Source organism: Pinus tabuliformis, chromosome X, assembly GCF_031772625.1.
Source record: "Pinus tabuliformis cultivar Carrire ecotype Pingquan chromosome X, CPIR1, whole genome shotgun sequence".
Classification (NCBI taxonomy): Eukaryota; Viridiplantae; Streptophyta; class Pinopsida; order Pinales; family Pinaceae; genus Pinus; species Pinus tabuliformis.
In genome coordinates this window covers 3,452,546-3,596,724 of record NC_142308.1, presented here as the reverse complement: position 1 = coordinate 3,596,724, position 144,179 = coordinate 3,452,546, and the positions used below count along the sequence as shown (strand labels likewise).

Genomic DNA, 144,179 nt, shown 5'->3' with positions numbered 1-144,179 from the left:
ATACATGCAACTATGATTGGTAGTTTGATGAATTATGAAATATAAAATAACTTCCTTTATGCAAGTAGATTTGGTAGTTTGATTGATTTTGCAAGATAAAATAGCTTTCTTTCCGCAATTATATTAGCCCTTGTTTATGTGGACGTATCCCTCTTGTAGACAAGAGCGATCTTCCTAGACATCAGAGAAATATAGTAACAAACAACCAAGAACTACTACCTTTCTCTAGACTACGATTGACTGAAACAAATACTATGATAAAGGCCACATACCATTTAATCTAAATGGTTGATGAAGTCCCCTTCAAAGATTTCGACCATCTTCTTCTCCTCGATGCTTTAAATATATTATCATCGCTTCCCACAGCTTCTCCATGGTGTCCTGAAATATATCTTCATAGACGGAAACATACGCAAGATCAAAGTATCCAATATATAGCATAACAGGTAAATGAACTAATTAACTCAATCATATATCAAAATTGATCAATATGCAATCAAAATGTTGGGTCCCTATAATACTAGTGATTACCCCATTACTATTGTAGTTATACCCCTTATTTATATTGTTTTGCCCCTATTACCCCCATATTGTTATTTCTGTGCCCCATACAATCCCTCTATTGTTACTTTTGTGGCTTTATATTATTATTATTAGGTCGGCTGGATTATATTGTGATTCCCTAGACTCCTATATATAGAAAGGAGGTTTTGTCATTTCTATCATCCAAGAATTGTTCATTTATGTAATGTAAAGGAGGTTGCCCCCTCGAAGAGGCTGAATTCTAAGGCGTTGATCTATCTTTTCTATCTTTTCTTGAGCTGGTTTCATAACATTTGGTATCAGAGCTTTGGATTCTAGGGTTTCGCTGCTCCAAATAGGTCATCGTGGCATTTTCGCTATAACTTTTTTCTGTGATGTTTAAGAAGTCACAAAAAAAACCCATTTGAGAAGAAATCGTTCTGAACCTTGGGTCCGAATTTCAGAGCTTTTCGCGCGATATTTGCGGAGATATGATCTGAGGAAGTTGGCCTTTTTGCAGACTCCTGAATTACATTCAAAACAGGTGACCTGGGGAAAATCGTCATAACTTTCTCTCTGGGGATCGGATTGAAATTTCGTAAGAAGGTAAAGAAAGAGGACGAACTATAGTTTCTTGTGTGTGTGTTTCAGATTTAAAGGTTGAAACAGTGACTCGTGGCACGTCGTACAAGTTCGCTCTACTGAACCAGTCTAAAAACAAGTCACTGTGGGAGATTTCACATAACTCTTCCTTGGAGAATCCAATTTGGCTCAGACTTGTGGCATTGGAAAGAGGACGCAGAAGGCTACTACAGGTAGAAATTTCAGAATTGGATGATCTGAAATTACAGAGATACATCAGATTCAATATCAGGCTTCTATAAAGTGAAAAAAGGTGTGTAGTTTTTTTTTTTTTTTAATTTTTGTGTAAGCTTGGTTTAACGGAATTCAAAGGGCATAGTAAAGCATTATTATCGGTAACTGATGCCCCGAGGAAAGAAAATGCAAACACCTAGTAAGGAACCTGAAAGCTCTAGCATGACTCATGAAGAAGAGGAAGAAATGCTACATGATATATCAAAATTACAAGAACAAGTGCAACAAATGTCACGCTCACAAAAGCTAACAGAAGCTAAGATAAGTGGCGTGGAATCTAAGATAAATGGCGTGGAATCTAAGATAAAGGCGCAAGATAAAGGATGGAAGCTAAGATGGATGATTCGAAGACAGATTTGAAGAGAGACATGGCAAATTTGAAGATAGATATGAAGACAAACATGGAAGAATTGAAGAAGTTGCTACAAGAAAGGGTCACTAATGGTGAAAAGGTAGTAAAGGAAACTCATGATGAGAACAAAAGAAATGTTAATCATGATTCCATAGACGCTAATGTTGGATCGAAGAATCACCATATTCCAAAAATCGATATGAGGAAGTTTGATGGCAAGGATCCCGCCACATGGATATTACAGATGGAGCAATTCTTCGATCTCAATAATGTGCAAAACGCACAAAAGGTACGTATGGCAACTGTATATTTGGAACCAAATCAGTTTGTATGGTATCAATGGCTTTGCTCTCGTAAACAATTTATCACTTGGGCAATTTTTACGGAAGAATTGATAGCACATTATGAAGATACAAAAAGCAACACTTTTTTTAGCCAATTGATAAGTCTCAAACAAAAGGGTTCAGTAATGGAGCACATTGAGGAGTTCCAAAAATTGAACATATGGGTAAAAGATATTCCAGAGGAGCATAGGATTGATGTTCATAGGGTCTTTAAAGGATAATATCCAACATGATGTTCGCCTTTGGGAACCTGATTCATTAGAGAAGGCATTCAGGTTAGCAAGAAAAATGGAAAGCAAAATTATGGCAACCAGGAAGCATACCACTCACAACTATAAAGACGGAAGTGTTGTTGCCCCTAGTCTTCCACAACCTATAAGGTTGACACCACAACAATTGGAAGAAAAAAGAGCAAAAGGGCTTTGTTACATTTGTGATAGCAAATACACAAAAGGTCATAAGTGTGCTGAGAAGAAATTATTCTACATAGATTGTGAAGAGGAAGAAGAAAAGGAGCAAGAAAGGTCAAAAGAAGAAGATATACTTCAGGAACAAAGCCTAGATGAAGAACAAATAAATCCGACCATATCTTGTAATGCATTGGCGGGAATTACCACTCCTCAAACCATCAAGATAGAAGGACAAATCAAGAAGAAAAAGGTAATAGTGTTGATTGATTCAGGAAGCACCCACAATTTTATTCATTGTAGGGTAGCAAAAGAATTGAATTGCTTCCTATATCCAGCACCAGAGTGTCAAGTGATGATTGCAAATGGAGGAACAATAAATTGCTCTGGAAAGTGCCATAATATCAAGCTATCCATGGGAGAATATGTATTGACTAGCCCAATGCTTTCCATTCCAATGGGAGGTGCGGATGTTGTACTAGGAGTCCAATGGCTACAATCCTTGGGTACAATAGCTTTTAATTTTCAAGAACTTTTCATCAAATTTTCTACGGAAGGAAAGGAAGTTGAATTAAGGGGTATTGCAGGGAAACCAGGAAAGATAATCAGCTCTAATGGTATGACAAAGCTTCTAAAAAAGGAGCAAAGAGGTGTAATTGCACAATTATGTTCGCTAGATGTTTCCACATTGGAATCATCTATTTCTCCAGATCTCCAAAAAGTCCTGGACAATCATTCCAAGGTATTTGAGACTCCCAAGGGTCTCCCACCTATGCGTGATCATGATCATGCTATTCATCTGATTCCAGGAAGTGTTCCTCCAAACATCAGGCCGTACAGATATCCCTATGTCCAAAAAAGTGAAATTGAACGTATGGTTGCAGAAATGCTAGAGGCTGGTATAATTCAACCGAGTCAAAGTTCTTTCTCAGCTCCAGTAGTATTGGTGCACAAGAAGGATGGATCATGGCGCATGTGTCCGGATTATAGGGAGCTCAACAAGCTCACTATTAAAGATAAGTTCCCCATTCCTGTTATTGATGAATTACTGGATGAATTGCATGGATCAATTTACTTCACCAAGTTGGATCTTCGTTCGGGATATCATCAAATCAGAATGAAGATTGAAGACATTCCGAAAACGGCATTTAGAACTCATGAGGGTCATTATGAATTTTTGGTCATGCCTTTTGGCCTTACCAATGCACCTTCAACATTTCAAGGTTTGATGAATTCAATTTTCAAACCATTCCTTAGAAAATTTGTGTTAGTATTTTTTGATGATATACTAATCTACAGCAAGTCTTGGAAGGATCATGTTGAACATGTTGACAGGGTGCTACAACTATTGGAGGAGAAACAATTATATGCAAAAAGATCCAAATGTTTCTTTGGAGTCCAGGAGGTGGAATATTTGGGTCATATTGTATCTCATGAAGGAGTTAAGGTAGACCCTAGCAAAATTAAAGCCATTAAGGAATGGAAAATCCCCACATCCATAAAGCATCTGCGAGGATTTCTTGGGTTGACAGGGTATTATCGCAAGTTTGTTAAGAATTATGGGAGAATAGCAGCACCTCTAACAACATTATTGAAGAAAGATTCATTTGCATGGACTCCGAAAGCAACAAAGGCCTTTGAACATCTTAAAGAGGCAATGTGCCAAGCATCGGTCTTAGCTACACCGGACTTCACAAAAACCTTTATTGTGGAATGTGATGCTTCAGGAAATGGAATTGGTGCTGTTCTAATGCAAGATGAAAGACCCATTGCTTTTGAAAGTCGTCCAATCAAGGGAAAGTTTTTAAGCAAAGCTATTTATGAGAAGGAAATGTTGGCAATACTCCATGCACTTAAGAAATGGTGACCCTACCTAATGGGAAGACACTTCAAGGTAAAAACGGATCATGATAGCCTTAAATACTTTTTAGAACAAAGATTATCCTCTGAAGAGCAACAAAAGTGGGTCACAAAGATGTTGGGTTATGACTTTGAAATCATCTACAAAAAAGGGAAGCAAAATGTGGTGGCAGATGCACTCTCAAGAAAGGATGAGGATGTGGAAGCATTTTTGTGTGCCATTTCTACTATCCAACCAGATTGGATAAACGAAGCAAGGGAGGAATGGAAGAATGACGAAGAAGTGTGGGCACTTACTCGAAAGCTACAACAAGATTCCAGTACTTCTGATACATTTAGCTGGCAAAATGATTCGTTATGGTACAAAGATCGCTTATACCTCTGTAAGAATTCCCAGCTAAAACAAAAGATTCTTATGGAATTGCACAGTTCTCCCTTAGGAGGGCACTCAGGATTTTTAGAAACTTACCACAGGGTTAAGAAGGAATTTTTTTGCAATGGCCTTAAATCAGATATTCAAAAGTTTGTGGCAGAATGTTTGGTTTGCCAGAAAAATAAAGTTGAAACAATTAAGACACCGGGTCTATTACAACCTTTATCCATTCCAAGCCAATGTTGGGAGGAGGTTTCAATGGATTTTATCACAGGTTTACCCAAGTCTAAGGGAAAGAGTGTCATCATGGTGGTAGTTGACAGACTTACCAAGTATGCACACTTTTGTGCATTATCACATCCATTTAAAGCCAGTACAGTTTCTACTGCATTTATGGAAACAGTTCAAAAGCTACATGGAAACCCAAAGATTATTGTAAGTGACAGAGATCCCATTTTCACTGGAAATTTTTGGACATAATTATTTTCTTTTCTTGGTACTCAGTTAGCTCATAGCTCATCTTATCATCCTCAATCTGATGGGCAAACTGAGATAGTAAACAAATGCTTGGAAGGATATCTTTGTTGCTTTGTATCTGATAAACAGACACAATGGGTCAAATGGTTGCCTCTGGCTGAATGGTGGTATAACACTTCCTTCCATACAGCAACAAAAATGACCCCATTTATGGCACTTTATGGGTATCAACCACCATCCATCACATCATATTTAAGAGAAAATTCTAAGGTTCAGGTAGTGGAACATCACATCGAACATCAACAACAAGTCCTCCAACTCTTAAAGGATAACCTCGTGTTGGCACAAAATAGAATGAAACAACAGGCAGATCAACATCGCAGTGAAAGAAGTTTTAATGTAGGTGATTGGGTATTCCTACGGCTACAACCATATAAGCAAATGTCCCTAAAGCAAGCTAAGAAGGATAATAAATTATCACCAAAGTATTATGGTCTGTACAAGGTGTTGCAAAAGATTGGTACTATGGCATACAAATTGGAGCTTCCTGCAGCTTCTCGATTGCACCCAGTTTTCCATGTTTCATGTTTAAAGAAGGTTATAGGTGACAAGCTCCCTATTCAAACAATATTGCCAGAACTTGACGAGGAAAGAAAAATTATATTGGAACCGGAAGCAGTCACAGAAACAAGAACTCGACAGCTACGAAATCGATCAATTTCAGAGTATCTTATCAAGTGGAAAAACTTATCCGCTGAAGATTCCACATGGGAGGATGAGAATTTTATGCAGAAGTATCCAGAACTACTCAAGCGTTGAGGACAACACTTTTTTGAAGGAGAGGGGCATGTTGGGTCCCTATAATACTAGTGATTACCCCATTACTATTGTAGTTATACCCCTTATTTATATTGTTGTGCCCCTATTACCCCCATATTGTTATTTATGTGCCCCATAGAATCCCTCTATTGTTACTTTTGTGGCTTTATATTATTATTGTTAGGTCGGCTGGATTATATTGTGATTCCCTAGACTCCTATATATAGAAAGGAGGTTTTGTCATTTGTATCATCCAAGAATTGTTCATTTATGTAATGTAAAGGAGGTTGCCCCCTCGAAGAGGCTGAATTCTAAGGCGTTGATCTATCTTTTCTATCTTTTCTTGAGCTGGTTTCATAACAAAATCTATGTAGGTGATTAAGGAATCCTACAAATTATATCAACAAAGATCTAATTGAGAAAGAACAATTGCCTTTATATTAATAAAATAGAGAATAGTCTTACAACATTGAAGCCTTGACGTTGCAAGTCCCTTCCCACAATCTCCAACCCTCTCCTTAAATGAATAGCCTTCCAACCTTATTTTTGCAGCATAAACTTACTTCCAACAGTCCTCCTTTGATCCTCAGGCCTAGGTTAGCTTTATAGGCCAAGGAGAGGAACTATGGGACCCATTTTTCAAGGGATGAGATCCACTATTGGTGGGATAGGGTTCCACAAAGAGATGGAGTAGCTCCATGATGGGAGGGATTAGGGTTGAATAGGCATCCATTCAAACCTTGTTAGTTTTGAAAGATACAACTAACAATGCTTCTAGACTTTAATTTTTATTTTTACATTTGTTAAGTCATGTGTGGTGGTCACAATGTAAGACAAAGTGCAGTTATGTGCAGTTTCTAATGGAATTTTTTGCATATGCGTAGAGATTGACTAGGGAACTACGCGGGAAGCCAAAAACAAGGTTTTGAACCATGGGATCCAGGAATGGACAAATTTCTTTGGGATGTTTGGATTCTATATTTGCATGGTAATGCTTTGAAACACATTTATGGATAGCGAAAGATAAAAACCGATGGTCATTTTCCTAATGCGACAAAATGACGTGTAACACTTGTCCCTTCATGAATTGATTAATTAAGAATCTACAAGTTGAGTAAATGGCACTTCCACTTTCATAGCTAGAAGTAGTTTTCAATTGTACTTTCATCAGCAAGATTTCATTTTTAAGTCAGTAGAGGAATGGTCTCTCAACACATTTTATCTAATATCATAACTGAGGGTGCCATGAGTGGAATCCAATCTGTTGTGTGTATAGCACTATCACCTCTAAGTTTATACGAACTTTGGGTTGATAATTTAAGTTGAGGAGCCCTTGGGAGTTTTTGGCGTCGTTGCTAGGGAGGTGTCTAAGTAGATATTGTTTCTGGGTGATCATTGTTTTCTGTTTTGCATACAGTTTTTGAAAAAGTGAAAAAATTAAAAAAATATTTCTTTCATGCCTCATAGGAGTGGGGATAATCAATGAAAATTCTTACCAAAAACCCCCACAACATCAAATAGTCAACCTTCATTCTTATTCGGTGACTGTGAGCTTCCCTCTTTGACTGTAGGGGAGTTAGAAGACCCTCTAGGTGAGAAAATTGAAATTTTTGAAGAACCTATTGGGGAAGAAGAAGAACCCACTTCACCTACCCAAACTATGGCTGAAAATAAGGACAATTAGGTTTTCCCTATCAAAGAGACCAATGGAGAGTATAGAATGAAGAACATAAGCCCTAATACCCTTCCACGCTTCCATAGCTTAACCTTTGAGGATACTAACACCTTCATGTTTGAATTTGTTATTGATTTTAGGACCTATGACTATGCCTTTGATGAGCAGAAGTTGAAGTTATTCCCCTCTTCCCTTAAATATGCAGCCTTGCGCTAGTTTATGGCTCTGCCTGGGGGTAGAATCACTACCTGGGCCCAAATGCAACAGGCTTTCATTAGAAAGTAGAAGGACTATTGTAGGTCCAAGTAAACCAAGGAATAAATATTTAGCATGACCCTTGGACTTGATGGATCCCTAGAAGACTATGAGGAGAGATTTCAACTCAGTTATAGGAGGGCCCATTGTACCCTTGATCTTGAATCACTCAATCTAGTTCTTCTCTGAGGGAACAGGGAGGATATGTTGGAAACCCTCAACATGTTGTCTGAAGGAGATATCTATCAGTTATCCTATGATTACATCAAAATTGTGTTCAAGAATCACTCTAGGGCTGCCAAGAAGAATGGTAGGGGTAGTTAAGGCTTGGTCGGTTCCTCTCCCTCCACAACATCCATCAAGAATGAGAAAGGGAACATGTTGGAGGATTTCAAGAGTGAAATGTTGCATACATTTTCATTGCAAATGGATACCATGTGTTAGCGCTTGAAATTTCACCTCAGGCTGAGAAAGGTAAACCTCAAGGCAACATCAAACCACTTAGCCTCGTAGCTAGCCCTACGGGGCTGGAGAGGGCTCTCTTCGGTCTATCTCGATAAAGATCTTCAATGGGCGAGATAACCAATAGGGTAACACTGATTTTAGGCTAGTAAACTGATCAAAAGGGTTGATTTGGAATTTTTAGGGTTTTTGGTGGCAAATTGAGGGGATGGCAATTTTGGGTGCGAGGATTGGACACAGTTTCTGCAGGGGGTTCTTTGGGGCGAGGTAGGAGACAGTATTGATGCCTTTGATTGAGGTGGATGGTCAGGAATGACAGGTGAGGAGCTAAGGAGAGCAAACAATAACTTTGAATTCTCCTTAAACAGTAGAAAACATTGAAATTAAATAAACTTAAAAGTAGAGCATGACAGTCATGAATTCTTACTTTAACACTTCGTTTGTTTAATGTGCAGAAGGAAAAGAAAGGAAATGATTCACATAACACACTTACAGGTACATAGAGAAACACACCATCAATACATGTAACCACAAGAATCCCAAAAAGGACTGCAAAACCCTGGTCTTCCTTAGCCAAAAATTGCAGAGATACAATGAATAATACAATGATAGCTTATCCCTCAAGAGTCCAACCTTCCAACCTCTGAAAATGACTAAGAGAATACATAATATAGGCAATATAACATCTTTCCTTGCCTCTAGGGGCCGAGCTCATCCTTCTAGGAGCAGTTTCAACCAATTCTAAACTGAGCACTAAAATCTAGGCAGTCAAAACAACTTGCCTCTATAAGCTAGGAAACCAATTCATTCATTTAATTTTCACCTTTTTCATGAATGAATCTTCTAGAAGAGGTACATAAGTGTAAAAGTGTCATAAAAGTACATTAATTACATCAAAAGGGTAATAATCCACCCCAAAAAGTCAAACAGGGTCAAACTGCGTTTTTCTGAGCTGTACAGTGAAATTTGGAAAAGTTTGCCTGACGGGTCGTGCGCCTCTGCCTGACGGGTCGCGCACCTTTGGGACCACATTTGGGGCACTTACAGGTGTCCAAATTGAGTAAGAGTAGGCTTTTTGGAAATTTCTGTGAGTCTACTTTCCAACCCAACTAGAATTTCTGAATTTGGTGGTCATTTTCCCCTCCAAAATTGCAATCTCCCAAGACTGCTTTCTGCAACTCAAAAATGTGGCAGAAAGTCATTTTTTGCTTTTTTTTTTACTTTCTGGAGGCCTAAAACTTCATAAAATCTCAAGTCCATTGATGAGCATATGTAAATTCTCATGAAAAATCTGGAAATGCTGAGTTTTTGCAAAATAGAGTTGCCATGATGAAGGGTCGCGCGGGGGGTGAGACCCGTTAATGGAGAAAACCTGTGTTTGGCATAAAAAATTCACAAATGACAAAATTTTCTCCAAATTTCTTGAAATTTGGGCTGGGAGTCCCCAATCAAGTACCATGCTCAGTCAAAGAGGCTTTGGCCAAAATTTGGAGTGGATCGGGCGTTTTCCTTCGTTTTTGTGCTTTGGCCAACCGTCCTTGGAGCACCTTCGTTCTCGCCGGTATTTTTGACATTTCTTTAAAACCATGACACCTGTGCAAAAAGTGTTCTTCCTTGGCATGTTGTGGACAAAAACCTCTCTCAGTTTTCCAAAATTCATCTTTTATTGCTCTGTAACATCATTTGAGTGCGACTTGTCCCGATGTGTGAAACAAGGAATTTTGTCGAAATAGAGCGAAATGAAGGGAATAGGGGGCTTCTAAATTCTTGGGGAAATTTTTGGAAGTAGGGAGGGATGTTAGGAAGCAGGGGAAAGTGGAATCTCAGAGATTGAGTGAGGGGAAGGGGTCCAAAAGGGCAAAACACAGGCCCAACCTAGAAAATTGCCAGGTTGTAGCTAGAAACTAGGGTTTGTGCAAAAATGAGGAATTTGGTGGATCTAAGGGATGGGAAGTGTTTGATAAGGTACTTTAAGGATAGGGGAAGGTGTATGAACATCAGGAAACAAGTTTTGCCGGTGATTTGACCATCCAAGAGAAATTGCCTTCAAAACCCTAGGAGAGGGAAATGACCTTGCCAAGGCACAACTGAAGCATGAACAAGATGTAACATGACCCAATGGAACCTAATATGATGATAGCAACCCTCTGAATGATGATAGGCTCATCTGAATGATGACATGGACTGACATTTGGACAACTTTGAAAAGTGTGAAAGAAAACCCTAGACCTAATGCCTAGTGACCAAATTTTGCTTGAAAACTCTTTGAAATGACAAAATTTGACCTTGACACTTCAAAATCACTTTGTAAGAGCATATTTGATCACTGGAGGAAGGCTGGAAAGACTGACACTAACATTGGCTCCAATGGGGATGGTAGCTCCTTGGAGGTGCCAAGAACCTTAGACCTCTGGGAGAGCAGACCAGTGCCTTACAATCATTGGGCAATGGAGTCATTATTTTGAATGGAGAACACAAAACCTTTGACACATTTATTGAATGAAAACTTGACTAAAAAGTGACCGAAACTTAACTGAAACTTGACTCAAACCGACTCGATGACAAATTGAAATGATGGAAAAACTTGACTCTAACAAACTAACTCAAGACCTGAACTTAAAATTTAAAACTTGATGGCAGTACATAACTGCCTATGTTTCTTACAAGACAACCTACCATCAAACTATATCATAATGCCAATGCAACCAATCAAGAAGATGGCTTCTTGATTGATTCTCATGATCAACAATAGATACTGGTAATTGGGCATCCAAAAACATAGTTGACCATGATCTCCTTCATCACTGAACATCGTAATAAACACTGTCACTGCTGGCTGCAACAAACTTGCTAGAGGATCGTGAAAAACATGAAGATTTGCCATTGCCACCTTCTGCTGAAAGAACAAGTAATCCTTTATTTCAAATTTTGATCTGCCTTCATCATGTGCTTCAGTAAAAGTACACTCATGGGCTTCAAAAAACTCTGAACAAATGGATGAGCAGATCTCTTCTTGGAAAGACATTTCAGCACATGAAACATATGAAGAATGTGAAAGGAAATCCTGAATGTTTTGATCTTCTGTGGTGTGAATGTGCTGTAGGTCATTTGTATATGACATGAGGGCCAGGTTATCATGTTCCTTATTACATTCATCAATCATAAGAGAAGAAACTTCAGATGGTCCTTGAAGCACAAGATGATCATTTATATCGTCTACCACAAATTCATGCAGAAAAACTTTTTCACTTGCTTGAGCAAAGATCTCACCTTGTTGTTCATGAGCTGACTGAATGACCTCCTCATGAAGATCTAGTTCCGGTGAGGTGGGACCACTTAGATTTGTAACTTCGTTTTCTTCATGCCAGCTGATCTCAACAGTCGAGTTCTTCTTTATAGGATTCAACACAAGGTATTCTTGGTCACCATGATCTGAATTTTGATCTGAAATAGCTGAGTTGACTGCATTACATTCTAAAATTGAATCTTGGCTACCCTGCACGCTGTCTTCTTCTGTGGGCAGATCTGAAACAAGCTCTTCTCTTTCATCAATTACAGCCATATGGCCATCTTCAACCTGCTGATCTTGACAAGTATCCTCTAAGATTTCTATGTGCTGCTGAAACGACTTTACATACAGGGCTTCCATGATCTCTTCATCCATGAAATTATCATCTTCATAAAACTTCTCAAGGCTTTCAATAAAACTATAGGCATGCTTGCAACAGTCTTGAACTAAATTCAATGATGGATAAGAGTCCTTATATCTTTCAATGAACATAGCATGAAAATCCTTTAAACAGTAATTACAAGCAGGTGGCAAACTTTCATACCATGATTGGGCTTTACCTTACAGAGTGGCCAAGAATATCTTCATCAAGCAATCTTCAGGAAAATCCACCTTCAACTTGCGAATATGCATATGAAATCTAACTAGATGTAAAGCAGCATCCTTCTTACCATCATCATTAAATGTAGGCAAATTCCTTGACCAATCTACCTTGGGAATCTTATTCGGAAAACCTGGAATGTGATCTCGGCTCAAGGGAGCGTATCTTCTTGCAATCCGATCCATCTTGAAAATCTCAAAGCTACTGATCTTCCTGCAGTGAAGTCACCATGAAGCATTGGTCTCTGGAGTTTTCAGTGAAGGAGTCGCCAGTGAATGATTTCAGCCTTGTCAGTGTCTGATCGTTGTCCACTATCAACAATCAGATCTGAACTTGATACATGTACTGGGGTAATTAACAAGTTAGATGTCACATTTACAAGCTAGAGATTGACTGAAGCAGCGTTTATCTACTTTCGCTTATGCAAAGCAAAAGCGTTTCGAAGGCTACCTGGCATAACTTCAGGCTCCGTTTGTAGCTTATAAAACAAACACATCAACCCACAAACAAGTTTGTTCTCCCCAGTATGGTCGCCAGTATGTTAGCGCTTGAAATTTCACCTCAGGCTGAGAAAGGTAAACCTCAAGGCAACATCAAACCACTTAGCCTCGTAGCTAGCCCTACGGGGCTAGAGAGGGCTCTCTCTGGTCTATCTCGGTGAAATCTTCAATGGATGAGATGACCAATAGGGTAACACTGATTTTAGGCTAGTAAACTGATCAAAAGGTTGATTTGGGGTTTTTTAGGGTTTTTGGTGGCAAATTGAGGGGATGGCAATTTTGGGTGCGGGGATTGGACACAGTTTTTGCAGGGGGTTCTTTGGGGCGAGGTAGGAGACAGTATTGATGCCTTTGATTGAGGTGGATGGTCAGGAATGACAGGTGAGGAGCTAAGGAGAGCAAACAATAACTTTGAATTCTCCTTAAACAGTAGAAAACGTTGAAATTAAACAAACTTAAAAGCAGAGCATGACAGTCATGAATTCTTACTTTAACACTTCGTTTGTTTAATGTGCAGAAGGAAAAGAAAGGAAATGATTCACATAACACACTCACAGGTACATAGAGAAACACACCATCAATACATGTAACCACAAGAATCCCAAAAAGGACTGCAAAACCCTGGTCTTCCTTAGCCAAAAATTGCAGAGATACAATGAATAATACAATGATAGCTTATCCCTCAAGAGTCCAACCTTCCAACCTCTGAAAATGACTAAGAGAATACATAATATAGGTAATCTAACATCTTTCCTTGCCTCTAGGGGTCGAGCTCGTCCTTCTAGGAGCTGTTTCAACCAATTCTAAACTGAGCACTAAAATCTAGGCAGTCAAAACAACTTGCCTCTATAAGCTAGGAAACCAATTCATTCATTTAATTTTCACCTTTTTCATGAATGAATCTTCTAGAAGAGGTACATAAGTGTAAAAGTGTCATAAAAGTACATTAATTATATCAAAGAGGATAATAATCCACCCCAAAAAGTCAAACAGGGTCAAACTGCGTTTTTCTGAGCTGTACAGTGAAATATCGAAAAGTTTGCCTGACGGGTCGCGCGCCTCTGCCTGATGGGTCGCGCGCCTTTGGGACCACATTTGGGGCACTTACAGGTGTCCAAATTGAGCAAGCGTAGGCTTGTTGGAAAGGTCTATGAGTCTACTTTCCAACCCAACTGGAATTTCTGAATTTGGTGGTCATTTGCCCCTCCAAAATTGCAATCTCCCAAGACTTCTTTCTGCAACTCAAAAATGTGGCAGAAAGTCATTTTTTGCTTGTTTTTTTACTTTCTGGAGGCCTAAAACTTCATAAAATCTCAAGTCCATTGATGAGCATATGTAACTTCTCATGAAAAATCTGGAAATGCTGAGTTTTTGCAAAATGGAGTTGCCATGATGAAGGGTCGCGCGGGGGGTGAGACCCGTTAATGGAGAAAACCTGTGTTTGGCATAAAAAATTCACAAATGACAAAATTTTCTCCAAATTTCTTGAAATTTGGGCTGGGAGTCCCCAATCAATTACCATGCTCAGTCAAAGAGGCTTTGGCCAAAATTTGGAGTGGATCGGGCGTTTTCCTTCGTTTTTGTGCTTTGGCCAACCGTCCTTGGAGCACCTTCGTTCTCGCCGGTATTTTTGACATTTCTTTAAAACCATGACACCTGTGCAAAAAGTGAAGGAGGTTTTTCTTCCTTGGCATGTTTTGGACAAAAACCTCTCTCAGTTTTCCAAAATTCATCTTTTATTGCTCTGTAACATCATTTGAGTGCGACTTGTCCCGATGTGTGAAACAAGGAATTTTGTCGAAATGGAGTGAAATGAAGGGAATAGGGGGCTTCTAAATTCTTGGGGAAATTTTTGGAAGTAGGGAGGGATGTTAGGAAGCAGGGGAAAGTGGAATCTCAGAGATTGAGTGAGGGGAAGGGGTCCAAAAGGGCAAAACACAGGCCCAACCTAGAAAATTGCCAGGTTGTAGCTAGAAACTAGGGTTTGTGCAAAAATGAGGAATTTGGCGGATCTAAGGGATGGGAAGTGTTTGATAAGGTACTTTAAGGATAGGGGAAGGTGTATGAACATCAGGAAACAAGTTTTGCCGGTGATTTGACCATCCAAGAGAAATTGCCTTCAAAACCCTAGGAGAGGGAAATGACCTTGCCAAGGCACAACTGAAGCATGAACAAGATGTAACATGAACCAATGGAACCTAATATGATGATAGAAACCCTCTGATTGATGATAGGCTCAGCTGAATGATGACATGGACTGACATTTGGACAACTTTGAAAAGTGTGAAAGAAAACCCTAGACCTAATGCCTAGTGACCAAATTTTGCTTGAAAACTCTTTGAAATGACAAAATTTGACCTTGACACTTCAAAATCACTTTGTAAGAGCATATTTGATCACTGGAGGAAGGCTGGAAAGATTGACACTAACACCATGAAAATCAAAAGAAAGCAAGAGGAATCAGAAAGGGCATCAGCTATTTTCGTCCCTAGATGAACCAAAAGACATCCTAGGAATGAATGCCCATTGAATGTCATAGAAGTCTGCCTAGTCTATGAAGAAAATCATGTGTTGGACAAATTCCATTCTTTGAAAGGACTAAAATTTGTATATCAAGGGGAAGAAGGTGGGTTAGAGAAAATTTGCTTCATTAATCAAAGAATACTTCAAGGACCTCAGCCATATCAACAAGGCATGAAAGGTGCACACTACTCTTATTATAATCCAAATCATAATGCGCCTTTGCAACCTTGGTACTCTTCCACTCATCCATCCTGGTCCACACCTCCTTCTTAGCAATAAGATCCTCCATATCCTCCTCAAACTATCAACCATCATTTTCAACCATATCCACCCCAATCTTCTCAATTGAGCAACCCATCACAAGGGTGGAGGTCTCAATTTAACCAACCTCCTACTTTATTGCCTCCATCCCAACCTCAACCACGTCTCACTCATCCTACTCCACCTAAGAAACATTAAATTCCTACTCAACCCAATCTGAACTCGAACAACAAGCAAGCACAGCAGGCCCACAGTGGAGAGACATCCTATCCTGCTTATGTTGTCGAAATCCATGAGATTAACCTTTGGTCTGGGAGAGTGCCTCCAGATAACCACCCATCTTCTCCACCTGAAGAGATTGACTAAGAAAAGTAAGAGAGTACACCTCAATTCAATCCACCTCCTTTTCCTGAGAGGTTGATCCACGCTAGCCAGCACACCCCAGCAGAGGTTGAACTTCTAGGAGAATTGAAAAATTTGTGTGTTAAGAAACCCCTTTTCTGGGCCATTAAATATGTTCCTATCTATAATAAGCTCATCAAGCAGAAATGTTTCAAAAATCTTGCGAGAAGAAAAATAGACACCCCCACCATAAATGTTGTTGGGAAACTATCTGATTTGATGCTTAGGAGGGTGATCTTACTGAAATATCTAGACCCTGGAAGCCCAGTAGTAGATGTGCACATTTATGGCCTTATAGTCTCTAATACCTTGATTGATATTGGGTCTAAAACCAATCTAATGACTAAGGAAACCATGCTAAATCTAAATCTCCAAGGGGTTGTGAGGAAGACCACCACAGTGTTGCAGCTTGCAGACAGATCCATAGTAGCTCCTGAGGGAGTTTTTGAAGATGTTATGGTCTCCATTGAATCTTGTGAGTATCCCACTGATTTCTTGGTTCTCCAACCCAAAACCAAGTTTAATGGCTATCCTCTCACCTTAGGAAGACCGTGGTTAGCCATTGTTGATGCTTACGTTAGTTGTATGGAGCAACCTGATGAAGATGACCTCATTGACCATATCCTTCAGAACCAATCTCCCACTCCCATACCAATTGATGAGTTGATGAAAGAATTTGGGAGTAATCCTTGGACTAACTTATGCCCTATTGACTCAAGTCCAGGACATGTCAATATTTTAGAGTTTGGCCCATCCAGAACCTTAAATATCAACCCTTCTCTCTCGTTCAAATAGGAAGAACAATTGTGCAAAGTGTTGAGGCAACACCTGGATTTTTTTCTTGGGATTATCAGGAAATGAAAGGTGTGCATCCCTCAGTTTATAATCATCATATTTACATCAAGGAGCGATGCAAGCATGTGTTCCAACCCAAAGAAGGATGAACATAGCTCTTAAGGACATTGTGAAAGAAGAACTACAAAAGTTATTGGACGTAGGGTTCATATACCCTATTTCAAATAGTGAGCGGGTGTTACCTCTTTTTTTAGATACAAAGAAGAATGGGAAGTGGAGAATTTCTTTTGATTACTGGGAACTTCACAAGGCTACAAAGAAGGACAATTTTCCTTTTCCCTTCATTGAACAAGTCCTATATGGCCTTGTAGGGAAGAACTTCTTCTCCTTCCTCGATGGATTTAGTGGATACAACTGTTGGAAATAGTACTAAGAGGGGGGGTGAATCAGTATTAGTCAAATCAATAAATTTTTCATTTCCATGATTAAATTTATATACGCTACTACAATGAAGGTAACTTGCGTGTACACGCCACTATATTTAAGGCAAACAGTGTATATCCAGAAAACTTATGATTTAGTTAATTCATCATATGTTGATCTTTAACCAGTGCATCATTACTTCATTAACCATATAAACAGTAACCATGTGCAGTAATATCATAACAAACCATCACACATAAAAAACACACATGAACACCAAGATTTAAGGTGGAAACCCAATGCGGGACAAAAACCACCTACTATTGTCTTCTTTTAATATAAGAAAAACATGTTTACAATCTTGTACTGGTGCAGACTCATACCAGTACGCAGCCACCCACCTGTAGAAGGCTACAACCTTCTAATGTTCTCTAGTTTCTACTAGAAGGGAGCTACAACCCCCCAGCTCTTGTACTAGTCGATCCGTTTACTAGTACGTAGGCGCCGGCCTACTAAAGGCTCCAACCTTCACTCGTTTTCCAGTTGTTACTTGAAAGGAGCTCCAACCCCCTGGCTCTTGTATTGGTCGATATGTTTACCAGTACGTAGGCACTGACCTACAGAAGGCTACGACCTTCTCTCTTCCTCCAGGGACCATGTTTCATAAATTTTCAAACTGGATCCATCAACAACATCATAACTGCAATACAATCATCAAATACATCTGCATCAACCAATCACTGAAACTCAATCATCACTTTCTGAATCAACCACAACTGAATCAATCAATCACTTTGACAACCCATCGTCAAATCACAGTCAATATGATCATTCAGAATACTGTTACTAGAATATAGTCACCAGAACCCAGAACTCTGCAACAGCAAACAGAAACAACTGAAACATACTTTATAAGGTATATGCTACTTCCATGTGTCGAACCAGCGTGTATACGCGCTTTTATCAAAGCCAACCAGCGTACACATCTGCAAATATTAATTCATAATTCTGTAGCTATTCTGGACTTTAGTTATACCCAAATCATAATATTTACAGAATAACACATGCGTTAGTATTCAGATCTAGACTATACATGATCAAACCACATAATGATAATTCATTTCAAGCCTTAAGATCTCGATCCATCATTAGATCTTATCCCTCATCAACTGCTAAGGTTCATCCTTGGTTCAGATCAAGCACGGCACCATAAGCCAATAACCTACATACTAGATCTCACACTTCATCAAATATTCGATACTTGCACACCTGGCCTAATGATCTTCTCCTCCTTATATAGTTTTAGTCCTTTCTCAATACCATGGACCAAAACCACTTATGACCAATACTTTGGACCAAATTCCTAGGGTCAATACCTCAGACCAAATACCTTGGATCAAAATAATACCTTGGACCAAATAACTCGAACCAAAAACTTAGTTTTCCAAGATGTACGCGCTTTTCCTTCTATGAAAATGTGTGTGTACGTATATGCTACTTGTGTTCAGTGAACCTGCATGTATATGCAGCTTGGTCAAGGTGAACCTGCATATACCTCTCTTTCTTCATTCTTTGTAGTCGGATCTATAATTCTTTGCTATTGACATGCTATATTGCGATCTTTCATCTAAGTGAGTTGCCATCAAGGACAACACTCGTATCATAATGCCAACAATCTCCTCCTTTGGACTTGATGGCAACAACAACACCAAGTCACTCTCCCCCTTTTGACATCAAGGGCAAAGGGTGGACCAAGATAATTTCTCCCTTTGACATACATTATGCTGGTCATGCTCCCCCTGAGTACATGCTGAATTCTCTGATTGAGCTCCACTTTTATACATGCTGAGATGTACTGAAACCGTCCATGCTCCCCCTGAGCACAAGAAAAGTCTGCAAAAAGATTTTCTAAAAGAATAACATGACTCTATAACTCAACTATGTGAGGATGACCTTCATATCACCAATGACTCATACATACATCCATCTCTCAATCGACTGGGGATATACCAATTTTGACTCATCCACCCAACCAAGTGGGGATATACCAATTTATTAATGACTGAAATAGAAATTATTACATCATCCTTCCCATGCATAGTGGGGTTACAAATTAGGTATTTTCATCACCATTACATCAAATGATGACATTATAACAAGAACCAACAATCTAAACAAGACCATGATAGACATCAGCAACTATCATACACCATATATGATCTGCACCATCAGCATTTGTCAACAGCATCAAGTTCAACAGCATGTATGTGTACATCATCAAAACAACTATGTGGATCAAGCTATATAAGCATCTTCAAGTACCAAATACTTCTAAATATAATGCTAACAATGCTTTATTAGAAGCATAGCATGTTCTCCCCCTGAACCTGTTCCACCTGTTCACTGTCAGATCTGATCATTCCATATATCAGTAAGAAGTATCAAGGCATCATCATCAATCAGATATACATCAAGTTATCAACAATTTGTGAGGATCAAAAACACTTCTAAATAACATCCACAGACTGTAGTCATCTATTATCACAACAGAAAATATAACTGATAATTGTCTTAATCATATCAAATCAGTTTTCCTGAGTCTATCCCACTGCATTTTATGCCACTGTGCAGCTTCTAACTCGCGTATATACGCGACTTGTCTTCACGAAACTTGCGTTTGTGATTTAGAACATTGAAGTTTCACACTTTCAGCTCCCCCTGAGTCTGTTATGTCTGTACACTGTGCCATGCCACATTTTTATGACTGTACTTCCTTCTTCTTCCGTATCTTCGAGTGTGATGATGTTTTGTCCTTTTGGTATGGTGCCCGAAATTTTCTCCTGCATTCATTTGCTATATGTCCAAACTTTTCACATGCATAACATCTTACATGTTTCATATTCCTTCTATAGCAGTCAATGGCTTTGTGACCAAACATATTGCAAGAAAAACAATTTCCCTTAAAGTACCTAGAAGTTGATGATCTTTCTATGTGACGGTCTTGAACCATTCTAATTTTGCATCTCGCTGTAACATGTCCAAAATTATGACATATAAGACATTCAACATTATTCATCAGAGGAAATAACCAACTATCACTTCCACAGTTAGGAGTAAAAGTTTTTCTTTGAAGACTTTCTTTCCTTGGTTTTTGATGGGGTTGACCTCTCATCTCCTTGTTGAGCATTTCAGATTTTGCATTAGAGTTCCTTGCCTCACCTTGTGAGTTAGATTCACCTTCAACATATTCATGAAAACCAAGACCAGTTTTGATGGTAGGAGACCTTTGACTACTAAGAATATTATCCAAAATCTTAGTATTGTCTTGAAATCGTAATAGTTTATCCTTTTCTTCTAATTTACCTTTTAAGATATTTACCTCAACCTGATATTGCTCTTCCTTTTCCAGATATTTCTTCTTCAATATTTCTTCAGCCTTTCTTCCTTCTTCCACTTGTTGCCTTAATTTGAGAATCTCATTTTCTTGTTCTTCATCTGCTTGAGGTAGTTCTTCATTCTGCTTATTTTCTAGATCTTCTTTTAGAGAGAGGATCTTAGCTTCAAGACTTACATAGTAACTGGATCTATCTTTAAGTCTCTTGATTGTTATACTCTAATCATTTATTTCATTTCTTAATGATGTCACTTCATCCTGTAGCTTTTGACATTGATCTTCCTTTTCCTTGTACTGCTTCCTTACTTTGTTTCCTTCCTCTAGCTGAGCTTTTAATCTGGTAACTTCTTCTTTGAAGGCACACTCCCTTTTGTTAAATAGATCTTGTTGATCTCTGATTTTATCTGCGAGTCTTTTAACTTCTATCTCTATGTTTCTTTCACGATCACTTCCAATATCTCCAATATTGCATGAACAAAGAAAAGTATCACTAGAAGACCAAAAATTTGTACCTGATGCTTCATTTGCTTGTCCATCTTCAATTTGAGGTGATTCGAAAGAAGAATACTTGCTTCCACCTAACGGCATTTGTCTCTCCTGTTTTCGTTGTTCCTTTGAGTTGTCTTCTTCTTCTGAGGTGCTTTCTTCTTTAGCTTCTTTCCCATTGTTCTACGGATCTCCTTCAAGCGATCAAGCTTCTACCAAAGGACCTGCTCTGATACCAATTGTTGGAAATAATACTAAGAGGGGGGGGGGTGAATCTGTATTATTCAAATCAATAACTTTTTCATTTCCATGATCATATTTATATACGCTACTTCAATGAAGGTAACTCGTGTACACACCACTATATTTAAGGCAACTAGCGTATATCCAACAAACTTATGATTCAGTTAATTCATCATATGTTGATCTTTAAGCAGTGCATCAGTACTTCATTAACCATATAAAGAGTAACCATGTGTAGTAATATCAAAACAAACCATCACACATAAGAAACACACATGAACACCAAGATTTAAGGTGGAAACCCAATGCAGGACAAAAACCACTTGTTGTTGTCTTCTTTTAATATAAGAAAAACCTGTTTACAATCTTGTACTAGTGCAGACTCGTACAAGTACGCAGGCACCCACCTACAGAAGGCTACAATCTTCTCTCGTTCTCTAGTTTCTACTGGAAGGGAGCTACAACCCCCTAGCTCTTGTACTAGCCGATCCGTTTACTAGTACGTAGGCGCCAGCCTAGTGAAGGCTCTAACCTTCACTCTTTTTCCAGTTGTTACTTGAAGGGAGCTCCAACCCCCTGGCTCTTGTACTGGCCGATATGTTTACCAGTACATAGGCACTGACCTACAGAAGGCTACGACCTACTCTCTTCCTCCATGGACCAAGTTTCATAAATTTTTAGACTGGATCCATCAACAACATCATAGCTTCAATACAATCATCAAATACATCTGCATCAACCAATCACTGAAACTTAATCATCACTTTCTGAATCAACCACAACTGAATCAATCAATCACTTTGACAACCCATTGTCAAATCACAGTCAATCTGATCATTCAGGATACTGTCACCAGAGTACAGTCACGAGAACCCAGAACTCTACAACAGCAAACAGAAACAACTAAAACATACTTTATAAGGTATACGCTACTTCCATGTGTCGAACCAGCGTGTATACGCGCTTTTATCAAAGCCAACCAGCGTACACATCTACAAATATTAATTCATAATTCTGCAGCTATTCCGGACTTCAGTTATACCCAGATCATAATATTTACAGAATAACACATGCGTCAGTATTCAGATCTAGACTATACATGATCAAACCACATAATGATAATTCATTTCAAGCCTTAAGATCCCGATCCATCATTAGATCTTATCCCTCATCAACTGCTAAGGTTCATCCTTGGTTCAGATCAAGCACAGCACCATAAGCCAATAACTTGCATACTAGATCTCACACTTCATCAGATATTCGATACTTGCACACCTGGCCTAATGATCTTCTCCTCCTTATATAGTTTTAGGCCTTTCTCAATACCATGGACCAAAACCACTTAGGACCAATACCTTGGACCAAATACCTAGGGTCAATACCTCAGACCAAATACCTTGGATCAAAATACCTTGGACCAAATACCTCAGACCAAAAACTTAGTTTTCCAAGATATACGCGCTTTTCCTTCTATGAAAGTGCGTGTGTACATATATGCTACTTGTGTTCAGTGAACTTGCGTGTATACGCAGCTTGGTCAAGGTGAACCTGCGTATACCTCTCTTTCTTCATTCTTTGTAGTCTGATCTGTAATTCTTTGTTGTTGACATGCTGCACTGTGATCTTTCATCTAAGTGAGTTTCCATCAAGGACAACACCTGTATCATAATGCCAACAATCTCCCCCTTTGGACTTGATGGCAACAACAACACCAAGTCACTCTCCCCCTTTGACATCAAGGGAAAAGGGTGGACCAAGATAATTTCTCCCTTTGACATACATTATGCTGGTCATTCTCCCCCTGAGTACATGCTGAATTCTCTAATTGAGCTCCACTTTTGTACATGCTGAGATGTACTGAAATTGTCCATGCTCCCCCTGAACACAAGCAAAGTCTGCAAAAATATTTTCTAAAAGAATAACATGACTCTATAACTCAATTATGTGAGGATGACCTTCCTATCACCAATGACTCATACATACATCCATCTCCCAACCAACTGGGATATACCAAATTTGACTCATCCACCCAACCAAGTGGGGATATACCAATTTATACATGACTGAAATAGAAATTATTACATCATCCTTCCCATGAATAGTGGGGTTACAAATTAGGTATTTTCATCACCATTACATCAAATGATGACATTTATAACAAGGACCAACAATCTAAACAAGACCATGATAGACATCAGCAACTATCATACACCATATATGATCTGCACCATCAGCATCTATCAGCAGCATCAAGTTCAACATCATGTATGTGTACATCATCAAAACAACTATGTGGATCAAGCTATATAAGCATCTTCAAGTACCAAATACTTCTAAATATAATGCCAACAATGTTTTATTAGAAGCATAGCATGTTCTCCCCCTAAACCTGTCCCACCTGTTCACTGTTAGATCTGGTCATTGCATATATCAGTAAGAAGTATCAAGGCATCATCATCAATCAGATATACATCAAGTTCTCAACAACTTGTGAGGATCAAAAACACTTCTAAATAACATCCATAGACTATAGTCATCTATCATCAAGACAGAAAATATAACTGATAATTGTCTTAATCATATCAAATCAGTTTTCCTGAGTCTGTCCCACTGCATTTTACGCCATTGTGCAGCTTCTAACTCACGTATATACACGAATTGTCTTCACGAAAGTTGCGTTTGTGATTTAGAACATTGAAGTTTCACACTTTCAGCTCCCCCTGAGTCTGTTATGTCTGTACACTGTGCCATGCCACATTTTTCTGACTGTACTTCCTTCTTCTTCCATATCTTCGAGTGTGATGATGTTTTCTCCTTTTGGTATGGTGCCCGAAATTTTCTCCTGCATTCGTTTGCTATATGTCCAAACTTGTCACATGCATAACATCTTACATGTTTCATATTCCTTCTATAGCAGTCAATGGCTTTGTGACCAAACATATTGCAAGAAAAACAATATCCCTTAAAGTACCTGGAAGTTGATGATCTTTCTGTGTGATGGTCTTGAACCATTCTACTTCTGCATCTTGCTGCAACATGTCCAAAATTATGACATATAAAACATTCAACATTATTCATCGAAGGAAATAACCAACTATCACTTCCACAGTTAGGAGTAAAATATTTTCTTTGAAGACTTTCTTTCCTTGGTTGTTGATGGGGTTGACCTCTCATCTCCTTGTTGAGCATTTCAAATTTTGCATTAGAGTTCCTTGCCTCACCTTGTGAGCTAGATTCACCTTCAATAGATTCATGAAAACCAAGACCAGTTTTGATGGTAGGAGACCTTTGACTACTAAGAATATTATCCAAAATCTTAGTATTGTCTTGAAATTGTAACAGTTTATCCTTTTCTTCTAATTTACCTTTTAAGATATTTACCTCAACCTGATATTGCTCTTCCTTTTCCAGATATTTCTTCTTCAATATTTCTTCAGCCTTTCTTCCTTCTTCCACTTGTTGCCTTAATTTGAGAATCTCATTTTCTTGTTCTTCATCTGCTTGAGGTAGTTCTTCATTCTGCTTATTTTCTAGATCTTCTTTTAGAGAGAGGATCTTAGCTTCAAGACTTACATAGTAACTAGATCTATCTTTAAGTCTCTTGATTGTTATACTTTGATCATTTATTTAATTTCTTAATGATGTCACTTCATCCTGTAGCTTTTGACATTGATATTCCTTTTCCTTTTACTACTACCTTACTTTGTTTCCTTCCTCTAGCTGAGCTTTTAATCTGGTAACTTCTTCTTTGAAGGCACACTCCCTTTTGTTAAATAGATCTTGTTGATCTCTGATTTTATCTGCGAGTCTTTTAACTTCTATCTCTATGTTTCTTTCACGATCACTTCCAATATCTCCAATATTGCATGAACAAAGAAAAGTATCACTAGAAGACCAAAAATTTGTACCTGATGCTTCATTTGCTTGTCCATCTTCAATCTGAGGTGATTCGGAATCTGAATACTTGCTTCCACCTAACGGCCAATTGTCTCTCCTGTTGTCGTTGTTCCTTTGAGCTGTCTTCTTCTTTTGAGGCGCTTTCTTCTTTAGCTTCTTTCCCATTGTTCTACGGATCTCCTTCAAGCGATCAAGCTTCTACCAAAGGACTTGCTCTTATACCAATTGTTGGAAATAATACTAAGAGGGGGGGTGAATCTGTATTAGTCAAATCAATAACTTTTTCATTTCCATGATCATATTTATATACGCTACTTCAATGAAGGTAACTCGCGTGTACACGCCACTATATTTAAGGCAACCGGCGTATATCCATCAAACTTATGATTCAGTTAATTCATCATATGTTGATCTTTAAGCAATGCGTCAGTACTTCATTAACCATATAAACAGTAACCATGTGTAGTAATATCATAACAAACCATCACACATAAGAAACACACATGAACACCAAGATTTAAGGTGGAAACCCAATGCGGGACAAAAACCACCTGTTGTTGTCTTCTTTTAATATAAGAAAAACACGTTTACAATCTTGTACTGGTGCAGACTCATACCAGTACGCAGGCACCCACCTACAAAAGGCTACAACCTTCTCTCATTCTCTAGTTTCTACTGGAAGTGAGCTACAATCCCTAGCTCTTGTACTAGTCGATCCGTTTACTAGTATGTAGGTGCTGGCCTACTCAAGGCTCCAACATTCACTCGTTTTCCAGTTGTTACTTGAAGGGAGCTCCAACCCCCTGGCTCTTGTACTGGCCGATATGTTTACCAGTACATAGGTGCTGACCTATAGAAGGTTGCGACCTTCTCTCTTCCTCTAGGGACCATGTTTCATAAATTTTCAGACTGGATCCATCAACAACATCATAGCTGCAATACAATCATCAAATACATCTGCGTCAACCAATCACTGAAACTCAGTCATCACTTTCTGAATCAACCACAACTGAATCAATCAATCACTTTGACATCCCATCGTCAAATCACAGTCAATCTAATCATTCAGAATACTGTCACCAAAATACAGTCACCAGAACCCAAAACTCTGCAACAGCAAACAGAAACAACTGAAACATACTTTATAAGGTATACGCTACTTCCATGTGTCGAACCAGCATGTATACGCGCTTTTATCAAAGCCAACCAGCGTACACATCTGCAAATATTAATTCATAATTTTGCAGCTATTCCGGACTTCAGTTATACCCAGATCATAATATTTACATAATAACACATGCGTTAGTATTCAGATCTAGACTATACATGATCAAACCACATAATGATAATTCATTTCAAGCTTTAAGATCCCGATCCATCATTAGATCTTATCCCTCATCAACCCTAAGGTTCATCCTTGGTTCAGATCAAGCACAGCACCATAAGCCAATAACCTGCATACTAGATCTCACACTTCATCAGATATTCGATGCTTGCACACCTGGCCTAATGATCTTCTCCTCCTTATATAGTTTTAGGCCTTTCTGGATACCATGGAGCAAAACCACTTAGGACCAATACCTTGTACCAAATTCCTAGGGTCAATACCTCGGACCAAAAACATAGTTTTCCAAGATATACGTGTGTTTCCTTCTGTGAAAGTGTGTGTGTACATATACGCTACTTGTGTTCAGTGAACCTGCATGTATACATAGCTTGGTCAAGGTGAACCTACATATACCTCTCTTTCTTCATTCTTTGTAGTCTGATCTGTAATTCTTTGTTGTAACATGTTGTATTGTGATCTTTCATCTGAGTGAGTTGCCATCAAGGACAACACCTATATCATAATGCCAACAATAACCAAATCCAGATCATCCCTGAAGACAAGGATAATACCACATTCACATGTCCTTGGGGTACCTTTTCTTATAGAGTTCTTCCATTTGGTTTTTGCAATGCCCCTACTACTTTCCAAAGGGCATTTTTGAGTATTTTTGTTGAACTTGTTCATGACTCTGTTGAAATATACATGGATGATTTCACTCCTTATGGATGTGACTTCCATGAAGCTCTTTCCAACCTGTGCAAGGTCTTGAAGAAATGCATTGAAATAAATCTCTCTTTGAGCCCTAAGAGATGTGAGTTCTTAATGAATGAGGGGATTTTCCTTGGCCATTCCATATCCAAGGAAGAGATTCAGGTTGAACCAAACAAAATTGCCATCATCAAAAGGGTCCATACCTCTCAAAAGTAAAGAGATGTCATGAGTTTCTTAGGAATAGCTGGGTATTATAGGAGATTCATCAAAGACTTTAGTAAACTGGCTTCACCTTTGTTTGGGTTATTGGCCAAAAATTCAGATTTATGTTGGACCAACAATTGTCAAGAGGCCCTTGAATTGTTGAAACAAAAATTGACCACTGCACCCATCCTAAGGGGTCCCAATTAGGCATTACCTTTCCATATCCATCTTGATGCATCAAATAAAGCTGTGGTGAGAGACTTGGGACACATAGAGGATAACTTTCCTCATGCTATCTATTTCATTATTAAGAATTTATCTATAGTTGAGTTGAATTACAATATCACTGAAAAGGAACTGTTTGTTGTAGTACATTCTTTAAACAAATCCAGACACTATATCACTAGCTATTAAACTTTTGTTCATATTGATCATGCAGCCATTAAATATGTGACGAAAAAGCATGATGTCAATGCAAGGATAATTATATGGTTGTTATTGTTACAACAGTTTTATTTGACTATTACTGACAAACCAGGGAAAGGAAATGTGGTTGCAGAATTTTTTTTTCCAGGTTAACCTTGCCTACAGGTAATGAGGAGATGGTGCATGATCAATTTCCAGATGAACACCTCTTTCCATCTTGGTGCTTTCTCCTTGGACATAGACAAATACTTGGTTATTGGGAGGTTTCCTCCTAATCTATCATACAGGGAGAAAAGCAAGAATGTAAGGAAAATCTCTCCTCTCACTTGGATTGGGGGAAATCTTTTCAGATTGCCATCATATCAGATCTTAAGGAGATGTGTAAGAGAAGAGGAGGTCTTTGAAATCTAGTCATCATGTCATGATGGGCCTTATGGAGGTATTTTTTTTGTTAAAAGGAAACCTTTAAAGTTTTACAGGTTGGTTACTATTGGCCCACTTTACATCAAGATGCCAGTAGATACACCACTAGATGTGATCAGTGCCAAAGGATCGGAAAACCCACACCCAGCGATGAAATGCCCCTACAACCTCAAGTGCCCTCAGATCCATTTGACAAGTGGGGCATGGATTTCATTGGGCCAATTGATTCACCATTAGGAAAGAAGAATTACATCATTGTGTGCTCTGATTACTTGACAAAGTGGGCTAAGACAAAGGCAATCAAAGCTACAACTAAGCAGAAAGTGGCTAAGTTTTTAAGAGAAAACATCTTCTACGAGTTTGGGTATCCAAGGGTGGTAGACACTGATCAAGAAGCACAATTCACATCAAATTTGGTTGAAGATATCACGAGGAAACACCATATCAAGCACAAGAAATCCACTGCGTATCAGCCTCAAGAAAATGGGCAAGTAGAGGTCACAAACAGAGGATTGGAGAGCATCCTCACAAGGTTGTTAGAAATAGCAGAAAATATTAGGCAGAGAGACTAGTAGAGGCCCCTTGGGCCTACAACACCACTTGGAAAAACATCATTGGATTCACTCCATATGACTTTGTTTATGGAAAGAAGGTTTTACTTTCTATTGAGTTTAAATATAACACTTTGAGAATGGACCCACAATTGGACTTAAATATCACTACAATGCAGCCAGAAAGGTTGTTTCAAATTAATGGCTTAGATGAGTTCAGATGCAAGCTCTCATACATGTTGAAGTCATACAACTGAAAAGGAAGGTCTAGATTGACAAAAATATCAAGGAAAAGACTTTCCAAGTAGAGGATTGGGCCATGTTATATGATTCTAGGTTTAAAGATTTTAAAGGGAAACTAATGACAAGATGGTTGTGTCCATACCTAGTATAAAAGTGTCATGAAAATGGATCTGTTCAAATCAGAACCATTGATGAGGAAGGCATTCCCTTACTTGTAAATGGTTATAATTTGAAGCTATATAGAAGACCTTTGTCCAAGGAAGATTTTATCAGATCAGCCAACAAAGAAAATGTGATTGGGAGTTTCATAGATTCCAGTCCGAAACATTCTTAGAAATTTGAAAAAAAAAATAAGGCATAGGTGAAAACCTCTATGAGGCATCTGAGGCCATCTCTACAGTTAAAAACCTCTCTAAGGCATCTGAGGCGAACTCTACGGTTGAGAACCTCTCTAAGGCAGCCTAGGAGCAAAAAAAAGAGAAAAATAATAAATATCCCTAGGTGAAAACCTCCTCTGAGGCACCTAGGGTAGGCATGCAGGTTGAAAACCTCCTCAGAGGCAGCCTGTTTGTCTCAATAAAAAAGAAAAATAAACAAAAATAGAGGAAAAGAAGAACACAAGGAAGAAACTTATACCATGTTTGCTAACCTTTCTCTTGTTTTGCAAGATTGCACATAGTGGCAGATTTCATGGCTACAGGCCAAAACCTACAATCTATCATCCATCCTTCCATCCATACACCTCATATCCATCCTCTCCATTCATATGACCATCTCTCTCCACCATCCCATCAGCAAGAAATTCAAATTTCACCTCCTCTACGTGATGCTACAAGAAGGACATGTATTGCTACAGGAGGTCCTATAATGCTGCAGGAGGAGCCTGTGAAGCTACAGGAGGGAGATACAAGAGGAGAATAGACCAAAAGACCATTATGACTCTAGGAAATGATAAATAGGGTCCTCTAATGGTTTTCTCATCAATCATCGATCAACCATCCACTCCACTTCACCAAAAATTTTCTCGAATTTTCCACTCTGTCCTACCTTTAAAAAAATATAGAAGCCATTGTTTTCTATTTTTCTTATGTCTGCACTCATCCCTCATGACTCTAACCTTGTCCCCATGAATTTTCATAATTTTCCTTAACACCATCATGCAAATTGAATACTTCAAGGGGTGATCAAAAGACTGCTATATGAAGAAAACTCCTCCTGTAGCGAAATCAAACATAGCATTGCCTGAGAAGTAAGATGCATTACCAAAAACAAGAGCATTTGGGACACCAAACCTGGTAATGATGAATTGATCTATGAATTCTATAATTACCTCAGAATTTGTTGTCTTTAAAGGAATTGCTTCAACCCACTTAGTAAAATAATCAGTAGCGGTAAGGATATACTTATGCTGTTTGGAAGAATGTGGAGTAATTTCTCCAATGATGTCCAATCCCCATTGCTCAAATGGTTGTTCAATGTTGACTGGTTGCAAAGGGAAAGCTGGCTTTCTTTGTCTTCCACTAGAAGTTTGACAATTTCGGCATTTCCTTACATATTCATGAGCATCTCTAAACAGACTGGGCTAATAATATCCAGCATGAATGTTTTTGTGGGTTGTTGTGTCAGCTCCAAAATGTCCCCCTGCTGGTCCATCATGTAATTCCTGAAAACCTTTTGTGCTTCAGGTTTTTCTAGGCATCTTAATAAGATTGAATCATAATTTTTCCTAAAAAGCACATCATCAATAATTGTGAAATTTTTTGCTTTTAATCTAATGGCCCTTTTGCTTTTGTTATACAGGTTAGGAGGTGCATATCCATTTTTCAAATAAAATATTAAGTCAGCATATTGTGATTCAGAATCAGTAATACTTATCTGGTTGATCTCTTCGGTTTGATCGGTATCACTTGATTCTTGAATGTTGGATGCTCCTGCCAATAACCTGCAAAAACCTTGGCCCCTAACAATCTTTGCTGGTTTAATTTCCAAGTCATATTCTTGAAGTGTTGTAACCCAATTTGCCCTTTTTTCACCTAATTCCCTTTAGATTAATAGTTGCCTTACTGCAGGGAAAGGAACTATAACTTTTGTATGGGCTTTTAAAAGGAAGGGTCTGTAATGTTTGACAACTTTATATACAACAAAGGCTTATTTTTCTACTTCGGAGTAATTCAATTCAGCAAGATGAAGATTTGAACTATAGAATGAAATGGGTGCTTCTAAGTTGTGATTGGTAATCTGTGTGAGTACTGCTCCATAAGACGAATCGGATGCAATAGTATACAATGTGAAATGATTAGAAAAATTAGGAGTATTTAAAGCGGGGGCATTGATTATTGATATTTTGATTAAATCAAACGCTTCCTTTTCTGTTGATCCCCATCTAAAGACTGAATTTTTCTTAATCATAGTTTGAAGTGGCAAAATGATTTGAGAAAAGTGTGGAACGAATCATTTGACAAAATTGATTTGGCCTAGAAATGACTGCATGGATTTTTTATTATGAGGGAAAGGGATTTCAGAGATTTCTTTAATCCTGTCCGGATCAATATAAATGCCATCTTTAGAAACAATAAAGCCTAAGAGCTTTCCTTGGTCAAGAGCGAAGAAGGATTTTTTAGGATTAAGTGAAATACCGTACCTTTTGCAGCGTTGAAAGATTTGATTTAAATCATGCAAATGATTGGATTTCTTTTTAGAAAATACAGTAATATCGTCTAAGTAGACAACTACTGTTTTGCTAATCAACCCTTTAAAAGCTATATCCATCGCTCTTTGGAACGTGGCTCCTACATTAATAAGTCCGAAAGGCATTTTCTGATAAGCATAAGTTCCCCATTTTGTTCTGAATGTGGTTTTGAGTCGGTCATCAGGATGGACCAAAACTTGGTTATATCCTAAAAAACCGTCTAAAAAGGACATCAACTCAGAGCCTACCACTGATTGGAGTATCTGTTCCATAGTAGGTAATGGGAAATTATCTTTTAGGCTTGCCTTATTCAAATTTCTGAAATCTATACAAATCCTGATGTCGCCATTTTTCTTTCTGACAGGCACCATATTGGAGACCCAGTTTGAGTGCCGAACGGGAAAAATAATCTTACCTTTCAAGAGTTTATTGAGTTCCGATTTTATTTGACTCTCTAAGTTCGGATGTATTTTTCTCAACTTCTGTTGAATTGGTTTTTGTTCGGGAAGCATTGGAATGGTATGCTGGATGATGGATGTATCGTATGTCTTTAAATCGTCATATTTCCAAGCAAAAACATGTTTATTTTTTCGTAACAGTCTAATGAATGCTTCCTTTTCTTCCACGGAAAGTCCTAATCCTAAATTAATGTTTTGAGGACTTTGCTCAATGCCAAGGTTTATCAATTCAAACCTTAAGGTGGAACTTTGGAGCTTTGTATTGGTCACAGGTTTAAACCTGTCTTTAATATCATAAAGATCCTCAAGTTTCACCACAGGCTTTGGAATTGAATTTTCCTCGTGTTTTCCTCTCATTTGAAGGTCATGCTCATTTTCCTCAATGATTTGATCATCATAGGACTTTTCGGAAGTTAAAAATTGTAAAATGTCTTCATCGTGGTTGAATACTCTCCAATTAGTGACATTGTCAGGAATCGATGGCCTAAAAAGTAATTCTACTGAAAATCTATCTGGGCTATAATCTTCGGAAGGTAGGAGCTTGGAAGCAACATTGGCTAGCAATTCGGCTGCTGAATTTTGAGACCTGGGGATGGAAGAAATATTGAATGCCGAAAAGTGGGAGGTGAGTTCCTGTACCAGCGACTGATAATGTTTGAGATGGCTAGAAAGACAATGAATTGTATTCCTTACCTGTTTAATAATAATTTCGGAATCTCCAAACACTTTCAAATATTGAACCTTGAGGCCAATCACTTTATATAGTCCTTGGACTAAGGCTTCATACTCAGCTGTATTATTCGTGCATTCAAACTCCAACCTACAGGACAGCATTGTTTTTTCTCCCTGAGGGTTAACCAAAATACATCCTCCTCCCGAGCCCTCGCTAGAATTAGACCCATCGAAATATAGTGACCAAAATAAATAAGTATTAACAATTTTATTTACAGTTTCATCAGTATCATTAAAACATCTTGACCTATCTGTTTGTGAATAATTTTTGATCTGAGATGTAGAATTGTTTACTGAGAAAGGAGATGGTTGGGCAGAGAAGTTGCCAAAGAATGACTCAGATGAATAATTCCCCAAAATATTGTTATTAAATGCTATTGGTTGGTTTTCTTGTTCAAATTCTGTAATTGTATGGGTCATGTGTTTCTCCCGATCGATTTTTATTTGATTTGGCCTTCCCTTATAGGGAAGCCACATATGGGACCAATCGGTAGAAATATACCCATGGAGTTTTTCAGACCAATCCCTACTCAAGATCAAACCATAAAATTCAGGTATATCGGCGATTAAGATATCAATTCTTTGAACTACTCTAGGATCAGCTGATAGCCTGATAGTTACTGAGTTGATTTCCCCTAAAACCTGGACTTTAGTCCTGTCTAACTGCACAATATGAATAGCGGACTTTTGGGGTTCAATGTTCAGTTTGGAACAAACTGAAGCTGGCATTATGTTAGAGGATGCCCCTGAGTCAATAAAACAGTTGTGCAGGTTCCTATTGTAGATCTCATAGGTTAGAAGGAAAGGTGGAGTATGAGAATTTGATCTATCTCCAATCAGAACTGCATAAGTAGCTTCGACCATACCAGAAGGTGGTTGACCTGCATCATTTGCAGCTTTAGCACTGGGAAGGGGTGAAGTAGGAACAGCATTCAATTATTTGAGAAGCAATTTTTGCTGATGTTTCAATTTACTAAGTTCAAAAATGGTAATGTTTGCCTTAGTCTTCTTCACGTCATCAACAATATTGTAATCCATTGAATTGGATACTACCAATTTTTTAGGTGTTGACGGAATATTAGAGGTTGAAGGTTGGTTTTGTGGAACTGTTGCGGGTGGCTTCTTTGGGGGTACCTTTTCCTTTGTTGTTGTAGCACCTGCACTCCTTTTCTTTGAAGTTTTCTGAACAGGTTCGGAGGTACTTTTACTCCTAGTAGTGACAGGAAACACTTCTTCTTCATTTTCTGTATCGGAGTTAGGCAATATAAAATCCCACATTCCATGACATTCAACAACTTCTTCTTCTTCATCAGTTGGTGAGACTGTTTCTTCTTCTCCTTCTTCAAGATCTAAATCTGCATTAGATATAACATTCGGTGGTTTTGATTCAGTTTTCTTGTAATTCTTAAAGGGCCTTTTGGTTGAGGTTTCAGCTACTTGTTTTTTGATTCCAACCATTTCATTTGACATAGTCTTGAGGACCTTTTGTAGACCCTCCATGTCATATGGATCTTTAGGGGTTTTCTTTTTTTAATCATCTTTAAAAGAAACCTTTTTGGTTTTTCTATCTTCAAGAGCATCTTTCTTCTCTAGAGCATTAATACGTTTCTCCAAAGCAAGTGCTTCTTTCATGTTTTCGGCTAAAGTTGGTTTTCCAGCCCTGTCTACAAAAATAGCTATATTGGCAGGTAGGGCAGTTATATACCACTCGCTTCTGATTTGCTCACTTGGTTTGGAGGCCGTTGGGATTTTATTCAAGAGTTTATTGTATCGCGCATTAAATTCTTTAATTGGTTCCCTATGCTCTATCCTAAGATTGGAGAGATCATTTATTAGTGTAGCTAAAGAACTATCATCACCATACTTAGTAAGAAACTGTTCTTGGCAAGTCTTCCAACTGGTAATGGAACCAGAAGGCAAGGAAAAATACCAGGATCCTGCTGATCCTTGCAAAGTATAAGGGAAAAGCCTAACGACAACATCTTGCTCTATTACTCCCTTCAAATTAACTGCTAACATAAAGTTATTAATATGTTCCTCAGCTTGTGTTCCATCATCTGGATTAAACTTGGGTAGCCATTTCTCAGGAGCATCAGGTAATGCATGCAATGGTGCAGGCATGTTGACTGCACCAGGCCTGGTCCATGGATCTGCCATTGTAACCGCAGTAGTGGATGATACTACTGTTGAAATTCCAGATGTCTGGGAAGGAGTTGATATTGAGGATTTCGCAGGTTGGGATGTTGAAGTTGCTAATCACTGATGAACAGCAATGTGTGATGAGGGAGTGGATGGTTGACTTCACACTGGGGAAGATGAGATGGAGGATGTGGATGAAAGTGTTTCACTGTCAGATCCTTCAGTGTTTTTCTTCGCCTTTTTCCTTTTGGGTAAAGGGAACTCAGTAGGTTCAATACCGAGCTTTCCACTCTGAAGTCTGGTGAGAGGGTGGGGTAAATTGAATTGCGAAGTCGCACTGCTTTGAGATACCTCAGATTTCTGTGGTGATATCGAGAAGCTCTGAAGTTTATGGATAAAAGACTGAACTTCAGGAGATTCAAGAGTTAATTGTTCTGGAGTATTATGGGTTTGAGCAGTGGTAGTTGATTCCTCTTCTTCTTGTTTGGATACTGGAGAACCAGCATGCAATTGGGAAGTACAAGGTGATGTGGAGGGAGAATTACTCTTAGAATGGTCTGTAGATTTGGGTTTGCTTGCCATTCACAGTTGAGGCCCTTCTTCTAGCGCCAAAAATGTGGATGCCCCGAAAATCGTTGTGTTAGAGTCGGTCTAGTAGCCCTCCACCAGAGATCAAAACTCTTTGCATTTCATGATTAGGTGTCCCATCAGTGTGATCATGTTGCATTCCATTAGGCATGCCACAATCCCGGTGGAGGGAGTTTGTGTCTTTTATTCCCCTCTTGTTTGGCACTGTTGGTTCAGGTTTGTTTAAGTAAATAAAATCTTCAAAGGGTCATGCATCTTGCTTTAAGTTTCGAGGTCTTAGGTCTAGGGTTGAGTCCATTTTTGTCTTGAGAGGTCATAAAGGACAAGCATGCCAGAGGGATGTTCTTCATAAAGCATCATTTCAACAATTATCACTATTGTACAGCTAAATTTTCACCTTGATTTCAAAACTTTGTTTTGAAAGACAAAGGTCATTATCTCATTTTTTGTAAAAATTCTCCAAATTTCAAACTCTCCAAATGTCAAAGTGCAGCCTTGGTCTCCTTTGCCAAAGCCCTTTGGAAGCTATCCCTGCAAAAATTTTCAGAAGAAATCATCATTTCAACCAATTTTTCAAAGAAAAGAAACCAAAAGTCAGAGCCAATTAATTCAAAAAGTGTCAACATTCAAAACATTATAAACTGGGTTTTGGGCAAGTAAAAATCTAAAGGAAGCCTATAAAAGCACATCACTCTTCATTAGCAACTCATTTGCCTCTCACAAGCTAAGTGAATCCTTGCAAAGGCAATTTTAGGAGTTCTTGAGCAAAGTGGGCAGTTTCAGAGGCACGCTACGCGTCAGGAAGGGCGCGCTACGCGTCAGGGAGCTTTTCTCAGTGTTATTTTGCACGTGCGCTACGCGTCAAAGGGGCGCTATGCGTTGGGCAAGGCGCACTACGCGTTGGGTTTTCTGCTCAACAAACTGCCAGCAAGCCATCAAATCGATTTTTCTCTCAAGCACATTGCAGGTAGGCCTCTTCTTCATGGTTAGATTTGGTTTTGCAAGATGAAAAAGAAAATTAATATGTTCAAATGCTATGAAAATGTTAAATCAAAACCCTATATTGTTGTGGAAAATTTAAAGTCTCAATGGTACTAGGGTTTCAAATTTCTCTTGTTGTCCAAGATTGCCCATTTGTAATCCCTTTTTCCCTCATTTTCATCACCTTTCTCCTTCAAATTTTCCCATGAAATGTCATAGTTCTCCTCTCTAAAATTCCTAAAACATACTTAAATTCCCAAACCCTACTTCACTTTAAAATCCCATAATTTTGTGATTTCCCATGCTTGCTTTCCCTAAATTCCTTCTTTATGTTTATTGTCCCTAATTCCCTCATGTTCCCCTATCCCTAACAATTCCCTTGTATTTATGTCCCCTTGGTAACAGCATTTGAAAAGTCAAACAACAGTTAATTGGGTGCAGAGTCAGCAATACATTTCAGCCATCTTGCCTTCAAAACCATGTCAGAAACCGAATCAGATTATGAGTAGAGTTATGACAGTGATTCAACACCAGAGGTAGAAGTGCCAAGGAGGCATCACAAGGGTGGTAAGGGTGGTCAGCATGTCAGGGAAGAGCCCACTTCTTTGGCTCAATTGCAAGCCTGTCCACTTGCAATGTCATGTTTTCAGTATCAATCATGCTTTGGATATTGTGAGAGGATCTCACAAATTCAACACCATAGAGAACTGGTCCGCTTGTTTGTCCTACATTTGCACAATGGCCATGTGAACCTTACAGGAGTGGATTTCACCCTATCACCTGAAATTGTTGCTCAAGCCACCGGGATACCAAATGTTGGGGAAGAGTGGACCAAGCGCAAGCTGCTAGACAAATTTCATTATCAACCATACATCAAACCCGGATGCATGAGACACCTAACTGATGTTTTTCCTTTCAGATTCCTAAGGGATGAGTATGCACCCTTGATGAGGCTCATTATGCACTATTTCACTTGTGAGGGCAGATTTTCACGTTTATATTCGTACCATATCCGTTTGTTGATGCATTTCACCCGGGTACGAATGATGAACATTCCATTTTTCATGTGCCGAAATATAGAGAAGATGGTGCCCGTAGTGCAAAGGAAGAACCCCGCACAACAACTCAAAAGTATATATCATTATGCACTGATCGAGATCATTGTGATGCATCAGTTGGCACAACAGGGTATTGCTTGGGAGGATTTCATTTCTCGTGACTTCTTCATGGTGCCACAGCCACCTCCCGAGATTGTCCATGATGAGGGAGGGCCTTCACATCAGTTTGACATTCCTGAGCCAGAGCATGTCAGCGCTCCTCCATATGTTACATATCAGAGAGGCCACAGGGTCTTATTTGCATCTGCACGGTGAGTATTATCTCCACATCAGGTGGAAGGGGTCTCACCTTCTTCATCAGCACAGCGAGTGTTATCTCCACATCAAGTGGAAGGGGCCTCGCTTTCGACAGCAGCACAGGTACAAGAAAGAGGCAAGCAGCCCATGATTGTTGAGGGGCCATCAGGTGATCCGGACATAGATATTGTTGACCTTGACATCAGTTCTCCTAGCTCGGAGCCAAAGGAGATCATTCAGCAACTAAGGGTTGAAAATGACTTGTTGCAGCAAAAGTTGGAAATGGAAAATTGGACAATCACATACTTAGAGCAGCGCAACAAGCAATTAGAGGATGAACACACTCTTGATGAGTTGCGGAGGATCCGAGAAGACCGGAACTTGGCTCGCAAGAGACCCGGTGATTTGACACCTAAAGAACAAGGGTCTATGCTCATTCAGGTGAACACTCATTTAGAGAGGTTGATAGCCAAGGCAAACAGGGACAAAGATATGCTCCGCCACATGAAGAATCATTATTGGGCCCGCATGCATGTGTGCAAAGCAAAAATGAAGGTACTCAAAGCACGCTTGGCCAAGGCACTAAAACAGAGGAAAAGGCCCGATCCACTTCAGATTTTGGCTGAAGCCACCTTGAGGGAGCATGGTGCTCAATGATACACCTCCAGCTCAAAATTCAGGAAATTTGGAGCAATTTTGGTCAATTTTGAATTTTTTGTGCCAAAAACAGGTTTTTGCCCTCAACGCGTAGCGCGTCGCGCGCTACCCTTAAGTTGGGGAGGTCCATTTCATGAAAACTCAGCATTTTTGGATTTTTCATGACAAAATACACTTGCTAAGCCACTGCCAAGAAGTTTCATGGAGATTTGAGCCCCCAAAAAGTCAAAAAAACAACAAAAAATGACCTTCTGCCACTTTTTGGACACACAGGAAGCAGTCTTGGGAGATTGCATTTTTGGAGGGGCAAATGGCCACCAAATTGAGAAATTCCACTTGGGCTGGAGAGTAGACATCCAGACCTTTCCAACAAGCCCACTTGTACCTGATTTGGATGCCGGGAAGTGTCCCAAAAGTGGGCTCAAAGGCGCGCTACGCATCAGGACAATTTCTCAATTTTTCACCTTCAGCTCAGGAAAACGCAGCATTTGACTAGTTTTGACTTTTTGGTGGGATTTTTCATCCTCCTTGATGTAATTGATGTAATTTCATGTTGACATGACACTTTTTTACCTATTCTAGAAGATTCATTCATAAAATGGCAAAAAATTAATGAATGAATTGGTTTCCTAGCTTATAGAGGCAAGTTGTTTTGATTGCCTAGATTGTAGTGCTCAGTTTAGAATTGGTTGAAAAAGCTCCTAGGATGATGAGCTCGACCCCTAGAGGCAAGGGAATGTGTTAGCTTGCCTATATTATGTATTTTCTTAGTCATTTCATGGTTGGACTCTTGAGGGATAAGCTTAGACTGTATTACTCTTTGTATCTCTGCAATTTTGGCAAAGGAAAGACCAGGGTTTTGCAGAACTATTTGGGATTCCTGTGGTGATTTGTGTTGATGGTGTGTTTCTCTCATGTACTGGTAAGTTTGTTATGTGTATCATTTTCCTACTCCTCTCTTCTGCAAATTAAGTAAATGAAGTGTTAAGGTAGAATTCATGGTCTCTATGCTCTGCCTTTAAGTTTGCTTAATATCTATGTTTTCATCTGTTTAAGGAGAACTCTCGATAGTTTCTTGCTCTCCTTAGCTCCTCACCGGTCATTTCTATCCATTCACTTATTTCAAAGGCATCAAGACAATCTCCTACCTTGCCCCAAAAAGACCTCTGCAAAAACTGTGTCTCATCCCCGCACCCAAAATTGATGTGCTTAGTTTTCCAACAAAACTCAAAAAATTTAAAATCAAACTTTCCCTATCAGTTTACTAGCCTAAAATCAGTGTTCTTTATTGGTCATCTCAGCCCTTTGAAAACCTTTTGCCAAGATAGACCCGGAGAGAGCCCTCTCCTGTCCCCATAGGGCTAGCTACGAGGCTAAGTGGTTTGATGTTGCCTTGGATTTTGTCTTTCTAAGCCTGAGGCCAAATTCAAGCGCTAACACGTTGTATCAACATTGGGGATAACCACCCAGTCCGGACCTTAACACAGCTCCTTCTCCGTTTGGAATGGTGGCTCCAACTGGATATAATGGGACCAGTTTCCCAATAATGAATAAAAGGGGTGGATGAACGATTGATTATCTAATCTAACGATAGATGAATAACTTAATCTATTAGCAAAAATAAAAGAACTACTACTAATCCCGGGAACTATTATTCTTTGAAATGTAGCGCTTGATGATCTTTGTCTATTGACAAGCATATAGATGACTTTATCTATTAAACATAGACATTTATTCATTCAATGATTACTTTGTTTAAATAGTTAAACAAAGTGATTAACACAATATTGCTACACTTATCATTTATATTATCGATACATATATGATCAAAAGGAAAGCATACTGTAAACATCCAATAGTGGAAGGAATAAAGAATGTTGTTTAAAACACATGCATATATCTGATAATAGCAAAAGCGATCAAATGACAATTCATATAAAAAGAATGAACTCAGACATAGATAATAGTACCATATGAGCTGCTAATCACTCCCAATATCAATCGCTATTTGAAATTCTTCTTCCGACTCAGAAATACTTTCAAACAAAGACAGTAGTGCACATCCGCATAAAAGCTTCTTTGTCAAAATCAAAATGATTGGCCCCGTTTTATAAAAGAATATGCCTGAAGTACAATAGTGTAACTTCAGGTTTTAAGTCATATACAAAACTTACGACCCTTTCTAAATACATGAAAGGGTCTATAAATACTTAATTATTCTAACTACCTATGAAACTGAAATCCTACTTAATTGGTATCATTTGATTCTGAATATCTCCTTCACGACAATTTTGCAGTCGGCGACATGAATCATCATTTAGGTTGTTTGCCTTTAAACCTGAGCTGGCATATCACAAGCATTGGCTCCACTTCTGATGGTCTGTTGAGACGAGAATTGAGTTGGGCAGCATAGGTGGCATAGATTGCATCTGTGAGGCATTTGAGGGCGGCTCTCTGGCTGTATGGTTTGACTAAGAAGAACCAATAGGTGTCCTATGTCAAACTGTTAATTCCTGCGATTAATCTCCCATTTTTCTCTAGTTCCGGATAACATGACTACTCCAATGTTTTAGCCGCTGTCAATTTACCTGGAGTACATTGAGAAATCATGTTAGACAAGTAGAGAGTATTATTAACCAATTCAACCAAATTACTTGTGGTTAATTTGCATCTTGAAATTGCTCTCTCTGCTTTCATTAACTGGGACTGCCATTCCGTAAATAATATCTCCTTATGTGATTCCAGGATTTTTGGTAAATTAGCCGCCTGTCCCTGATCGGTGTCTTGCCACTCAAGAAAATTAGTTAGTGTCTTATCGGCTTGATCCAAGTCTGTTCTAGCTTTTTCTGATTTTTCACTTATTGATGTCGTCAACTCGCATAAAGGTTCCGCCTGGGCGATTTGTTGACATAAAAGCTTTATCTGTGTTATCAATGCCTTGTTTATCTGTAATGCCTCTGCTCTGAATTCAGCTAGTTGTGGAAAATTCTTTGTTTTCTCTAGCTGGGCTGATAGTTGAGCAATTTGCTCATCTTTCGATTTCAGCATTTGCTCATTTGCTGCTTTTAGTTGTGCCAATGCCTCAGACAGCTCTTTCTGCTTTTGGACTGCGCTGTAATCAATCCTATGTTTCTCTTCCTGCAATTGTTTAGTCAATTGATTATTTATTTGCTGTTGTGTAAACAATTGCCGTTCTGCTTGCTCCGCTTTCTGATGTGCCTCCGATAGTTGTGCTTGTAGTGAAAAGATCTCCTGGTCTTTTGTTTTTAATAAATTACTCACCTCTGATGCCTTGTCTATTGTCGCTACCGAATAGGCTCCAGCATATTGGGATAGTTTTGTTAGGTCATCAAAGGGGTCAAATTCCTCTTTCCAAACCACGTTGCCCGTCACTGTTTGTTCTGGGAATAGGGAAGGTTGATCAATCCTTCTCCTTTTCCGCTATCGTTTTACCATAGCCTTGTGTCTTGGGCTATAGAAGAGATCTAAGGGAGGAATTTCTTCTACTTGCAAAATAATTTGATCGGAGGGATCCTTTGGGATTATCTCTACTTCTTTAGAACTAGGTAGGCCGCTGGTTCCACTTGGAACCTGTTTCGAAGTTGTCTCCTGTGTGTCAGCCGCTTTTGATGTCTCGGCTTCCTTAGAGCACTCAAGATTGTTGATGATTGAGTCGAATTGCTGCCATTACTGGAGCAATTTTGGGTCAATCTAAGCATCTACATTCACCTCTATGCTGCTTTGTTCCTGCTCTTTTGTCTGGGTTTCCTCTTGTTTTCTCATATGCATTTCCTCCTGTTCTTTTGATGTAACACGAGGTTCCTTAGTGAGTCGCTGCTCAGGCTCGCTTGATTCTGTCGTTGGGGTTGTTGCTAACAGATCTAGAGGCAGAGTTTGCAACCTCTGTTCTCTAAGTCTGTTGAATTCAACTAACCCGTCATCTTTGTATTCCATTCTGGCCAGCGATTTAACTTGGGACATTGACTCGGCTGAGGAGAACAGGTCATCGAACTTATCTTCTTTATGATCAAACTTTGTCAATTTGGCCTGTTCAAGTGCATTATAGGTGACTTTGTTTGGATCAAATCACCTATTAGGGAGAGTTGCTAGAGTTAATGCCTTCATCTTTTCAGCTTCTTTCTCTGCATGTTTAAAATCATGCAAAGTGTAGACACCGCATCTCAGAGGAAAAGAGGGCCAAACCTGCTTCTTATTTTTCTTTAGAGTTTGTGTAACTCCTTCGGACATAATCTGATAGGCTATCTCCCTAGCCAACAGTTTATCAGGTATGTACAAAGGGAGGACATGAGGTTTAGCTTGGCTGCCGAAAATTCTTATATAAGTAAATTTTTCCTCTCCGAACCATCTTCCTATGGATGTCAAATCAACCCTTGCTTGGTAGGAAATCTTAGGAGCAGGTTTATCAAAAATAGAGTAGTGAATGGGTAACATAAAGCCATTGCAGACTTGATATAAATGGTGCTTATAGTAAGTTTTCCACAACTTCTGATGGTATATGTGAATGGGCATGGGGTCTTGTGGAGTCCACCTCCATCCAAGCACGGGAAATTCAGAATTAAAACACAGGGTGTCCAGGATATAAGCACTGTAGTAGAATGGGGGAATAAGCCTTTCAGTGACGCGGGTTTTGCTTCTAAAATCAAGAACTGCGGTTGCTAGCTTATCTGACAGTATAGTTGCCCAATCCATTATTTCACTATTACATGCCGCTTCCATCAAAGGAACCATTTCTATAGTGAAATTAGCGGAATCATGCAACCCCCACAACCTACACATCATTATCCCAGCATAACAATAAGGAGAACATAGAGAATCAACAGAGTACTTACCCGAAGATTCATGCTTGTGTTTTGCCGGATTTTGCCTCCAATCCTGAATGGGTTCGGATTCAATTTCGTTCTCTTCTCTGAATTTCTCCAAGAACGCCTTGTTGTACTTCTTCTCTGGTACAGGCAAATGATACATTTGCCTCAAATCATTAGGTTGAAATGAACCGAAGATTCTCCCATCTCTGGTGCAAAAGGTTCTGTCTGTGATTGGGATTTCCTCAATTGCCCACCTTACTACATCCGTATATGGGAGAATTTGTTCCCGGGCTGTTATCTGATGAAGGAAAGAGTCGGCTAAATCCTTTAGAGTAGCATCATATTTTCGAGCGGTATCTACTGTGGCTTGTACTGCTGTCACCTCAGGTTCTTCGGCCTCAATCAAATTATAGGTACTTTGCCAAGTAGTTTTGCCGAGTCCTAGACATGTAGTGTCGGATATCAATCCTTTTCTTTTAGTTCCTGGATCAGCGATGAGTTGTCCTGTGGCTGGCGAAGCAGAGGCTATTGCAGTTTTCTTAGACTTCTTCCCCATTCTGCTTAAATCTACTGCTTCGGAAGAGTTCTGCACAGGAGTGAAAATGAACGTAATATAGAGAATTGGTAGCGCAAACCAAATATGAGCGAGATATATTAATCAATGCATGATGAAGGATTAACTTAAAGTGGCCGCGGATACAATCTGTGAAAAGATTTTTTTAGACTTACTATTTCATTAAATGGCCGTTAAAACCTGTCAATCCTTTAAATGCCCATCATATCGTTTATTGGCCGAATGATTTGTTTAAGCGTGCCTTGGATGTTTTGGCAGTTGAGCGTAGGTGAATCGTTGTTGGGAAGATAAGGCCTTTAATATGAATTAATCGTAATATCCCTACTTTATCAATTCTTTGAAATTCGCGCTTTTAGCTTTATCGCAATCGGCCGTCGGGGAAAACTTAAATCGTTATATGGGTTCCTTTTGGAATCCCCGATTGCCGATAGCGATATCGCATTGCATCGGGAGTATTAACTGAGAACTTTGAAAAGCATGCATGGTACATCTCCGATCGCTGATAGCGATATCGCATCGCATCGGAGCGAAAGGGACTTTATCGCATCGCATCGGAGCGAAAGGAACTTTTGTTATGATAACTCGTTATTGCTGATACCCGATAGCCTTTTGCATGTTGTCGCGTTGGAGAAAACCAATGGGTCTTTAAGTTATGCCTCCTTTGTCATTGCGACATGCGATCTGGCGATTGCTTTATCGCAATGATAAAATATTACTTATTTATATATTATAAGACCAATTAATTGGTTTTATCAAAAACGTTTTGTAATGTTTTCATTTTGTTTTCGGATCTTTTTGAATAATACTAAGTTGATACCAATTAAAATAAAAAGGGACCCATTTCATATTATAGTTTTGAGAATAAAAATGATATGAAATGGGGGGTTGTTGTAGAGCACAACACATCCCTGCAGTATTTTTCTCGTAATTTTGAAGGTTGGTATTTGTCTATTCGATGTGTCCTAGTTATGAAAACATCTATCGCACTCATGCACAAAGTTTTAATCATTATCGCACAAGTGTCGTCACAGTCATCCTAAGTTCATCTCAAGTTTCACGCTTATTCCTTTTGTCCCAGGACAGTCTCACAGAAGGTAATGCTTTGTCTTGTTGTTCCGGCCGTCTATGTTGTCGTGTCATCCAAGTATGCAAAGTGTGTGATCACAAGTTTAAGTTCCTCATAGGTTCACCTCTCTCCCTCACTTATCCATTTCTCTGAAAATCCTTCCGACCAGGAAACTCACCTTCACCAGACCCCGAATGAACTACGCACTACACAGTCTCATCCCTCAGTGATGCAACCTTGCTACCTAGAACTACACAATGCGAAGTCATTGTCCCCTAGGGTAGTTGCACTGCGTAATTACAGAGCTCAGCAGCTTGCCTTCATCCCCAGAATTGTGGAGTGACTTCTCCCAGCCTGACCTGAACTATGAATTTCACAAGATCAGTCATCAAGCTTCTTCCCTACCTGTTGGAACCCCATAATGCACAGAAGACCAAGCCTTCTTTGCCTCCCATAACTAGACATAAGTGTCTCCCTAGTGTCCTCCCTCAGTCGGGACTCACTAATCTCAAGAACTGCGCAGACATGTCCTCTAAGGCCCCTTTGCTGCCCAGTCCTTCCTTGCCTTTGAAAACTACGCAGACCTGCCTCCCATGGTCCCATCTTGCATCAACCACTGACTGTCTCAGCTGCGCAATCCTGTCTCCCAGTGGCTTCTGCGTAATTTTTCCCCAATAGAAAGGATTGCGCTCCAGAGTTCCTCAGCCAAGCCTAAGTTGTTCTCTACGCAGTCTCAGTGACCAACCTCCCAATCTGTCACCTAGAAATGTGCAATTTGCAGTTATTGTGCCCTCTTTCCTAATCTGTCACATGACCCAGGCCCAATCCATTGATAACAATGCTTCAAGTTAGACTAGGAGGTTTTGGATTTGATTTCATCCCATCATGAGTGAATTGTAGGAACATGTACACTGTTGGATCATGGCGAGATGATGAAGAAGGAGAAGAAGGAACGAAAGTGCTTGAAGACTCACATATAGTTGGATTGACAAAGAATCTTATCAAGAACATGTGAAGGAACTACATGCATGTAACCACCTCTCAAGACTGAAGATCATTAGAGACCCTGCATCATCAAGTCATGTAGAGGAGAGGTTAAAGCACATCCAAGAACACATCTATCACTCAACAGCAGTAGCATCTTGACATTGCCACCTTAGCAAGCTAGTCTATGTCAACAGTGTCATGTTAACTCATGTCACGAGTTATCAAATGCCACATCACTATTACGATCCATTTGTATATTTTAAATCAAATGTAATGTAAAGTGGAAGTCCAATGGACACAAATGAATGTAAAGAGTCATGTCAGTTGAAAATTCATAGGAAGTTGAACAGTCACGAGGGTAGTCAAAGAGTCACAAGGGTCAAGCATCACCCCTTGGTTATATATACCCCCTCATTATATGATCAAAGGACTTTTTACCTTGGCTCCTCCCGCAAAGCATAGAGAGTTTCAGTCAGTTCTTTGAGGAGCAAGGAGTGGCTCCAATGTCCCACTACTGGGGCTAGTGATGTATAAGGTAAATATGTGTCTTGGAAATTTTGCTTAATGCAGAAGCCTTCTCAGGTCAACACTTTTCCATGCATGACTTGTGGATGTTTGTAAGAGTATTCTATGAGAATTTATATTTCATGTATGTTTCACATGTACTAAGATAGTTGAACTATTTCGATTGTTTTAGTGCTTACCTTGTTGGGAATGTGATGTTGTGGTTGTCATTGTTGTCTCATCCTTGTGGACTAGTCTGTGGGATAATAGACAAACCTTTCCCCCACTCATTGGTTACAATGACTGTCACATCAGCAATGGACTATTCCACTGGATGGTAGACAAACCTTTCCCTGTAAGTTTGGCTTTAGCAACTGGCACATCCATTGTGGACTATTCCATTGGATGTTGGACAAACCTTCCTAGTTCACATGTGTCTCTTCTTGGGTGGTACTATTACCTCTCACTTAGAGGCTCACTTTTTTCCCCTTTTTCAGTAAAAGAACCTAGATAGAGTTACGTTTCACACTCACCAGGAACACTCACCTTGATTTTCAAAGGTACCATTGCAACACTCTCATGTGTTGAAAGTCAGAGTCGATGCAATTCTCTAAGTATATGGCAACTGGGCCATCATACCGGATGGGACTCCTACACCAAATGGTGTGAGGTATAATTGGGAACTCATATCAAGGAGATCCATTGAATGTTGGCAGATCCAACACCGTTAACATTTCTGGTGCTAGAAGGAGAGTCGCCAATAGTTTACGGTTCGGATGTCCCACTGACCCGACTCATCCATTTTTTAGTCAAGGCAGTAACATTCACTCCCTCTCCCCTACCCGTAATTCTAATGTTGGTAATTCCTCACCTCCCAGGCCTGAACGTGAAATCCCATACCATCAAATCTGGGCTCTCCGTCTTATCACCCATCAATTTGCAAAAGTTGTTGGATTGATTTCGGGAGTGTACGCTCTTCCATACTCTCAAAAGAAGAACAAGACTACCCTCATAGGAGTAGTAGTTACATTTGTTGAAGAAGTGATCTTTGCTACTCTTGAGGCGCTGGTAGAAGTTGTGGAGAAAGAGGAGGAACCTCCACTATTTCGAAAGGAAGAAAATACAACCTCTTCCTCTCAAGTTTAGGTTCCAGCGAAGGAGATGGAGGGGAAGGAAATGAAGGAGGAGGTGAGGAAGAGGAGGAACCAACAGATTCAGAAGAGGAATAATTAGATTCAAAAGAGGAGGAAGAAAACGAGGAGGACAACATGGCAGACCAAAATCTAGATTGGATGACTCAGGGCCCACTAGAACTTTCGGGTGTCCTGCACAAGATGCTAAGACACGCAGAGAAGCTCTTAACGAAATATGACCCTGACAAGACAGTGAACGCAAAAGATCACTTAGACACTTTCTACCTACATCTGCACACACTCGAGGTATGTTATAATGACGTTGCATGTAGATTGTTTCCATGTACCTTAGATGCAAAAGCAGTTGTATGGTACCACAACCTCCCTCCAAACTCAGCCTAGAGTTGGATCAAAAGGATCTTTCTTGAGAAATTTGATGAAGACAAAACCCCTACCATGTTACTGAAGGACTTGGATAGTCTCAAGATGGAGTATAAAGAAAAGGTCAAATATTTTAATTGTAGGTTCAACCATATTTTGAACAAGTTCTTGGACGACACCAAACCTCACAAATTTATCACTATCGACTAGTACACTTTTGCCTTGCCAACCAGTATTTCACAAATCGTCAAGCGAGCTGGGAAAACATCTTCAATAGAAAATTATGAAGAGGCTATTGTCGTAGAGAAAGACCTATGCGTTATTAGAGTCCTTGCAGACGATGAACTCTCTAAGGACTCCAAAGACACGCGTAAGAGGTCTCATACTTTGTGAGAAAGGCTAAGGAAAAGGAAGCAAGTGATATTGAGAACCTCACTCATCTCATCAAGTATAAACAGAGGACAAGCGAGACTACCATGAGCAGCAGGCCCCCCAGGTACCCGCAAAAGAAGAATGTAGCTTCTAGTAGCAGCAACAGCAGCAGCTAGCCGAAAAAATCTACATAGAGCTCCAACATGGTTTTGAACCTTGAGAAAATCACTACATATTCATACTGTACATTCAAATGAGAACATCATTTGGAAAAAATGTGCCCAGGATGGAACCATGGAATGAGTAGTATGGCTATGCAGCTGATGGACACACTCATCGTTAATGAGAAGGTTGAGCCTGATGATGAAGAATAAGAAGCTTATATGCCTGATGAAGCTCCAACCACTGGTAATGTAGTAAACATGCATCAGTCTACTCTCGTAGCCCAGAAGACCACCACCAATAAGGAGCCTCCGAATGACGGTCCGGCCCCGAAGAAAAATAATCGATATAACTTGAGAAGTAAAGGGGGCACCATTGTGATTGAGATACCAAAGAAGAAAATAAGAGAATATTTGTTAAGGAAAGTGGGTTAATCAGTTGACTCAACACAGAACACAGAACACTGAGAACAAGTCTAGGAAGACATCTTCAATGAAAAGTGTTTCCGCAAGCAGCAAAGACAGAACCATCCCATCAGAAACCATGAACTCAATTCCACCCTCGGACACCTCAGTGAGTCTTCCCGCAATAGATTACAATATTATAGAAGACATGAAGAAGACTTGTGCAAATATATCTCTATTTGAACTTACAAAAATCAAGAGTCGGCGAGACATTCTTCCACGATCACTTGGGGAAACCTCTACTGGTCATGACACCTCTTCAAGAAATGGATCTAGTAAGTCTCTTGACACTCTCACATATGTTCTTAACGTGCTCCACATGGAGGAGGCGAACTCACTCTGCCCACCATTCTTGTTATCATTTGAAATCTTTAACTTTAATGTTCACAACTACTTTGTTGATTCTGGTGCATCGGTTAATGTCATGCCACTCTCCATCACCAATAAGATCAACGCTTAATGGAGTAAGACAAGTGCAAAGACCATCCAAATGGACAGAACTTGTGTGCCAACAATTGGTGAACTCAGGTATGTGATCATCCAGCTATCATCTGATGGACGAATGCATCAATATTGTAATTGTGGACATCCCGGAAGCATACGAGGTATTGTTGAGAAGAGATTGGTCAAGAAAGATACAAGGGTACTTTTCCACTGACTGGTAACACTTATGGCTTATGTATAAGGGTAGGAACAACCAGATCTGAGTGTTGTCAGAGAGATACATGAAGCACAACGAGACTCCCTTGGATGGACAGAACGAGTTGTTGGCTTTCATGAAACTTGTTTTCGGCAATTGTTTTCTAGAGATGCAGTTGGGGTGATATCTTGCATAGTCATCCCTTGTCCCACCAGACACATAGTTGGGCCTCCTTCCATGCCCACTTGTAAAGTAATTAGTAGTAGTAGTAGTAATAGTAGCAGCATTAGTACTAGCGTGAAAAGTGATCCCTATACAGACGATACGTGGACCATGTACTTTGACGTATCCAAAATGCAGGAGGGATCTGGAGCCAGTTGTGTTTTAATAGACCCACTATAGAGGAAACATATGCTCTCCAGTCACTTGGAGTTCGAGTGCACAAACAACACCGCAGAGTATGAAGCACTCCTCTTAGGCTTATAGAAATCCATTAACCTTAAGGTTGATGTTCTAAAAGTGGTAGGTGACTCCAAAATCGTGATGCGTTAGTTACGTAACACTATACATTGTGTGTGACCTTCTCTCAAGAGTTATCAACAAGAGGTTTGGTGATCCATTTCTCACTCCCAAGATTTCAATATTATTTCAGTACCATGAATGTGTAATACAGTTGTAGATGCCTTGGCAAACGCAACTGCTAGGATGTTATCGTTATGGGACAACTTTTCTATTGAGATTTTGTACAAACCACTTGTCCCATATAACATCACTAACTTACGCGTTTTTTAGATGATCAATAGATACTACATTTCATGTCCAACGTTGACGTCTTCAAGGATGTAGCAATAGACAAGGACGAGCACGAGCAGACTCTGCAGGACGCAACTAGTACAAGCAAAGGAAACCTCATCCCCAAGGGTGTGGTATCACTAGAAAAGTTCTATGACCTACAGAATCGTTTTTAGGGACCTGTAAATGCTAAGACCCATAGCTCTACATTGTCACAAGAATACATCAATATGGGAACAGAAAAAGATCTGAATTATGTGAATCTCGGTACTTGTTGTACACCACAATAACAACAAGATTTTATCTGCCTCTTCAAGCAATACCGTGATGTCTTCGCATGGATGTACGATGATCTTAAGACATGTGACACGCGAATAATCCAGCACGTAATACCGATCAAAGAAGGGGCCAAACCTTTTCAACATAAATTGAGAAAATTTCATCCAACACTTGAGCCCCTCATATAGAAAGAATTGACCAAGTTGTTGGATGCTCAGATCATCTATAAAGTGTGACATTCAACATGGGTGTCTAACTTAGTCCCTGTTAGGAAGAATAAAAAAAAATTTGCGATGTCGGAAATATGGGATATCCTTGAAGCCCAAGAAGAGCATCTTCACCATGTCCTAGGGTAACCTGGTTGGACACATTATTGCTAAAAGTGGGATCAAGGTAGATCTGGACAGAGTTCGGGCAATCATGTAGATTCCCCAACCCGTAAGCAACAAAGCTATGCATTCTTTCTTAGGGAAGATTAACTTCCTTAGAAATTTTATCTCTAATTATGCTCAGATCATCAAGCCTATATAGGAGATGATCAAGAAGGACACAGTCTACATTTGGGGCAAAAGGGAAAAAGATGCATTCACCCATATAAATAAAGCAATAGTGGAAGCACCAGTGTTGTACAGCCTAGACTTCAACAAATATTTCTTGCTCTACACTTTCGCTTCTGACACTTCTCTCGCTACTATTCTCATTCAGAAGGACGATTTGAACAATGAGCGACCTATCTCCTTCATGAGCATGAGCCTACAAGGACCAAAGCTCAACTATCCCACCATGGAAAAACAAGCTTATGCAGTATACAAGGTGGTGAAGCACTTCAGACCCTATTTATTGAAAAATCATTGTATTATCTTTGTTCCACACCCAACAGTCAGATCATTGCTTGTTCAGCAAGAGCTAGGTGAGAGAAGGGCGAACTAGATGACAAGACTACAAGAGTATGATCTTGACATTAAACTAGTTCACACCATCAAGGGTCATGGTCTTTGTAAGTTAGCAGCGGAAACGGTTCATGAACAAGAGGAAGAAGAATAGCTCGCAGGCTGGGAGAAATAAATAGAAACGTACAATGTTAAGCAAGTCTCTCCCACTTCATACAGAAACACTTGGTACGATGATGTGCGCCTAGACCTTAAGCATGGCACCATGCCCTCTCATTTCTCTTTATGGTAGAAGAGGGCACTCCGACTCAAATATTTATCATATCAGCTGGTGCATGGGGTGTTATACATGAAGCACCATAATGGAATATTTCTCAAGTGCTTGGAGGCCCACGATTCATAAAAGGTTTTACGTGATCTCCACGATGGACCATCCGGGGGACACTTTGCGGGTAACACCACAGCACACAAAGTCATGTGGGTCGGTTTCTACTAGCCTACATTATTCAAGGATCCTCATGCATATGCCTGCAAGTGTTCAGTCTGTCAAAGGTGTGTCAGCAGAAATCGGAGGTCAGTAGCCTCGCTGCAGCCTGTTGCAATGGAAGAACCATTCCAACAGTGGGGCTTAGATATCATTGGGGAAATTTTCCCTCATTCATCAAAGAAACACCGCTACATATTAACTGCTGCATATTACTTCATTTGGTGGGCAGAGGCAGTTCTACTGAAACAAGTGAATGATCAGGAATTCATCAGCTTTCTACATCATAATATCATTTCCAGGTTCAGCGTTCTTATGTCACTTGTTTTTGACAATGCAACGTACTTTTCTTCGTTAAAGCTTTATGAGTTTGCATTTGATCTAAATTGGATCACTATATTTTTTTCATCCATCTTGATGCATTTGGAGTGGAAAAAGTGGAGGAATCAGCTCACGGAACTGTTTTCACTAGCGGGACCCAGTTTGGCAAAACGAGGTATGAAACCTTCCAAGAGATTTTTGAGGCATCAAATGACGTTTTCTTGGGGGTAAAATTTTGTCACTTAAGCACGACACCTTTTCATTCTATTCTACACACATAAATCTTTACAACGACACAAGAATTGCGTCAATCAGAGTCTGATTGCAAAAGTTATGCCACTTAGAGGTTGACCTTCTTGTTTTCACACCTCTAGTTCAAGAAGATGCCGCATCAGCCCCATTATTCATGGAAAATGGGCTAGCCACGTGTTTGTGATGTAAAATACTCTAGAAAAATCTATTTTGTAACTCTAGTTAAGAGTTGATGTAGTCAAACTTAACCACTAGTAGCCTATCGAGTTGTGCTATAACTATGCCACTAGGAGGAAGAGGCATTCCATTCTTTCAAGAGAATTTTGTTCCATATTTGAGAAAAGAGAGCCAAGAGAGATAGGAGGTAGAGCACACAAAGAGGATTTGTGCACTGTAGCAGACCACAGGCCACAAACATTACTTCTTTGTATCTGAATCCATATTTCCAGACAGATAAAGAGAGTGAAGCGACCTCACCTTCCAGATGGGTTTTCTCCAGAAAGGGTTTCCGAGAGAGAATATATTGTGTCTTATGTGTGTGTGATCTTGTTTTATTTGTTCTCTACTTTTCTTCATAATTTATATTCGCATGCATGCACTAATTACAATAAAATATACACATCTAGAAATTAAATAAAATTGTAATAGTGTAGAATCTCAATTTTTTTTAATACAATATTATCAGATCTGTTGTGACGAACTGTCCATTGGAATATCCATGGCAGTTTACGGATCAACATTGGAAAATGGTATTGTCTTGAAGAATTTTGCTAACTATTATCCACATGGGAATGGTCTTGTTGAATCCACATCTAAGAACCTCATTCGCATCATCAAAAAGACCATATTCTCTTAGCATCGAAATTGGCACTCCGCTTTGGTGAACGCTTTATGGGTTGACTAAGTTACACCTAAGCCTTCTCTAAATTCCTCCCCTTACTTCCTGGTGTATAGAAAGTAATTCATATTTCCGTTGAACATATACTTGCCTACTCTCCAATTGTCCCAAGAATCCCAGGGCAAGCCATGTCATTTAGTTCAGTGTAGGATGGACACTTTGCACAAGTTACAAGAAGAAAGGTTGAAAGCAAAAGAAAAGTTTTCACTCCATCATAACCGTATTTAGAGATGGTTTGACAGAAAGTCTCCAGGGAAGACTATCTTCATTGTGGGTGACTTAGTATTTAAGTGGGATAAAACCCATAAAGACAAAGGCAAGCACACTAAGTTTCAATCCCTATGGATTGGTCCATACATTGTCCATGAAAAGCTTGGCTAATACACGTATCATCTTCAATCACTTGAGGAGAAGATCGAATCTCTCCCTGTCAATGGCCAAGACTAAAAATATTACTTTCAATGAAGATCTGGGGTTGTTCCCCGCACTATGTACATAGTTTTGTTGTCTATGGTTTATGTTTTCTTTGGTGTTTTGTTGTTTTACTCATGTGAATAAGTGTTGTTCCTTACTGCATCCTGGCTTCCAAGTGTGTGTGGTTGAAGTTCAAAGAGTCTTGTGACACTACGGACGTTGACCAGTCCTATGTTTGCCTTATTTATTTTGGTTGTAACCTTTGGCCGATGAAGTTCTAACGGAAAATACGATCCATCTACAAGGAGAGTTTTGGCCCAACCATGAACCTGTGTCCAGTCTGGGAACCTCATGCCTATACTCAGTTTTCTACTTTGGTGTTTTCAAGCTTATCCATCCAATAGAAATGGAGAAGGGGAAAATCTAAATGAGCAAACATAAATCATAGGTCTTTATATGATTCTCTGAAGGAACAACCTCTCCTGCTCTCAATAAGTCGGGGTCCCTCTTCCGCCCCAAAATAAATAAGTTTCGATGCAAAGCTCTCTTTAAATAAATAAATGTGAAAGAAGAGAAAGGCTTCTAGCACAAAGAGGTGAAGAAAACAACTCCACCGGGGTACTATCCAAGCTCGTTGGCAGCGCAACAATGCTTGTGTTCCTGCGTGACTCTCTTAGGGAACTGTCCAGGCTTGGTAGTAGCGAAGCAACACCAGAGATGAAAACTATACTCTAAAAAGCATAAGCTTGCAAGCTAAACTACCCTTCCCAATTTGAAACACTCTGATCTGGTTGAATCTTACGTGGTGTTTAATTGAGAAGGTATAAAGGAAACCATATCTACCCATGGGGTAAGTGGGGAATCCAAAGTAATATTCACGATGAATCAATACTCCCTGAAGGACCAAGGCCCTACACAAAAAAAATGAACCAAGACAGAGAAGTTGGTATTCAACCAGTGCGTCGCCAAGTGTTGTAGCAGCTACAACACCCTCCAAAATTTTGGCTTACACTCAAATTTCGGAGCCTTCCTTGGTCTTTCCCTTTCTGGTTGCAAACACTTGAGATCATTCCATGAGATCTCTTAGATTCTTTTCACCGCTTTTTCTTATTTGGTCAATTGTCGTCTTTTAGCATGTTTGATTATTTTACCATGCTTGTGGTCTTTTTCTGGTAATTTCAAAGGTTGGTCTTTGTGTATTAGATGTGTCCTAGCTATGAAAACATATGCCACACTCATACACAAAGTTTTAAGCATTGTTGCACAAGTGTCGTCACAGTCATCCTAAGTTCATCTCAAGTGTCGCACTTGTCACTTTTGTCCGAGTTCAGTCTCACAGAGGGTAATTCTTTGTCTTGTTGTTCTAGTGGTCTATGTTGTCGTGTTGTCGAATTATGCTAAGTGTGTGATCACAAGTTTAAGTTCCTCACGTGTTCAACTCTCTCCCGCACTTAGCAATTTCTCTAAAATTCCTTCCGACGAAGCAACTCACCTTCGCCGGACCCCAACTGAACTTCACACTGCACAGTCTCAACCTTCAGTGATGCAACCTTACTACTTGGAACTACACAATTCATAGTCATTGTCCCCCATGGAAGTTGCACTACACAATTCCATAGCTGAGTAACCTGCCTTCATCCCCAAAATTGCACAGTAACTTCTCCCAACCTGATCAGTCATCAAGCTTCTCCCTTGCCTACTGGAACCCCACAATGCGCAGAAGAAAAAGCCTACCTTCCCTCTGTTGACAAGGTTAATCCTCTCGACGAACAGAGATGATCCCTATAGCCCAATGAGTGGGTCTAGGAACTGAAGTGACAATCAATTAGACATCTTCCTAGGTTATAATTGAAAAGAAGAATGAAAGAGATGGCCTACCTCATTCTGATGCTATTCTGATTTCCTTTCTTAAGGGTCTCGAACCTCTTGTGTCATGGACTTGTTCCTACTTCTCGTAGTGTTTATGTACCTACACAAGTGATCAAGAGACAAAAAATCATGCCAAAACCAATAGCAAATCCAATACAACCTACTTAACTGGTCAAGGAATTTCAAGCTAAATAATACATGAATATATATATTTTGGGAAGATGAACCAACAGTTTTATATTATTAGGAAATAAAGGGAAGCTTACAATCAAAGCCTTGATGTTGAAAGGCTCTCCTTGAGTGGTAATGCAATTCCAAGCCAAGAAATCTCCAAGCACTCCTACTCCAAGTCAAATGAATAGCCTCTAGGTACAAGCTTAGCATAAGGGTGCAAATAAACAAAGACCAACCATTTGGGAATGGGAGAGGATGAATTTATAGGTTGGGAAAGGGAGTTAGGACCTCTCCAAAGATAGGATTAGGTCCTTGTCTCAAGAAGGTAGCTCATAGGGATAAGACAAAGAGGCCAATTCGAGAGGATTTGACCTCATCTATCTAAAACAACCTCCATCTCATCACTCTGGAAGCTTCTAGATCATGAAGCTTCTCATCCTCTTTGGGAAATTTACCTTTTTGGGATCATTGCAGGTATGCAAGGGAACAAAATGATGTCATCACTGGTCAAACACAGTGCAATAGGTGACCATCATTGTTTTAAGCCTCATAAGAATGATGACTCTCATTTTAGGGTTTTAAGATCAATTTCTTCAGGGAAAGCTCAATGCATTTTCCAATGAAAGTCTTAGGAGGAATCTAAGCTATATACATGGATGAGTATATTGTATATTGGTCATGTTTCAGGCACTTCGGGGTATGTCACAGGGAAGTGCAGTAGGCATGAAAAAATATTGTGTAACAAATGCCCCCTAAATCATGAAGGCAGAATGAGGAGTAATGGTTGAGATGCTTTACGATCTCTTGAAAGGATGAGGACACACACAGTCAGGAGACCTACAAATCAAGGGCGCATATACATATACATATTTGAGATCAAGACATGAATCTATGGCATGGACGCAACCATCTGAATGATGAAGACTATATGAAAAGATCCGTGGTATGAGCGCAGCCATCCAGATAACGAGGATCATCATAAATATAAAGTCCCATGATATGGTCATAGCCATCCGTATATTAGAAACATGTGTACAATCATGAACAACATATAATGCCAGGCAACCAGATTCATACTAGACAAGACCCAGGGTCTTGCGCTCCATCCCGACCCGATCAAAGTATGAATTCTAACATGCGAATGAAAGTGTTGAAGTCGAACATGCTAGAAAAGCACCTGATTATAGGCCAATGATGTGGATCGTTAACAGGTACAAGAGAAACCACTAATAATTACAATGGCTCTCAAGGTACAACAATACAATCCGTGAATGTGATAATGAAGTTGAAGTCGAACACTCGCAGAATCACCCGATCGAAAGCCAATTATGAAGACTTATTATCAGATGCAAAGAACTTGCCATTAAGGCATGCAAGCTACAAGGTACTGAAAGGGAGTTTCTAAGTCGTCTTCCTGGATAATGAGTTGAAGTCGATAAGAAGCGACCCATCGAAGGAGGGCAATGATGAATCCCCCATAATTGGCACGAAACAAGGAATAAAGTGGAATAATTTTCAAGACTGTAACAATGAATCAAACAATGTATAGGTAAAAAAATGTAGATTGGACTTCTCTTGAACACTGGCAACACAACTCCGCCGTGTGGCAGCATTTGACTCGACATAAGACTAAAGGTCATGATGACAAAATGGAATAGTTAAATGAGAGGAAAAATGGATCACCCAAACACGAGAGGACAAGTGACTAAGTGCGGATATCCCAAACCCAACACAAGAGCAGAAGAGTGTCATGTTCAAGAGCGATATGTTGCCTATACAAAGGATGTTTCATCTTCATTTTTCCCCTGCTATTTCTAGCGAGTACCCCAATTATTTTTATCACAAGCTTGAAGGGGATAGCATATGCTTGTCATGTAAGTTCATTCTTCGAATGAATCCATCCCAGTAAGTTTTGCAAGCCCTAGGAAGGAGAAGCTTTGTCTCATCTTGGTGAGGAGTCTTTCGTCATAAAGTTTTAACGAGTCCGATGTAAGAATAACTCGGTATCTTTTTCACATTTAGAGATTTTGAAAAAGAAACGAAAAGGAAAAAATCCATCATATCCCTTTTCGTAATTTGTCTCTCAAATCTGAAAAGCTAGAAAATAACATCCGAGAGAACCTCTCGACCATATCGATCAAGGTGTACCTTTTTCGTAAATAGTCAATCTTAGCCCGAAAAGGGGGTAAATGTATATGGAGGCAACATCGATTCATTTAATTTAACGAGTTCAAAACGACAAGTACTCGACAATCTTTTCAATTTTCGAGAGTCAGAAAAGAGCTCAAAGATGACTCCAGGGGGGTTCCTTTTTCGTTTATTTAATGAATACGAAAAAGAGATAAAATAAAAGTCGCAAGAATCGGTCAATAATGATAACTATTCACTTGAAGGTACTTGTAACTGCACAAAGAAATGCACCCATCACAGATATCGAGAAAAATATTAAAATATAATGAAAATATTGACAAAAATGACTTGCAAAACTTATAAATAACCAAAAGTAATTTTATCTTTTACCATTTTACCATAGTAAGCTTTGAAAGTGAATTTGTGCCCTAATTTTCTCAATTTTCACATGGTCGCTGCGGGAGATCCAGAGTGCCATTTCGCGAACCTTCTGCAACAGTTAAAAGGCCCATCCCTGATCTTGCATTTTATCACTTTTTTATGCATTTTAAAAGGTAGTTTATATGCTATAAGGGAGGATTTTTAATTTTTAGGGTGTCGGCGATCATTGCAGGTATGGTCATCGGACCCGCCATGATCACGTTCGGGCCAAAAGGATCACAAGATGACATCGCTATGTTTGTAAAAATAGGCGCGATGGTGTCGAGGTGGATTTTTGGAAATAAAACCCTATTTCCAAGCAAAAATTTATCATTTTAATCCATGAAAAAAACATTAGTTGGTCTTAAATGATGTTTTGTGGGAGATCACGGTTCTGGAGTGGAAAGAAAGAGGCCATGAGGCTGAAGAATTCCAAGCAGCTCACAATCCCGAATGTATAAATGCTCTGAGGAATTGCGGACTTTTAAAGTTCTTCAGGACCACAGGGTTAAGGGCTCAAATGGAAATGATGCCCTATATGATCAGTCTCTGGGATGTAGATCAAGATATCTTCATTATAAAAGGACATGAACTAGAACTTGAGAAGATGGATATCTACTTCATCATGGGATTGTCCCGATGAGGGGAAGTGATCCAACTCTTTGGATCTCGCTCAAGGGGTGAAAGTACAAGAACTCTAGTCAAGAGGAGTTTTCCAGCTACCGAAATGACCAACGGAGGGAAGGTGAAGATTGAAACAATCACCAATGACCTCGTTTTGAGAACGATATTGTTCACTATGGTGCATGTATCCGGCACACAAGCCTTGCATGAGGCTTCAAAATCCGAGTTCCAATATGTTATTGCGTGTTTGACTCCCACCATATTTAACTAGTGTGGAGGCCTTTTGACAAATATGAAAAGACAATTAAATAAGGGGAAGCATGGACATCTAAAGAAATTCAGGATTGGTTCAATATTGGTGACCTTATTTTTAGAGCGATTGCCCTTATTCTGGTATCAGTGGACAAAGGTAACAGATCCTAACCCCCAATATCCGAGGTTGGAGAGATGGAGCCAACTCATGCCTCAAGGAGGAACGAGTCAGCATATGCATTACCCACCACAATTTTTCCCCTGGCTAGAATGCCAACTACTTGTGGTAGATGACTATACTTATGCTAGCACAGATTTCAGTTGGGATCTAGATCAGCCTCTGCCACTAGGAGAACAATGGACCGATGCAAGTAAAAACTTGTTTTTTGGATTTTTTCAAGTTTTATCATTTTTGTAAAAGTGTAAATTGAGACTCAACTTATGATAAATGTGCAGATGTGGGACCAGAGAGGCCACTTGGCATGTTGCCAATAGCACAACAAGTTGTTCATCAGATAGTGGGCGCAAACTATGAGGAAGGGGCAGATCTATTAGCTGAGATGGAGCGGAATCTGGAGGTGATAACTCGAGGAGTCCTAGAGTATGCCACTATTGATGATGTTCAAATGCGTTGGCAGAGACACATAGTGGGAGTATCTGCAAGACTACGTCAACTGCTAGGCCGAGTGATTAGAGCAGTCTCGTGCTATCATGAGCATCGTGCAGGCTGATAGCCTTTCTAGCTATTTTACACATTTTGTAGGTTTTGAATGCCAAGTGTCCCAGAACACTCTATTTTTTGATATCTTGATGTAAACACTCAAACAGAGATGATATGATCATAGTATGATCAGTTTTATAAATGATGCAAATGTCTATCAAGAAAAAAATTTGCTAATGCATCTATTAATGTATTTAAATTACATGGAATATGTTGATATGTGATGAAATCAAATTTTCTTTCCAGTAATCTAACACGTAGATACATACGCAATATTTGTGGATTTCTTAATGAGTAATGATTGTTTAACTGTAACACGAGTTTTGAATCCAACTTGACAACTAAATCCCTAATGTCAAGAGCAATTGCTTCTGACAAGAGTTCAATGACTGCACTGTATTCAGCAATATTTTCAGTTGTTTGACCAAGGTAGATACCTTGTAAGTTAATAATCTCGCCATTAGGGTCATAGAGTACCCATGTTGCGGAAGACTGGTTCCGTGTGCTACAACAAGCACCATCAATAACACCAACGTAACAGATTGACGACATCTACAAACCGAATGGAACACAGGGTAAGCAGAAAAACGCATGTCTGCAAAGCAAACAAACACACCAAAAATCAAAAAAATCACACTAATGAATTAACACACTAATGTACAAAATTCATTACACGAATTTCATGCATAATACTTCTTCAGATACAACCCATTGTGGGGTTGTGACAATGCATTTCCCTCATAATCACATAGCTCATAGGCACCTTTTTGTAAGACATGCTTAACGATGTAGGGCCCATGCCACATGGGTTCGAACTTTCCTGCTCCCAATTTATCATTGGCTTGATCATAAAGAAGGACCAAGTCGCCTTCAGCAAAAGTGCGGGGAGAAACGGTTTGGTCAAAATGAGCTTTGACACATTTCTTTTGAGCTTCAATGACCATCGCAGCAATGTGACGAGTCTCGTCAAGCCTCTCAAGATACAATAGTCGTTCCTCTTCAGGCGAGGTATCCGGAAGAAGTTCGATAGCTAGTTTAAGTGAAGGGATTTTGCATTCGATTGGAAGAGTTGCTTCTAAACCATATACCAACTGGAATGGAGTGAATCCAGTGGTTGTCTTAGCAGAGGTTCTGTAAGCCCAGAGCGCTGAGAATAGCATCAAATGCCAAACCTTTTTATGCTTCCCAATGGCACGTTGAAGCATAGTGATTAAAACTTTATTAACTGCCTCAACTTGGCCATTGGCCTGTGGATAATGAGTTGAGCTATCATGACGAAGGCCCAACTGAGCAGTCAGCTCTGCCGTCATGTCTCGACGAAAATGTGATCCATGGTCAGTTACAATGGCTTAAGGAACACCAAAACATGTTATGATGTGGTTAAAAAGGAACTGAGTAACAGTAATACCGTCAGCATTATATGTAGGCATCACCTCGACCCATTTAGAAAAATAGTCGACAGCAACGATTATTGATCATGCCCCTCAGCCAAGCAAGGGTTACATGTCATGAAATCAATGCCCCATTTAGCAAATGGGCCAACGGTAACTACTATGTGTAAGGGTGCGAATGGGGTGAGCTACTTGCAGTTGAAAATCTAGCATTCATGGTATTTTTTAACAGCTAAAATACAATATTTGAAGATCGAAGGCCAGAAATAACTGGCGCAGAAGATTTTTTGAGCGATGGCGTAGCCTGACACATGACCACCATAGGCACCAGAGTGGAAATCATTTAAGACTCATTCAGCCTCTTCTAGGGTGAGACATTTGCAAAGAACAGAGTCCACACCGACCCGATACAATGTATCTCCAAGGATCTGATAGGGTTAGGACTGATGTTGGATGCGATGTCAGCTAGATTGAGACAATTCATATAGGAAGGTTTGGGTTCAGAGATAAATGATAATATCCCCATACCATGGGTTGAGAGTACTAATTAGAAATAGAGTTTCATCGGGAATCTTCTCAGTAAAATCAGTCAAAGTTCTCGTAGACGAAAGGGCATAGATCAAATTAGCAAAAACGAGCATTTTCTTCGATTTGGCGGAAGTAAACTCCAAATCAAACTCCTACAGGATAAGGATCCATTTGGATTATATTCCCCCTAGTAACTGACGAGTCAGTATATAGGTCATGAGGTTGTAATTGGAAATCATTGTGGTTTTTCGTAAAAGGATATAGTGTCGAAATTTTTGGACAGCATGGACTGCTGCCAAGGCAAGCTTCTCGACATGGGCATATCAAGACTCAGTATCAACAAGATTTCGGCTTAAATAATAAACCACGTGCTCGTTTCCATTTTTTTTGTCCTAAAATAACACCATAGCAATAGTAGTATTAGTTGCAGCCAAGTATAGGAAGTAATCGCGTCAATAATTAGGTGGATGCAGTAAAGGAGCACTGATAAGCATGTCCTTCAAAGCATCGAAGGATTTATGGGCAAATTCATCCCAAATGAGAGGGATCCCCTTCTTAATTAAACGAGTAAAACCCTTAGCGATTTTAGCGTAATTAGGGATGAATCAACGAAGAAAGTTAGCCTTTCTTTGCAAGCTTTGCAATTGTCGCAATGAAGTGGGGTGGGGGGGGGAGGGGTAAGTTGACAATTGCCTCAAATTTTAAAGGATCAATTCGGATACCTTCACGAGACACCACAAAACCCAAGATCCGTCCAGACTCAACGCAAAACAAACACTTGTGTGGATTGAGGCAGATGTTATAATGTCGAGATCGCACAAATATGGATCTTAAGTGATCTGGATGGTCATGACGCTTAGAAGAATGGGTTGGTAAGTCATCGAGGTAAGGTTGAACAATGTGTCGAATGTCGTGAAATGCATAAGACATTTCTCTTTGGAAGGTAGCACTAGCATTCTTTAAATCGAAAGGAATATTTTTATAAGAAAAAGTGCCCCAGGGACAGATAAAGGTCATCTAATGGTGATCAGCTAGTGAAATGTTGATCTGGTTGTAGCCAGAAAAACCATCCATGAACGAGAATATCTCACTTCCAGCGCACTCATCGATGATCTAGTCGATAAATGGAGTGGGATAATTGTCTTTTGGACATGCACGATTGATATCATGGTAATCAACACAGACACGGATTGTACCCTGCTTTTTGGCAACATGGACAATGTTGGACACCCAATCTGTCAATGGGATAGGATAAATAAAACCTGCTTTTAAAAGCTTCCCCACTTCTACTTTGATAGAAGCTACCTTTCGAGGGTGCACGGGGAAAAGTTGTTGGTGAATAGGCTTGGCACTAGGATAAATCAATATTTCATGCACCACTATTGTTGGATAAATACCAGGAATTTCCTCGTATGACCATGCGAAAACGTCTCGAAATTATTTTAAAAGTTGAGTGTAAACCCTGATCTCATCTGGAGAACAGGAAACTCCAATATGAATGTTCACAACAATTCCAAGTTTAATGGAAATGTCAAGAGGCATAGTAGCAGTGATGTTCCCCATATTACCCTCCGACAAGACTTCATGCACCAAGACAGTTGTTTGAAGTGGAGGCGTGGAACAATGAGAAACAAACACTTTAAGAAAGGAAGGCATCTCACCAAGGCTGGGAAGAAATGAAGAGCGATGATGGAGACCATTCCATGGAGCGAGGACTTGGAATACCAACATCGGAAGACTTGCAACTCAAACATACATGTACATATCTGAAATATGATAGTCATGCGTGATAAACATGAGAGGCATATAACAATACATGAATCTATGGTATAGGCGCAACTATCCATCAAGAAAAGGATCATGTGCATGGATGCAACCATCCGACTGAAGGGATCATATGAAATAGATCCATGGCATGGGCGCATCCATCTGCATAGAGAGGATCAAAATGAAAAGACCCACGGTATGGTCGCAGCCATTCGACGCCATTCGACTGAGCAGGATCAAAATGACATCCACGGCATGGTCACAGCCATCCGTCTAAGAATCATGTATATAATCATGAATGACTCATCACTCCTCACAACCTGGACTTTTGTGATCTAATCCCAGAGTCTTGTGCTCCAACATGACCCAATCAAAATACAAATTCTAACATGTGAATATACATGTTGAAGTTGAACATGCTAGAAAGTCACTTGATTACCGGCCAATGATGTGAACTGTTAACAAGCGCGAGAGAAACCACCCATAATGTCAATGGCTCTCAATGTACTATCAGTACAATTCACGAAGTTTGAATAAGGAACTGAAGTCAAACACTCGTGAAATCATTCGATCGAAGGCCAATGATGAGAAACTGTCATCGAGTGCGAAGAACTTTCCATTGAGGCATGCAAGCTCTAAGGTAATCGAAGGGAGTTTCTAGATCAACCTCCTGGATAATGAGCAGAAATCGACAGGAAGTGATCTGTCGAAGGACGGTCATAATGAATGCTTCATCATCGACACGAAACGAGAAAGACAATGAATGAGAGTAATCCAAGATGGTGAAATATGATTAGACAATATACAGGTAGGAATACTTCTCTTGAACATGTGGATGACACGACTTCGAATTTTGGCAACATTTTACATCATAGGATCAGAGGTCATGGTGACGTGGCAGAAATCATATGAGAGGTTTAAAATGGATAACCCAAAACCCAGGGAGGTAAGTGACAAAGTGAGGATGTCCCAAAACCCGACACGAACAACAGATGAGTGTCAATGTTCAAGAGCAACATGTTGCCTTAAGTGAGGAATACAACTGATGAAATACTTCCAATTTCCCCCCACCATTTCTGGCGATTACCCCAGTTATTTTTACACAAGCTTAACGGGGATAGCATATGTTTGTAATATAAGAACATCGTTCGAATGGATCCATCCTAGTAAGTTTTAATGAGCCCTAGGAAGGAGTAGCTCGATCTTATATAATTACAAGTCCTATGTCATTTTATCTTTTAACGAGTCTGACAAAGGTGAAACTCGGTATCTTTTTCATTTTTCAAGAGTTTGAAAAAGATACGGAAAAGAAAACTCCAAAAGGTCCATTTTCGTAAAGTTGTCCCTCGAGCCCGAAAAGGTAGAAAAAATACTCAAGAGAACCTCCTAGCCATGTTCAACTAAGGTGTACCTTTTTTGTAAATAGTTTATCCCAACCCGAAAAAGGGGTAAAGTATACAAGGTAAACGACATTTCGCAACCTTTAACGAGTTCAAAATTACAAGAGCTTGACAATATTTTCATATTTTGAGAGTCAAAAAAGAGCTCAAAGATGACTCCTTGCTTTTATTTACTTTAACGAGTCTAAAAGGGAAAAAATACTCGGCAATCCTTTCATTTTATACGAGTTAGAAAAGAGCTTAAAGGTGACTGGTCCTAGAGGAACGCGTGGTATAAATGGTAGCAACTATTTCCGGCAATGATGGAACTACTCAAAAACATGTATTGGTCAAGACATTGGCTAATAAAACCACTTATTGCTGCGATTCCTCAGGAAAGGAAAAACAACCAAGTGAAAGCATATGATCGGCCAAAGAGATGGTGGCGATGGAATGAAACAACCAAGGCTCATCTAGCAGAAATTAGCTAATAAAAATGGGAATCACAAGATGTAAAGTGGGCATGGGTTCATTTTTGCACAAGCTTGAACCATGGGGAACTCTGCTTCGATTCAGTTTCATGTTTACACAAGCTTGAAACGAAAAACTAGGCTTGGATTCAGTTTCATGTTTACACAAGCTTGAAACAAAAAACTATGCTTGGATGCCCCCAACATGATGAGCGCCGAGGCACATGCCCCCCAAACTTCATTTCATTCACCGAAGTAGACATCGGGTTGCTAAAAGGTGGATGGAATGAAGTTTCACTTTCGAGATCAAGGAAAGACTCGACTAGAATTTGACGAGATCTTAATCAAATACTCGATTTGGAAAAGGGAGTTGTTTCATTTTTTAACGAGGTTGACACAGTAAAAGAACTATCCTCAGGACTCCTTTTTTCATTTTTTAAGGAGCTTGACACAAGACCAGGAACCAAGCTCCGAAACTTTGTTTCATTTTTTAACGAGGTTGATACGAGAACAAACTATCCTCAAAATTTGTTTCATTTTTTAATGAAGTTGATACAGGAAAAAACTGTCTTCACACGTTGTTTCATTTTTTAACAAGGTTGACACAGAAAAAGAACTATCCTCGTACGCTATTTCATTTTTTAACAAGGTTGACACAGAAAAAGAACTATCCTCATACGCTGATAATGGACCATACGAGAACATGGCTCCCAAGAGGTCCTCACTAGACGGGATAACTACGCTCTGGGGGGAATACATGTCAACTGGTACTAATGACAGATTGGGTTCCAATGCCCCTAGTACATAATGTACTATACCATCTATGTGATCATTAGCAAATGTGGAGACGGAACGGGTAGCCACATAATTGACTTGTGGCGGGGAAGGTACTACTTGCAAACAAGAACCAATAGGGGACAATGGTTGCAAAGGAGGAACCTGGTGACCAATCAATGACAATTGATCAATGGTCACTATTCTCCCTTGTGTGGGAAACAAAGCACACGGAAAAGTGAAGAAACAAGAGCTCCCATGACATAAACATAGTCGCATCCATGGAGAAGATTGAAATCTAAGGGACCTTGGACTACCATCACGTCTATACAAATGGTCTTTCCTCCCGAAGTAATAGGGAACTTCAGAAGGATCCCTAGGGGTTGACTAGTTCCTCTATTGGAAGCCAACAGATTCTGGGTGACATGCACAAGTTGTGGGGAACCTAGAGCTTGCTAAGTAGTAGAATACATGATTCTAACCGACACACCTTCATCTAATATAGTGCCATGTACTACCATATTATAGGCTTGTACTGTGATTTGGAAACGCACATAAGATGGAAGGCGGAAAGCAGTCAATTGACTCCAATCAAAATAAACAACAGAACTACTTGGTGGGGGTATCATATGATTGCCCCCATGCTTTACAGGAATAGGAGAAGGACTCTCCTGAACAACTGGGACGGTATGGTCACTCTTTGATTCATGAGTATCTGAGAAGATGAGAAGAACATGAGCAGTATGATCACTACTCTCTTCAAGAGCATAGTGTACAACTGAAGGTGGAGCCAAGTCCACACTCTTTCCGACCAATGGTTGGTTGGGAACATACACAAGAGAGTAATGCTTAGGAAGAGTAGGATGGGTGAGAGATGAATCCAAGTCAATCTCTTTACCAACAAGGAGAGGGTCATAAGAAAGTCTCGGATAACCAACAAGGAGTTGGTCTTGAGGAGTTATAAGGTTTTCCAAAAGTTTGGAAGCTTTATCCATAAGAGGAAAAAGGTGAATAAAATGCTTCCCTTCACATAACCTACAGGGGAATCTAACCTTCCCTTTCTTCTTACCATCATTAGCCGAGGGTGAAGCATTGACATGATCTCTAGAGGTCGATCCAGATGTTGAGACCATACCTCTAAGACTCTGGGAATACGAGGACAGTCCCGAAGGAGATGGTCACCCTTACATAGCCTACAAGGGAATTTAACCTTTCGTGGAGGATTAGAAAGTTTTTCATTGGGAAGTGCATTTGGAGTAATAGTCGCACGATTAGCCTCTCACTTATCTGACTTCTTCTTCTTCTTCTTCTTCTTCTTCTGATTATTGGATTTTAAACTTTCACCTGGCGAAGTAGAAGAGGAAGGTGAAGAAATAAGGGAAGAAGGTGAGAGGTCAACCTTAGAATCAACATGATGTGATTCAGATGAAGGAGATGGCTCGATAGGAGTCGGGACACCCAGAACTACCGAGGTCGAAAAACCAGACATGTAAACCAATGGTTAACCCAGGGAGGGACAACGTTTCCATATAAGGAGCACCAGCATTTCCAAAAGGAAAAGGACTAGGATTCTCATCCGAGGGGAATCCTTGATTGGTAGATTATGGAAATGTTTCCATTGGAATCAACCCTAAAGAATCACTAAGGAAGATAACTTTAACCATGAATATTTCGTGGGTAGTTAATTTTAAGACATTGAAACAAAACTTTGCCCTTTCACTCTTGAAAAGGGCGAAAGGTGACTCTAGTCACTTTCAGAGTTAACGAGCTCGAAAGTACAAGTGCTTGATGCTATTTTAAATTTAAAGAGTCAAAAAGACCAAACTAACTACTCAAGATAATCTAGGCAAAAGCATTACCATGTAACCGTGAACTCCAAAATACCTTCCAACGAACCAAAAATTATGAGCATGCAATCTCCCCGAATGTTGTGTTTGGTGTATCACGTTTACAAGGTGGCAGACTCAGCTTCCTATGGAAAAAGAATTGCAAACCTATTGGGGTCTCCTTTTATATACACGATGGTACGGGGAGCACAAGTCCGTATTAGTGTTGTCTAATGCTGAAGCGAATGATGACTACTACGTTTAAATATGCCAGAACACGTCTCTAGCCTAGACCACTAAATGTGAGTGTTAAGTTTCAATGCTTCCTTAGTTTAATTCAATAAATTTTCACAGTTGATCTTGGATTAGGTTTTAATTCCAAGGCCCTACCGTTGTCATCTGAAAACTCCTTTATGCAGCTATATAACAAAAGAAATCTTTCTTCGATGAAAGTTAACACAAATTGAGGGATAGAGAGCACACAATCAATGCAACAACCAAAGAATGAAATATTTCACTAATACAACCAAAGAATGAAAAGCTTTCTTCGATGAAAGTTAACACAAATTGAGGGATAGAGAGCACACAATCAATGCAACAACCAAAGAATGAAATCTTTCTTCTTCTTCTTCTTCTTCTTAGCCTCCTGATTATTGGATTTTAAACTTTCACCTGGCGAAGTAGAAGAGGAAGGTGAAGAAATAAGGGAAGAAGGTGAGAGGTCAACCTTAGAATCAACATGATGTGATTCAGATGAAGGAGATGGCTCGATAGGAGTCGGGACACCCAGAACTACCGAGGTCGAAAAACCAGACATGTAAACCAATGGTTAACCCAGGGAGGGACAACGTTTCCATATAAGGAGCACCAGCATTTCCAAAAGGAAAAGGACTAGGATTCTCATCTGAGGGGAATCCTTGATTGGTAGATTATGGAAATGTTTCCATTGGAATCAACCCTAAAGAATCACTAAGGAAGATAACTTTAACCATGAATATTTCGTGGGTAGTTAATTTTAAGACATTGAAACAAAACTTTGCCCTTTCATATTTTAAGAGTCGAGAAAAGGGCGAAAGGTGACTCTAGTCACTTTCAGAGTTAACGAGCTCGAAAGTACAAGTGGTTGATGATATTTTAAATTTAAAGAGTCAAAAAGACCAAACTAACTACTCAAGATAATCTAGGCAAAAGCATTACCATGTAACCGTGAACTCCAAAATACCTTCCAACGAACCAAAAATTATGAGCATGCAATCTCCCCGAATGTTGTGTTTGGTGTATCACGTTTACAAGGTGGCAGACTCAGCTTCCTATGGAAAAAGAATTGCAAACCTATTGGGGTCTCCTTTTATATACGCGATGGTACGGGGAGCACAAGTCCGTATTAGTGTTGTCTAATGCTTAAGCGAATGATGACTACTACGTTTAAATATGCCAGAACACGTCTCTAGCCTAGACCACTAAATGTGAGTGTTAAGTTTCAATGCTTCCTTAGTTTAATTCAATAAATTTTCACAGTTGATCTTGGATTAGGTTTTAATTCCAAGGCCCTACCGTTGTCATATGAAAACTCCTATATGCAGCTATATAAGAAAAGAAATCTTTCTTTGATGAAAGTTAACACAAATTGAGGGATAGAGAGCACACAATCAATGCAACAACCAAAGAATGAAATATTTCACTAATACAACCAAAGAATGAAAAGCTTTCTTCGATGAAAGTTAACACAAATTGAGGGATAGAGAGCACACAATCAATGCAACAACCAAAGAATGAAATCTTTCTTCTTCTTCTTCTTCTTCTTAGCCTCCTGATTATTGGATTTTAAACTTTCACCTGGCGAAGTAGAAGAGGAAGGTGAAGAAATAAGGGAAGAAGGTGAGAGGTCAACCTTAGAATCAACATGATGTGATTCAGATGAAGGAGATGGCTCGATAGGAGTCGGGACACCCAGAACTACCGAGGTCGAAAAACCAGACATGTAAACCAATGGTTAACCCAGGGAGGGACAACGTTTCCATATAAGGAGCACCAGCATTTCCAAAAGGAAAAGGACTAGGATTCTCATCCGAGGGGAATCCTTGATTGGTAGATTATGGAAATGTTTCCATTGGAATCAACCCTAAAGAATCACTAAGGAAGATAACTTTAACCATGAATATTTCGTGGGTAGTTAATTTTAAGACATTGAAACAAAACTTTGCCCTTTCATATTTTAAGAGTCGAGAAAAGGGCGAAAGGTGACTCTAGTCACTTTCAGAGTTAACGAGCTCGAAAGTACAAGTGGTTGATGATATTTTAAATTTAAAGAGTCAAAAAGACCAAACTAACTACTCAAGATAATCTAGGCAAAAGCATTACCATGTAACCGTGAACTCCAAAATACCTTCCAACGAACCAAAAATTATGAGCATGCAATCTCCCCGAATGTTGTGTTTGGTGTATCACGTTTACAAGGTGGCAGACTCAGCTTCCTATGGAAAAAGAATTGCAAACCTATTGGGGTCTCCTTTTATATACGCGATGGTACGGGGAGCACAAGTCCGTATTAGTGTTGTCTAATGCTGAAGCAAATGATGACTACTACGTTTAAATATGCCAGAACACGTCTCTAGCCTAGACCACTAAATGTGAGTGTTAAGTTTCAATGCTTCCTTAGTTTAATTCAATAAATTTTCACAGTTGATCTTGGATTAGGTTTTAATTCCAAGGCCCTACCGTTGTCATCTGAAAACTCCTATATGCAGCTATATAACAAAAGAAATCTTTCTTCGATGAAAGTTAACACAAATTGAGGGATAGAGAGCACACAATCAATGCAACAACCAAAGAATGAAATATTTCACTAATACAACCAAAGAATGAAAAGCTTTCTTCGATGAAAGTTAACACAAATTGAGGGATAGAGAGCACACAATCAATGCAACAACTAAAGAATGAAATCTTTCTTCTTCTTCTTCTTCTTCTTAGCCTCCTGATTATTGGATTTTAAACTTTCACCTAGCGAAGTAGAAGAGGAAGGTGAAGAAATAAGGGAAGAAGGTGAGAGGTCAACCTTAGAATCAACATGATGTGATTCAGATGAAGGAGATGGCTCGATAGGAGTCAGGACACCCAGAACTACCGAGGCCGAAAAACCAAACATGTAAACCAATGGTTAACCCAGGGAGGGACAACGTTTCCATATAAGGAGCACCAGCATTTCCAAAAGGAAAAGGACTAGGATTCTCATCCGAGGGGAATCCTTGATTGGTAGATTATGGAAATGTTTCCATTGGAATCAACCCTAAAGAATCACTAAGGAAGATAACTTTAACCATGAATATTTCGTGGGTAGTTAATTTTAAGACATTGAAACAAAACTTTTCCCTTTCATATTTTAAGAGTCGAGAAAAGGGCGAAAGGTGACTCTAGTCACTTTCAGAGTTAACGAGCTCGAAAGTACAAGTGGTTGATGATATTTTAAATTTAAAGAGTCAAAAAGACCAAACTAACTACTCAAGATAATCTAGGCAAAAGCATTACCATGTAACCGTGAACTCCAAAATACCTTCCAACGAACCAAAAATTATGAGCATGCAATCTCCCCGAATGTTGTGTTTGGTGTATCACGTTTACAAGGTGGCAGACTCAGCTTCCTATGGAAAAAGAATTGCAAACCTATTGGGGTCTCCTTTTATATACGCGATGGTACGGGGAGCACAAGTCCGTATTAGTGTTGTCTAATGCTGAAGCGAATGATGACTACTACGTTTAAATATGCCAGAACACGTCTCTAGCCTAGACCACTAAATGTGAGTGTTAAGTTTCAATGCTTCCTTAGTTTAATTCAATAAATTTTCACAGTTGATCTTGGATTAGGTTTTAATTCCAAGGCCCTACCGTTGTCATCTGAAAACTCCTATATGCAGCTATATAAGAAAAGAAATCTTTCTTCGATGAAAGTTAACACAAATTGAGGGATAGAGAGCACACAATCAATGCAACAACCAAAGAATGGAATATTTCACTAATACATGTCCTAAATGCATTTAATATTCCCTTAACAACAACGTAAGTTTCATTTAATTTCCAATTCTTATGATGATGCAATTCTAGCTTCTAAATGACGCTTCTAATGCAATATTTTCGCTTAAGTAAACTAGAATGATGTTCTTCTTTTCATAAAATGCAAAACGAATCTTCCACATAAAGCACTTTAACGAAAATTTTCACAATTCCGAACAAACAAGCATTGATCAAATCCAAAGCATGATAAATGAAACTAAAAGCAACTTCTTCCCTGAATCACACAAACCAAACACACAAACGCTTCAATCGACAAACCAAGAAATGTAATATATGCTTGGAAAGAGAAAAGAGACACTCGAAATAAGAGAACAAATGAGACTATTTCACTCTTTCAATTGAAAATGAAGCAAAGAAGATGATGCGACTGAAAGATGGATTAAATGAAGCAGCAAATCAGAAACTTGACACAATGAGTAAACAAACAAATGAACGGTAATTGACCTAGATGCCCTAGGGTCATAGAAACCATCCAAAAAACTCAAAAAATCAAGCAATGAAACTTCAAGCCAATCAATCAATCAAAACCAACAAACAAAGCATTCTAGTCACTTCTAGGTGGAAGAAGAGAGTCTGAGGGTCAAGACACACTGGAACTGGAATGGGAGAAATTCTGATTTTTTCTTAACTCAAAGACCAACATGCTTTTTTGGCTGAAAATGGCGTTGATCGGCACGACCGGCATGACTGGCCAGGCTACAAACAGCGTTGATAGGCTTGATCAACACAATTGTTTGGCCAAAAAGAGTTTTGATCAAGGGATTCAAAGAAAAAATAAAAAATAACTTCACACGGGGCCAGACTTAACACATCATAGGGTGGGCTAGTGCCTTTATGCCTTCAAACAAGTCAATACATATCCAGAAGACCATAAATAAACAAACTAGGCACACAAGTAGAAAAAACATAGTGATGAAAAGGAGATGTATGTCCCCAGTGGAGTCGCCAATTTGTGGTGTAGGAAAATCCTCTCTGCGGACAGAGACGATCCCTCTAGCCCAAGAGAGTGGTTCTAGCCACAAACAAGATAATATAGTGTAAATTTCCTTAGATTAGAATTGAAAAAGAGGGCCTACCTCTTATAATGTTAATCCACTTGATGGTGATCTTGCTTCCTTGATCTAGCTTCCTTTCGTTCCTTTCGTTCAAGTAACTGAAACAAACATGCAAGAAACAACAACACACATGATAGCATAAAATCGAATTCAATCTACTTAAAAGTTCAAGGAGTTCTAAGCTACCAAATGCAATATTACACCTGATATAGGAAATAAACCATTAGTTGTATTAAAATAAACTTCAAAGAGAAATACAACCGAAGCCTTGACGTTGGAGATCTCCTTTGCGGTATCCAAGTCCTGCTACATGCCTTTTCAGCACTCTTTTTCTCCTCTAGCTTGACATGAAATGGCTTCCAAGCTCTAACATTCTCTCCTCATGCTTTAGCTACCAAATACTAGTCTTTTGTCATCTAAGACTAGTCTTGTTCTATCAAAAGCCAAAGATTTTAGAATTTTGCAACTGGTTTTGTATATTGTAACCAAAAAGGGTAAGAGGAAGTGGTTTATATAAGGAGAGGAGGATAAGAATGAGATCCAATCAAGGGGGGAAGAAGGTCTTATCTACTTGGGAAGGTCCACTTTTAAGGGGGAAAGAACCTTATATTGAGTTCTCGACCCTTATCCAACCAAACGAACATCCAAAGCATCGCCACTAGAAGTTTCTGGACATGAAACTCCGTTTCCTTTTATAAAAACTTTCCAGAAGTAGATCGACGTGGGTATTGGCCTAACAGTAATGCTAATCAGCGTGGGTCACAGTGTAAACTTCTGTCATCAGCGCGAGTGAGACACTGGGAAAGAGCGTTGATCCTAAAAACTGGGTTTTAAGAAGGATTCTCTGGAAATGTTCTGAAGGGAGTGGGGAGTACTTTCTTCAAACTTCAAGGGATGAAAAAGCATAGGTTTCATGGTGAAAATATAACACAGTAGTCACTACTAGGGTTCTTTGGGATCAGGAATGGGGAGTGACAGTTTACTGTGTAATAGGTGGTATCTTAATTTAAGATCAAGCTTTGCAAAATAAGCCACTCTATGAAGCTCATCTAATAGCTCATCAATATCTGGGATAGGGAATTTATCCTTAATTGTGATTTTGACAATATCTTTATAATCAACACACATCATCCAATAATTATCTTCTTTTTTTTAATATCGTTGTTGGCGTTGAAAATGAACTCTTATTATGTTGAATAATATCTCAATCTCCCCCTTTTGTTGATGAGAATATCTATTGTAATAGCCCTGGTGAAAATTGCATGTAATAAAGTTAATAAATGCAAAATAATAACCACGGTTGATGGGACTTATTCCAAGCTGAATGTTGGGTGAGATATCCTAGTGTGGGTGTTCATTTGGTTTATTAATGGCTAAGGAAATTGGGAAAGGCAATGGCTAAGTCTTTGGAAAGGCAAAATGGCATTTTTGGCACATTTATTATGAAAATAATGGAAATTAGGAGAAAAGGAAGGTGAAAGGTCATAGGTTGCTTGTGAAGAGGAAAATGAAGAAAATTCTGGCCTAATTGATAAAAAGGCTTCTAAGGATCAGTTTGTAACCTTTTGTCAGTTCAGTTTTGGAGTTCTCTGATTATTCTCTCTCTCTCACACTCTTGGGCACTTAAAGGCTTTCTTGGATCACTTTGGCATTGGATCAATAAAGGCAAAGAAGGCAAGAGGAAGTAGATATCAAGCAAGGAAGAGCGGGATCAAGCAGCTACAGTAGTATTCTTTGCAGGTATCGATTTGCATGTGTATTTTCCTTGCTAGATTTGTCATGCATGGTATTGCATGTGGTTCTTTTTATTGTTATGGCATGGTTTTTGCTAGGTGTGACAGTGTTTTCAACCTGGCCTTGCCATTTCCGGATAGCCATGGTGTGATGGGGTTCTCATGTTTTGGTTGAGATGGATTTCTGAATGGATTTGAAGCTGAGTGAGGTGGATCTCCTAATGATAGAGGACATGGCCTAGTGGTCCTTGAAATGGACTGTGGATCATGGTAAAGCCATTGGCCTAGTGACCCCTGAGCCAGACTATAGGTTGCAGTAAAGCCAAGATTGTATTGCCTCGAAGGGCCTGCGAATCCTTTTCGGTGAATGGTAGGATATACGGTAAAGCCTAGAGGGTGGTGTCTCGATTTAGGGCCTAGTGATCCCTGGATCGGACTGTGGATTGCAGTAAAGCCTGAGAGACTAGGAGACAGGAAAATTCCTCACGATGTAGGTGGATAAATCCGGTGGCATCCATGCTTGTTGGGCCTAGTGATCTGGTGGAGGTCATGGTAAAGCATGTCACTACATGTTCATTATATTGGCCTAGTGATCCGGGATGGATTACGATAAACCTTGGTTTATATTGATGAGGGTGAGGTGGTTTAGCCTCGGGATGCGCTAGTTGGTTCTTTTGATTCGAGTCCCACATTCATGCTTGGAAAATGGCATGGGGGTGAATGGTTGAAGAGAGATTTGGCTCAGCCATTCTATGGTCGGGTGGAATGTGGTGGTCCCATCCTGGGTTTAGATTTTGCATCATCAATACAAGGTTATTTCTCCTTGTATTTCTATTAGTATTATATTGGTTTATATGTGGATCATATGGTTGTGATTTCATTGGCATTTTTGTTGCTATTATGTTGGTTATGTATGTGTTTTATGGCAGTGGCTATGTATGGCTCTCATCATGTTTTTACTTGTAAATGAATGGACAATGTATCTATGACCTAATAGATGACAATGCAGTAAATGATATGAAGGAACAAAGGTTATTATTGATTCTCAAATAAGTGTGAGATCCCTATGCTTAAATCTGTTGTTTACACCTGTAGATTACATATTTGTGATATGTTTGACGAAACGCCTGTCATGGCTTGTAGGGGTCTGATTAAGGGCTTGTTCAAGTATTTACTTTTGCATCATTGTTTCCATCTTATCTTACTGTTCTGAAGGTGTTTCCCTCTTATCTTACATATGTGGTGAATGTGAAGTCATCATAGGATAAAGGGAAAATGATTGCCCAAATAAACAACCATGAAGAGAACGCAAGAGAAGAAACGAAAGGAGATTCCACCAAAGTTTCCAAAACTTGGGCTCAAGTTATTAGCAATTTTGCTAATAAGGAAGGAGAAAAAAATATTCAAGTTGAAAACATGCAAGATAGTGAAGGCAAGGAAAGACAAAATAGGGCAGCAAACATAATTATTAAAGGGGTGAAAGACTATGGGAAAAATGAATGTACTCTTGACCTTGCAAGAGACTTCTTGAAAGACAAGTTGTTATGGCAAGGACAAATATGTCAAGCATGGAGGGTGGGTAAGTTTAACGGGGAGAGAGCCAGGCCCATAAAAGTCATTATGCCTAGCTTTCATGATAAATATATTATTCTAAGCAAGAAACATCTCTTGAGGTGTTCTCATTTTTTCCTAGAAGAAGATTTAACTGCAAAACAATAGGAGGAAAGAAGGGAGGAAATTTTAAAGGTTAGGGCAGTAAGAGATGAAGGAAAGAGAGCATGGATTTATAAAGGCAAAGTTGTGATAGTGCAATTTGGACCTCCTTCCATAACAGAGTAGCAAGATGGTAATAAAGAATAGGCAACAAACTCTTCAACAGGAAATCAGAAAGCAAGGTCGGTATGGGAAAACAGGGACAAAGACTCAAATGTGAGTCTTGCATGTCAAAACAAATAGCAATCAAGTCATGCCCAGGTTTCCTTAAGATTAGTTTGTTGGAACTGCAGAGGTTACCCATGGAGATGAGGCCCTGGGTTAGGGTCTATTGCGGAAAATAGAGACATAATTTGCCTCATAGAAACACATGAGCATGAAGGGTGCAAGACGCCTTTATTTGAAGGGTACTGGAAGATGGCAGTGTGGAACGAGGCAGCAGGGAATGGCAAAGGGCACGGGGGTATCATGGTTTTAGTAAGGGAGAAAGAAGGTCGTCTTATTCAGTTAGAAAAAGAAGACTCAAATAAGCAATTCATTTGGTTTAAAATATCATAAAATGGAAACCACATCATAATTGCAGCATGCTATTTTGCACCACAGGTTTCAAAAATCTACAAAGGTAGAGGGCTTGACCACAAAGATCCATTTGCAGCTTTAAAAGCGGATATTGCAACATATTCGCAGCTAGGTGAAGTCCTTATAGTGGGTGATTTCAATGCTAGGACTACAAGTGAGCAAGCTAGCATTCTTTGTTGTAAAGATGATTGTGACCCTATTTGGCTTACAGAAGAAAGTAATCATTAGTAGGAAAGAATTTTAGAGGACAAGGGCTGCAATCTCTTTGGCGAACAATTGCTTACTCTATGTGGGGCCTTTGATTTAGTCATTTGCAATGGCTTGACTAGATGGGAAAAGTCTGGTAATTTCACTTGCAATACTTACAATGGAGCAAGTGTGGTAGATTATGTAATTTGCTCACATGGTTTGTGTGAGAAAATGGAAGAAGTTTTGGTTGGAGATCAGTTGTGGAATTTGAAATCAGATCACAAGCCAAATTATTTATGTTTCTCTTGGATTGGAAAAAAACAATTAGAGTAAAAAATTCAACATGTCCAACAAAATCTCCCACAGGGCAGAATTCTTTTGATGCCAGAAAATTGTAATACCTTCAAAATGATGCTAGAGAGGCTCTTTGAGAAGGAGAAAATTACAATTCATAGCCTTCATAGTCATGAATTAACACATTTAATTCAATGCGCACTTGCAAAGTGCAAAAGAACACAAATTAAGAAGTCTGAAACAAATTGCTTTCCGGTTAATGCTTGGTTTGACGAGGAATGCAAAGAGGCAAGGAGAATGTGGAAAGAGTCAAACAAGGATAACATAAAGCTCAAATCGTACAAGCAATTATTAAGTAAGAAAAAAGTTGATTTCATGGTTTCAAGGAGGGAAGAACTAATCTTCCTTGGGAAAAATAATCCCAAATTGTTTTGGAAGGAGCTCCAACTGAAAAAGATACAAATTGGAAATAATATTACAGCTTCTAAATGGTTTGACTATGCAAGACAACTCTATGAGCAGGTTCCCAAGGTTGACCCTCCCCCTTGGTCAACATTGATACTAAACTCTTCACTGTACAATAGGTAGAGACGGGTATCAAGAAGTTGGGTGTTGGAAAAGCAAAAGACTTAGTTGAACTCCAAGCAGAATATCTAAAGTGGGGCTCAAAGATTCTTGCACCTCACATTACAAAAATCTTCAACAACATCATACAACAAGGACTCCCCTCAGATTGGTCAACTAGTCTGGCAATATCTCTTTTCAAGAGCGGTGACGTCAATAATCCCTCCAATTATAGGACCATCATGATAAACCCTTTGTTTGCAAAGCTGTTTGGAAGCATTAGAAAACAAAATTAGCAAGTGGGCAGAAGAAAGAGATAGGCATGCTAAAGGGTAAGCAGGTTTTAGACCTAAACATTCCACAGTTGATTATTGCATAACTTTAAGGCACATCATTGAAAAAGTTTGGGAGAAAAAGGAAGAAGTCTTTTGTTGCTTTGTTGATTTCAGAAAAGCGTTTGACTCGGTTCTTAGGGATAAACTTTGGCAGAGAATGGAGGAACTTGGGCTTCCTAAACATTTGAAAGCAGCTGTGCATAGGTTGTATGAAGATGTGAAAGTCAAAATTAGAACTTCAACAAGCATTTATGAAAGTTTTAGAAGTGATATTGGGGTCAAGCAAGGTTGCCCACTGTCTCCTACCCTTTTTGGTTTATATATCGACAAGCTTGAGGAGTGGTTAAATTCGCAAGGGGGTGATGGTATCTATGTGCGCAAGTTTGTTATAAGGCTTCTTTTGTATGCAGATGAGCTTATTCAGATTGCTAAATCGGCTCTTGGTTCGCAAGAGCACTTACTATCCCTTGAGCATTTTTGCAGAAGTGTGGGGATGCAAGTCAATATCAACAAAACGAAAGTAGTGGTCTTCTCTAAGAAAATAAAACATAACCAGCATAAGTTCTACTTTGAAGGCAACATTCTGGAAGAAGTTGTCGATTACAAATACCTCGGGATTGACTTCAACAAAAATCTAAGCTGGGATGGTTGTAGAAAGAAAAGAACTTTGGGGGGTTGGAAAGCATTTTATGCTTTTCAAAATAGGTGTAGAGAGGCAGAGTTATGGGACTGGAAGACCACTCAAACTCTTTTTGGGTTTCTAGTGATTCCGGTGATTCTCTATGGTTGTGAATTGTGCGCTAGCAGTACCTCCGACATGCAGTGGAAACAAATTCAAGAAAATTCAGAAGCGTTTGATTACAAACAAATTTAAGATTAAAAGTGCAGTTCCTTATGATATCTTGTTAAGTGAAACAGAGACTGCTCCTATTGAAGTAATTGCTATGGTGCGAGTCATAAGGTATTTAAAAAAAATTGAGCAAATGGAAGAGGGTAGATGGACTAAGGTTGTCTTTAATGATAGATTGTGCAAGACCAAAAAAACTTGGATGCAGCAAAATAACAAATGGTTTAGTAAATGGGGTATTTGCTTGAACGCGTGTCCCATAAACAACAAAGAGATAAAAGCTTTTGTTATGGAAAAGTTCCACAAACATACTTGGGATAAGGAGCTAGGAAGAAATAAAAATTACTATATTGAAGTGTTTAATCCCACTCATAATCATCAACCAAAAACATACATAGAGGCCAATATTTCTTGGAGAGCCAAAATTCTTATTGCTCAGTTAAGGACTAATTCTCATCAACTCTGTTGTGAAACAGGGTGCTGGAAAAGACCAAAGGAAGTGTGGGAGGAAAGGGTGTGGATTTTTGTTCTTCTGGAAAAGTGGAAACAAAAAAACATTTCATTTTAGAATGTGAGGCCTTCAAAGACAACATAGAAAGTTATGCAGATATGCTAGTAGCTAGCTCATGGGATAATCTATTTAGTGAGGGGTTTGTCGAGAAGCTGGGAGCATTTATTGTGAAGCTTCACAGAAAAAGGGCCAAATACATTAAGCAGATGAAGAAGCAATCTGTCCCATAGGCTATTTTAGCCTCGTGGACGTTAAAATAATTTCTTTCTATCTTTCTTCTTTCACCATAATTACCAAAGGTTACCAAAGGTAGACCTAGCATAGTTACTCTACAGAGCCTCTATGAGTATATAGAGTCTTTAGAAAAACATAGAGAAGAAAGAGAAGTCAAGCTACAAACAGAGTTAGCAGCCATGCTGGAAAATAAATTCACATCTCTTGAAGACAAGATCCAAAAACAAATAGAAAATAAAATAGAACTATTGGAGAATAAGATGGAGGCAATGGAGACTAGGTTGCAGGTTATAGAAAAACAAAACCAAGATATGAACCAAACATCCCAACAAGTAGATGCTGATACTCTAGAGAGTCTTAAAATGAAGGACACGATTAAAGAGCTAGAAGAAAAAGTTAATAGCCACCTCACCCTAAATAGTGTGGCAGGTAAATTAGATATCAAACCAATTAAAGATGAAATGAAAAAATTGATAGAATTAGACCATGAGCGTAACAAAAGGGCCTTGAACCTTATAATCTTCGGTTTGAAAGAGGAGGTAGACAAGGATACTTTAGCCATAGCTAGACAGAATTACATAACATATTACAAATTGAAACAACGTGTCTCACAGAAGCAACAAGGTTGAGGAAACTAACTGAGAAAAAAGGAAGGCTGATCCGAATAAAGGTGAGCTCTACTAACCTTAAGTATGGCATACTTAGTAAAACATCAAGTCTAAAAGGAACATGAATATTTATAAATGAAGAACGGAGGTTCAAAAGGTAAAGGAATCTAGGAAGGAAGGAAAATGGGCAATAATCAGAAATAGAAAAGTCGTTATTCGAGATAGAAACCAAAAAGATAATAATAAATAGCAATTCAACATGCTCGAGATTCTTTCTTGGAACTATCGGGGCTTTCCATGGAACAAAGACCCCAAACTAAGTTGGATCTTGAATGATGTTGATATTACTTTGCTCGTTGAAACTTGGGAGCACGAAGAATCTAAGGTCCCTAACATAGATGGCTTTACATTATGGTCTACCTGGAATAAGCGATCCTCTCATAGAGGCATTGGTCCCCATGTTAGGATTTATAAAAACGACCCATACAACCAATATAGTTGGATAGAAATTACTGACATTTATGATAAAAAGACCTACATAGCAATCTATTATTTCCCCCCATCAATTCTAACTTCTATAAGAAAAGAGTCTGGATAAAGTTAGTCCTTACAATGATTTAGAGAATGATATTTCTAACCTAAGGAATGAAGGCAATATCCTTTTAGTGGGTGACTTTAATGCTCGAACTTCAAGCAACCAAGCTATTCTTCTAAGCAATCATTCCAACCCTAATCCTCTTTGGTTAGACAAAGACCTTCCTCTGGCTAGCCGGTACAAAAGGAGCTCTGAAGACCTTGGGAGAATTTGTTTGGGTCGGAGCTAGTCAAGATTTGTAGTGCTCAGGATCTCATAATTTGCAATGGTCTAAAGAAGTAGCCCAATTCTAGCCAGATGACCTACATCCATGGGCTTGGTAGCAACGTGGTAGACTATGTTATCTCCGATCTCCCTCTATACAACGAAATAACAAATTTTGCCATCTTAAACGACCATGAGCTTGACTCTGATCATAGGCCTTTACTTATAACTCTCAATTTTGTCATGCATAGAGATCCCATAGAAGATAATCCTTATAGCCAAAAGAAGTTAATCTTTGATAGAAATAAAAAATATCTCTTTCTAAATGAATTAAAAACTAATTTGCTTCCTTTATCCAGTATAGACAACATAAAAGATCTCTATCATAAATTTACTACAACCCTCTCATATTCTATTAACAAGTTCTCAATTGAAGTTTCAAGTTATAAAAGAAATAGCAAAACCAACCCATGGTATGACAAAGATTGTAAAAGTGCGAGGAAAGCAATTAAGGAAGTTGTTGACGAATCTCTTAAAATTGGCAAGATAAAAATATACAAAGCCCTAACGAAAATGAAAAAAAAGTAGTAGATTCGTAAAAGACAAGAGAATCTCTTACACCTCTCTAAGGTAGCTCCTAAGAAATTCTAGAGGCAGATTCTAACTAGGAAAACTAAAGATAATAATAAAATTGCTTTACACGACTGGAATTCCTAGCTTAAAAAGCTTTATGAATCTCCAAATGTCATGGATCACTTTGAAACCCTGCCGACAATGAAAGAAGTTTTCTCATTAGAAGACATTGATTTTGGGGTTAATCGCTTGGCTAATGGGAAAGCTAAGGACATTGAAGGTTACTAGGTAGAAATCTTAAAAATTGGAGGTCTTGTCCGCATCCCCTACATTCACAAGCTTTTCAATCAAGCAGTCAAGCAAGGGTTCCCTAATCCATGGACTCAAAGCCTCATTATCCCTATTTTTAAAAGTGGGGATACAAATAACCCCTCTAATTATCGGACAATTATGATTAGTCCTCTCCTAGCCAAGTTATATGGTATTATTTTGGAAAGGAAGTTGAGCATATGGCTTGAAAGTGAAGGTAAGCAGGCTAAAGGTCAAGTGGGTTTTAGAAAGCAGCGCTCAACAATAGACCACCTAATTATCGGACAATTATGATCAGTCCTCTCCTAGCCAAGTCCACAAAGCAACAAAAGGGATTGGATAGAAGAGCTAAAGGTTCCTTTTGAGTTGAGAGTTGTCGCTATAACATTATATGAGAATGTAATTGCCAAGTTAAAGAGCAATGAGGGGTGGTCGAAAGATATTAAGTGTAATATTGGAGTTAAACAAGGTTGCCCCCTCTCCCCTACCCTATTTGGCATTTACATTGACAAGCTAGAAGGTTGTTTAGAGGAAGCAGGATGTGCTTGCACGATCTTAGCTAGGATAGTCATCATCCTTCTTCTCTACGCTGACGATATTGTTCTTCTCGCAACATGCCCATTTGATCTTGATAAGCAACTTATACTTTTTAAGGATTTCTGCTCTACCATGGGTATGATTGTTAAAACTGACAAAAAAAAAGTTATGATTATCAAATCCAAGAAGGACACTTACGCTAATTTTATGTATGACAATAGTAACTTGGAGGAAGTGTCTTCCTACAAGTACCTAGGAATTGATATTCATCACAAGCTCAACTGGAACTATAGCATTGAGAAAAGGATTAATGGGGGATGAAAAACTTATTTTGGTCTTGAAAATAATTGTAAAACGACAAACCTCGTAATGTGGGATAGAAAGAAGTTCCTCTTTGAAACTTTAGTCACTCTGGTTATCTTATATGGATGTGAGGTTTGGGGTTGTAACATCTCTAGAGTATCCTGGAGAAAGATTGAGCAAATCTAGAAGCGTTTTATAACATATAACCTCAAAATTAAAAGCAACACACCCTATCCTATTCTCCTTATAGAAGTGGGTCTTTCCCCTATCGAGAGCCTAGCTATGACTAGGGTTTTGTTGTATAGGCACACACTCACAAACATAGGAGACCATAGACTTCCTAAGCTAGCTTTAAATTCTAGCCAAAACCACCTAAGGCTCAAACGAGGTTGGTATAAAGACACCTGGGTCTGGTTAAACCATTGGGAGATCGACAAGAATGTTACATTGCAAAACATTAATAACATTAAAAATATGTTACTTCTAAGTTCAAAGATAAAATGTGGTGTGAGAAAGATTTAGCAGCTAAAAGAAAATTAAGATATTATAAGGAGGTCATCAACCCCACCCTAGAAGATCAAAAGTATCTCTCTGTTTTAACTAGCTCAAAGAAGAAAATTAATATAGCCAATATTAGAACGAACTCTCATGAGCTCCATAGTGAAACGGATCATTGGGCAGTTCCTAAAACACCATGGATGGAAAGGTTCTGCCATCTCTGTGAGACTACGAACATCGAGGATGAAAATCACTTCCTCTTAGAGTGCCCCGCGTACAACCACATTAGATCTCAGTTTCAAAATCTTTGTTGCAATATTGACCTTCCTAGCCTTTTACGTTGTCAAAATTACAATGAGCTCGGGAGACTTCTCTCCAAGCTTTTTGAGCATGGGAATAAAATCTTAAATCAAACTAAATAATTCGTTTCTTTAGGTTTCTTTAGGTCTGATAGACCAAAGTTTGGTCTCAGTGGACGTTAACCATCATCATCATTATTTGTTTTTAATAAATTAATAAACTAATATCACAGTTTCAATATTATTTTTCAAAAACTAGTAATATTTGGTTTTAATAAATTAATTTGAATATTATTTTTCAAAAACTAGCCATTTAATATAGCCCTTACATATTAATATTTTAATAAATTAATAAACTTTTAAATATTATTTTTCAAGAACCAGTATTATTTAGTTTTAATAAATTAATTTAAATATTATTTTTCAAAAACTAACTGTTTAATATAGCCATTACCTATTAATATTTTTAATAAATTAATGAAATAATATCATTATTTAAATAATTTTTCAAAAGCTAGCTGTTTAATATAGTTGTTACTTAATAGTATTTGTTTTTAATATATTAATAAATTAATATTATAATTTAAACATTATTGTTTAAATATAGCTGCTACTTGAAATTATGTCTCTACATTGCTCAATATTTAAGCCTTTGCCATGGTCTGCCCTTGCTCTTCATCTGGTCTTGATGATGAATCACACTTGTTGGTTCGAAAAATGTTGACAAAAAATTCTTTCATATAATTTTTACCCAAAAAACTCTGTTTAAAATATATAACCAATAAAAAATAATATTTTTCACTCCACGTATAACCAATTAAAAAAATCGATAAGATGTGTTAACCCACAAATAATGAAACTTTCAACCAATTAAAAAAATCGATAAGATGTGTTAACCCACAAATAATGAAACTTTCATTTGCAGAAATTACGGGTGCGGACATATGAACGAAGAATTGAGAAGCTTAGTAAAAAACATAGTCCATACCATAAATTGAAAAAGTTAAATAAACCATTGTATTCGAACATAAATAAATAAATAAAGGGTAAAGACTGGGAAGGTTTTTGGAATCCAGATTTCCAAAACGAAATTCCGATCAAATTTTCAGGTCCGTGAATCTCTGTAACCTGCCAGCAAGGGTGTTTTACTATCTTCAAGCAAACCATCAAAGCGTGCTTTACTAACCTCAAGCAAACAATCAAGGTCTGCCTCATTCGCCTATTTCCCTCGGCCGGGGGGTTATTCATACGAGGTGTGCTTTATTTCAGAACCTATGTAGTGTTTTGTTGTTCCGAAGATTATCAGAAGGATTGTCCCTTAAACTACAATAAGTGAGATGTTGATTTTATTGAATTAATCGAGACTGTAAAAATGTGGGCAACATTAATTGAATTGCATGTAAATGATTCATTGAGGCACAAAATCAGAGGGCTTTTGGTGAAATGAAATTATCAGAAACTCTCCGACAATGTTTTTTTACATGCCCTGGATACAATGGGCATCTACCTTGGGGTTTTTTGCCTCTTATAGTCCTTGGTATCATATTCGATAGGCATTTGGGCTTCTACTACAAATGCGTTCCCAGATTGACCCTTATGCGTCAATTGAATGGCCTGTTAATATTATTTTTTAAAATGATAGATTCCATGTCCTCAGGAGCCTTTTTAAAAACATTTATTATTCAAGGTCTTACTAAGTTTTCAAGCTTGCTAGAAATCTTTATTTTTCTTTTGTTTGGTTTACAAGTTGTCAAGGTTGCTAGGATGTCGTAGAGGACTTGTTTTTTGGAAGAACTGATTGCAATGGAAGTTTGTGTATTATACTTTTCTGAGTATATTAATATCAAAATCCATGAAACAGGCCATCATGGGGGAAGAGAGACGCCAAGAAATGATGCAGAATTTGTTTGGAGAAGACCAATCAGAGGATGAAGTAGACTCCGAGCAAGAAGCTGTTCGACAATCAGCATATGTTTCCGTGAGTTAATCTGCACCTACAAATTATTATCATACTTATTATTTGTTCCTGTGTTCCTGTAGTCTGTCGAATGCTCAAAATGTGGGGTGATATTAGAGAAAGCTCCTGTGCTATCAGGGAATGGAAATCCGAGAAATGCTTTGTTTGAACCATATTAAAGTTTTATGGACTTGGATTTAGAGACCTAATAAATGTCAATATTAACTTCTGGGATTTGACAGAGGTCTGAAATCTGCAATTAATTTTCCTTTTCAATTCATATAATATCATATCTTCCCCTCCATGCTTTGCTTATCATGTGTAACTGAGCCTGATGGATTTGCTTCTGGTAATGTAACTTGCATCATAGGATGAAGGCGAAGGGGAAGCTGAAGGCCAAGCTGACGTTGAAGGGGAAGGGGAAGTTGATGTTGAAAGTGAAGGAGAAAGAGCAGATACCGAACCCGAAAGAGAAGAGAGTGAAGAAAAAATGGTTAGAAGTTCACCAGAAAGAGATATTAGCGATCAAAGGGTTGAGAGTGAAGGAAAGGAAGCAGAGAGTGATGCAGAAGGATATGATGCAAGAGAGGCAACCAGTAGAAGACAAGAAATCAGTCTAAGTGTCTCTGAAAGATCTCATGAACAAAAAGATCTAGAGGATGAGGATGGAGAAGTTGAACAAGTCAGAGAACTAAGGTGATTCAAGTCTTGCACATTACAATTTAGCATTTATTTAATGTGGCTACTGCTACTGTCTGCCTAATCATCTGGTGGAGGGAGCCGTTTTTTAAATCGTATGCCTCCAGCTTTTGTAGGAAGAAGATATTATAGTAGGCTAAAACTTATTCCTTTTGTTTTGCTTCCTTGCTTGCTTGTTTTGCTTCCAGGTATTTGGTTATCCATATAACAAGAGCTGGTGCAGGTTGTCATTTTTGATAAGTCACTATAATGTAACAATGAACTAGATTCAAGTACATTGCTAGATGTCTCTGGTTGCTATATTGAATTTATGCAGAACTCAACTTGATTTAATCAGGACATTTTCTTTCCTTCTAGTATAAAGGCTAGATTTTCATCTGGACAATGTGTTTTACTAGTTAGAATAACTGTTTCTTATTTATATTGTGATCCAAAACCAGACATGAAGAAATCACTTCATTTAGTTTCTATGACATAAATTTTATTTCTTTGTGGAACTCAGTGATCAAGGTGATGGTCACCATGTAACTCGTTCAGCAGCAGATATGCGTGATGTTTTTGGTTATTCTGACGAGGAAGAACAACCAGAATATGCTGCTCAGCATAGTCCAATGCAAAGTGCGGGTGTAAGTACAAAGATGTTCAACTCATGATAGAAATATAATCAAATATTATATTCAATCATTGTTAGAACATGATGAGTAAGGATTGTCTACACTTTTGTTTAATAATGTTTCTTATAGGTTAAAGTCTAGACTGATTGGAACTGTTTGCCAGCACTCCCATTGACACGTCTTATTTCTATAATAGCATATTTATGTTCACTGAACTGCATGGTGGTATAAATAATGTTTAATGAAATTGATTTCTTTATTAATTTGCAGAGGGCTGCTTCAGAGGAGGGAGGAAGTGAACAAAGGGGATTACATCCGGAAGATATAATACACGATGAAGTGGATCAGTATGAATCAGAAGACGAACAACAATACGAGCAAAGGCAAAAGGAGAAACCAGTAGGTCCTCCCTTAGAGCTGGAGTTTCCATTACGCCCACCTCCAGGTCAACCAGACAAGGTGAATCACCAGAGATGTTTTGTCAGACATAAATTTTACCTAGTCCAGATTTTCACCTTTCGTGCAACTTGGATCCGCTTTTCTTCTCTTGTACTTGGAAGTTCAAAAGTGGATGCAGTTCATGGACTGTGCACCACCATTCAAAATACTTGGAGTTTTATCAACAACAGCGGTCATTTTCACATTAATCTTTTATATTGGTCCCTTTAAGAGGCAGTCAAAATCCACTGGCTTTTATTTTTTAATTAAAGTGTCGTACTGTTCTTCTCTGTTACAACAACAGCAGATATCTGTGTCACTGTAGACAACTCAGATCTGTTATAGGTTTTTATTTTGAACAAACTTCCTCTTATCGTGGTTGAGGTTAATGTGCCCAGATTTAGCTTTATGAGGTGTCCATTAGCACAAGTCATTTTGGTGACTTTTTGGCTAAGCAGCTGCGAATGGGAGGTATCTATTCTCCCAAAGTCACCCAGGACTTGAACCTGTCCCCAACTGCTGTTGCGTGTAGTGGCTTGTGTCCACAAGTGCGAGTGCTAGCATGTCACAGGAAGGACTTCAAATCTGAATGAACATCAAATACTTAAATGATCACGACAAGAAATTCTCGACAGAAGACACCATAAGGTTGTGTTGCTCAACAATTCGTAGAATGACTAAACTCTATTCAGCTGAAAACATGCAACACAACAATTACTTAATGTTAAAACATCATAACAGTACTCTGAAAATACAGCTCTTGGGCTCATAACAATGCTTTCTCACACTTTATGCTATAATAACTGATGGAAGGACATAGAGATCAGTGCTAAATCCAACAAGGCCAACGGAGTCAAGGTGAATCAAATGGCAATGAGGTGTAGGAGAAAACCCTCCAAGGAGTTGGCTTATTTCCTTCAGGAATTAGGATTTGAGACTAGAACCACAAGGCTAAACAATCCCTCAACCAAATAACATCTACAATGAACATAAGGTCTACAAGAAGGGGCTTCAATGGAAGGCAACCTTCACCATCCAAAGTCAACTATGACTTGATGAAATCGCGTAATACTTCAACGAAGGAACCACAAGGAAGAGCAAAACATGGTATCAAATGTTCATCAAATCAATAAAGGAAGAATGCAAACAAAACGTAAACTTCTTCCTTCCAAGTGATAAAGTTATCCTTTAATGAATTGATCTTGAAAGGCTCGTAGAAGATTTGAACGTTCCACCATTAATTTTCATGCACCAAAATAAAATCATGTAGGAAAAGCTTCAATAGTTGACAACATTCGTCCACAAAGAAAGAACCCTTAACACCATAAATGCTCTAGGAAAGATATATTGATTAGGCTTCAATAAGAGAGAGCTCTCCAAGATCCAACCATTAGTACAATTAAGGAAGTGCATTTGTTATATAAATGATGCTAAACTTCCTTTACAATAAAATAATATTATATCTCATGATTCCTTAGGCCTAGCTTAGTGTTGGAGGTAAGCCTTACCTTTGCTGAAGATGATATCATATCCCTTGTCCTCAAGGTTAGCTACCAAAACGAGATTCTGCCTCAATCCTGGAACATAGATAACATCTCTGAGATGAAATGGATTAATTGACAGTACTAACTCCTCTAGCTGCATATTGACCATCATCTCCTAGCTCAATCTAAAACTGCATGTCCTTCTCCTTTCGGTGGCTGAAACTCTTCTTGTTCCCGGTCATGTGGAAGGATGTTCTTGAATCAATATACCATATATTGCTATTTGTCGAGCTGGCCATGCAAGCTATCAATGAGATTTTTTTTTCAAACTGGGAAAAAATGCATTTACCTTTGCCAATGCAACTATATGATCCTTACTGGACTCCTTTTGTTTAGGACACCTAGTGGCATATTGTCCAAACTCATGGCAATGGAAGCACTTGATCTTGCTTAGATCCTTCTTCTTGCCCTTTTGATTGGACTTGGCCTCTCCTTGGTTCTTCTTGCCCTTGGCCTTACCCGCAAGAGAAAAATTCCAGTGTTCCATGGGTTGGGTGCACATACCCCTCACACCCCACGTACTTAGGACAGGGGGGTGTTTGGGGGTGTGTTTCCCCATGTCGTGGGGAGACGCAGGGGGTGCGTTTCCCCTGTGTGTAGGACCTGACTCCCCAAAAGGGGTGCTTTTGGGCGTCCCCCCTCAAATTTGTCTAATAACACTTAATAATATTTTTTTTGAAAGTTCACATATTAAAACACTTAAAAAGAAAAAAACAAAACTTAAAAAAAAAAATGAAAAATAAAACAAAACTAAAAAGTCAAAAAGTTAAAATTTATCGAGGTTAACTTACCTATTCATTTCCCAAATTCTCTTACCTGTCTTCAAGCTTTGCTGAGTGCTCTCTTGCCGTCGTCGAGCTGTGCTCTCTTGCCGCCGTCGAGCTATGATCTCTTGCCCTCCGTCGAGCTGTGATCTCTTGCCCGCTGTCTAGCTGTGCTCTCTTGCCTGCCGTTGAGCTGTGCTCTCTTGCCTGCCATCGAGTTGTGCTCTCTTGTCCGTCGTCGAGCTATGCTCTCTTGCTCTTGAGCTCTGCTCTCTTGCATGCCATCAAGCTCTTCTAGAATGATGAATGATGAATGATGAATTTAATTTTTAAATCAATGTAGATTATAGAATGATGAAAGATGAATGATATGGATCAATGTGTTTTAATATTTCATTATGGAATCTCATGGTATGGATGAATGATGAGGATGGATCAATGTATGCGACTATTTAATTCAATTATGAATTTAAATTTTATGTGTGAATGAATGTATTGCTATTAGTCTATTTATGCTTTCATTAGTTTGTTATTTGTAACCCAAAGGAACCCAACAGCTCGCCTGACACGTAACTACCAATAAACCTATGGGGAGCTATGATATGTCCTCCTCCTCGTAGACCGGATCACAACAGGGGGGATTTGAATTTTGAACCTGGGTATTTAGAGTTTCATCGATTTCACATTCTCGAATTAACCAATTGAGCCGCCCCCTGGGACTATTTATGCTTTCATTGTTGAATATGAACTTGAAATGTGTGTGTGTGTGTGTATATATATATATATATAATTAAAAATTATATACCACGTTGTCCACCTGAACCGCCGAAATTTCCCTAAAATTTGAGGGTACTCCCACACGTCTCCCTACACTCGTGTCTCCCTGCATCGGAGTCGTGTTGGAACATAGCAAAATTATCCTCTTTGTTAAAATTGGACAACTAGGTCCAAACTCCATGTTCTGATGCTCAGAGTAAGAGGCTAATATTTTTGTTGGATTCCTCTTTCTGAGAGGTGTAAAATCCATATAAAAATAGTCTTAATCCGATGAGCAGAACTTATATTTTGAATTTATTATTCTTAATAAATTATATGTGCAAGGTCAGCCAGTTTTGTAATGTAGGCTCACATGCCCAACAGATGTGTCACACACCCTCATTGATGGATATATATACAGGAAAAGTTGGAGAGAATTTGAACACAACTCAACTCACATCTTCCTCTCTCATCCTAAAAGTACGAGCTACCAGGAGGGTTGTTGTGACACATGCTGGGCTGGCTGACCAAAGGAGACTTTGCTGGTTGAAGCATCCTGTTGATCGCCGAAACGAACACATTCATTTTTCTTGTTTCTGATTTGTCTTCTGTAAGATCTGCTTATATGTTCTATCTGCATTTTGCTTATCTACTTGTATGATTGCTGTGAGAAAAGTGAAATTGCTCTTAGCATAGAACATCTACAAAACTTTACATGGTATCAGAGCTGAGGTGAAGACAAACTCACTTCAAGTGATCTCCTCTCCACGTCTTGGGTTTTGAAGAAGGAGATTCACACTAGATCACGCCGGCCTAGTATGATGCCCTAAGGGAGAACGCAGTCATGAAGTCATACGCTATGCAATCATACGCTGGAGTTATGTATACGCTGTGCAAGGAGTTATGTATACGATGAAAACACATATATAACGCAGAGGAGGTTCTGGCAGTCATATGCTGGAGTTATGTATACGCAAGAAATGAAAATGTGTGGAAAAGGAGAATGGAATCAATTACTTTATCCACCGCAGCACATTGCAATACGTTGCTTTCGTTTGCTTTGCTGCTGCTACTTCGCACAGGTAAACAGGTGGCTCTCCCATTTTGGGTATATCACGTGAATGAATGTTCTGTGCAAAATGACTGAAGGTCGGATTCAGCCCAGTATTTAGTAGCAGAGTAGGGTTGATTCACAGTGCTTCTTGTCGAGAAGAGAAGAGAAGAAAATGGCGGCGATTGGTTCAAGTTTGAGCGAGCAGCCGCCTCGGCCTCTGGCGAGGTCGAACACAATGGCGAACATTTCTGAATCGGCAATTGACAGTGAAGTCGTCCCTCCGAAGCTCCGCGACATCGCAACGATCCTTCGTGTGGCGAATGAGATTGAGCCTGAAAGACCTCGAGTTGCATTCCTCTGCCGGTTCTATGCATTCGAAAGAGCCCATAAGCTCAATCCCACGTCAAGCGGCAGAGGTGTTCGCCAGTTCAAGACGGCTCTCCTGCAAAGACTCGAAAGGCATGTAGCCGCAGTGATAACGAGCACGGAAGAACCGCAGGTAGAGCCGCATGCATAACATGATAGCCGCAGTGATACAGTCAGCCGCAGTAATGAAACCATCGTCGAGATCCCTCACAGTCAATGAAGAATGCATACGCAATCATAAGCAACAGGCTTATGAAGAAATACAAACGCAGTCAATGGGTCAATAAGACGCAGTGAGTCAACAAGACCTGTTCACGCATTCCTCTGCCATTCTATACATATATACGCTATACAGGTATGCCCATTCTTCATGAAGTCTGGAACAGGGATGGCCATTTTACGGTTTGGAACAGGTATGGCCATTCTACATATTTATGGCAAATTATAACTGTGACAACCGCAGTAAAGGAAGGGTAGCCGCAGTTGAGGAATAACGAAGCTGCTGGAAATGAAGACCTTGCCATAGTATATGCATTGCTAGCCACAGTATACGCTGCTCGTTGTATGTATATGCATTGCTAGCCACAGTATACGCTGCTCGTTGTATGTATATGCATTGCTAGCCACAGTAAATATATACACGCTGATCATCGAGATAACCTACACATCAAGGTATATGAAACATTAATACGTTGTACATATAGTTCACTGTTAATATAACGCAGTCATTGCAGCAACACTCCAATGACTACGTATACGCAGGCAATATATACGCAGCAAATGGCACATAACTGAGGTACATATATGCAGCAAATGGAAATATATATATACATAGTAATATACATGTTGTAGTACCGCTGTAAGGGAAGACAGTCATGATATACGCATAGCATGGAGATACAGTCCTGTAATGAAGAACACAGTCTTGTAATAGAGTCATACGCATGAAGAGCACCATATACGCTGTCAATATATGCAGCTAGAACTCTCTTACGTTCTGGGCCAAAGCATATTTTGGCATACATATAGTTCAATATATATTTGTGTATTGATCTGAGCTCTTGCTAGCTCATATATCCTCAGTAGTAATTCTTGGTTATAATATCAGAACTCAAAGATGCAATCCCGATCTCATTAAGGATGAGCCTCTCAAACGTTGTCACAAGCCTGTTGACAGTGTGAGGTAGTCTAGATGGACAACATGTAAACCTTTGCGTATTGTAAGTGACAGCGTGGCACATAAGACAACCTTAAGGCAGCAACATAATGATGATTCATATTAGCATGGGCAGCATGTAGCATGATGATGAATAGGGTTGCATAATAATGGAAAATGCAGAATAATGGGCAGCATGATGATGAAGGCAGATGAGATGGTGCTCCACTGTAAGATGCAACTAATGGACGAAATGGATAGCTGAAGCAGTCACCTTAGAGAATCAGTTGAAGCAATATGTCTTCAACTGATCTCTGTAGATATCAAAAGTCAAAGTGTTGACTTCTGTTGTAATTAGAAGCTGGCATTAAGAGGGAGACTACCACTGCATATACTCCCGAGCAGAATGGTGTTGCTGAACGCAAGAATAGGACTATTGTGGAAGCTGCCCGTGCCATGCTATGTGACCAGGGTCTTCCAAAGTTTCTGTGGGGAGAAGCTGCAAATACTGCTGTGTACATTCAAAACCGATGCCCTCATTCCGCTTTGGACTCCAAAACTCCCGAAGAGGTTTTCTCTGGTAAGAAACCTGATGTCTCACATTTTAGAATTTTTGGATGTCCTGTCTATTTTCATGTGCCGAAAGAAAAGAGAAGTAAGCTGGATGCTACTGGGAAGAAAGGAATGTTTGTGGGCTACAGTGAGACTTCTAAGTCATATAGTGTCTATGTACCTGGTCAAAGGGAAGTAGAGATAAGCCATGATGTCACTTTTGACGAAGATGCTTCCCTGAAGAAAGTAGTAGATCTTCCTAGATCTGAAGAAAACCATGAAGAAAGACTTGGAAATCTGGAAGAACCCCAGGATGAGACTATGCCTGATGTTGAGGGGCCAATGGACCCTATTGATCCTTCCCCTTGTCTAGGAAAGAGGCCATCATGGCTCAGGGACACCCTCGAAGATGCTGAGGGTCATGCTGCCCCAAGGGGAACATTCGAGAAAGCAAGAAGCCGTGTAGATACCAAGGGTATCTAGCTGCCATGAGTACTATTATACAATCTGAACCTGGATCTTTTGAGGAAGCCATCAAGCATCAAGTCTGGAAGGATGCTATGCATGAAGAATATGAGGCTATTATGAAGAATGATGTCTGGGATGTGGTCCCGAGACCGAAGGACAAATCTGTTGTCACCGCTAAATGGTTTTACAAGATTAAACATGGATCTGATGGGAGTGCTGAAAAGTTTAAGGCAAGATTTGTTGCCCGTGGCTTCTCTCAAAAGGAAGGAATTGACTATGACGATATATTTGCACCTGTGGCTCGATATACCACCATCCGATCCATCATAGCCCTTGCTGCTACGCAAGGATGGAGTCTTCATCAGATGGATGTCAAGACCGCTTTTCTGCATGGTGCAATAAAGGAAGAGGTGTATGTAGAACAACCTCTGGGATTTGAAGTTCAAGATCGAGACACTTATGTCTGCAGGTTGAAGAAAGCCCTCTATGGGTTAAAGCAAGCACCCAGAGCTTAGTATGAGAGGATGGATAGTTACTTGATGAAGCTGGGCTTCACTCGAAGCAATGCTGATCCAAACCTTTACTTTAAGGTTGAGGAAGGAAAGCCTCTCATTCTAGTGCTGTATGTGGACGACCTCTTCCTGACAGGTGATGACCCTCTCATTCATCAATGTAAGAGGGAGCTTGCTGCTGAGTTCGAGATGAAAGACCTAGGACTGATGCACTATTTCCTAGGCCTGGAGGTCTGGCAGAGACCTGGAGAGATTTTCCTTTCTCAAGGAAAGTATATTGTGAAGCTTCTGGAAAGATTTGGGATGGTGGATTGTAAGTCCGTGTCGACACCAATGGAACTCAACTTCAAAAAGTTGAGTGGCAGCGCTGCAGGGCCTATCTTGGCCAATCCTACTGAGTATCGTCAACTCATAGGAGCTTTGATGTTCTTAGTGAACACCCGTCCGGACATATGTTTTGCAGTGAATACTTTGAGTCAACAGATGGTTGAGCCTCATCATTTTCACTGGGTTGGTGCCAAGAATCTTTTGAGATATCTTCGGGGCACGATAAACCATGGGCTGAGATACACTGCCGGGAGTGTGATACTCCGGGGATATACTGATGCCGATTGGGCTGGCAGTGTGGTGGATCGTAAGAGCACATCTGGATGCTGTTTCAATCTTGGTTCTGCTTCGATCTCATGGATGAGCAGGAAGCAGAAGTCGGTGGCTTTGAGCACCGCAGAGGCCGAATACATTGCTGCTAGTATGGCCTGTTGTGAAGCAGTTTGGTTGAGGAAGCTCTTTAGTGAGCTGTTCCAACATGTGCTAGATACCACTGTAATACTCTGTGATAATCAGAGTGGGATTCGTATGACTGAGAATCCTGTGTTCCACGACCGATCCAAGCATATTGATATCAGGTACCACTTTATCCGGGATATGGTACAGCGAGGCGCCGTAAGGCTCGATCATATAGGAACTGATGAGCAGGTCGCGGATATTCTCACTAAGCCCCTGGGGAAGGTCAAGTTCCTAACCTTCCGTGAGAGTCTTGGTGTCGTGGAAAGACCCTATGATATGGGTCCTGTTGGACGATGAGCTCTGGGAGCTCTGGGGGGCTTTGGGGATAGCTTCTCGGAGCTATAAGCACTCATAATGCTTCTGCCCCACCCTTGTGATTATTGAGCTGGTTCGCCACTCATTTAATCTGTGCCCCGTTTGCATCCTACCCATTGAGTTCAGGGCTCATGGGAAGTACCTCTCATTTGGCCAATGAGGTGTGGAAAAGCTAGAGACTATTAGCAAAGACTGATGGACGCATCAGAGATTGCCGTACTCTCTATCTAGGATGGCATGGTCCAACCACTTGATCTGGGATCAAGATTTGTGAGGTCTGGGACCTCTGGACTGATTATGTCAGTCGGGGAATGATGTCTTTGTGACTGACCCACTTCTGTTTTGAAATAAAGAAGCCAGCAAAGCAAGTTTCGGCGGGATGACTCACGATGTTAATTGCACTAATAGATGGAGTTCTCCCTAGTTGAGAGGGAGTGTTAAAATTGGACAACTAGGTCCAAACTCCATGTTCTGATGCTCAGAGTAAGAGGCTAATATTTTTGTTGGATTCCTCTTTCTGAGAGGTGTAAAATCCATATAAAAATAGTCTTAATCCGATGAGCAGAACTTATATTTTGAATTTATTATTCTTAATAAATTATATGTGCAAGGTCAGCCAGTTTTGTAATGTAGGCTCACATGCCCAACAGATGTGTCACACACCCTCATTGATGGATATATATACAGGAAAAGTTGGAGAGAATTTGAACACAACTCAACTCACATCTTCCTCTCTCATCCTAAAAGTACGAGCTACCAGGAGGGTTGTTGTGACACATGCTGGGCTGGCTGACCAAAGGAGACTTTGCTGGTTGAAGCATCCTGTTGATCGCCGAAACGAACACATTCATTTTTCTTGTTTCTGATTTGTCTTCTGTAAGATCTGCTTATATGTTCTATCTGCATTTTGCTTATCTACTTGTATGATTGCTGTGAGAAAAGTGAAATTGCTCTTAGCATAGAACATCTACAAAACTTTACACTCTTCCTTCTCAACCTTCGACCCCTTGCCATTGTTGCTCTCGAAAAGATTGAGTTTGAGTTACTCCTGAATGAAATCACTCCACAGGTGTTCCCAATTTGGCAGTTTATCTTATTCAGTAATCCCTTGAACGAAGGTAGCCCACTCCTTGGTAAACTAGTCTGTAGCAACCCGCACCAGTTCTCTGTCATATGGTTTCTCCCTTATAGCTGCAAGCTCATCATGAACGTTCTAAACTTTGGTGAGATAGGAAGTTACGTTCTCACCCTTTGCATCTTGGTTTTCTTCAACTTTTCCTTGAGAATCATTTTACGATTTTTGGAGGGATCCTCATATAACTTCACAGCGACATCCGACATTTCCTTTGTGGTATCCTTACCAGAAACATGTAGAACTATATGATCCCGAACTCCATCTAGGATCATCATCTTGGCTTGGCCATCTCCCTTTGGAACTGCCGTAACTGGTTTGGATCTAAAGGTTTTGCAATACCTTTTTCTGCATAATCCTTCAGTCCAAACTCGTCTAACAAGAATGACATCCGGACTTTCCAAACACCAAAGTTCAAGGCGCCATCAAGTCTATCTTGATCTCTCAATCCTGCTGTGGCCATCTCTCAAATCTGAAATTTGTGTGCTGGTCGATTTTGTTCACTGCTCTGATACCATGTAGAAAATCCACGAAATTCTGCAACTGCTAATATGAACAATTTGAAATTAATTTCTTTTCATATAGACACATAATTTCTCCACTTATTTTGCAGCGGAATAGGAACAAAAATAAAGACACAATCACACAATTCAACAACACAATTTTTCTAGGGAATCGAACTGGGAAAGCCCTTTGCTTGCTTGAGAATTTTATTAATAGAAGAATGAGCAATAATTCTCTTACAAAACAACTTTGTTTCAATAGAGAATACAGTGATCTCCTTGCTTGAACTAAGCTTGAACAAATATGCAAGACCCTTGACCTGCTTGCTTTCTTGCCTTGCCTAAATGAGCTCGAAATCCTTGCGCAAATCTTGGAAATAGCCTTCTATTTCCTAGCGCATAAGGAGCTCCTGTTTCTTAGGAATTTCCTCCTATTTCCTAGCGCATTCGCAAGGCAATTCTTCCATTTATCAACTCGCACAAGCCTCCTGCTCGACATGCTCTCTCACAGGCTCACACACAAAACTCGTGCTCAAGAATGAATACAATTGTGCCTTTGTTCCTCCTTATAAGCAATTCAAATGGCTAAATTTGACAAAGTATTGTAGGAAATTGATTTTGTGATTGATGAGTTAATTGAGTTGAAGTGACTCATGCAACTCGTCTCATCTCAATTCTAGAACTTGAGATTCAATAACTCATCCTTTTCCCAAATTAATTCACACTAGAAGACAATAAACTCAGCCTTCCACTTTTGTACATTAGTTAATTGCTTCATAACTCGTCCTAACTTTTAGGAACAAATCATAAATTATAGGAATTCGTCTAACTTATAGGGAACTCGAGCACGTCAAGGAGAAACTCGTTGAGGTCCCTTTGATTAAGGCACAAATCAAGGAACCTTTCTCGCTACTATTTTCAACAATCTTCAAGCTACCTCATAAAAAGTGCAAATCGATCCTCCAAAATAGTGACTTAAAGCCTCCAAATGGGGCTGCTCTTCCAAAACAACTCCATAAAAGGTGTAATATGATGCTTCATTACCTTCAAAATAGGTCTAAATTGAGTGCCCATAGTCATATCTTAGGTCAAGGGATCTCCATGAAGCGTGGAGATGATTTTCCAAGTCAAAAATTAGCCATGAAACCCTCAAACAGCCATATTGACATCCAAATACAATGGGGTTGATCTTTAAGTTTGGCTCATTAGTCTTCAAGTTGTTATGTCCACACCATCCTAATTGTTTGAGGTAAGTGCCGCATCTTCTCTCCAAGCATTGATACTTCAAAAAGTCACCTAAGTGAACCATACATGTCATCCAAGTTACCCCCATATTTTTCATAGTCTCTCAAGAGACAGGTTGGTCCTCATAAATAATGAAAGGAGGCTCAAAGATGCAATTTTGGAAGAGCACTCTTCACTCTTCCACATAGCATGTGATAGGGATGTCCATGTATGCATGTATAGCCCAAAAATACTTTGGAAGGTGTGACTGAAACCTCGGGATATGTGAGCTGCCTTGAAAAAGGTGAAATGGCCCAGGAATCAGAATGAAACCAGCAGTCCAAACAATGCATTGCCACATCAACAAAGCACTTCTGTTCATAAACATGCATCCATGAAATTCTGCAACTGCTAATATGGACAATGTGAAACTAATTTCTTTTCATGCAGACACATAATTTCTCCACTTATTTTGCAGCGGAATAGGAACAGAAATAAAGACACAATCACACAATCACACAATTCAACAACACAATTTTTCTAGGGAACCCAACTGGGAAAGGCCTTTCCTTGCTTGAGAATTTTATTGATAGAAGAATGAGCAATAAATCTCTTACAAAACAACTTTGTTTCAATAGAGAATACAATGATCTCCTTGCTCGAACTAAGCTTGAACAAATCTGCAAGACCCTTGATCTGCTTGCTTTCTTGCCTTGCCTGAATGAGGCCGAAATCCTTGCGCAAATCTTGGAAATAGCCTCCTATTTCCTAGCGCATAAGGATCTCCTATTTCTTAGGATTTTCCTCCTATTTCCTAGTGCATTCCCAAGGCAATTCTCCCCTCTATCAGCTCGCACAAGCCTCCTGTTCGACTGGCTCTCTCACAAGCTCACACACAAAACTCATGCTCAAGAATGAATACAATTGTGCCTTCGTTCCTCCTTATAAGCAATTCAAATGGCTAAATTTGACAAAGTATACTATAGGAAATTGATTTTGTGATTGATGAGTTAATTGAGTCGAACTAATTCATGCAACCCATCTCATCTCAATTCTAGAACTTGAGATTCAATCACTTGTCCTTTTCCCAAATTAAGTCACACTAGAAGACAATAAACTCGGCCTTCCACTTTTGTACATTAGTTAATTGCTAAATAACTCGTCCTAACTTTTAGGAACAAATCATAAATTATAGGAATTCATCTAACTTATAGGGAATGTTGATTAAGGCACAAATCAAGGAACCTTTCTCGCTACTATTTTCAACAATCTTCAAGCCACCTCATAAAAAGTGCAAATCGATCCTCCAAAATAGTGACTTAAAGCCTCTAAATGGGGCTGCTCTTCCAGAACAGCTCCATAAATGGTGTAATATGATGCTTCATTACCTTCAAAATAGGTCTAAATTGAGTGCCCACAGTCATATCTTAGGTCAAGGGATCTCCATGAAGCACGGGGATGATTTTCCAAGTTAAAAATTAACCATGAAACCCTCAAACAGCCATATTGACATCCAAATACAATGGGGTTGATCTTTAAGTTTGGCTCATTATTCTTCAAGTTGTTATGTCCACACCATGCTAATTGTTTGAGGTAAGTGCTGCATCTTATCTCCAAGCATTGATACTTCAAAACGTCACCTAAGTGAACCATACAAGTCATCCAAGTTACCCCCATAGTTGTCATAGTCTCTCAAGAGACAGGTTGGCCCTCATAAATAATGAAAGGAGGCTCAAAGATGCAATTTTGGAAGAGCACTCTGCACTCTTCCACATAGCATGTGATAAGGATGTCCATGTATGCATGTATAGCCCAAAAATACTTAGGAAGGTGTGACCGAAACCTCGGGATATGTGAGCTGCCTTGAAAATGGTGAAAATGCCTAGGAATCAGAATGAAAACAGCAGTCCAAAGAATGCATTGCCACATCAACAAAGCACTCCTGTTCATCAACATGCATCCACGAAATTCTGCAACTGCTAATATGAACAATGTGAAACTAATTTCTTTTCATACAAACACATAATTTCTCCACTTATTTTGCAGCGGAATAGGAACAGAAATAAAGACACTATCAGACAATTCAACAACGCAATTTTTCTAGGGAACCCAACTGGGAAAGCCCTTTCCTTGCTTGAAAATTTTATTAATAGAAGAATGAGCAATAAATCTCTTACAAAACAACTTTGTTTCAATAGAGAATACAATGATCTCCTTGCTTGAACTAAGCTTGAACAAATCTGCAAGACCCTTGATCTGCTTGCTTTCTTGCCTTGCCTGAATGAGCCCGAAATCCTTGCGTAAATCCTGGAAATAGCCTCCTATTTCCTAGTGCATAAGGAACTCCTATTTCTTAGGAATTTCCTCCTATTTCCTAGCGCATTCCCAAGGCAATTCTTCCCTCTATCAACTCGCACAAGCCTCCTGCTTGACTCGCTCTCTCACAAGCTCACACACAAAACTCGTGCTCAAGAATGAATACAATTGTGCCTTCGTTCCTCCTTATAAGCAATTCAAATGGCTAAATTTGACAAAGTATATTATAGGAAATTGATTTTGTGATTGATAAGTTAATTGATTTGAACTAACTCATGCAACTCGTCTCATCTCAATTCTAGAACTTGAGATTCAATCACTTGTCCTTTTCCCAAATTAACTCACACTAGAAGACAATAAACTTGGCCTTCCACTTTTGTACATTAGTTAATTGCTTCATAACTCGTCCTAACTTTTAGGAACAAATCATAAATTATAGGAATTCATCTAACTTATAGGGAACTCGAGCACGCCAAGGAGAAACTCGTTGAGGTCCCTTTGATTAAGGCACAAATCAAGGAACCTTTCTCGCTACTATTTTCAACAATCTTCAAGCCACCTCATAAAAAGTGCAAATCGATCCTCCAAAATAGTGACTTAAAGCCTCCAAATGGGGCTGCTCTTCCAAAACAGCTCCATAAAAGGTGTAATATGATGCTTCATTACCTTTCAAAATAGGTCTAAATTGAGTGCCCATAGTAATATCTTAGGTCAAGGGATCTCCATGAAGTATAGAGATGATTTTCCAAGTCAAAAATTAGCCATGAAAGCCTCAAACAGCCATATTGACATCCAAATACAATGGGGTTGATCTTTAAGTTTGGCTCATTAGTCTTCAAGTTATGTCCACACCATCCTAATTGTTGAAGGTAAGTGCTGAATCTTCTCTCCAAGCATTGATACTTCAAAAAGTCACCTAAGTGAACCATACATGTCATCCAAGTTACCCCCATAGTTGTCATGGTCTCTCAAGAGACAGGTTGGCCCTCATAAATAACGAAAGGAGGATCAAAGATGCAATTATGGAAGAGCACTCTTCACTCTTCCACATAGCATGTGATAAGGATGTCCATGTATGCATGTATAGCCCAAAAATACTTTGGAAGGTGTGACCGAAACCTCAGGATATGTGAGCTGCCTTGAAAAAGGTGAAAATGCCCAGGAATCAGAATGAAACCAGCAGTCCAAACAATGCATTGCCACATTAACAAAGCACTCCTGTTCTTCAACATGCATGTGGATACCTCTGTTAAGGAGAGGGGTAGCAGGCTGTAGCTGATTACTTCTGTGTTTTCTGTTGAGAATGGTGTAAACTTCAGTTTTAGCCACGATCAATATCATATTGTAATCAATATATTATGTATTTCTAGGATTGGACAAACCACACCTAGTCAACATTCATTTATTGTATATCTAGGTTTGATTATGGCTGCTGACGTAGTCAATGTGGGCCCATAACTGCTCTTGGGAAAAAGGGTGTACTCTTGAATAGTGTATATATACACAACTCTCATTTATAATTTCAGATATCTTGTGATCACTCATTCTCTCTTTATATAAGTAATTTACTCTACAGGCACTATAAAGGGTTGTGCCCTATTATTCATGGGTTATTTTTCTTTCTAGTGCATTTTCTTTTCATTATGTTTTTCTAGTGCACTTGTGCTTTCTTTCTCTAGGGCACTTCTGCTGGCTTATTTTTGCTTTAATGCAGTATTAGGGTTTCCTAGTTGGTTTCATTTGGTCCTTCCTCTCTCTTGCAATTCTCGATATTTTTTGGTTGATCTGCTCAACTTGGTATAAAATTGCTCAACTGACTCTGCCCTCCCAGCAATTAAACATTGCATCTTCAGCCTGTTATATCCGCAAATGTCCAACTCAGATCCATGCTGATGCAAGGTCCAATATGCATTTTGTGCTCCTGCTTTCACAATTACTCAACTTTCATCAATGTGTGTTGCAACCTTTATCAGGCATCATTGGAGGTACTCCCCCTCCATTTCTTCAATAGAATGTAAGCTACCCAAAATACAATTGATTTGTTGGACTTGGCAGCACTCCTTGTGCTTAACCGCCTCTCAAGGATCCGTTAACTCTGGCGATGCATCTGTTTACTAACACTCGTAGGTTTTGGTGTAACGACAATTGCGATACCAACAAGTGGTATCAGAGCCAAGGTCTCAAGTTCAAAACACCCCTAGCTCGCACTGACAGGGGAGATTGTTGGACTTGGTAGCGCTCCCCATGTGTTTTGTGACATGAGCTTAACTGCCGATTGAGGATCCTTTAACTTTGGCGATGTGTCCGTTTTCTGACACCTGTGGGTTTTGGTGGTAACGACAATCCTAATCCCAACACAACTTTTTTGATTTTTCATCTTTTCTAACACACTGATGAATTTTGTTCTTTTCTCTTTGGAAACCTCATATTCTTGATCAGTTGTTCTTCTATCAATATCCCTTTTGTGTAGGCACACTAACTTGCAAAAAATTAGAGCTTTTTGTTGAAGCCTTTTTGGCATTGGCCTGGATTAGCTAAGTCTGGTTTCCACTGACCTTCAAATGATCACAACGTTCCATTTTGGTCTTCCTCTGCCAACATGTGAACCTCCTCTATACACTCATCGCCACTTTGTGCCTCGTATTCTTTAACTGATTCATAAATAGAAAACCACTCTGCCTTAGAACCACGAGTCCCCTCCCATAGCCCCCCTTCTACTCACCTTCTTTGAACCCAACAACATAAAATCTAGAGGTAAAGAATGACATCTTCATAAAAAATCTCCCAAGTCTTAAACAACCAAATCTTGTTGCCTCTAATTGATGGCCAAAGGCCATTGACCCTGCACTGTAGCTTTCCTAACTAGCCTCTACGTGTTAAACTAGATCTTCCTCTTCTTTTATTTTTTATTAAATCCTCATACTGAATCAGAAGTTACTATGCCATGTTTACAAAGTCTATTGATTTTTTTTATCTTTTCCTTGATGTTTGCTCATGAATATTCAGAATTAGGGGAAATTTTTGCTTTACAATAAGCTTTCCAATTCCCAAGCTTATTCTTCGCTTTAGTCATTCAATTATTGCTGTTATCTCTGCTTTGTATGTTGAAGTTTTTTCAAAGCCGTTGCAATATGTAATTATTGAAAACCCCTGAGAATTCCTTATGACACCTTTTCCCCCTGGTCCTGTGTGGCCTTTCGTGCCTCCTTTAAAGTTCAACTCGCAGACATGAAGTGAAATATCACTCTAAGCATAGTTGCGAATCTTGAGATGATTCTTTGAAGTCTGTTCTTCAACTGGCTGCTGGAGGTATAAGTGTCCCTGCTATTCAAAGGAATTTCTTACAGTGAAGAGCAACTTCTGTATTGCATGAAGCGAAAGAACTGGAAAGCCAAAATATTTGGAGCTTGAAGGCTTACAGATTTATATACCACTGTGAATTAACTTGTTAATATAATATGCCATTTGGTTCATTAGTTATCATATCTAAGGTGATGTCTGCTGCAATTGAATGTATTTTGGCATGGTTCTCTAATTAGAGCTTGTAGCCGAGTTTCTTGATTATTTTTAAACTCCTTACACTAACTAAAGGCATAAGTGTTATCACCATTCAGCATTTTAATTTATTTCATCATTTACAATTAAATGAGAAATTCCTTCATTTTCCTTTGTTAGTGTGGTTTTGTTGCATTATTTTAGTGTTTTATCATTGTTAATGATTTTCCTCTCTTGCAAGTTTCTTGATTGTACATAGTCTGGTTTCTGTAACAGATGAATATTGTGCGAGTGTCAAATATCATGGGAATTGAGCCAAAACCGTTTGACCCGAAGACATTTGTTGAAGAGGAAACTTTTGAGACGGATGAATCTGGAACTAAGAAACGGATTAGATTGGAAGATAATATAGTGCGATGGAGGAAGGTCCAGAATCGTAATGGTACCATGTCTGTAAGTACAATATTGCCAATTTTTTTTCCATAAAAAGATTATATTCAGTATCTCAAAGGTGAAAATCATTGTTAGAGTCATTGTGAGAGCCTAACTGACTATAACATCGTAACAGCATGCAAAATAGGCAAGCAGATTAAATTTTTTTTGTTAATCATTTGTTAATTTTCATAATCGGGAAAAAAATTCACATATGCCAGTGAGATAAAGTCACATCTTTGAGCTTTGAAGGATTTTGTGAATCATCCGTCATCTGCTGACGGAACTGAGTTTCCAGTTTGATTCAGTTTCCGTGAGTTTAATGCAACTCTGATTATCACAATAAATCACTGAAGGTCTCAACGGCTGACCAAATAAGCCAAACAACATCTTGCGAAGCCATATGGCCTCACAACTAGCTAGACTGGCTGCCATATACTCTGCTTCCGCTGAACTCAATGATACTGACTGCTGCTTCCGGCTGAACCATGACACTACTGCCGAACCCAACCCAAAATAGCACCCTGAAGTGCTCTTCCTATCAGAAGCACAACTTGCCCAATCAGAATCAGTGTAACTTGCCAATCTCACTCCATCCCCCTGCCTGTAGTCCAAACCATAATCCACTGTCCCCTGCAAGTACCGCAAAATGTGTTTTGCAGCCACCCAGTGAACCTTCCTAGGCTCACACATAAACTGACTCATCGTGTTGACTGCAAAACAAATATCTGGTCTAGTGTTGACCAAATACATCAAGGAACCAATCAACTGCCTGTACAATGTGGGATCCACCAACTTAGAATCCGAAGCATGAAGCTTCTTCCAGTTGGTGATCATCGGTGTCGACATGGGTCTACAATCCTCCATGTGGAACTTGCCAAGGATGTCCACAATATACTTCCCCTGCCCCAGGAAGAAATGCCCCTCCTCCTGCCACACCTCCAAACCCAAAAGTAATGCATCAAGCTGATGTCCTTCATCTCAAACTCCGCTGCAAGATCTCTCTTGCAGTGCTCTATGAGTCTCTCTGCACCTGTAATGACCAAGTCATCCACATACAACACCAGAATGAGAGGCTCCTCACCTATCACAATAAAGTAAAGGTTCGGATCTGCCTCATTCTTTGTGAAACCCAACCCCTGCAAGTAAGTATCTATCCTGGAGTACCAAGCTCTGGGAGCTTGTTTCAGGCCATAAAGGGCCTTCTTCAGTCTTCACACATGGGACTCCTTCCCATGCACCTCAAAGCCCTGTGGTTGCTCAATGTACACCTCCTCCTGTATGAAGCCATTGAGAAATGCAGTCTTCACATCCATCTGGTGGATCTTCCAACCCATCTCTGCTGCTATCGATATAATGGAGCGGATCGAAGTATATCGAGCCACGGGAGCGAAGGTCTCCTCATAATCAACTCCCTCTACATGGGAGAATCCTCTAGCTACAAACCTCGCTTTGAATTTCTCAATGCTGCCATCTGCAGCATGCTTTACCTTGTAAAGCCATCTGGAAGTAACCACGGATTTGCCCTCAGGCCTCGGCACCACCTCCCAAACATCATTCTTCATGATAGAAGAATACTCCTCCTGCATGGCCTGTCTCTAGACCTGCTGGCTAGCTGCCTCCTCATAGCTAGAAGGCTCAGAGTCAAGGATGCTGGTAACCCTTGCCATATAGCTACAAAACCTCTTAGGTGGTCTACTCTCTCTGACCGGCCTCTTCGGCTCAGCAACAGATGTGGCATCTCTCAAGGTGTCCTGAAGCCACTTGGGCTTCCTCTTCCCTGAGTGCACTTCTCCCATAGGAGAATGAAACTCCTCCTCCCCATCATCATCAGGAGCCTGAACTCCTGACTGTCTGTCTGCTGTCCTCCTGCCTGCCCCTGAACCTGTAGAAGCTAAGGTACCGTGTGAACTGTCCATCAGTGGACTCCCTAGTGAACTGCTTTGCATGCTGCCTGGAGCACCACCCCTCTGGCTCGGTGAGCCACTGCTCACTGACGGACTTGATATCCTCATAGATGTACCTCCAGATCCTCCTAATCCCTGCCCACTGGATCCTTGTGACTGACTCAACTGCTGCTGAGGGTCTGGCTGATCCAGATACTCTAACTCCCGTGATCTCCTAAAGGCCCTGTCCTCCTCGAACTTCACATCCCGTCTAACAACTCTCCTCTTTGCAGGAATGTAAATTCGAAAGGCCTTTGAGGTCTCACAGTAACCCACAAAGATACCCTTCTATGCGGTGGGCTCTAGTTTGGTCCTCTTCTCCTTGGGTATGTAGGGGTATGTAATGCATCCAAAGATACGAAGATGACCAATATCAGGCTTCTTCCCAGAAAAAGCCTCCTTCGGAGTTATGTGCCCCAGGCACGATGCCTACTTCTGTTCTGCAAATAAACAGCTGTGTTGCAGGCCTCTACCCACGAGAACAATGGCAACCCCTGATCATGTAACATGGCTTTGGCAACCCCTACGATGGATCTGTTCTTCCTCTCCGCAACCCCGTTCTGGTGGGGGTTGTAAGGAACAGTGAACTCCCTCCTAATGCCTGCCTCCGCACAATAGTCAACAAATTCTCCAAGGGTGTACTCTCCTCCATTGTCCGACCTCAGGGACTTGATCTTTTGATCTGTCTGTGTCTCCACAAGAGCTCTAAACTCCTGAAACTGCTTGAAGACCTCACTCTTGGTCTTCAAGAAATAAATCTAGGTCCTCCTGGAGTGATCATCAATGAATAAAACATAGTACTCATATCCACTCAAGGAAACATGAGACATCCGACCGCTCACATCGGAATGAATCAAATCAAGTATCCCAGTCGCTTTGCTGTCACTGCTAGGAAAAGGGGATTTGGCAAACTTGCCCATCGCACATCCTCTGCAAGTATCAAAGTGATCAGTACTGAAATCTGGCACACCTGTAGTGATCTCCTGCAATGTCCTCAAGGCTCCATGATACATATGTCCCATCCTGCGGTGCCAAATCTCACACAGCTCAGAACTGCTAGCTCTGCTGTCGGTACTACTGCCCAATGCCACAAGGGACTGGAATGCAAACTTGTACACCTTTGCATGTCGTACACCTATCACTCTAGCTGAATCAACTGGAGTGCCTCTGGGATACATCAACACCTGTCCTCCCCTGAACAGTACCTCATATCCTCTGTCCTCCAAAGATGAGACGGATATGAGGTTCTTCCTCATCCCTGGCACATAAAGAACATCTGACACCTTCAAGGGAGGTTTAGACTCCCTCTGAAATGTCAGTGTCCCCACCTCGACTGCTCTGACAACTCTGTCATCACCGAGTACTACCTCAATATCAGGGCCACTCTTTGAAAGCTCTGAGAAGTACTCACGGATTCCTATCATGTGACGTGAAGCCCCACTGTCCACATACCAGATACCCGAAGATGCTCCGCTAATCGAGGGAAAGGCATGCTCCCTCTGAACCTGTGTGGCAGGTGATCCTGCACTAGAGGACTCATACGCAGTGAACCCAAACTCTCAGTCAAAACGAACTGCAAAGTCCTCAACCTCTGCTGAAGCTGCCACGTTCTGGTTCTTCCCCTTCTTCTTCTTCTTCTTCTTCTCCGGACACACAACTGCATAGTGTCCCATCTTTTGACAATTCCAACACTTCACCTTGGAATAGTCCTTCTGTGTGTCACCCTGTTTACCTTTACCTTTGCCTTTGCCCCCACCATTGCTTGTGGAAGCCTGCTTCTTCCCTTTGCCTTTCTTGCCTCCTGCCGACAGTGCTACATCCTCATCCTGCTCAACTGGCTTGGCTGCCCCAAGCTGACCTTTCCTGATCTCTGTCTGAATGTAATCATCCCAAAACCTCTCCCATGTGGGAAGGGTCTCACGTGCACAAACCCCATCAGCAAAGTTCATCCATGAACGGGGAAGGCCATTCACTGCAATCCGCACCAACTCAGTGGGTGGAATTTCCTCTCCAACTGCTGCCAACTCATCTCTCACATTAGTAATCTTTGTGAGATATCCAGCTGCACTATCATTACCCATCTTAATAGTCTTCAACTTTTCCTTCAGGACCATTTTCCGGTTCTCATTGGTACTCTGGTAGAGATTGGACAATGCTGTCCACATCTCATGGGCATTTCTCTTTCCTCTCACATGAGGAATGCAATGGTCTTTGACTCCATCTAGAATCAGTCTTTTACCCTTGTTGTTCTTTTTATTATACTCAGCCAACTGAGTGGCATCAGTAGGCACAACAACAGGGTTCTGTGTGGTATGCACCATGATATCCCAAACTTCTGCCTCCTCAAAGATACTCTGCATTCTCTCCTTCCAAACGCTGTAATTTATATGTCCATCCAACCTATCCTCCACCCTCAATCCCATTGACATCCTGCTGTCCTAAAACTGAAAAATAGCACTACTGTAGTAAAGATAAAGACTGCTGTTTGTGAAAAATCAGCTTGCTGGAATTTTCTGAGTGAAAAATCAGCGGGCTGTAATTTTCTTCCTTGCTGTCCCAAACTGCCCTTCAACACTCAAGCTCTGGTACCATGTAAAAATTTCTGTTTCCCACCTCAATTTTCAGTTTCATCTTATTTCTTCCATATATTTAAATGCCCATTCCCATATCCATACATTTAACAATGAAAAAAATAATTTTTTGCTGAAAACACAAATTCTGGAAATTTTACAGAATGCTGAAAATGCAGAAATAAAATTCAGCAGTTACAAACAGCCATTTAAAACATTTAAACACAGTAATTTTTGGTCAATGTGACCCTGGAAAAACCCCCTACAACTCTTGGGGAAAACCAGTTCGAGAGCTCTTCTTTATTTCTGAAAATGCCTTTTTTACAGTGAGAAATTTTCAGCAAAAATCAGCAAGCAAATTTACAACTTATCTCGATTTCTGAGCCTCACAGCCCACTGGAAATTTCCAAACAGCAACACAATGCTGTACGGCTACTGTACGGACGACTGTACGGGCTGTACGGACGGTACAGACAGACTGTACAGACCTCGATTTTTGTGCAGAAAATCAGCTGCCTCGATTTCTGTGCAAAAACAAATCTGCCTTTTACTGTTTGCTCAGCAAAAATCTGCATTTTACTGCTTGCTCATTCAGCTATAAGGATTTGCTTAAATGCTGCCTTGGTATGTGTGTCAAGCTGTTGCCTCCTTCTCCTCTTTGTCCAGAAATCTCCCTTGCTCTCTTGCTCTCTCTCTCTCAATTTGCTCATGAAAGAATGAGTGATCTTTTCCTCCTTTTCCTCCCTTAATCCAACCCTAAGTGACTTTTGGGTGATCCTTAAATCCAATGGTTGAAATAGATTGAGATCTAGGGCTGAGATTAAATGCTCATTTAAATCTCACTTTCTATTTTTTAATTCACCCCACTTTAATAAAGACCCACTAAGTGATTTATTTCCAAAGTCACTTTTCCTTTCTAATTTTTCATTGACTTTATAAAAGTCATTTTAAAATTAGACTTTAGTAACTTTATCACTTAAAGTCACTTTTAAATTAGATTTGACTTTATAAAAAATTATAAAGTCACTTTAGGAGAAAAATTAAATTCTTTTGGACATTTTTCCCTAGGCCAAATATCAAAGCCTAAGGGAACCACCTGTCCTCCGGTACCAAATTTCAACAGGTTGAGAGAGGGGGAGCGCAACTTCCACAAAACTATGGTTAAGCATCGTGTCCACTATAGGATCTTTTCCCTCACTACTCATGATGGGAAATACTTTCTTTAGCATGAAGATCTGGGAAATGAGTTGGTTTCTTATTTTCATGAGATGCTTACAGAATTAGTTCCTAACAGATGAGAAGCTATTCGATGAATTACGACCCATATTCCTCATCTCATTAACCAGGATCAAAATGAGGCTTTAATTGGGGAAGTCTCACTCTCTAAAGTGGAGGATGTAGTTATGCCCATGCCTCGCAACAAAGCACGAAGTCCTAATTGGTTTACCATGGACTTCTTTCGAGCCTGCTGGGAATTCATTAGAGCTGAAGTCCATGCTCAGGTTGAAGAACTTCGACAATCTCAACAGGTATGGTCGGGCCTTAATGCTACTTTTATTACCTTAATTCCTAAAGTTGGTAAAAAGGAGGATCCCAGTGGATTCCGTCCCATAGCCTTATGCAATGTCATTTATAAGATCATTTCCTTTGTTATTGTGAATCACCTTAAGCCTTTTTTGAGCAACATTATTTCCTCAGAGCATGTTGGTTTTATTGAAGGCCGTCAAATTTTTGATGGTATTGTGATTGTTCATGAGATCATCCATTCCCTTAGGAATTTTAAAAGATCTGACATGCTTATTAAATTGGATCTTTCCAAAGCATATGGCAAATTTAGTTGGGAATATCTTCTTCATGTCCTTCGCGCTTTTGGTTTTTCCTCTATGTGGATCTCTTGGATTAAATCTCTGATCTCATCCCTCTTCTATTCTATTCTTTTGAATAGCTCCCCCACCTTGACTTCCAACCCGTCTCATGGCTTTCACAAAGGACATCCAATCTCCCACTTCCTTTTCATCTTGGCAGCTGAAGGCCTAGGGAGATATCTTAAAGAAGCTGGACATTTGGGTATTGTAAAATATCTTCGACTCTTTGGGGAAGATTTGCTTATTACTCATTAACAATTTGTTGATGATATGCTGCTCGTTTGTCTACCCTCTTTGTGAGAGATTAGGGCTTTAAATTCCATTCTTTCAGATTTTATGAATGCTTCAGGTACATTGATTAATGGTGATAGATCTAATATCTATTTCTTTAGTACCAATCCTATGGTCCAAGGCCATCTTACTCGTCTTCTTGGATTTCAGATCAACAATCTTCCAACGAAATATTTGGGAGTTCATCATTGAAAACTCCTTGAAATCAACATGTTGGCAAGGTATTCTTTAGAAGATTTCCAATAAACTCGATAGTTGGGCATTTAGATCTTTGAATTGGCAAGATGCTTAGTTTCACTCAATTCGGTGTTACAAGCTCTTCTAGTTTATCAATTATTAGCTTTAGCAACTCCTAAAATTATCTATAGGTCTATTATTGCTCAGTTCTAGAATTTATTATGCAGAGGAGCAAAGAATGCCAAGAAATGGGCGCTTGTGGCATGGGAGAAATTATGTATTCCCAAATTGGATGGAGGACTAGGTCTAAGAGACCTTGAGGTTCTTAACAAAGCTCTTGGAGTGAAACTATGGTGGTGATGGGTCCAGGATGGAATTGATCTTTGTGTGGACCTTCTTATTCCCAATCGAAGAAAATGCGAGTTGTGAGTTTCCATCTTGGCTCCTCGACTTGGAACCTAGCATAAGCAAACTGTAGTCTCATTCAGGAACATGCCTTCTGGGAAGGAAGGAATGGTCGCATTGCTCTATTATGGCAAGACTCTTGGCAACAATTGCCACGATTGAGAGAATGGGCAGATCTGAGAGAATTGCAAGCTTTTACTATAGAACGACAACATTTAATGGTGGCAAATTTTTGGAAGCCAAATTTGAACAAATCCCTATGGCGGGAATGGAAAACTTAGGAAGACTAGCTTGATTCCCCTCCCATGTGTTGAAAAGTGTAACGAGGTTCAGTCTTGATAATGACATGTAATTATGATTTTATGTAATAAGATGTAAATAAGAAAAATGAAATTATTATATTGACTTGCTTCATGGGTTTCATGAGCAAGGGATTTTGTTTTTGAGTCAAGACTCCCTTTGAGAGTCTTTAGGATTTATTTGTCATCTAGTCATAAAATGTAAAGAGTCATTGTGATGTAAATGAATTCATGTTACACTTTGTAAAAGGTCAATATTGTCTAGGTAAAGTATCCTCCAAGAACTTGTCACATAACCTCTTCAAGTCGGCCTACAAACGATGAAGAAGCTGCTAGATAAAGTCGGCCTAAAGGTCAAGTGAAGAAGTGTATAAATAGCCCAACTCGACCTCATTTGGTCATACACAATTCGGACAAGAAGTTCGATCTGAATTCAGTCTAGACAGAAGTTCGAAGAGAGGGTAAAAAGGAGTGCGAAGAAGAAGCAGCAAAAAGAAGTGCAAGGTTTCTTTTGGAAGACTATCTTCTGGGTATAGCGAAGTTTCTTCTGGGCAGTGTGAAGTTAGGACAAAGAAGCTTCTTCTTAGTCCAATTCCCAGTGGGACCTCTCGAATTGGAGCTTCTTCTTAGTCCAATTTCGATTTTGACCAAAATATTTGTTCAAATTTCTTTTCAACAGTTTTTGCTTTCGTCTTGCTACCTCTATTGACTGAATGTCATGAAGATCAAGTTCTACTTGTAAATGAGCTTTAAGTCCGAAGATGTAGGATTGAACTAGACGAGACTCTGATAACCCAGGTACTCGTGTCACTAAGGTTTCTGTTAATTTTTGGTATGTTCTATGCTAGAGCAATTTATTTAAATTTTCACAGTTAGCAATCACATCAGCATTACGATAAACTGCAGATAGAACATAAATATAATATGCAGAAGATAAGCCAAGACAAGAGGACACAAGATATGGCGCGAGCCAGGGACAAACCCCACAATGTGTGGGGAAACCCTTTGATCAAATCTTCTTTTATCTTCAAAGTTCAGCAGAGAAAGAGAGAGAGAGAGATAATACATTTACAACAGAAGTCAACACTTTGACTTATCTGGATCTGAGCATAGATCATTTCTTATAATGATGAGATCAGTTGAAGACATTCTGTTTCAACTGAATCTCCGAGGTGAAAACTTCACCTATCCATTTCGTTCATCTGCTGCACCTTACAGTGTAGCATCATCATTATGCATCATGCATCTTCATGCTGCTCATGATCACTGTGCTGCCCATACATCAAGTTGTCCATGACTTCATACTTCATGCTGCTCATGCATCATCATGCTGCCCTTGCATCATCATGCTACAACACTGTCAGATCTGCACTGATGAAGGCTTACGATCACCCAATCAAGCCTTCAAATTTGCTCCCACAGGCTGTCCAACAATCTGATCCAAAACTAGTCAACTTCCTTGATCCAACACAAGGCACAAATTGATGTTCCAATCTGTTTTCGCTGCTGTTCCTAACTGTGACTGGTTAGGGCATCCATATGCTGCAACAGCCCTTAACCAAGTCACCAAACAGCCTTCAAAAACAGTGTCCTACCCTTGTATAAGTCCTCTGCCTCCACGCTGTTGATTAGGGCTCAATCTAGCCACCAAACAGTCCCATGCAATGCCTTTTCAGTGGGCTTAGGGCCTGTGGCCTACCACAGATGGCTTCCTGTACCCACGGCCTGCTGAAACAGAGTTTCCAGGCCACACATAATATTCAAAACAGCCCAGAATTCAAGCCTCCCTTTACTGCGTTATGGAAGCCTCCTAGACTGCGTAGATTAGGACTGCTGATTGACCTGCGGCTAGGGCGCTTGAGCTCTAATCAGACTGCGGTTATGCCTTGTTTGACTGCAGCTAGGGTAAGGCTAGATCAGCCTTTAGAACAACGTATTCTCCTCTAGATTTCTGTGTCCACAAAACCCAAACACGTGGAGAGAGATCACAAGTGATGTGTGTAAATTGTCTTCAAGTTCTCTTCTATTTATACTAAAGCGAGGATGATGAATAGACACGTCGGTTGGGCTTCTAGAGCCTACATAAGTGCTGGTCGGCTTGACTATAATTACATAAACCAAAATAAATTCATATCTCCATAAATACTTATCGGAATCGGATGATCTTTGGATCAATCCTACACCTCTTGACGAGAGGGATCCAATAAAAATATCAGCTGCCATAAATAAGCCGACCCACATGGAGTTTGGCCCTAGTTGCCAATTTAACAGTTTCCCATTCTTGAGTGTACTCATCCACACTTCCTTTTTGTCATAATTTGATGAGTGATGAAAAAAACTCTTCTTCCCTTACACCTTGGAATCTTTTAAAGAATGCATCTTTAAATTTCCTCCAACTGATGGCGATTGTCGTCTTCTTCCACCACATATACCAATTATATGCTTCTCCTTCCATTTTCATGGATGCGTGCCTAAGCCTTTCGTCATCATCGTTGATGTCATAAATCTCGAAGTATTCTTTTGCTTTATTTATCCATGCAACACTGTATTTTTCGTTTCCATCGAATTTAGGCATCTCGACTTTTGCCCTTTTTTGATATGTCGCTAATGGTTGAGCGAAAAAAGGATGTTGATTGGTAAATGTATCCCAGAGTTGCTTATTTGAAAAAGTCGCTTTACTATTTTCTTGGTGGGGCGTTGCTGATTTTTTTGGGGATTCAGCTTTTCCCTGAGAGTCTGTTGATTTTGTTGAGTCTGATGAGTTGTGCTCTTGATTTCCTTCATCTTCTTGTAGTATTTGTTCGGGTATAATATTCATCTTTTTACACACGAGGTTCAACAATGTTAAGGTCTCGTTTTGATTCACTTCTGATTGGATATGGTGCTGCCCCATCTGTAGTTCTATTTGATTTGTCGTATCCTGAAGCCTCTTGATATCGTCAGCGTGCCCATTAAACTTGTTCTGGAAATCAGCTAATTTTTTATTGACCTCATCGGCGTGGCTAGTAACCTTATTCTCCACTTCAATCAATCTTTTATTGAAATCGGCCATTGACATTGTTGACATTGAATGAGTTTGTGGGGGTGTATATTTATCTGCCAGCTTAATTTTTTTTTTTAAATAATTAAATTAAATTAATTAATTTGATTATATGACATGGTTTTTTTTTAATATATATTTAATGTTGTTGTCGTTTTTCCTTCTTCTTAATTAATTAAAAAAATTTAATTAATTAAATTAACGTTATATTTATAACTTATAATTAAATTAAAGTTATGTATTATATATAACTTATATATGATTATATTATATATAAATTAACGTTATATATATATCATATACATATATTATAATTAAATTAACGTTATAATTATATTATATGTATATCATATACATCCACTACGGATAGTCACGTCTAATCCGTTTGACCGTTCAAAAAACTTCAAGCGGATATCACCACAGAGCCCATGCAAATGAAGAACGACGCAGGCAAGGTTTCATGGACAGGTAGGCAATGAGAGACAGGGATGCGGTGTGCGGGCGTATGGTCAGCGGGTGACCTGCGGGTAGTAGCGGAATGTGAAGGAGGGCGTGTGACAGTTCAACGGCGGTCGGAATCGGCGGAGGGTTTAGCGGATTATAGTGGAACAACAGTCGTATTAACACGGTGCTGTGGACAGCGAAAGCAGCTGTGGTGGACAATGGATGATGGGAAGACTGGCGTAGTTGCATAGTTGGATAGTGGGGTTAAATGAATGAAGGAACGTGGCAGCGGAAGGAAATCGATGGCAGTAGATCAATATAGCCTGAGGAGCGAACGCGCTCTGATACCAGATGAAGTAAAAACTTCTACGATACACAGAAATATATATAAAAATATTTATTAATAATTGATTGAACTGAATGATGATTGTTTACAGTGAGGGTCCCTGGCTTATATACCGCCATGGGCACCCTTTGGGGAAAGGGCATGATCTTATGATCGTGCCCTTTCGTCTAATTAACCTAAAGTTAAATAATAAACCTAAAATTAAATAATTTTTACATAACACTAAAGTTGTCATCGATGAACGAATTGTTATTGGAGAGGGCATTGTTGAAGATGATCTTTGGAGGGATTATCAGGACTTCTAGAAAATATGGGAAGTCGTGAAGCACTACTTGTACCTATCTCGAAGACTTGCAGTAGAGGTTTGGAGCCTTGGAAAGATCAGGTTGGAGACTGTATTGTAGAGAGGATTGGAGTCCTCAAGAAGACCAAGTTGGAGCTTGGTGGAGCACAAGGTTGGAGCCTAGTTTGCTGAAGATTGGAGTCTTCATCTAGGGTTGGAGCCTTGAAGGAATCATAGGTGTGATTGTACCAATTGGAAATTGAATCGTTGTGATAAAGGATTGGAGTCCTCACCATTTTAAAATAAAGATATATATTTTGTTATACATTTTGTGTGCCATTCATAAGTAATCTTAACTAGTAAAATAACAATTGTAAAAAGAAACACTGGTTCACCCCCCTCTCAGTGTTTCCAACAGGAAAAGACTCCTCAAAAGGAAGAAATTCGTATACAAATAGCTGACAACAAAATAGAACAAACTCCTACAACTCCTTTGCATGGGCAACCCTGTATTTCCTTACAAAATCCTCCTTTTTCAGAGAGACTACAAATTGATAAAGGTATAGAGAAACAAATAGTTTTCCCTGATTATAACATGTTTTTTTCCCCTAGGAAAAATCGTAATTTTATTAATAATAACAAAATTACATTTTGTAGATGCTGAAGCGCATATCCATTAGTAGGTCAAAAACTGTTGTTCAAAGAAAAAACCAGAAAGAAAATAACCGGGAAAAATAATGTACATTTGGGGAGAAAATTATGCTTTTCTCCCTTTTTCTTCTCAACCTTTCGCCACTCTCCTTGAGTCGGCAAGGATGAAAACAGTACGAGTGAGGTGTCCTCCACAGGGCGAGGATTATCCTTGTTTGAATCGGAGTAGTCTGAAGAATGATGTCTTTTGGCTCCACTGGTATCCATTGTATCTGGTATCTTCTCCGGCAAAGAGTCCATCAGATCATGTGATACAGTTTCCACAGTTTTTGGCTCCTTGTGAATCTAATTATTCTCTTGGGGAATGGGGTGCTCCTTTTCCGTATCTTCCTCCTCAACAGGGACATCTTCAGGGTCTAGTGGAGGGAATTGCCATCCCTTGGGCTATTTTCCTACTTTCTTCTTCCTACGCGTATCTTTTTTGGCTTCTGGGCATGTGTTTTGAAGATGCCTTGTTTGGCGACAAATTCTGCATCTGAATGCAGTATTTTCATAATCTAGTATCTGTGTCCAACATCTCTGTTTATACTTGAGTTGTATTTGGTCTGGCAGTACGAAATTTTACAATGAAGAAACCTTTGGAACAGAGACGAATGTCACATGTATTGGTCCAGGTTCTGAAAACCCAAAAGAAAAGGTCCATAGACTTGAGCCAGAAACAGTTGAATCTGCAGATTAAAGCTTGTTTTTTGAATGAAGAACAATACTCGTCTGTTTCTGGTATATCCATATTTAATTCTGGGGTGTAACTCAGTTGTTCCACAATGTATGGGGTGGGTGTTGTGCCAACTTGTTTTGTTGAGTTTGTAGCTAGTTTATTTCCTTCAAGAATGTCTTTGAAGGATAACCCTGCACTTTTTTGCTTTTGATGTGTTTCTGGGATTTTTGTTGTGTTGCTTCCTATGCCACTGCCTGAGGGATTTATTTTGTGATGGTTTGCCACGCCTCCCCTTAGCCACAGATTGAGTGTGATGGTAGATTTAGGTAAGATTTTGTAATCCATAAGGGTTTTGTAGTCTTGGAGTACTCTGCCTCCAAAGATTAAAACCTGTGATCCTGTAGGATAACCAGTATGCTGGTAGATGCTGTTCTTCAAAAGCAATACTGATTTGGTGATCTGTACCCAGGCCAGATGTGTCCTCCCAGAAGGGGTTTTTATAAAAACTTGAAAAGGAAGAGGGCTTACCAGCGATTCAGGTTCTGGTTCTATCTGAGAGTAAGTTTGCCCATCCGCATCAAATTCGCCGCACATCTTTGTATTCCCAGAGATTTCCTTCCGGGAAAGCTGAGGAAAATGCTGAGGGGGCGAGATCTGGTCCCGACAGAGTTGCTCCTGATGCTCTGTTGGGCAAAATCCTATTTGTCGTGCTTTTTTCCTCATTGTGGTTTCCGCGGACTCCTTTTTGCTGTCCGCATAGCTCCGAGGGTAAATGTCAGTGTGGCTGACGTCGATGGCGTAGTCTCCAGAAGCCCTAGAAAATGAACCCCGATTGTCGACATTCTGTTCCGTGATGCAGACAATGGCTCCCTCCGGAATAGACCTCAAGGGCAGCACGTTACCCACAGTCAAAATGGTCTTCTTTCCGCAGTAAACAAACTGTCCCGATTACATACCTTCAACCACTAAGAAGAGCTCCTTTTGATGTTTGTAACGGAATGGGTGCCTGAAGATCGTCTTGCAGAGAGGAGCATCATGACCAGGATCATATATGACATTCGTGCCATTTCCCCTGATGAAGCCATTGCGCTCGCCATAGTCGAGGCATCTGAAACGTGCAGGTCCCTTCCTGCGATGGGCGTGGGATTTGAACACGAAAACCTGCTCCCTTTCCTTGTGCATGAATAACGCGACCCATCTCACTACGTGATGATCTTTCTCTGTCATTATAACATGTTAGATGAATTGAAAAATATTTGCTTTAAGATTCCTTTGCTTCAAGTTGTAAAGGAAATACCTATCTTTGCAAAAATAATAAAGGAGTTGTGTATCAAGAAACTTAGAAGAAAAATAAAAGAAATACAAAATGTGCAACTTATAGGAAAAAATGCAGACATTATGATGGGGAGAACATCAACTGAAAATACTTAGATCTAGGAAGCCCCATTGTAAAGATTCACATCAATAATATTCAAATTCCAAACACATTGATAGACCTAGGAGCAACTATAAATATCATGACATAATATTATGGATAATTTATAAATAACATTAAGCATTCTTCAAGATACTCCTACCTTATTGCAATTAGCAGACATATTTGTTATTAAACTTGAGGTATATTAGAAGATGTATCAATATTCGTAGATTCATGGGAGTATTTTGTTGATTTCAATATATTAACTCCCAAAACTAATCTAGGAGGACATCCAATGATTCTTGGTAGGCCATGGTTAGCTACAACTGATGCATTCATAAGTTGTAGGTCTGGTGATATGTTTATTTCTGATGGCAATACCACTAAAAGTTCACATTATAATATATATCCACCTGAAAGACCAATAACTAAAATAGAGAATGAAGAATAGATTGAAGATGATGATGAAGATTTTGAAGATATTCAACCAATTTTAACTATCTCACAAAATGACGAGGAAAAGCAATTAATGAATCTAATGAATAATCATGATTTTTCTTCACATAGCGCGCAAAATTATTGTGTGCACATGTTAGATCAAAGTTTTCAAAAAGACTGTAATGGTGAATATTTTTCATCTCGACAATCCAAAACATCATTAAACTCAATGGAAAAATTTGGCAATTCTTTGGTTGAAATTTATCTAGATAAAACATTAAATATCAATAATAACTTGGAGGAATTTCAAAAGAAACATCAATAAAGATCTACAAAAACATTCCTCTGCATTTGCATGGGAATATATTGACATGAATGAAATCAATCCATATGCATGTATGCATCATATCTATATACAAAAGAATGCCAAACCTGCAAGACAACCTTAGAGAAGGATGAATCCTAATATGAGGGAGATTGTTAAAGAAAAGTTACAAAAATTGCTCAATGTGAATTTTATTTACCCAATTTCAGATAGCCAATGGGTTTCACCCTTGGTTATTGTGCCTAATAAAAATGGAAAATGGAGAGTATGCATAGATTATCAAGAATTAAACAAAGAAAATCTGAAATATCATGTCCCATTACCTTTTATTGATCAAGTATTGGATATGCTAGTAGGGAAGAAATATTTCTCTTTTCTTGATGGTTTCAATGGATACAATTAGATTCAACTTGCACCTGAAGATCAAGATAAGACAACTTTTACATGTCCATGGGGTACGTATGCTTACAGGGTACTTCCTTTTGGTTTATGTAATGCACTTGCTACATTTCAAAGAGCAGTATTAGGTATCTTTTTTGACTTGATCCATGATTGTGTAGAAGTTTATATGGATGATTTTACTATTTATGGGAATACTTTTGAAGAAGCTATGGAAAAATTGGAAAAAAAGTCCTTGTTAGATGTAAATAAGCTAATCTTTCATTAAGTAATGAAAAATGATTTATGATGTTTAATGAAGCAATTGTTTTGGGTCATCATATTTCAGGTGATGGAATTAAAGTAGATTCATCAAAGGTTGAAGTAATTTCAAAAATTTTAGTACCTACATGTCAAAGAGATGTTCGAAGTTTTCTAGGATTCACAGGTTACTATAGAAGGCTTATAGAAAACTTCACAAAACTTTCTTCATCACTTTTTAAATTATTCACGAAAGATTTGAATTTATTGGAATTTTAACTGTTAAAAAACTTTTGAATTGTTGAGACAAAAATTTTTTGAAGCATCAATTTTAAGAGTGCCAAATTGGTCTCTCCCATTTCATATTTCTACTGATGCTCTAGATATAGCCTTAGAGGCTATGTTTGGAGAAAAAGACTCAACTCCTTATGCTATATTTTATACAAGTAAAATTTGACTTCTGAAGAGTTAAATTATACAATGACAGAAAAGGAGTTTCTAGCAGTTAGTGATGCCATTAATAAGTTTAGACATTATATCACTGGGTGTGAAACTTTGATTCACACAGATCATTCTGCCATTAGATATCTTATGAACAAACAAATCACTAATGGTAGGATTACTAGATGGCTTTTACCATTACAAGAATTTAATATTACCATTTTATATTGGCCAGGAAAAAAAAACACAGTTTTGATTTCCTTTCGAGGATGCAAAATGATAATACTAATATTCTTGTATTAGATAATTTTCTTGATGAATATATTTTTGCAGTATCCACTAAAATGCCTTGGTTTGTAGATATTGCTAACTATTTGGCCACAATTTTTTTCTTCTCAGCTATAAGAAAAAGAAAGACAGAGTAAATAAAGCCAGTGCACTTTATTTTTGGATAGGAGGAGAATTGTACTGACGGGACCTAATCTGATCATTAGAAGATGTGTTCGGGGAGATGAAGTGTGAAAATTCGGAAACCCGAATTTTATTGCAGCGACTGGAAATAATTCTCCTAATTGTTAAATTATTTTTTAACAATTTATTTACTGTTTGCTACAACAAATACTGAATCAATCACATTTCAACCTACACAAATACACGACAGAAGAATAAACGCTGGAAGAAATGCTAGCACACACAAAATAACACAAATATTTTTGGACAAAAGTCCCTAGGTGCAACAACTGAGGGTTTTAATATTAAGTAGCAGTGAAATAATCCGCACTCCATAGGCAAATTCGGGCTCTGACCTCAGCTCAAATTGAGCCGTCCAAACTGGCTTTGCGCAGCTACTGCGTCACCCTAATGCAGTCACTTTTGCACTTAGCTTGAACAACTTCTCCTCAAGCCATCTGGTCTGTTGTTGTCTGGGAAAATGTCTCTCTTGGCCTCTGGAACCTCTGCGCGACTTCTGGCACTGAAACTGTGCTTTTCCCCAACAAATTCAAAATTGCCTCTAGAGGCTATTACGTTGCTCTGCGTCAGCCTCACTGTGGCTCCTCTGCCTCTCTGTAAATGCACTCACTGGAACTGGAATCCTTCCTCCGGCTTCACTGTCTTTGCCCCTATGTCACTACTTCGATTTCTCTGGCTCTCTCTTTGACAACTCACTGTTGCTACTCAGGAAATCGACCTGCTAAGGAAATCTGCTCAAGTGAGTTCTTCAAGCCCCATCGACTTCTTCTTATAATCCTCTGTTGAGACTTCAACGACCAAGATTAGATCTTAATCAATGGCTAGGATTAACTTGAAGTCGATCCGTGTGAATTTCTAGAACATTCACACCATAACTTAATTAATTCTGATTAATTAGTCATATTCCCTAAGTTTAGACTTAGGAAATATTTAAAAATTGACTAATAATCTAATTAAGTCATTTCTAGGTGGAATTTCCAGAAACAATTTTTGGGTTTTGGAGATCTCATGTATTCTAGCCTCTCCACAAAATTTCAAGGATAGAACACATCCGATGCTATAAAAACTAACACTCCCTCCTAGCGAGGAATGTGTTCTAGAGTTGTTGTCCCCTGTAACATCACCTTATCTTTGCATCATCTCCTGTCACGCTGTTGATGTCTGGCTGCTGCTACCCACCAACTACTGCGCAACTCTGATATGTGCTGCATCTGTGCTGCTGCTAACTCTGCTGCCAACATTGCATCTGCACTGCAACTCCTTCTCCATCTGTTGTTGCAACCTCTGCAACTAAAAAGCATTATAAATACTAAATCAACTGTGATCAGTATGATGCATCTGTCAGCCGAGTGTCTGACTGCTGCTAGTATTTGCGCTGTCACTGAGGCATCTGTGCTGCTACTGACTCTACACTGTGACACCTGCACTGCTGCCTTCTTTGCACTGCACTCCCCAACATCTGATTGCAACTAGAGTCTGCATCTGTCACTTTGGCATCTGATTGCATCTACTGCCACTGATCCATCTTGCTACTGAAATACTGTGGGCCTCCGTAGCAAGGTACTGACTCAAGAAGTGGACCTCCTCAAGAATCCTGCCCATCTGTAGCACTCTAGGGCTACAACACCAAGTCACCCCACTTCACTCCTGGAGGTATATCGTCGAACATAGTGAAGTCTTCCACTAGCCTGGAGGACAACCTATCGATCTCTGCTGATGCTGCTTGCTGGTCCTGCTCTCCTCCTTTACCCTTCTTCCTGAGAGGACACTGGGTGCTGTAGTGACCATGCTCACCACATATGAAGCATTTGACCTTCGACAGGTCCTCCTTTCGTTGTTCCCCCTGTCCCTGTCTGGGACCCTTAGATGCGAGGGCAACATTCTCCTCCTCCTTCACTTGCTTCGATCCACTGTTGCTGCCACCAATGGAGCTCTTTACTAGGTCTCGTCTCAACTCCTCCTGCTACAAATCGGCCCACATCTTGTCCCACCTTGGCAAGGTGTCTCTGCCCAAGATACTTTGGACAAATACCTGCCACTCCTCTGAGACACTGTTGAGTGCTAATCACACTAGCTCTGTGGGTTGAGGCGCTGCCCCAACAACTGCAAGCTGGTCCCGGATCTCCTGAATCCTAGTGAGGAAGGGGTCTATGCGTTCCCCTTTCTGCATCCTGGTGCATCTCAACTTCTCCTCTAAGTATATCTTCCGCTGCTCGGAAGTGCCCTGGTACAGTGTGGTGAGAGTCTCCCACATTTCTCTAGCAGTCCCTCCCACATTTCTCTAGCAGTCCCTTTGCTAGCTATGTGTGAAACAATGTGATCTCGAACACCATCAAGGATCAACCTCTTTGCCCACGCCATCTCCTTTCTGTATTCCTTTAGCTGATCTGCATCCGTGGGGATAACTACCACTGCATCTATGAATGGCTTCAGGCCATATTCATTCAAAAGGAAGGACATCCTTGCCTTCCAGATGACATAGTTGGAAGCACCATCCAACCTGTCCTGATCTCGAAGTCTAGCCGTGGCCATCTCAAACAATATCGAAAATCTCCTCTTCCCTTCTCGAGTGAGAAACTCTGCACACAACGATTGCTGATCGGCAAGGGAAATTGAATTTCTTGAGACTAGAAGTTCACCGAAGAAATTTTTCCCTCAGTGTGTGCTCTTCTTCCACCTGATGCTAGTTCTGCACTAGCAAATTGTTGCAAAACTATTGTTTCCACCTAGAGATTTGCTTTGCAAAAAAAACTGACTGCTACCTCTGCCTCTTGAATCCTTCGATCTAGAGAGATCGAATTTTTCTATCCCTCGCTCAGAAAAATTGATTGTCCTTAGGAAATTCGACCTCTTGGCCAAGGTGATTGCGCTGCCTCTAGGATTTTGATCTGCTGCCCCTCAATGAACAACGAAAACTCCCTCTTCTTTCGCTACTGAGCTCTCCGGATGATCATCTGCGCTTTGATAGCATGTGAAAATTCGGAAACCCAAATCCTATTGCAACAATTGGAAATGATCCTCTTAATTGTAAAATTAATTTTTAACAATTTATTTATTGTTTGCTACAACAAATATTGAATCAATCATATTGCAACCTACACAAATAAACTGCGGAAGAATAAACGCTGGAAGAAATGCTAGCACATAGACACAAAATAACACAATTATTTTTGGACAAAAGTCTCCGCAAAAATCCAACTTGGGAAAACCAGTGCAACAACTGAGGGTTTGAATATTAAGTGGCAGTGAAATAATCTGAGTACAACTAGATGCCGAAACTGGCAATCCTACAGAGAAAAACTGGCAAAAAAAATCTAGTGAGGAATTTCCTCGTTCCATATGCAAATCCGGGCTCTGACCTCACCTCAAATTGAGTAGTCCAAACTGGATCTGTGCAGCTACTGCGTCACCCTAGCGCAGTCACTTTTGCACTCAGCTCGAACCAGCTTCTCCTCAAGCCGTCTAGTCTGCTGCTATTTGGGAAAATGTCTCTCCTGGCCTCTGGAACCTCTACCTGACTTCTGGCACTGGAAATCTGCTTTTCCCCAGCATATTCGAAATTGCCTCTAGAGGCTACTACGCTGCTCTGCATCAGCCTCACTGTGGTTCCTCTGCCTCTCTGCAAATGCACTCATCGGAATTGGAATCCTTCCTCCAACTTCACTGTCTCTGCCCCTCTCTCACTTCTTCGATTTCTCTGGCTCTCTCCGGCAACTAATTGTTGCTACTCAGGAAATTAAACTGCTCAAGTGATTTCTCCAAGCCCCATCGACTTCTTCTTATAATCCTCTATTGAGACTTCAACGACCAAGATTAGATCTTAATTGATGGCTAGGATTAACTTGAAGTCGATCCATGTGAGTTTCTAGAACATTCACACCATAACTTAATTAATTCTGATTAATTAGTCATATTCCCTAAGTTTAGACTTAGGAAATATTTAAAAACTTACTAATAATCTAATTCAATCATTTCTAAGCGGAATTTCCAGAAACTATTTCTTAGTTTTGGAGATCTCATGTATGCTAGCCTCTCCACAAAATTTCAAGGCTAGAACACATCCAATGCTGCAAAACTAACATGAAGTACCCAGGATACTCAAAGCATATCATGATGAACCATGTGGAGAACATTTTGCCAATAGACGAACTACATATAAAGTATGTCTTTTGGGATATTATAGGCCTTTCCTTTTCAAGGATGCCAAGGAATATGTCAAAAGATGTGATAGTTGTCAGCGAATGAGGAGACTTATTTAGTCAAATGGGATGCCTCTACAACCACAGGTACTTATAGAGCCTTTTGGGAAATGGGCTCTAGATTTTGTTGGACCTATTAATCTTCCTTCCAAGCAAAAGAGGTATATACTTGTTTGCACTGATTATGTTACTGCCACTAAATTTTGCAACTAAAAATGTTGTTGTTACATTTCTTTTTGAGGAGATTTTCACTCGTTTTGGTGTTCCAAGAGAAATTGTAACTGATCATGGTGCACAATTTACGCCCAAGCTAGTGTAGAAGATCATAGGGAAATACAAGATTAGGCATCGCAAATCCACTCCCTATGAGATAGAAATTGTTTTCGACAATGGAGCAGTCTGAATTAAGACCATTGATGAAAAATGAACCACTTTTCTTATTAATGGGCATAGACTAAAGCTATATCATAAGCCCTCAACAAGAGAAGAATTTGTTCAAAGTCTGCAAGAAAGTTCTAATTTGAAGTTGGTAGGAAAGGGGATCCTTCTCCTCTTCTACCAAAAGAAACTTGATTTCTTTTCTATATAATAATAATAATAATTAAAAAAAAGAAAAAAATAATAAAAAGCATAGTTATGAAAACCAACATTGCTGGCAACTTGGATTTTCCTTTCCCTTTCCTTTTTTACTTTTCTCTTTTCCCTTTCTTTGCAAAATAAATCTTCAGTTCAAATAAATCAGTTTGAAGAATTTGTTTCTCTTTTAAAGAGAAATTCATCAGCATTTATCAACATCATCAGTGATTATTAACATTATTAGCATTAGCAACAAAAAGTATTCTGAAGAATTGAAGCAAATCTAAAAAGACTACTAACATTCTATAGCCAGTTCAACATTTCGTAGTTGATTCATCAAAAAATTACTTTGGACCTGCAAGCAGAGCAAGATCAAAGCACAAAAATGAGGTAATGCAAAAAGGTAACTATTTGAATAGCCAATCAATTTTATTAAAGTATAAACTATAGATATTTGAGTTGATGGACTGATTGTAAAAGTTTTAAAGGCTCATATGTTTCAATGATGACACCTATTATAAATCATTCGCTATCATTTTGTTTCATCATATCTTAGAAAATCTTCCTATTCTATTTGGAGAGTTCAAAGCTCCAAAGCCCATGTCGACATTAGAGGATCATATCTACATGATTTATGGGCAATTATGATTTGAAAGTGAGAGTCCTATCATAATATCATCACCAAAATTGCTCGTTTCCATTAAAAACCATCATCCCTTACCAAATTTCATTTCACCACCCATTTTCCTCCATTGATACCTGCAATAGACTGTTGAATAGGAAATTCAGGGGCGAGACTTCTTTCACAACAATGGGAGTCATCATCCAACATGAGCCTGTGGGTGCAAAATTCTTGGTTGCCTATCCAAAAGTCAAGAAGCAGTTACAGAAAGTTGGTTAAAATTCATTGAGAAATTTGAGGGTTATGACTAGAGAGTTTGCACAGGCATTTGATGGGGTCGAAACCGAAATTGGGGATATTAGATTAAAGTTGACAGAATCATTTATAGCAGAAGCGACAACAGCATTTATCAACATCATCAGTGATTATTAACATTATTAGCATTAGCAACAAAAAGTATTCTGAAGAATTGAAGCAAATCTAAAAAGACTACTAACATTCCATAGCCAGTTCAACATTTCGTAGTTGATTCATCAAAAAATTACTTTGGACCTGCAAGCAGAGCAAGATCAAAGCACAAAAATGAGGTAATGCAAAAAGGTAACTATTTGAATAGCCAATCAATTTTATTAAAGTATAAACTATAGATATTTGAGTTGATGGACTGATTGTAAAAGTTTTAAAGGCTCATATGTTTCAATGATGACACCTATTATAAATCATTCGCTATCATTTTGTTTCATCATATCTTAGAAAATCTTCCTATTCTATTTGGAGAGTTCAAAGCTCCAAAGCCCATGTCGACATTAGAGGATCATATCTACATGATTTATGGGCAATTATGATTTGAAAGTGAGAGTCCTATCATAATATCATCACTAAAATTGCTCGTTTCCATTAAAAACCATCATCCCTTACCAAATTTCATTTCACCACCCATTTTCCTCCATTGATACCTGCAATAGACTGTTGAATAGGAAATTCAGGGGCGAGACTTCTTTCACAACAATGGGAGTCATCATCCAACATGAGCCTGTGGGTGCAAAATTCTTGGTTGCCTATCCAAAAGTCAAGAAGCAGTTACAGAAAGTTGGTTAAAATTCATTGAGAAATTTGAGGGTTATGACTAGAGAGTTTGCAGTTGCACAGGCATTTGATGGGGTCGAAACCGAAATTGGGGATATTAGATTAAAGTTGACAGAATCATTTATAGCAGAAGCGACAAAGCTCCCTAGAAATGGTGAACACTGATTCAAGAATCAGAGGATAAAAGACGAAATGTGGAAGTCTTTCTTGCATAACCAGGTATGGATACTTCATCATTTAAAAAGGGCATTCCAGTCTCTGCATTAAAATAAAAATGGTGAAAGCTATTGTTTGTTTTGCAAAAGTTTCTTACTTGTGAAGGAAGATATGGAACCCTGTTGTTTTATCGCGCCTGGTTATTAATGCATCTTATAAAAGGGAAGGAATTGAATTTACATTATCTCATGTGGAGTCTAAAGAAGATGGCATTTAACATTGAACGAGACTCAAGAAACATAGACAAAGCTATGTATCATCATAGTTTAGTCAAGATACTTGTTGAGGTGGAATTAAAGGCTAAAAATTATAATTGGAAAGACTTTGTGGTGAGAAATCATTTTATTGAAAGTTCAGATGAGGAAAAATTCAAGAAAACCAAAAGAAGTCGAAGGAGGCTTTCCTCAAACCTAATCCTGAACAAGCAGTTAATGAAAATGGATATTTGGTTGCCAAGGTGTAATGGAAACAAAGGTTCATAATATTGAAGAGATGGAGGAAGATATCACACTCAAAGAACTGGCAATGCAAGCAAAACCCTCCAGGGGTAGACCAAAGAAGAAATAAGGAAATCAAGCACAAAAGAAGAATGGACCAGACAATTTTAGAAAGAAGAAAGCCAGTGAAATTAAACAAGCAGAGCCGCCAAAGAACATGAGTAAACCTCAGAGGCAGAGTATTAAAAGGAAAAGTGGCCAAGAAACAATGGAATTTGAGCAGCAAAAAAGGAAGAACAAAAGGTTAACAAGAAGCATGACAAGACAAACCAGTTCAAGTATACAGGTTGATGAGACAGAGACAAAGGTACCACCAAAATCTTCTACAAGAAAAACTCTAGAGGTAGATGTTGTCTAGCAACAAGAGTACAATTACTTTGAATCATTGGAGGAAGGAACACAACAAGAAAAGGTAAAGTCTCCTCTTGAACCAAAATTGTATAATGACATTCCAGTTTTTGATCAATCTGAACTAGAAACAAGTATTCCTTCTCCTAAGGAACAAGAAGTTATTAAAACACTGAAGTAAGAGATATTTGAACTTGAATTATTGAATAATCATATAAAAGATGAAAATCAATTGATCAAGGCATAGAGTGAGACAATGCTTCTACGCATGTGTTATTGATATAAGAAGAATCAAAAGCTTAAGAAGAACAAGATACTGCAACAAAAGATCAAGGGATTATGAGCTAAGTTGCTAATGAAGAAACCAAGATGGTTAATGAATGTGAAGAGCAAAGGAATACAATAAAATTTGGATGTTTTGGTTCAAGCTTCAGAAGTAGTTCTCTGAAGAACATCACTGCAATTTTGATTTTTTTTCAACCATAAGTGCATGAGGACATGCAAAACTCTGAGTGTGGGGGAATGTCGAGCTTCCAAAATTGCCTTCTTTTTGACTGTTTATCTCTCAATTTCACCCATTTTTGTCACGTTTTCTCATACCATTATACTTCTACCATGAGTTAAGAGTTAGATGAGCCATGCAAATACATTAATAAGGTAAATGTCCATTATCATCTCAAATCTATACATTTTGCTTTATTAAATTGGTTTGATTAGACATAAGCTACCAAATTGTGCATATTTTGTAGCTCCTCTAACATTCTGCAACTTATTCGAAGGTTCTATAGGATCCCATGTGTTTTAAATCAGCTGGAGCACATCCACAATGGTCAAATGTTGCCAAGATGGTGATCTACCTATTAGCCATAGGTGGAAGTTCACAGGTTCAACACATCTCTCAAGTCAAACCTTCGGTCAAAGCAGTTATGGCACATGTGTAGCAGTTAAAATATCAAGCGAGCGAGCTCTATCATCAAGCGAGCGAGGTTCAAGAATGAAGATTTGAAAGATTGAAGCTAATAGCGTGTCTTCTTATGATTCACCTCTATGATAGTGAATTTTGAGAAGGAAAATTCCTATTTTAATTGAGAAACTGAGATGTTGAATTTGTATTCTAATAATAGCCAACAGACTCTTGAGTTGTTAGTTTGAAAATTCTATATAAATGCTTCATTTGGAAGCGAATGGACAATGCATAAGTTGATACATTTTAGACATATTGTTATTAAAGAGAACTCTGTTGCACGCATTTCATATTTTATAAATCTCTATGATCGTGTCGCTATATCTGGTGTTGATTTTAAGTTTGTGATATGAAGTCTCCACATACTTGTACATCTCAGGAGGCCCCCCTGTAGAAGTGCGAGCTATACAATAGTTTTTGTTCGATTTCTTATACTTTGTTTCACACACAAACTTTAGATTCATGCTTTGTCTTGTTTTAAGATTATATGCTTTGCTTTCTTAGCTAGATTCATTTTGTTTTTCACTTGCTTGTTTCTCTTTATTTTCCATAGGTCTAAGATTCATTTTATTTTCCACTTGCTTGTTTCTCTTTATTTTCCATAGGTCAAACGCTTGAGTAAACTAAAAACAATTGCTTAGTTTCTCTTAATTTGCGTAGTCTCAGATTTCTAGTCATGAATATTTCTAATTGGATATGCACACATCAATAATCTCATTATAGTCACTTGATTTATTACTGCTTTAAGAATAGATTGCCTTACTTTAGATTAGAGTTTTCAATTTAGTGCTCATAGAATAGGACTAATTAAAGTGAAACACTGATTCACCTGCTTCTTGTTGGAAATGTAACTAGTTTCGGTCTTCATAATTGTTGTTGTACTCATTTCAATATGTATTTATGTAACAAATAGAAGAAGGAAAGAAAAAGTTATTATTATAAAGCATGTGTTTCATGTTCTTTATTGATGGTTTATAGGTAAAAGCATGTTCTTCATGCTTCTAGGGTTTGTCAGGTCATAGGATTTATTGTCATGAGTCAAGAGAGTCAACATCATGTTTATAAGACCCTTCCGGGGAAATTATATCTTGTAAAAGAATTTATTTTGAGTCTAGAAGGTCCTGGAAACCTCCAATGTACAAGTTGGCTCTGGAAGCTTCAAGTCGGCCTAAAGAGGGAATTTGACCCCATAGAAATGCTATAAATACAAGCAATTTGACCTCATTTTTCCCTCACTCACTCACAAGTTTGATCTCAAGAGAAGAATTTCGATCTTTAGTTGGGAAACAAAGAAGAAAAGGAGAGCGAATGTCTAGAAGAAGAAAAGAAGGAAACATGTTTTTGGGCTCTCTCTCTCACATGTGTGAAGTTCTAGGGTTTTTGCAGCTGCAAAGGGGGCCAAAAATTGCAGGTCCGAATTGCAATAGGACAAGTTGCAGTATCAAGTTGTTGGGAGAAGGAATATTTTGTCTTCACCTCGTTGACGTTGGAGAATTTGTCTTGCTCAAGGAAGGATCTCTTGGAGAAGTTGGATTAGGGTTTTTGTAGCAGCTACAGGGCCGCAATTGCAAAACGAAGTTGCAAGATTAAATTGCTGGGTAGAAGCTGTGGTCGAAGTTGCAGCTAGAAGTTGGTTCTCTTGGAAGGGCTGACTTGGAGCCTAATTTCTGTGTCCGCTGTCTTTATTGTTTTTCTCCTGATATTTGTTTGATGAAAAGATCTAATAAAAAATACAAGAAGAATAATAAAGTTCACAAGCAAGTATTAAGGTTAAGGGAAATTTAATTAATAGCTGCCATACTGCATTTTCCAACACCTGTCAGTGTTTCCAATAGTGCCATCTCTAAGAGATTGAGACTAAGGATTATTTCATCTTTAGTTGCCCCATTTATTATGATATCCATGGGAGATTTCTTTGCTTATTAAGGGGGATCCAGACCCTTTCTAGTTTCTTTCGATGCTCAAACTAGAGATGTCTAGCCATTTACATGCAGGAAGCCCTCAATCTTCGTGCCTACATTCTCTAGGCTCCCCCTCGACTAAATCCTATTCAATGGATTATGTCCTTTTTTGTCCCCAGATTAGCTAGGGGCACCAAGAGATAGACTGACAACAACATTGCCTCAAACTACAGATTGATGTAAACCCAAAGGACCCTTCCCCTTCCCTAGAGACCTCATATACATCATTAGACTGGTTCTCTTACCAGTAGACAGTTGAGGTCACCTAGATACTAGCAATGAGTTATTTTTTCCCGACAACAATGCAATAGAGGGTCCACATATTCCCCTAGCTCTGCTTGGGGGCACCATTCTATTTTATGTTTTCTTTCATTCAACCTCGAGTGTCAAGGGAGAGAGACCTAGATCTAGTGGATCATGACCTACTCCCTTGTTCTTTTCTGCAGCGGCCTGTGGTTGGAGTTGAGGGTTTTTCTGTTTAGCATATGCACATTTTGTTTCTACTTTATTTTCTTGTTCTTTATATAGGAGACCGTTTGGTACTTGTGCTTGTATTGACATAATTGTGCTCTGCAGTCTCATTGACCTACTTTTGTGGTCATTTGTTGGATATTAATATAATTATCTTATCTATGTCATTTTCCCATGTTTTTGGCAATGATATTGCTTTGGAATCTATGGTTGCTAGTCTGAGCTGTAATTTGTTTGTTGCAAAATCCATGAATACTCTACTTATTCTTCAAAGCTATGCAATCTTTATGCTGTATTACATTTCTGAATTGCCAGATGAAAATTATAATTTTATGTTTACATATGATGCTGTCTAAATGAGTAGTATATATAATATATTGTTGGCACATGATTTGTTTTGCAATATAATTTGAAAATTGTCCTTTATCTCATTTTTCTTGGAAGTATTGGTATCTGGGTTTGTTGATTATATTTATATTCAATGATTTTCAACTGCAGTATGAAAGCAATGCTCGCTTTGTGAGATGGTCAGATGGCAGTTTGCAATTGCTTATCGGGAATGAGGTGCTTGATCTAAATGTTCAAGATGCAAGACATGACCAGGCTCATCTCTTTTTACGTCATGGAAAGGTATATTCTCTAGTGGGTTTTCTTGAAGTTTTTAGTTCTGATATATTTTCAACTTGTTGCCATTCCGAGAAAGGGTTTCAATATAATGTCCTTCAGAGTAAAGCACCGGTTGCATGGTTAGGAGTGTTCCATTGTACATGTGACACAACATTCTGTTCAGTGTCTTGCCTGTATTTAATCGACAAAAGCAGCTCTTTTTCATTAATTGGTATTTTGTAAGAAGCAATAAAAGTAAAATTTATATGAGAACGGTTTAGGTATGTAGTTGACTATGTTTTCTTTGAAGCCTGTCAGCTGAGCTTGTATGGATTTTGGAGAGTTGAGATCCATTTTGACTGATTACTTTGATTTTATGCTGTTGTTTGACTTAATTAGGGAATCCTACAATCTCAAGGACGATTACTACATAAGATGAGATTTATGCCATCTTCTTTATCTTCAAAGTCACATCGGTTGTTGACTGCTCTCGTTGATTCTCGCCATAAGAAGAGCTATAAAGTAAAAAATGTCATTACAAACACTGATCCAGAAAGAGAGAAAGAGGAGAAAGAAAAGGTATATGATTGATTCAAATATGCTATCAGGAACAGGAGCTCTTTTTTCTTGGGAAGTATATAAACTTTGTTCAATCTTTATTGGTTGCAAATATTAATTTTATTAACATGGTAGAATTCTTATCTGGAAATTTTGAATTTTTTGTTTTCATGTATATTACAAAAAGATTGGCATTTTTCTAAACATTTAGAAAAAAAATAGAAAATATGCAAATCTTTATTTTTGATTGGCAAATAATGATGGAAAGCCAAATGGAAAATATTACCCACTGTAATTTTCTGCATATGCTATACATCAGATATGATGTCTCCTTTTCATTTTGCAAATTTGAACCATATGTAAAGAAAATGTAGTGTGGAACCAACCCTACTAGAAAAGGAAATGTGTAGGGGAATTATCAAAGTTTAAGTGATTATTACAAGGCACATGGGAAATTTCAATTAGGTTGACTTTTTATAACTGAAAATTTTGTTAATCGTGCAGGCTCTTGAACAAAGAATCCGAAGCAGGGAGGACCTTCATCGGAAACAGGAAAAAGTTAGTCGCAAGTATACACCTGCTCGTGAGAGGGAGCCCCAGCTTTCACCTGGATATTTGGAGGAAGCATTGGAAGAGGTGATACTATTTTATTTTTTTGTTTTATTACTCTGGAAGGTTTTTGAAGGTAGAAATATATTGGAAGTGTTCTGAGCAAATGGATTTTTAGCATATCTCTAGTTTGTGGTTTTTCATATAGGTATTAGGAACAATGACTAGATTCTATTTTTTAATTAATATCCTTTACAAGGGCAGGATTGTGGTATATCCTGTGTATTTAAATAGTTACAGTATTGTATTTGCTAAAACATCCAATTTGCGCCACTTTATGCCAGACTTCAATCAGTCTTCCTGCTGCTGCAGAAGAATATTTTTTTCATTCAAATCACATCTTACTAGCTTTTGCTGGCAGGGGTCTATAATTTGTAGGATTTGTAAACCTAGTTAATGAGAATCTCACTTGAGCTGTTTTTTGGATGTTTACTGTTTATGTTTCTCTTAGTAAGAATGCTTTACTGGTTTGTGTACATAGGAAGATGAAGCAGGTGGATATGCTGAGAATCGAAAAGCAGCTCATTCCCGTCGCTTCCAAGAGGAAATAGAAGCAGAAGGCAGGGCTGAGAAAAGAATCATCAATGCTAAGAAGGTCTGTTGTCTTGTGTTTTTTAAGATTCTGTCTGAATTTCTCATAAGTAATCTCGTCTTACTAGAGCAACAAAGTTGATTTAGGTGAAGAGGCAATGGTTGGGAATTAGCTTCCTAATGATGGAGTCCTGTTTTGATTGCTTCTGTATATAGAGAGCTGTAGCCTCAGTTACACAGGAATCTCAGTTTTTCACGAGTCTATTTTTGTCATAGTTTATCATGTTTGTAGATAAGATTTGTAGAATTTATGGCGTATTTCCAATTTTTATTTTTGTTTTTCAGCAGCAACTACCCCCAAGGGAACGCGGCCCTAAATATGCCAAGGATAGACGCCCTATAAGACCTTCAAGACGCGAGTCTGAGGAAGCTTTCTCAGAGGAGAGTGAAGGGGAGGCATCTGAATATGAGACTGAGGGCCTTGAGGATGAGGAGCCCGGACAAGAAGTTGAAGAGCAGGAGCCTGAAGAAGAAGAGCCTGAGGAAGATGAAGAAGAGGAGGAAGAAATGCAGGAGGATGAGGAAGGGGAATCAGAGGTAAGAAATTATTCTTCCCAATTCATTATGTCTTTTCCTTTTGGAAGGAGCTTGTTTCTTGTTACAAAGCCTTGATTGGATTATGTGCATTGGGTATTAATTCTTCTAGAAACTGATAAAACATGGCATCATCAGTAACATTCAGTTCTGAAACTGAAGCTTCATTTTCAACTTTGCCTGGGTTTACTTGCATCTAGTAGATGTAGTTTAAAAGTTTTCAAGTTTGTACTCTGTTGATGGTTGTAGTGCTTTGGTGCAGTATATATCTCTGCGTACAATAATTCGTAGGGTGTTTGGATTTAATTGTGCTCTGCAGGAGGAAGAACGGGGAGGAAGTAGCAATAGAAAAAGGCACATGAGGGAAGAATCTCCTTTTGAGGAGTCTCCTCCTAGGAAACCTGCTCAGCGCCGAAGGGTTGTAGTTAGCGAAAGTGATGAGGATTAATGAAGTAATCTGGCAAAATGCTGGAAAATATATTTCTCATAATTGCAGGCAATATACCAGAATAAATTAAGATGTAGTGTTGTTGATTTTCATGTATGAAAAATGTAGTCATCAATTCTTTTAATGATATTCAGGATCGTATCTAAGTAATTTATATTTTGATCCACTGAAATGAATGCTTGATGCTTAGAGAATTTTGGTATTTTCATGTTTAGAAATTAAATGCAAATTTTTTATTTTCAGAAAATGCATCTTACATTCTTTACTAAACTATAAAAATACATCAGGAATGACACATTCTGGAGCCTACACGAGTGGAGAGCTAGCATGCTCGCTTTTGTTCCCATCTCAATACAATCTACACCTTTTCTGAAAAACGCCAAACCAGGCAGAATTGTTTACATTTGACTCTGGTCTAAAAGCTGCAGCTTCTTCAAAATGGAATGAGTTAGTCACCTCATGAAGGGTTGCATGACATCATTATTACTGTAGTAAATATATTATTCGTAACTTTGATGACATCCCAGATGCTTCTGCCTGCCTGGAAACATTTACCTGTCTCCCAAAGATCCCTTTCCAATGAAGTTGGGCAACGAAAAGTATACTGTACTCAGCAGTGCGCCATGCCCTAAATTTTCTGGCAACATTGCATTTTTGTGACAAACCACATGGCAATCATATGTCAGACCACAGCAATGTGAGCTATCTAAATTGTCATGGAGGACCAAGCTCAGCAAATTTCTTTTTGTTACCCTATTTAATAGGACTTTTTATGAAACAGTGATCAACCTCACTTCAATTAGGACAAATTGGTTTCTTTGACTGTGTTTTTGAATATTATAGAACTTTATTCCCATTCTTGATAAACACATGCTAACTGTGAAATGTGGCATATCTTTATACCTGAGAGAGATGTTTCAGGTTCGAGTTTGAGTTCGGCAACAATAAAATATGGTTTGAATTTCAATTTCCCAATGAGATTTAGATAAAATACACCATTAGGTTTGCTCACATATATATTCTCAAAATTTAAATTTATATGTGCTTATATATTATGTATAATAAATAACAATTTAATATATAATATGTATAATAAATAACATCAAATAGATACTGTAGTATATAAATTATACTTTATATTAATTACATAATACATAGCATATAAACCATAGTTTTCAAAACCAGCCCGGTCTGACAGAATCAGTCAAACCAGCCCTGTCTGAACCGGAACTGGTCAAACCAGCCAGTTGGACAGGGCATGGTATCAAACTGGACTATAAAGTGGATTGATGGGCTGGTTTGTGCCAGTTTAGACCTGGCCGAGTTGCTCTAGGCCACATGACACATGGATCCCACACTCACAGACCTCAAATGATTTTATAGGCTATTTTTAGTGAAAAAGGGCAATTTCTTAACCTCTCAATTTTCTATAAAGAGAACTAACCATCCCCCTCTTATTGTCCTCACACTTGCAAGGTTATAGTTGGTTTGTAAGGTGGCACTCTTAAGAATCAACCCCCTCCCCCCCTCATCGTAGGGTCGGTGAAGTTAAGGGCTTTCATTGGTGAAGTAAAGAAGGTGCAGTTACTGTCTTCTTTGTTATTGTAACATTAGCCGGCGATCCCCTCCGTCAAAGGAACTTGCGAAAAATTGCCCCACCCACGCCTATTAGGTTTGTGTTACGAATCAAAGAGATTCAGAATATCTGAAATGTAAAAGTATCCATCATAGGATACAAACGGTCACATCCTTAGAGACATGCCTCTTCATAACTAATTATTGTCATTATTTATAATCATTATAATTTATATAATTTATATTATCTTTATAAATTTTATTCATAACATTACGTTCATCTTCAGAAAGCTTTGTTCTCAAAGCTTTCTTCTGGTAGAGCGTGTCATCTGTTCTTTGTCTTTGTAATCTATTTGCATCTTTTGGAATTCTTCGATTTGTCATCTTTGTTGATATAAGATGATAAAATCCTTGGAGTGATAAATAAAATTGTCGAATTGAGAAAGGATCTGACCATTTCAAATCAATTTTCTGTGGAATTTTGCACTTACTTGATAGCTGAGAAAATTTGTTATCATTAGATTGGATTGTGTTCGTATCATTATTCTTCAAAACATAAGTCTGTTGCTTTTGTACTAAGTGATACATATTCGTAGATTGCTTGAGATGTTTGTTCTTGTGATTCAAATGTAGATAAGGAGTTCTTTTGGTTTGTCTTCCCCTTATCACGTGTGTGACAATATTCGGATTTACTTCAAGTCCTGACGCTGTTGAGTTGGTTACAAAATCTTCACTTGGAATTTTCATCATTTGAACTACAATGTGTTCTCTGTTCTTTGTCTTTGTAATCTATTTGCATCTTTTGGAATTCTTCGATTTGTCATCTTCGTTGATACAAGATGATAAAATCCTTGGAGTGATAAATAAAATTGTCGAACTGAGAAAGGATCTGACCATCTCAAATCAATCTTCTGTGGAATTTTGTAATTACTTGATAGCTAAGAAAATTTGTTATCATTAGATTGGATTGTGTTCATATCATTATTCTTCAAAACATAAGATTGTTGCTTTCGTTCTAAGTGATACATATTCATAGATTGATTGAGATGTTTGTTCTTGTGATTCAAATATAGATAAGGAGTTGTTTTGTTTTGTCTTCCCCTTATCACGCGTGTGACAATATTCAGATTTACTTCTAGTTCCGATGCTGTTGAGTTGGTTACAAAATCTTCACTTGGAATTTTCATCATTTGAACTGCAACATCTGAGTGTAATTTTTCTTCCACTGACTTATCTTCTTGAGTTGAGATAATCACTGGATCAATGTTCATTTCTCTCTTCAACTTGAATTTCTACAATTGAAGATTTCGACCCTTCTCAGTAAAGTGTTGTACCTTGTTTTCCAACGACTTCTTTTCCTTCTTAAACTTCTTGATTTGCGTTAGTAATTTTTCACTATGGTCTTTAAGCCGAGAAACTTTTTCATTCTTGTCAGTGGTGATTTTGTCAGCTTCTCTTTGCATATTTTGTAGTAATTTTTTACCTTTTTGAAAAATTACTTTTGAAAGATCTTGCATGTTTTCTAGTGTTACTTAATCTAGCTTCAATATTACATCTTATAGTGTTATTTTTTCCTTTTTCGTATTTAGGATGAAAGACCCTAGAGTCTCCATCCAGGGTGAACCCAAAATAATGTCACCTTGATCATATAAAAAGGTTTATTTTTGCATAAAGTGCCAAGTGTTACCTATGAAGCCTCCTATAAGAGGAGGAGCAAGCTATAGGTGAAGAGATATTTTTGGCTCTATTGTTGGATGAATGAGATAATGCTATTGTCCGTGACTATAAGACTATAGTGAGTTGGTGAGGTGGAGGTGATTAGAGAGGGAGCTCTTGAGCTAGGAGTGCTCGCATCCATTGACTAGTATTTCTTCCTCTACTTACAAAGCCATTGCAGACATTATACCAGAATAAATTCAGATGTAGTGTTTTTGGTTTTCATGTATGAAAAATGTAGTCATCATTTGTTTTAATGATATTTAGGATCATATCTAAATAATTTATATTTTGATCCACTGAAATGAATGCTTGCTGCTTAGAGAATTTTGGTATTTTCATGTTTAGAAATTAAATGCAAATTTTGTATTTTCAGAAAATGCATCTTACATTTCTTTACTAAACGATAAAAATACATCAGGGATGACACATTTTGGAGCCAAAGTGTGATCACAGATTCCCTTGTGCTCCGCTACACGATTGGAGAGCTAGCATGCTCGCTTTTGTTCCCATCTCAATAAAATCTACAACTTTTCTGAAAAATGCCAAGTGAGGCAGAATTTTTTACATTTGACTTTGGTCTAAAAGCTGCAGCTTCTTCAAAATGGAATGAGTTAGTCACCCCATGAAGGGTCGCATGACATCATTATTACTGTAGTAAATATATTCTTTGTAACTTTGATGACATCCCAGATGCTTCTGCCTACCTGGAAACATTTACCTGTCTCCCGAAAGATCCCTTTCCAATGAAGTTGGGCAACAAAAAGTATACTGTACTCAAGAGTGTGCCATGCCCTAAATTTTCTGGCAACATTGCATTTTTGTGACAAACCACATGGCAATCATATGTCAGACCACAGCAATGTGAGCTATCTAAATTGTCATGGAGGACCAACCTCAGCAAATTTCTTTTTGTTACCCTATTTAATAGGACTTTTTATGAAATAGTGATCAACCTCACTTCAATTAGGACAAATGGGTTTCTTTGACTGTGTTCTTGAATATAATAGAACTTTATTCCCATTCTCGATAAACACATGCTAACTGTGAAATGTGGCATATCTTTATACCTGAGAGAGATATTTCAGGTTCGAGTTTGAGTTCGGCAACAATAAAATATGGTTTGAATTTCAATTTTCCAATGAGATTTAGATAAAATGCACCATTAGGTTCGCTCACATATATATTTTCAGAATTTAAATTTATATGTGCTTATATATTATATATAATAAATAACAGTTTAATATATAATATGTATAATAAATAACATCAAATAGATACTATAGTAAATAAATTATACTTTATAATAATTACATAATACATAGCATATAAACCATAGTTTTCAAAACCAGCCCGGTATGACAGAATCAGTCAAACTAGCCCTGTCACACTTCTCATTGTGAGATTGTCTAGCAGCAGCAAGGTTATAGTTGGTTTGTACGATGGCACTCTTAAGAATCGACCCCACCCCCCAATAACATCAAATAGATACTATAGTAAATAAATTATACTTTATAATAATTACATAATACATAGCATATAAACCATAGTTTTCAAAACCAGCCCGGTCTGACAGAATCAGTCAAACTAGCCCTGTCTGAACTGAAACTGGTCAAACCAGCCAGTTGGATAGGGCATGGTATCAAACTGGACTATAAAGTGGATTGATGGGCTGGTTTGTGCCAGTTTAGAACTGGCCAAGTTGCTCTAGGGCACATGACACATGGATCCCACACTCACAGACCTCAAATGATTTTATAGGCTATTTTTAGTGAAAAAGGGCAATTTTCTTAACCTCTCAATTTTCTATAAAGAGAACCAACCCTCCCCCTCCTATTGTCCTCACACTTCTCATTGTGAGATTGTCTAGCAGCAGCAAGGTTATAGTTGGTTTGTACGATGGCACTCTTAAGAATCGACCCCCCCCCCCCCCAATCGTAGGGTCAGTGAAGTTAAGGGCTTTCATTGGTGAAGTAAAGGAGGTGAAGTTACTGTGTTCTTTGTTATTGTAACATTAACCGGCGATCCCCTCCGTCAAGGGAACTTGCGACAAATTGCCCCACCCACGCCTATTGGGTTTGTGTTTCGAACAAAGTTCGTATATGCATCAGAGAGATTTAGAATATCTGAAATATAAATGTATCCATCATAGGATAATATATATATATATATATATATATATATATATATATATAAGAAATATGAGATGATCAAGTTGTTACAAATGAGTGTCTGTTACAAATGGTCACGTCCTTAGAGACATGCCTTTTCATAACTAATTATTGTTTATATAATTTATAAATTATCTTTATAAATTTTATTTATAACATTGTCTTTGTCTTCAAAAAGCTTTGTTCTCAAAGCTTTCTACCGGCAGAGCGTGTCATATGTTATTTGTCTTTGTAATCTATTTGCATCTTTTGGAATTCTTCGATTTTTCATCTTCATTGATACAAGATGATAAAATCCTTGGAGTGATAAATCAATTTTATGTGCAACTTTGCAATTACTTGATAGCTGAGAAAATTTGTTATCATTAGATTGGATTGTGTTCATATCATTATTCTTCAAAACATAAGTCTGTTGCTTTTGTTCTAAGTGATACATATTTGTAGATTAATTGAGATGTTTTTTCTTGTGATTCAAATGTAGATAAGGAGTTCTTTTGAGTTGTCTTCCCCTTAGCACGTGTGTGACAATATTCAGATTTACTTCAAGTTCTAATGCTGTTGAGTTGGTTACAAAATCTTCACTTGGAATTTTCAGCATTTGAACTGCAGCGTGTCATCTGTTCTTTATCTTTGTAATCTATTTGCATATTTTGGAATTCTTCGATTTTTCATCTTCGTTGATATAAGATGATAAAATCCTTGGAGTGATAAATAAAATTGTCGAACTGAGAAAGGATCTGACCATCTCAAATCAATCTTCTGTGGAACTTTGCAATTACTTGATAGTTGAGAAAATTTGTTATCATTAGATTGGATTGTGTTAATATCATTATTCTTCAAAACATAAGTTTGTTGCTTTCGTTCTAAGTGATACATATTCGTAGATTGATTGAGATGTTTGTTCTTGTGTTTCAAATATAGATAAGGAGTTCATTTGGTTTGTCTTCCCCTTATCATGTGTGTGACAATATTCAGATTTACTTAATTTCTAACGCTGTTGAGTTGGTTACAAAATCTTCACTTGGAATTTTCATCATTTGAACTGCAACATCTGAGTGTAATTTTTCTTCAACTGACTTATCTTCTTGACTTGAATTTCTACAATTGAAGATTTCGACCCTTCTTGGTAAAGTGTTGTACCTTGTTTTCCAATGACTTCTTGTCTTTCTTAAGCTTCTTGATTTGCGTTAATAATTTTTCACTACGGTCTTTAAGCCGAGAAACTTTTTCATTCTTGTCACTGGTAATTTTGTCAACTTTTTTTTGCATATTTTGTAATAATTTTTTACCTTCTTGAAAAATTACTTTTGAAAGATCTTGCATGTTTTCTAGTGTTATTGAATCTAGCTTCAATATTATATCTTGTAGTGTTATTTTTTTCTTTTCATATTTAGGATGAAATACCTTAGAGTGTCCATCCAGGGTGAAACCAAAATAATGTCACCTTGATCATATAAAAAGAGTTATTTTTGCATAAAGTGCCAAGTGTTACCTATGAAGCCTCCTATAAGAGGAGGAGCAAGCTATGGGTGAAGAGATATTTTTGGCCCTATTGTTGGATGGATGAGATACTGCTATTGTCTGTGACTATAAAGACTATAGTGAGTCGGTGAGGTGGAGGTGATTAGAGAGGGAGCTCTTGAGCTAGGAATGCTCGCATCCATTGACTAGTATTTCTTCCTCTACTTACAAAGCCATTGCAGGGAATATACCATAATAAATTAAGATGTAGTGTTGTTGGTTTTCATGTATGAAAAATGTAGTCATCAATTCTTTTAATGATATTCAGGATCGTAGCTAAATAATATATATTTTGATCCACTGAAATGAATGCTTGATGCTTAGAGAATTTTGGTATTTTCATGTTTAAAAATTAAATGCAAAGTTTGTATTTTCAGAAAATGCATCTTACATTTCTTTACTAAACGATAAAAATACATCAGGAATGACACATTCTGGAGCCAAAGTGTCATCACATATTCCCTCGTGCTTCGCTACACGAGTGGAGAGCTAGCATGCTCACTTTTGTTCCCATCTCAATACAATC

General features: G+C 39.0%; 1 protein-coding gene across 3 annotated transcripts; it reads left to right on the top strand.

Moving 5' to 3' along the window:
- The first annotated feature begins 85,556 nt into the window (after positions 1 to 85,556).
- Positions 85,557 to 136,842, top strand: LOC149137988 (protein LEO1 homolog). 3 transcript variants are annotated; one of them, XM_089446448.1, is made up of 12 exons: positions 85,557 to 85,739; positions 86,397 to 86,513; positions 86,863 to 87,188; positions 87,694 to 87,817; positions 88,076 to 88,264; positions 105,463 to 105,639; positions 133,823 to 133,954; positions 134,330 to 134,509; positions 134,993 to 135,124; positions 135,579 to 135,692; positions 135,974 to 136,225; positions 136,542 to 136,842. In XM_089446448.1, exons 2-12 carry the CDS (start codon positions 86,403 to 86,405, stop codon positions 136,668 to 136,670), a joined length of 1,866 nt encoding a protein of 621 aa, XP_089302574.1. In that variant the 5' UTR covers positions 85,557 to 85,739; positions 86,397 to 86,402; the 3' UTR covers positions 136,671 to 136,842. The 3 variants fall into 3 exon arrangements, with proteins under 3 accessions (XP_089302574.1, XP_089302575.1, XP_089302573.1); XM_089446449.1 differs by having other exon boundaries at positions 85,557 to 85,788; positions 135,977 to 136,225; XM_089446447.1 differs by having other exon boundaries at positions 85,557 to 85,788.
- Positions 136,843 to 144,179: the final 7,337 nt, after the last annotated feature.

What these genes read in the sequence shown, in the direction of transcription:
- LOC149137988 (XM_089446448.1), top strand. Translation starts at nt 86,403, where the DNA reads ATGGGGGAAGAGAGACGCCAAGAAATGATGCAGAATTTGTTTGGAGAA. An exon ending in AGAAAGAGGAGAAAGAAAAG is followed by an intron (nt 134,510 to 134,992) that starts GTATATGATTGA and finishes TTAATCGTGCAG; the next exon opens with GCTCTTGAACAAAGAATCCG. An exon ending in GAATCATCAATGCTAAGAAG is followed by an intron (nt 135,693 to 135,973) that starts GTCTGTTGTCTT and finishes TTTGTTTTTCAG; the next exon opens with CAGCAACTACCCCCAAGGGA.